This window comes from Cherax quadricarinatus, unplaced genomic scaffold (assembly GCF_038502225.1).
Source record: "Cherax quadricarinatus isolate ZL_2023a unplaced genomic scaffold, ASM3850222v1 Contig556, whole genome shotgun sequence".
In the NCBI taxonomy this organism is placed as follows: domain Eukaryota; kingdom Metazoa; phylum Arthropoda; class Malacostraca; order Decapoda; family Parastacidae; genus Cherax; species Cherax quadricarinatus.
The window spans coordinates 12,981-157,159 of NW_027195582.1; the positions used below are offsets into that span (position 1 = coordinate 12,981).

At 40.2% G+C, this 144,179-nt stretch overlaps 1 protein-coding gene across 3 annotated transcripts; it reads left to right on the forward strand.

Moving 5' to 3' along the window:
• The first annotated feature begins 29,665 nt into the window (after window positions 1-29,665).
• Window positions 29,666-99,243, forward strand: BORCS6 (BLOC-1 related complex subunit 6). 3 transcript variants are annotated; one of them, XM_053774706.2, is made up of 8 exons: window positions 29,666-29,803; window positions 61,283-61,396; window positions 61,775-61,921; window positions 69,920-70,076; window positions 74,112-74,287; window positions 74,428-74,511; window positions 75,890-75,966; window positions 98,902-99,243. In XM_053774706.2, the coding sequence occupies exons 2-8, from the start codon at window positions 61,292-61,294 to the stop codon at window positions 99,053-99,055; spliced, it is 900 nt and encodes a 299-aa protein (XP_053630681.2). In that variant the 5' UTR covers window positions 29,666-29,803; window positions 61,283-61,291; the 3' UTR covers window positions 99,056-99,243. The 3 variants fall into 3 exon arrangements, with proteins under 3 accessions (XP_053630681.2, XP_053630680.2, XP_053630679.2); XM_053774705.2 differs by lacking the exons at window positions 29,666-29,803; window positions 98,902-99,243 and adding exons at window positions 29,989-30,467; window positions 89,852-90,099; XM_053774704.2 differs by lacking the exon at window positions 29,666-29,803 and adding an exon at window positions 30,083-30,467.
• The last annotated feature ends 44,936 nt before the right edge of the window (window positions 99,244-144,179 follow it).

Sequence of the window (144,179 nt, forward strand, 5' to 3'; positions counted from 1 at the left end):
CCTTCGTGGCAACCCATCCCAACCTAAATCCACCAAAACACCCCTATGACCAGAAACTACCACATCCAACACCCTCACACTATGTATTACTACCGTTCTGGGGACATACAGACGATCAAGCCTAGCAGCATACCCACGCCTAATAAATGTGTGCTCAACCTCCCCCCCCCCCCACAAATATCTATCAAACCCACCCCGGATAACAATATTCCCATACAATGCCCTGCCCCCCTCGGTTCCACATCCTTATGCCTTATCTCACAGTTCCAATCACCACCTATCACGGCTACCCCTGGCAATCCACGCAAGTAGCAAACCAGCACATCCCTCACAAATTTATTCTTAACACGTACATCACCCTCTGCCGGGCCATACACACACACCAGCGTCATCTGTACCTGACCCCATAATCCATCCACACGAATTACCCTCCCCTCCCCCCCTTCACAATGCCTGACAACCAATGGGCTAGTTTCCTTTACCAAGATAGCCACACCTCCTTTCAATCTGACTGCATGCTCAACATACACCTTATATCCATCCACCTTCAACTCATAACCATGTCTATAACTGTGCTTCTGCAAGAACACGATGGTCAACACCATGATGCACCAAATACTCCCTAAACCGCTCACACTTTCTCTGCGACCTCAAACCATTGATGTTCAATGTCAAGCACTTAAAACCGACAAAGGGGGTTTCCCTCTTGACACTACCTTTTTGTCACCTGATCGCCTCATTGCACCCCTATCCCTCCCCCCCTTTTTGTGCACTCTTACCCAACCCCTGTCCCTGAGTGCTTTTTGAACCCCTCTGCATGGCATCCACCCATGTTTTCTTCCCTGAATGTTGTGCGGACGTAAGCACTTCATCTGAATCATAAAGCGCTGCTGCGCGCTTTCGCACAGCAGCACTTTATCCTGCTCTTCACCATGATGAACCTCTACCTCCACCGTTCTCACTGACAAGGCAGCCTTGTCACACACCTTAGGATGAACTACCTTCGCCCCGCTGTCCTCTACAGCTGACCCAAGATCCAGGTCCATGCCATCTTCCTGACAAGGGCTCTTGTTGCCCGAAATTTCCACAAACGTCGGCATTATCGATGTTTCCTCCTTGCTGTCATTCACTTCCGCGATGATCTCCTCCAGCGCTTGAACCACGTCCAAGGAAGGGGAGTCCCCCCCCCACTCGTAGCACCTGCCATCTTCTCCTCTTCCCTCTCAACCTCCTCACTCCATGACACACTCTGCGAAGTCAGTGTCGAAAACGGAATATACACAGATATACACAAATTATTAAGAATCCTCGAGACTCAGGTTTCTCTGGATTCCCTCTCACATAGGCCTCAAGGAGCATGACAAACTTGACGAATTACTTAAACAAACATTAAATAAAGAGTATATTTTTTTTTTGAACAGAAGTTTATGAATTATTGTCAGAAAGAAACTAGCAAACGAGCCTGAAGAAAGTAAAACAGTACAGATAAGAACTAGCAGATCCATAAGCCATTATAAGGAAATGCATCAATTCAAACATATCCATGGAGAAAGTAACAAGGTCAACAGATCACAAGGTGTTGTTACTGCTACTCTAAGTCTAAGCTATAAGTGTCTCTGGGAGTGAGGTTTGGGTGAAGATGTCAATTATATAAAATGAAAAGTGTGGACAGAGTGTCATACACTGGAACATTATATCTTAATGTCCAAACATTCAACCTTTCAGAGACACCTCCATGCAAACCTTACAGGATATGGCAAAATACCTCATTATTAATAAGATATCTGAAATCTTGAGGGTATATTCATATTTGATCAAACTGTTTTATAGAAATTGCAACTCAGTTATGACCATTTTTTTTTTTTTTTTGCTTTTTTTTTATTGATAATAAGAATTAATTTTTTGGGATTGTATTCCTTACTGTGCATAACAACTATATGAAGAATTTTTTTTAGTAGTAATTAGATATCAGATTTTTTAGTTTGCAAGTTAGATCTCCTGTTTTCTAATATGTTATTTTGAAAATTTTTTAGGGTGTTACCTGTATGTACCTCAATATTATATACATACAAGTAATCTCATTGGGAGACAACACTATTGTTTACCGTAGTCACCCCGTGTAGACATGTGAGAAAACTTAACCACCCCTGGTCACGGCAGGTGGTTCCTTCGACCTCACAATCTTATCCATATCTATCCGGGACCAGTATAAATTGGATAGCACCCACAAGTACAGCGCTACTAATTAATTGTGGACTGTATAGATTATATTAGTTTAACTGAATGAAGGGGGGGGGGTAGGTTACACTTGGATATATCCATCAAGGAAAAGCACTTGTACATAATCCCACCACTTACCAGATATTCTCTGGTGGTCACTTGATGTAGCTGGATCACCCATAACCTATCCAATTACAACATACCTAACTGGCCAGTATCAGTCTGCTATAACTAGAAGGGTTACTTAACTGTGGGCGATTGATACTCCTATTTCCTCCATTCACCATCTCATTTCGATGTCCTGCTACACCGACACAGTTCTTATTCCAACAGGACGAGGTATTCGTTGGTTTATCCCGGTTTAGAAGTCGCAACTCCATAAAAACTTCACTATCCTCGAGACAGGAACACGAGATAAACAGATGCTCACTCTGAGAATGGCAACTCATTTCACTTCACATATTCTCTTAACTTAGTGTTATTATCACTGATTACATTACAATTCACAAGACGATTTAATGTCTCATAATTATTATACACATTAGAGGTCACTCCATTAAGATCTGAGACCGATGAGTGAGGATTAACTCACGGGTATTTCCCCTGGACACACACCATGGCCGCACACCAGTCACCCCCGGTCGAACCATTATTCACTAATTTTACCACCCTTTTACGGTGGTCCCGTAAGTCACATTCCCTCACTCTTCACCAGGAACAGTTACGACACTTCCTATTATGAAGTGAGGCCTATATTAATCCTTAGGCCACCGTGAACGCCAATTTCCTGGTCCCATGTTTTCACCGCCTCCTCAGTACATTCAAAACACTCCCGCCTCTCTCTGCCCTGACTCGACCTCTCCCCCCGCACATCCGCGCAGGTGCAGGGCGAACCCGGTTGGTTCTATTCAAAATACAATTTAGAACAACAGTCATGCATTAATCATGTATATTTACATTATAAAAATATATACAGTATAATTATGGGAATTTATTTTCCACACTGCAGCCGGGCGGAGGTTGTTGTTAGACGACTTAAATAATGTGGAGTACAATTTTCCCATCTTCACTGGCCACCTGGCTTGGTAACTCCAACATTGGTATTTACATAATCACCCATTAATTCTTTCCACCTGTTAACTCCTCAGGTAGGGCTCCATCCAAAGCACACTCAAGCTTCCATGCTTCTGGTATTAACAATTTCCCTCTTATTGTAAGGTGTGACACTAAGCCTATGCTCTCTGGGTTAATTTATTGGGCATACTGGAATTATGAGACTTTAACAATAACAAGTCTCTCTCAGTGTCCCAAGTCAGCCCCAGCACATTACTGCATATAGGCACTTCAACTCCATGGCCATCCATATTTATTGATCCCTCAAAATGGACTAATTACTGTTCCATTCCCTCAGGGGCATAAGCCTATGCTCCCTGGGTTAATCTATTGGGCATACTGGAATTATGAGACGTTAACAATAACAAGTCTCTCTCAGTGTCCCAAGTCAGCCCCAGCACCTTACTGCATTATTTCATTAACCCCTTCACATATCCTCATTAGTTCCTCTTCAGTTGACGTCACACCCGGAAATTGTCCACATAAGATTATTTACCCAATTACTTCGCTCAGTGGACCACCTGTGCACTTAAGGTGTGCATTTATCGTCGCCTGAAGTAAGAACAATTTATTATTTAACTGTTTATTAATTATATCATTATAAGCAGTCAACAATTTTGGTGTCTTGCTCAGTTCGCAGAGCTGGGCCCTTTAACTGTCCATACGCCATCCTATAATTAGTAGGTAATTCTGGACGGTCGAGCTTCCACGGAAGTCGCACCCAGTAATGTCCAGATTCACATTTAACATCCTTCAGGTATTGTTCCTGAGTAATGGAATCATTTGGACTTTCCTCATATTAATCCCTATGCTGTCCAGCTCCCACAAATTAGACTGGTTCAGCATCATTCTCGATAGAAGAATACTTGTACTGGGTTGACCTTTTATGATTAAGACACCGTGACTGTATTCACTACTTCCTCTAGTCATTATTACTAGGCGGTAGTCTGCCATATATTACATGGCCCGTATCAGTGTTGAGGAGAGTGACGCCGCATGCTTTTGGATTTATGCCCTTTATCCTGAATTATTACATTCAACACCGGCAAGGCTACCTCAGCTAGGCCATCATTATTGCCATTAGCTGCAACCTTTACATTAGTCACTGTAGTGTTAGGGTTATTAACATTATCATTATTGTCACCATTATTATAAGAATCACATACAACCCTGCACATAACTGTATGGTGCCTTCCCTTGTTGCATTGATAGCAACTGTTCAATTTGGTATGACAATCCTTTACATTATGATTGTCTAGACATCTGATAAATCTGTCAAGTTCTTTCATCCTCTCCACTTTAATATCCCATGAATTATAGGCATTACAATTTTTAGTGAAATGAGTACCCTTGCAGAAGAGGCAGTCTCTCTTTTCCTTGCCTGACCTCTTATTAACTGGGTTACCCTTACTGAGGTACTTATTCCTCTTACCTTGATGTGAGGAACCACTATTACTGATTCCTGACTTGATATGTGCCTATTTAACTCTTAACTATGATTATTACCACTGGGATTATTTTTCCCTTTTGAGACTTGACAGATACTTCAGAGTCATTATGTGTTATATCCTTAGAACTGTTTGGCTGACTGGTCTGCAATTGAACAATTAATTCCTGCCGACCTAGTCTGATTTCCTCCAGACCGTACTCTGGAGGTTTTGGCAAACCCACCCTTTGCATTAATAGGTTGATCAACTGCCTGGCTTACACCCTTTAATTTATTCAAAGCCTTACTTTTACAAGACAGTTTTTCTTCCAATTCGTAATGTTGATTAATTAAAACATTCATTTCCATTCCATCTGCACAATTCTCCAGCAGATCTCTTTCACAGTCTTTAAACCACAATTTGTACCACTCTAAAGCATCTAAATATAACTTTAATTCATTAGGTTTCACGGTTCTTTGATTCATTAAATCCAAGCACTTGTATGCTTTCGTCACATGGCCTTTAATAGCCTGTAATGATGCTTTCATTACTCTAAAATCCACGGACTTGTCAGCCACATTAACTCCATCAGATCCAGTCATGGTTAGAGAATTATTAATCACTAATTATACAGCTTAAGTAGGCGCCTTATAAGAGTAATTCTTGCACTTTACTCTTGTATAAATCCTAGCCACACTTGTGCTAGCAATTAATTAGGCTAATTATCATTCACCACACGATCGATTAAATTTGTGTACTCTATACACACTTTCTTCAATCAGTCACTTAATTATTAAGTAATTAATTCAATTAATTTTTTCACTGATTGCATCCGGTTCAGGAAGGACCAGCGGGCAGATATGGAAATTTTTTTAGGGTGTTACCTGTATGTACCTCAACATTATATATATACAAGTAATCTCATTGGGAGACAACACTATTGTTTACCGTAGTCACCCCGTGTAGACATGTGAGAAAACTTAACCACCCCTGGTCACGGCAGGTGGTTCCTTCGACCTCACAATCTTATCCATATCTATCCAGAACCAGTATAAATTGGAAAGCACCCACAAGTACGGCACTACTAATTAATTGTGGACTGTATAGATTATATTAGTTTAACTGAATGAAGGGGGAAGGGTAGGTTACACTTGGATATATCCATCAAGGAAAAACGCTTGTACATAATCCCACCACTTACCAGATATTCTCTGGTGGTCACTTGATGTAGCTGGATCACCCATAACCTATCCAATTACAACATACCTAACTGGCCAGTATCAGTCTGCTATAACTAGAAGGGTTGCTTAACTGTGGGTGATTGATACTCCTATTTCCTCCATTCACCATCTCATTTCGATGTCCTGCTACACCGACACAGTTCTTATTCCAACAGGACGAGGTATTCGTTGGTTTATCCCGGTTTAGAAGTCGTAACTCCATAAAAACTTTACTATCCTCGAGACAGGAACACGAGATAAACAGATGCTCACTCTGAGAACGGCGACTCATTTCACTTCACATATTCTCTTAACTTAGTGTTATTATCACTGATTACATTACAATTCACAAGACGATTTAATGTCTCATAATTATTATACACATTAGAGGTCACTCCATTAAGATCTGAGACCGATGAGTGACGATTAACTCACGGGTATTTCCCCTGGACACATTCCATGGCGGTGCACCCGTCACCCCCGGTCGAACCATTATTCACTAATTTTACCACCCTTTTACGGTGGTCCCGTAAGTCACATTCCTTCACTCTTCACCAGGAACAGTTACGACACTTCCTATTATGAAGTGAGGCCTATATTAATCCTTAGGCCGCCGTGAACGCCAATTTCCTGGTCCCATGTTTTCACCGCCTCCTCACTACATTCAAAACACTCCTGCCTCTCTCTGCCCTGACTTGACCTCTCCCCCCTGCACATCCGCGCAGGCACAGGGCGAACCCGGTTGGTTCTATTCAAAATACAATTTAGAACAACAGTAATGCATTAATCATGTATATTTACATTATAAAAATATATACAGTATAATTATGGGAATTTATTTTCCACTCTTCATGTCACTTGTTCTATCTTGGCTGGAATATTGCTGCACACTAACAGCACCTTTCAAGGCAGGTGAAATTGCTGACCTAGAAAATGTACAGAGAACCTTCATGGCGCACATAACGGAGATAAAACACCTCAATTACTGGGAGCTCTTGAGGTTCCTGAACCTGTATTCCCTGGAACGCAGGAGGGAGAGATACATGATTATATACACCTGGAAAATCCTAGAGGGACTAGTACCGAACTTGCACACGAAAATCACTCACTACGAAAGCAAAAGACTTGGCAGACGATGCACCATCCCCCCAATGAAAAGCAGGGGTGTCACTAGCACGTTAAGAGACCATACAATAAGTGTCAGGGGCCCGAGACTGTTCAACTGCCTCCCAGCACACATAAGGGGGATTACCAACAGACCCCTGGCAGTCTTCAAGCTGGCACTGGACAAGCACCTAAAGTCAGTTCCTGATCAGCCGGGCTGTGGCTCGTACGTTGGTTTGCGTGCAGCCAGCAGCAACAGCCTGGTTGATCAGGCGCTGATCCACCAGGAGGCCTGGTCACAGACCGGGCCGCGGGGTTCGTTGACCCCCGAAACTCTCTCCAGGTAAACTCCAGGTAATGAGCAATTCACACTTCCACACCCGGTCACAACTGTAATGAGTTATTGGTGCAAATATTGATTGTTGAGTCACACACACACACACACACATACACTCACACACACACACACACACACACACACACACACACACACACACACACACACACACATACAAATTCACACACACACACACACACACACAAACACACACACACACACACACACACACACACACACACACACACACACACACACACACACTAAACTACAGACCTGTGTCTCTGACATGTATTGTGTGCAAAGTCATGGAGAAGATTATCAGGAGGAGAGTGGTCGAACACCTGGAAAGGAACAAGATTATAAATGAAAACCAGCATGGGTTCATGGAAGGCAAATCTTGTATCACAAACCTCCTGGAGTTTTATGACAAGGTAACAGAAGTAAGACATGAGAGAGAGGGTTGGGTAGATTGCGTTTTCCTAGACTGCAGGAAGGCCTTTGACACAGTTCCCCACAAGAGATTAGTGCAGAAGCTGGAGGATCAGGCACACGTAAAAGGAAGGGTACTGCAATGGATAAGGGAATACCTGACAGGGAGGCAGCAACGAGTCATGGTACGTGAAGAGGTATCACAGTGGGCGCCTGTTACGAGCGGGGTCCCACAGGGGTCAGTTCTAGGACCAGTGCTATTTTTGATATATGTGAACGACATGATGGAAGGAATAGACTCTGAAGTGTCCCTGTTCGCAGATGACGTGAAGTTGATGAGAAGAATTAAATCGGACGAGGATGAGGCAGGACTGCAAAGAGACCTGGAGAGGCTGGACATGTGGTCCAGTAACTGGCTTCTCGAATTCAATCCAGCCAAATGCAAAGTCATGAAGATTGGGGAGGGGCAAAGAAGACCGCAGACAGAGTATAGGCTAGGTGGACAAAGACTACAGATCTCACTCAGGGAGAAAGACCTTGGGGTGACCATAACACCGAGCACATCACCGGAGGCACACATCAACCAAATAACCGCTGCAGCATACGGGCGCCTGGCAAACCTGAGAATAGCGTTCCGATACCTTAATAAGGAATCGTTCAAGACACTGTACACTGTGTATGTTAGGCCCATACTGGAGTATGCAGCACCAGTCTGGAACCCACACCTGGTCAAGCACGTCAAGAAGTTAGAGAAAGTACAAAGGTTTGCAACAAGGCTAGTCCCAGAGCTCAAGGGAATGTCGTACGAGGAAAGGTTAAGGGAAATCGGACTGACGACACTGGAGGACAGAAGGGTCAGGGGAGACATGATAACGACATACAAGATACTGCGGGGAATAGACAAGGTGGACAGAGATAGGATGTTCCAGAGAGGGGACACAGGGACAAGGGGTCACAACTGGAAGCTGAAGACTCAGACGAGTCACAGGGACGTTAGGAAGTATTTCTTCAGTCATAGAGTTGTCAGCAAGTGGAATAGCCTAGCAAGTGAAGTAGTGGAGGCAGGAACCATACATAGTTTTAAGAAGAGGTATGACAAAGCTCAGGAAGCAGAGAGAGAGAGGATCCAGTAGCGATCAGTGAAGAGGCGGGGCCAGGAGCTGAGTCTCGACCCCTGCAACCACAATTAGGTGAGTACAATTAGGTGAGTACACACACACACACACACACACACACACACACACACACACACACACACACACACACACACACACACACACACACACACACACATACACAAACTCATACACACACACGCACACACACTCATACCGGTGAATAGCAACCGGTGATGATGGTTTTACCAACTGCACGCGTTCCTTGGGCAATGGTGGAGGACCTGGGTACATGTAGGTTCTGGCATCCACCCGGCGACATATTACACACGACTTGATAACCCTTTTTACACTTTGCCGTCCTTGTGGAATCCAGAAGGTTTCCCGAATACAGTTTAAGGTATCCTGTACCCCACCATGCATCACGTTATTATGGGCATTAAAGACAATCAAGGTTGTCAGGTGATGAGTTTTGGGCCGCAAGATAGGGTGCTCAGCATATTCCCCCAATTCAGCATTTTGTAACCTGCCTCTGCACCTAATTACATCATCCTCTAAATACAGCCCCAGCTTTTCTATTATTGAGCCTTTCACAATTTTTCCTTCCATCATTAATTTAATCTCATCCCTGTAGGTTTCTTTTTGTACCCTCTGTAGCCAGTATTTCAGGGGATGGGGAAAATTATATGAGATATTCATCTTACTTATAAATTTAAACACTAACCTTGTCACGCTAATCAGCTTGGGTAAGGAAGAATACCTATTCATGTCAATGGCTAAGGAGGGACTACTGACTGGAGCGGTGCTCACCGTAACTTCGACAGGAGCAATATGTGCCTTTTGCACCGGCCAGTTAATTTTGTCAACCAGCCAACTTGGCCCTTTAAACCACGATAAAGCACTCACAAATTTTTCGTAAGTCAAGCCTCGAGACAAGAAGTAAGCCGGATTCTCGTCACCAGGAATGTGATTAAAGGTTAACATATGCTGAGTCAAACTGTTATATTTCTCCTGCATTTGACTGATTTCAGCGACTCTGTTTTGTACATACACAATCTTACTGTTACCATTACGAATCCATTGTAAGGATACCTCATTATCAGACCAAATTACGGTGTCGCTGATATTTATCTCTCGCAATTTATTTCTTACATAATTGGCTAATTTGACACCTACATAAATGGCTGTTAATTCCAACTGAGGTAAGGTACGTGATTTGATTGGAGCCACCTTAGCCTTAGACATAACAAGAGAAATGGCACTATTACATTGAAGGTAAGCAACTGCTCCATATGCTAATTTCGAAGCATCGCAAAAAATGTGGAGTACATTTTCTCCATCTTGGCCACATTACGTGGGAACTCCAACATTGGTAATTTTACATACTCACCTATTAGTTCTTCCCACCTTTCAACAAATTCCTCAGCACTCTTAAGCTTCCATGCTTCTTGTATCAACAATTTTCCTCTTATGGTAAGTGGTGACACTAAGCCTAGTGGATCGAAGCATTTTGAAACTTCCGCAAGTAAGACTCTCTTGGTTAATTTATTGGGTATGCTGTAGTTATTAGACTTTAACAATAACAAGTCTCTCTCTGTGTCCCAAGTCAGTCCCAGCACATTCCTATATTTAGACACTTCAACTCCAGGGTTGTCTTTATTTATTTGAGCCCTTAAACTGGACGAATTACTGTTCCATTCCCTCAGGGGCATATTTGCACCTTGCATTATTTCTGTGGAAAATTGCATTTAGCTGAATTTATAATTATTTACATAACAGTAAATGAGCAATGATAACTATTATTTATCAGTTAGACAAGTAGGAATTTGGGACACTTAGGTCGCAAAAAATGTCCCCCTTCGATACCTACCACTGTCATATCCACAAGTTGCTCTGAACCTATTAATTAAATGAAATATACATACACCAGGAATAACAGAGCGGCTAAAAGAGGTCAATATATCTGAAATGCGTAGGGAGACACTGGTCAGAGAAATAGCAAGCATCGAACTTAAGATAAAGGAATCTTATAGGAGTCAGGAATCGTGGGAAGAACTAAAAGCCATAAATGAAATTGAAAGAAACCCAAAGTATTTCTTCTCCTATGCCAAATCAAAGTCGAGAACAACGTCCAGTATTGGGCCCCTACTTAAACAAGATGGGTCCTACACAGATGACAGCAAGGAAATGAGTGAGCTACTCAAGTCCCAATATGACTCAGTTTTTAGCAAGCTGCTAACCAGACTGAAAGTCGAAGATCAAAATGAATTTTTTATGAGAGAGCCACAAAATTTGATTAACACAAGCCTATCCGATGTTATCCTGACGTCAAATGACTTCGAACAGGCGATAAATGACATGCCCATGCACTCTGCCCCAGGGCCAGACTCATGGAACTCCGTGTTCATCAAGAACTGCAAGAAGCCCCTATCACGAGCCTTTTCCATCCTATGGAGAAGAAGCATAGACACGGGGGTCGTCCCACAGTTACTAAAAACAACTGACATAGCCCCACTCCACAAAGGGGGCAGTAAAGCAACAGCAAAGAACTACAGACCAATAGCACTAACATCCCATATCATAAAAATCTTTGAAAGGGTCCTAAGAAGCAAGATCACCACCCATCTAGAAACCCATCAGTTACACAACCCAGGGCAACATGGGTTTAGAACAGGTCGCTCCTGTCTGTCTCAACTATTGGATCACTACGACAAGGTCCTAAATGCACTAGAAGACAAAAAGAATGCAGACGTAAAATATACAGACTTTGCAAAAGCCTTCGACAAGTGTGACCATGGTGTAATAGCGCACAAAATGCGTGCTAAAGGAATAACAGGAAAAGTCGGTCGATGGATCTATAATTTCCTCACTAACAGAACACAGAGAGTAGTCGTCAACAGAGTAAAGTCCGAGGCAGCTACGGTGAAAAGCTCTGTTCCACAAGGCACAGTACTCGCTTCCATCTTGTTCCTCATCCTCATATCCGACATAGACAAGGATGTCAGCCACAGCACCGTGTCTTCCTTTGCAGATGACACCCGAATCTGCATGACAGTGTCTTCCACTGCAGACACTGCAAGGCTCCAGGCGGACATCAACCAAATCTTTCAGTGGGCTGCAGAAAACATTATGAAGTTCAACGATGAGAAATTTCAATTACTCAGATATGGTAAACACGAGGAAATTAAATCTTCATCAGAGTACAAAACAAATTCTGGCCACAAAATAGAGCGAAACGCCAACGTCAAAGACCTGGGAGTGATCATGTCGGAGGATCTCACCTTCAAGGACCATAACATTGTATCAATCGCATCTGCTAGAAAAATGACAGGATGGATAATGAGAACCTTCAAAACTAGGGAGGCCAAGCCCATGATGACACTCTTCAGGTCACTTGTTCTATCTAGGCTGGAATATTGCTGCACACTAACAGCACCTTTCAAGGCAGGTGAAATTGCTGACCTAGAAAATGTACAGAGAACCTTCACGGCACGCATAACGGAGATAAAACACCTCAATTACTGGAAGCGCTTGAGGTTCCTAAACCTGTATTCCCTGGAATGCAGGCGGGAGAGATACATGATTATACACACCTGGAAAATCCTAGAGGGACTAGTACCGAACTTGCACACGAAAATCACTCACTACGAAAGCAAAAGACTTGGCAGAAGATGCAACATCCCCCCAATGAAAAGCAGGGGTGTCACTAGCACGTTAAGAGACCATACAATAAGTGTCAGGGGCCCGAGACTGTTCAACTGCCTCCCAGCATACATAAGGGGGATTACCAACAGACCCCTGGCAGTCTTCAAGCTGGCACTGGACAAGCACCTAAAGTCGGTTCCTGACCAGCCGAGCTGTGGCTCGTACGTTGGTTTGCGTTCAGCCAGCAGCAACAGCCTGGTTGATCAGGCTCTGATCCACCAGGAGGCCTGGTCACAGACCGGGCCGCGGGGGCGTTGACCCCCGAAACTCTCTCCAGGTAAACTCCAGGTAAACTGGTAAATATATAAATTTGTGGACTGTATATTAAAAATAATAAATGGTTATATATATACACAATTACATAACAGAAGGAAAATATATCTTAATATCACTCACCAAATTGACTGGAGATTAATGTGTATTATACCCAGAAAACCTCACTGTCTAAATTTATGAAATTACTGGCCAGAATTAAACATAAACAGACTTATCTGAGGTTCCTGGAGCTGTCTTGTCCAGTCGCCTGATACTCAAATTATGCAGGAATGCACATCCAACAATTTCGCCTCCTATTTGAGAGGTATCAATCCAATTTTAACCTCTAGAGCATGAAAAATTCTTCCTATTATATTAACGTTGTATCCAATTCAAAACCAAGATAGCGAGTCCCGTCTGCGCAGACGCAGGCTTTCCGTTTTCCATGACATAAATATTATTAAATACAGTATGGCCATCTATTTACATATAAATACTGAATTTCTGGAAAATATATACAGTATTTTCCTCACTGCGGCCGGCCGGAGTTCGTTGCTAAATGACTCAAATTGCTCATTTGACAATGGTGGAGGACCTGGGTACATATAGGATCTGGCATCCACACGGTGACGTATTACACAAGATTTAATCACCCTTTTTACACTTTGCTGTCCTTGTGGAATCCAGAAAGTTTCCCTAATACAATTTAAGGTATCTCGTACCCCACCATGCATTACATTTTTATGGGCATTTAGAACAATCAAATTTGTTAGATGATGAGTTTTGGGCAGTAAGATAGGGTGTTTAGCATAATCACCCAATTCAGCATTTTGTAACCTACCTCTGCACCTAATTACATTGTTCTCTAAATACAGCCCCAATTTCTCTATTATAGAACCTTTCACAATTTTTCTTTCCATCATCAATTTAATCTCATTTCCATAGATTTCCTCCTGTACTCTCTTTATCCAATATTCATGAGGATGTGAAAACTTATATGAAATATTTATCTTGTTTAGAAATTCAAACACCATCTTAGTTACATTCATCAGTTTGGGTAAAGAAGAATACCTATTTATATCAATGGCTAAGGAAGGACAAACTATTGGAGCGGTGGTCACAGTAATTTCAACAGGAGCAATATACGCCTTTTGTACAGGCCAATTAGCTTTATTTACCAACCAGTTCGGTCCTTTAAACCATGATACAGCATTTACAAATTTAGCATAAGGTAAACCTCGAGGCAAGAAATCAGCTGGATTCTCCTCACCAGGTATATGATTAAATGTTAACATATGCTGACCCAAACTATTATACTTCTCTTGCATCTGATTAATTTCAGCGACTCTGTTTTGTACGTACACAATTTTACTGTTTCCATTACGAATCCATTGTAAGGATACCTCATTATCAGACCAAATTACAGTGTTGCTAATATTTATCTCCTGCAGCTTATTTCTTATATAATTAGCTAATTTGACACCTACATAAATGGCTATTAATTCCAACTGAGGCAAGGTACGTGATTTAATTGGAGACACTTTAGCCTTAGACATAACAAGAGAAATAACACTATTACATTGAAGATAAGCAACTGCTCCATTTGCCAATTTTGAAGCATCACAAAAAAATGTGGAGTACATTTTTCCCATTTGGATTGACCACCTGGCATGGGAACTCCAACATTGGAATTGTTTCATAATCACCCATTAATTCATCCCACCTGTTAATGAATTCCTCAGGTAGAATTTCATCCCAAGCACATTTAAGTTTCCATGCTTCCTGAATTAATAATTTCCCTCTTATAGTAAGGGGTGACACTAAACCTAGTGGATCAAAACATTTGGAAACTTCAGCAAGCAAAACTCTTTTAGTTAATTTATTGGGCATACTGTAATTATTAGGTTTTAACATTAACAAATCTCTCTCAGTGTCCCAAGTTAAATCCAATACATTACTACATTTTGGCACCTCATCTCCAGGGTAATCTTTACTTATTTTGTCCTTTAATTTGGACGAATTACTATTCCATTCCCTCAGAGGCATATTTGCACTTTGCATTATTTTATTAGCCTCTCCATAAGTCATTAACAGTTCCTCATCAGTTGACGTCACACCCAGGAAATTGTCCACATAAAATTGTTTGCTCATTACTTTACTCAATGGACTTCTCGTACGTTTAAGGTGTGCATTTATCGTCGCTTGAAGTAGGAATGGACTGGATGTAGCACCAAATAATACGCTCCTAAAGCGAAAGGTTTTCAGAGGGCTAAGTGGGTCACTGGGATTCTCAGGCCATAAGAAGCGGGTACAATCCCGGTCAGCCTCTTGTAAACCCACTCTTAGGAAAGCTTTACTTATGTCAGCCGTAAAGGCATAATTTTTCATCCTGAAATTTAATAAGATATCTCCTAATTTTTCCATCAACGACGGACCTGTCATCAAACAGTCATTTAAACTAGGTACATTTTTGTTACTCCTGGCACTACAATTAAACACAATTCTCAGAGGAGTGGTCTTAGAATCCTCCTTCACTCAGTGATGGACAAGCACCTAAAGTCGGTTCCTGACCAGCCGGGCTGTGGCTCGTACGTTGGTTTGCGTGCAGCCAGCAGCAACAGCCTGGTTGATCAGGCTCTGATCCACCAGGAGGCCTGGTCACAGACCGGGCCGCGGGGGCGTTGACCTGGAGTTTACCTGGAGAGAGTTTCGGGGGTCAACGCCCCCGCGGCCCGGTCTGTGACCAGGCCTCCTGGTGGATCAGCGCCTGATCAACCAGGCTGTTGCTGCTGGCTGCACGCAAACCAACGTACGAGCCACAGCCCGGCTGATCAGGAACTGACTTTAGGTGCTTGTCCAGTGCCAGCTTGAAGACTGCCAGGGGTCTGTTGGTAATCCCCCTTATGTGTGCTGGGAGGCAGTTGAACAGTCTCGGGCCCCTGCCACTTATTGTATGGTCTCTTAACGTGCTAGTGACACCCCTGCTTTTCATTGGGGGGATGGTGCATCGTCTGCCAAGTCTTTTGCTTTCGTAGTGAGTGATTTTCGTGTGCAAGTTCGGTACTAGTCCCTCTAGGATTTTCCAGGTGTATATAATCATGTATCTCTCCCTCCTGCGTTCCAGGGAATACAGGTTTAGAAACCTCAAGCGCTCCCAGTAATTGAGGTGTTTTATCTCCGTTATGCGCGCCGTGAAAGTTCTCTGTACATTTTCTAGGTCGGCAATTTCACCTGCCTTGAAAGGTAAACTCCAGGATGTGGCAAATAGTGACCATAAATTTTTTCTTGCTCAGGAGGTACCTCTTCTATAAATTTATTAATTAACTGCTCAGCAATTATATCATTATAGGCAGTTAACAATTCTGGTGTCTTACTCAGTTTGCGGAGCTGAGCTTTTAACTGCCCATATGCCATTCTGTAATTAGTGGGCAATTCTGGATGGTTCAGTCTCCACGGAAATCGTACCCAGTATTGTCCAGATTCAAATTTTACATCTCTCAGGTATTGTTCCTGAGTAAAAGAATCGTCTGGACTTTCGTCATTTACATTTATTCCAATGCTGTCTAATTCCCACAATTTATGCACTGGCTCAACACCATCCTCTATGGAAAAATTATACTGGGGTACGATTTCATGAGTAAGACACACAGTTATGGTATTTGTAGTTTCCTCTAGTCATGAATTATTATTACGAGGAATCCTACCATACATTACATGGCCTCCTGCAGTCTTCAAAAGGGTGACACCACATTTCTTTACCATACCCTTTACAAAGGAGGCATAATAGTCACTACCTATCAAAATATTTATTGGGCCTACAGAATCATCACTTACCCCAGAAGATGCTAAATTTACATTATGTGAAAGTCTTTCTGTAGCTTTACTAAGCCCTACTGTAGATATTTTCTCTGGAAGTCTATCTACAATTACTGCATTAACACGTTTTTTCTCATTGCCCAACCTGACAGTTACATAAACAGTGTCATACAATTGAGCCCTTTTATCCGAGAGAAAACCAGATAATTTTAAAGTTGTGGGATCTCCCATCTGTACTTTCATACCATCAAGACATTTACATTTTATGAAAGTACGCTGGGATCCCTGGTCCAATAATGCAGTTACATTTTTTTATTTATGCCTTTTATCATCAATTTTTACCTGTAACACAGGTAAGGCTACTTCAGCAAAACCATCATTATTAACATTAGCAGCAATTTTTACATTAGCCACTGTTGTGTCAGGATTGTCAACATTATCATTATTATCAACATTATCATATAGACCTTTACACATGACTATATGGTGTCTTCCTTTGTGACATTGATAACAGAAGTTTAATTTGGCATAACAATCCTTTACAATGTGATTACCTAAACACCTGATACATCTGTCAAGTTCCTCCAATCTTTCAACTTTATCGTTCCATGAATTGTATGCATTGCAATTCTTAGAAAAATGAGTACCCTTGCAGAAAAGACTATCTCCTTTGCTTGACTGGTTTCTTATTAACTGGGCTACTCTTAGGAGGGTACTTATTCTTCTTAGCTTGTGGAGAATCATTATTTCTGATTCCTGCTACTTGATATGCACCTATGCAACTCTTTCTAGGAAATGAATTTTGATTATTAACATTTTGATAATTTTTCCCTTTGTGAGACTTGACAGATACCTCAGAATTATTATGTGTTGCATCTTTAAAATGAGTTAGTTGGCTGGTCTGCAACTTCACAATTAATTCTTGTAGACCTAGTCTTATTTCCTCCAGACCAAAATAATCCTTGTGATATTTGTTTGAGAGCCATTCAAGTGTTTTACAGCTTAATTTATTCTGTACCATGGCACTCAATAACCAGTCTGATTCCTTCAGATTATATTTATTACGTAAAGTTTTGAGAGTGCTCTCCAGTTTAACTCTAAACTGCTGTAAACCTTTGTAAGTGTGATCTGGAGATTTTAAATTAACAATGATATTCACTAGATCCAACCTACTTTGTTCTATATTACCATAAGTGACCTTCAACAAGTCAACTGCTTCCTTGTAAGAGTCATCTACATTGGGAAAGGCTTGTATCAGTATGTGAGCATCTTCTCTTACCTGTTCTTTGAGGTAAAATAATTTAGTTACACAGGCTAGGTCACTCCTGTCATACACAGTTGCTTTAAAAATTGACCAAAATTCCTCCCAATTTTCTCCAGGATTAAACACAGGCAAACACAATTCTGGGAGTTTTGGCAAAGACATATTATTTATTGGAGCAGACTGACCAACTGCCTGGTTTACACATTTTAATTTATTCAAGGCCTGACTTTTACAAAAATCTTTTCCTCTAATTCATAATACTGATTAATTATGAGATCTACTTCAGTCTCATCTACACAGTTTACTAATAAATCTCCTTCATATTTGTTGTAATATAATTTGTATGAATCATATCTATTACCTAAAGCATCTAAATACAATTTTAAATCATCAGTATTCACAGTTTCTTGATTCATTAATTCCAAACATTTATTGTATGCTTTTGTTACATGCCCTTTTCTAGCTTGTAGTGATGCTTTCTTTACTCTATATTCCATATGTTTGTCTTCTACATTAATTTTCTCATTTTCAGCCATGATGCAGTGTATTAAATTCAACTTAATAACACTGATTATGTACTAAATTATGCACTTTATAAAGGTAAATAGTACAACTTACCTTTAAATAAATTCTAGCTACTTGAGCTTAGCAATTACATGTAAAAAATTGTAATATAAATTTTAAATACATATTAATAATGTTAGCTACACTTGAGCTTAGCAATTACACATGTAAGAAATTTATATATAAATTTTAAATGTACATTAATACAAACCTTTAGCTAGCCTTGGCTTATCAAAATTATATACAAATTAATATAAATCCTTGCCAGAATTTGGCATAGCAAAATTAATATTATACACATTAATATAATTAACAACACTTGCCTTATCAGTTACACATACATTGATATAAATCTTGGCCAGAATTGTCTTATCAAATTAATATTGTAATAATTATAATCCACTACACATTAAGTAAAATTAATATTATACACAGTAATATAATTAGCAACACTTGTCTTATCAATTACACATACACTGATATAAATCTTGGCCAGAATTGTCTTATCAAATTAATATTATACAAATTAATATAAACTTAGCCAGACTTGACTTATCAAAATTAATATTGTAATAATTATAATCCACTACACATTAAATAAATTTGTGAACTTAACATCCACCTCCTTCTGTCATTTCACATATAATTATTAAGTAATTAACCAATTAATGACTTCACTAATTACCTCCGGTTCAAGAAGGACCAACGGGCAAAATTAAATGTGGAAAATTGCATTTAGCTGAATGTATAATTATTTACATAACAGTAAATGAACAATGATAACTATTATTTATCAGTTAGACAAGTAGGAATTTGGGACACTTAGGTCCCAAAAAATGTCCCCCTTCGATACCTACCACTGTCATATCCACAAGCTGCTCTGAACCTATTTTTAAATGAAATATACATACACCAGGAATACTGGTAAATATATAAATTTGTGGACTGTATATTAAAAATAATAAATGGTTATATATATACACAACTACATAACAGAAGGAAAATATATCTTAATATCACTCACTAATTTGACTGGAGATTAATGTGTATTATACCCAGAAAACCTCACTGTCTAAATTTATGAAATTACTGGCCAGAATTAAACATAAACAGACTTATCTGAGGTTCCTGGAGCTGTCTTGTCCAGTCGCCTGATACTCAAATTATGCAGGAATGCACATCCAACAATTTCACCTCAATCCAATTTTAACCTCTAGAGCACGAAAAAATTTTCCTATTATATTAACGTTGTATCCAATTCAAAACCAAGATGGCGAGTCCCGTCTGCGCAGAGGCAAGGTTTCCGTTTTCTATGACATAAATATTATTAAATACAGTATGGCCATCTATTTACATATAAATACTGAATTTCTGGAAAATATATACAGCATTTTCCACAATTTCATTAGCCCCTTCATATATGCTCATTAGTTCCTCTTCAGTAGATGTCACCCCCAGGAAATTGTCCACATAAAATTGTTTACCCATTACTCCACTCAGTGGACCACCCGTACGCTTAAGGTGTGCATTTATCGTTGCCTGGAGTAGGAACGGACTGGAGGTAGCACCAAACAATACACTCCTGAAGCGAAAAGTCTTCAGGGGACTAAGTGGGTCACTAGGATTCTCGGGCCATAAGAACCTTGTGCAATCCCGGTCAGCCTCCTGCAAACCCACTCTCAGGAAAGTTTTACTTACGTCCGCCATAAAGGCATAATTCTTAACCCTGAAGTTTAATAATATGTCTCCCAGTTTTTCCGTCAACGACGGACCTGTCATCAAACAGTCATTCAAACTAGGTACATTTTTGTTACTCCTGGCACTACAACTAAACACAATCCTCAGAGGAGTGGTCTTAGAATCCTTCTTCACTCTGTGATGTGACAAATAGTGACCATAAATCTGGGCTTGCTCGGGAGGTACCTCCTCTATGAATTTATTATTTAACTGCTCATTAATTATATCGTCGTAAGCAGTCAACAGTTCTGGTGTCTTGCTCAGTTCGTGGAGCTGAGCCTTTAATTGTCCATACGCCATCCGGTAATTAGTTGGTAGGTCTGGATGGTTCAGCTTCCACGGAAGTCTCACCCAGTATTGTCCAGATTCAAATTTAACATCCTTCTGGTATTGTTCTTGAGTAAAGGAATCATCTGGACTTTCTTCATTTACATTGATCCCTATGCTGTCCAATTCCCATAATTTATACACAGGTTCAACTTCATCCTCTATTGAAGTATATTTATACTGGGGTGATCTTTCATGAGTAAGACACCGTAACTGTATTTATGGCTTCCTCCAGTCATTCATTATCAGTACGAGGAAGCCTGCCATACATCACGTGACCTGCGGTCCTTAGAAGGGTGACTCCGCATTTCTTTGTCATACCCTTTACAAAGGTGGCATAATGGTCACTACCTATCAAAATATCTACTGGCCCCACAGAATCATTATTTACACCAGAAGGTGCCAAATTTACCTTACTTGAAAGCCTTTCAGTAGCGTTACCAAGCCCTATTGTAGATATTTTCTCTGGGAGCCTATCCACAATTACGGCATTAATGCGTTTTCTCTCATTGCCCAGCCTGACAGTTACATAAACAGTGTCGTATGACTGGGCCTCCTTATTCGAGAGAAAGCCAGATAACTTGAGTATAACAGGATCTCCCATTTGTACCTTCATCCCATTAAGGCAATTACGTTTTATGAAGGTACGTTGTGATCCCTGATCCAGTAATGCTGTTACAGTTTTGGATTTACTCCGTTTATCATTAATCACCACATCCAACACCGGTAAAGCTACCTCAGCTAGGCCATCATTACCGACATTAGCTGCAATCTTTACGTTGGCTACTGTTGTGTCCGGGTTATTATCACTATCAGTACTATTGTTACCATCATTACGATTAGATCCGCCCTTACACATAGCTATGTGGTGTCTTCCCTTGTTACACTGATAACAATGGTGCAAGTTAGCACGGCAATCCCTTACATTATGATTTCCTAGACACCTAATACATCTAGCAAGCTCTTCCAATCTTTCCACTTTAACATCCCATGAATTATAGGCATTACAGTTCTTAGAGAAATGAGTACCGTTGCAGAAGATACAATCTCTCCTTTCTTTGCCTGACCTCTTATCAACTGGGCTACCCTTATTGTGGTACTTCCTCCTCTTGCTTTGATGTGGAGAACCACTATTACTGGCCCCTGTCACTTGATATGTGCCTACGTAACCCTGTTTAGTAGGTGACTTATGATTATTGATATTGAGATAAAGTTTCCTTTTGTGGAACTTGACAGGTGCACTGGGGTCTGTAGACGTGGTATTCCTAGAGGTAATGGGTTGGCTGGTCTGCAGTTGGACAATTAGCTCCTGCAGGCCCACTCTTATTTCTTCCAACCCGAAGTAACCTCTACTGTCTTGTGGTTCAATTTATTCTGAATCAAGGCACTCAGCAACCACTCTGCTCCCTCCAGATCATATTTATTACTCAAGGTCTTAAGAGTGCTTTCTAGTTTGATCCTAAATTGCTGTAAGCCGTTGCGGTTGTGATCTGGAGTCTTCAAACTAGCCAAATTAGCTACTAGATCCAGCCTACTTTGCTCCAAGTTACCGTAAGTGACCTCCAACAAGTCAACTGCCTCACTATAGGAGTCATCTACATTTGGGAATGCTTGTATGAGAACATGTGCATCTCCCCTTACTTGTCCCTTTAAATAGCATAATTTGGTAACACTTGCAAGATCACTCCTATCATGTACGACTGCTTTAAAGATAGACCAAAACTCCCCCCAGTTTTCTCCCAGATTAAACACAGGCATGCATAATTCTGGGAGTTTTGGTAGACACCTCTGATTTTCCTTACTAGGTTGACCAACAACATTGTTTACACCCTTTACCTTCTCCAAAGCCTTAGTTTTGCAGGACACAATGTTGTCCTCCACTTCATAATATTGATCCAGCAGCCGCTCCCTTTCAGCATCATCTGCACAATTCAACAGAAGATCGCTCTCACAGTCCTTATACCACAATTTATATGACTCATATCTATTTTCTAAGGCATCTAGGTGTAACTTTAATTCATCAGGGTTTACCGTTTCTTGTCTCATTAACTCCATACGCTTGTTGTATGATTTAGTAACATGACCCTTCCGAGCTTGTAGTGACGCTTTCTTTGCTTTGGCATCCATGGACTTGCCAGCCGCACTAACTTCCTCAGACCCAGCCATGGTTAGGGAATTAATAATCACCAATTATACAACTTAAGTAGACACCTTGTGAGAGTAATTCTTGCACTTTACTCTTGTATAAATCCTAGCCACCCATGTGCTAGTAATTAATTGGGTTAATTATCATCCACCACACTACCGATTAAATTTGTGTACCCTATACCCACTTTCTTCAATCAGTCACTTAATTATTAAGTAATTAATTCAATTAATTTTTCACTGATTGCATCCGGTTCAGGAAGAACCAGCGGGCAGATATGGAAATTTTTATAGGGGTGATTACTTGTACATACCTCAACATTACATGTATACGAGTAATCTCATTGGGAGACAACAGCTATATTACAGCAACCATATTGTTTACCGTAGTCACTCCGTGTAGACATGTGAGAAACCTTAACCACCTCTGGTCACTGCAGGTGGCCCCTCGACCCTCACAATCTTATCCATATCTATCCGAGACCAGTATAAATTGGATAACACCCTCAAGTACGGCGCTACTAATTAATTGTGGACTGTATAGATTATATTATTTTAACTGAATAAGGGACGGGGGTAGGTTACACATGGATACATCCATCAAGGAAAAACATTTGTACATAATCCCACCACTTACCAGATATTCTCTGGTGGTCACTTGATGTGGATGGATCACCCATAACCTATCCAATTAAAACATACCTAACTGGCCAGTATCAGTCTGCTATAACTAGAAAGGTTACTTAACTGTGGGTGATTGATGCTCCTTATTTCCTCCATTCACCATTTCATTTCGATGTCCTGCTACACCGACACGGTTCTTATTCCAGCAGGACGAGGTATCCGTTGGTTTGTCCCGGTTTAGAAGTCGTGATTCCATAAAACTTCACTATCCTCGGGACGAGAACCATGCGTTCGCTCGGAGCAGGGCGATTTATTTCACTTCCCGCATTCTCTTAACTTAATGTTATTATCACTGATTACATTACCATTCACAAGACGATTTAACGTCTCATAATTATTATACACATTAGAGGTCACTCCATTAAGATCTGAGACCGATGAGTGAGGATTAACTCACGGGTAGTTTCCCCTGGACACATTCCATGGCGGTGCACCCGTCACCCCCGGTCCTACTATTATCTACTCATTTTACCACTTTATTACGGTGGTCACGTAAATCACGTTCCCTCACTCTTCACCAGGAACAGTTACGACACTTCCTATTAGGAAGTGAGGCCTATATTAATCCTTAGGCCGCCGTGAACACCAATTTCCTGATCCCATGTTTTCACAGCCTCCTCACTACATTCAAAACACTGCCGCCAACCCATGCCCTGAGTCGACCTGTCCCCCCCGCACATCCGCGCAGGCGCAGGGCGAACCCGGTTGGTTCTATTCAAAATACAAATACATTTTGACCCAAATCAACACATTAAACACTTATTAGGCACTATAGCTTCGGAAATTAAATAATTTCCACATCTATCATCTACTTATATACTTCAATGATATCTCCTCTCATTCCGCGTCTCTCAAGACAGTGAAGGTTCAAGGTTTTCAATCTATCTTCATATCGAAGATTCCTTATACAATGGATTAATTTTGTCATTCTTCTCTATATGTTCTCCAATGAATTTATATCCATTCTGTAATGTGGAGACCAAAACTGAGCTGCATAGTCTAAGTAAGGACTTACTAATGATGTACAGAGTTGTAAATTAACTTTGGGACTCCTGTTACTTATACTTCTTGATATAAAACCAAGTAATTGGTTAGCCTTTGTTGTGATAGAAACACAGGCCTTATCTCTAGGCTTTATTGAACATAGAATCTTCATAGTACTTCTGCAACAACAAAATATAATGACTAGTACATCTAATAACTGCTCCTACAAGGATGGTGATGTCTTGCATATGTCAAGAGGAAAGTTATAACTACAGGCCACATATTTAAACTCACCATGTAATCTGCATCACTGATATATGGATATAGTAGGAGAGAATCACACACCATGTGTTGGCGCCCATGACACACACCAAACTGTTGTTGTTGTTAAGGGCCCCGAGAGGTGGTGCAGTATTATCCTGCTGCTGCTCCCCACAGGAGCAGTATCACTACAATCTCCCCTTTCTAAAATATCAGAGACAGTAATCTCCCAAACTGTTAGGTGGGCGATGTACACGTCCCGACCTTCATAGCCTTTGAGCCTCTTCACCAGGTTCAATATTTTCCAGCGGGGTTTGACTAACTGCTGGAGCAGAATCCTCTATTTCCGTAGGGGTAGTCTCAAGGGGCTTTCCAGGAGAAAACGAAGCATCTTTCACATCTATTGGTGTATCTTGAGATTCCACACTAATGGGGATTTCAACTGGGGCTAAATGTCTTGTAGATACTGTAGTCTCTTCACCATTTTGGTAGCGAATGTGGGCGTAATGTGGATCAGCTTGCAGGAGCTCTGCCTCTTCCACTAAAGGATCCGTCTTGTTCATCCTACGGTGACTCTTCAGGAGAACGGGTCCAGGATAACATAGCCAAGTGGGCACGGAGGCTCCCGTAGAGGAATGACGTGAATAGTTGAGGAGTCTTTCATGAGGGGTTGCATTAGTAGCTGTGCACAGCAATGATCTAATAGAGTGAAGAGCATCAGGTAGGACAGTTTGCCAGTGTTGAACAGGTAGGTTGCGCGACTTCAATGCCATTGTAACTGCCTTCCATATAGTACCATTGAACCGCTCCACTTGACCATTGCCTTGAGGGTTGTAGCTTGTTGTTCTGCTGCTAGCCAAAAACTCCTGAAGTTCGTTACTCATGAACGAGAATCCCCTGTCTGAATGGATATAAGCTGGCATACCAAAAATAGAGAACAACTGTGAAAGACAACTAATAACAGTTGAAGCAGTCATATTTGCACAGGGGAACACAAAGGGAAACCTTGAATATTCATCTACTATGTTAAGGAAATACCTATTTTTATTTGTGCTTGGTAGAGGTCCTTTGAAATCTATATTCAGTCTCTCGAAAGGCTGGGTGGATTTTATGAGATGAGTCTTCTCTGGCTGATGAAAGTTTGGCTTGCACTCTGCACATACTCTGCATGCTCTGATCACTTGTCGCACATCTTCCACTGAGTAGGGCATGTTCTTTGATTTGACAAAATGGTACAGGCGTGTAACTCCTGGGTGACACAAAGCCTTGTGGAGAGCTGAGAGTGATTGCAAATCATGATATGCTGCTCCACAGTGGGACCTAGAGAATGCATCAGGTGAGATGGGATTTTTCAGCCTGAATTTGTAAGAGGAACTCGTGTTAATGTCCCCTGCTGAAGAATTGGGATGAACAGTGTGGAAAAGCCTTACAGTTTGGCAACCAGGATGGAAAAATAGAGGACACCAATTCTCCCAGGAGCACACCTCAGCTTAAGTGAGTCTTACCCATAACATACCTGGAGTTTACCTGGAGAGAGTTCCGGGGGTCAACGCCCCCGCGGCCCGGTCTGAGACCAGGCCTCCTGGTGGATCAGAGCCTGATCAACCAGGCTGTTGCTGCTGGCTGCACGCAAACCAACATACGAGCCACAGCCCGGCTGATCCGGAACTGACTTTAGGTGCTTGTCCAGTGCCAGCTTGAAGACTGCCAGGGGTCTGTTGGTAATCCCCCTTATGTGTGCTGGGAGGCAGTTGAACAGTCTCGGGCCCCTGACACTTATTGTATGGTCTCTTAACGTGCTAGTGACACCCCTGCTTTTCATTGGGGGGATAGTGCATCGTCTGCCAAGTCTTTTGCTTTCGTAGTGGGTGATTTTCGTGTGCAAGTTCGGTACTAGTCCCTCTAGGATTTTCCAGGTGTATATAATCATGTATCTCTCCCTCCTGCGTTCCAGGGAATACAGGTTTAGGAACCTCAAGCGCTCCCAATAATTGAGGTGTTTTATCTCCGTTATGCGCGCCGTGAAAGTTCTCTGTACATTTTCTAGGTCGGCAATTTCACCTGCCTTGAAAGGTGCTGTTAGTGTGCAGCAATATTCCAGCCTAGATAGAACAAGTGACCTGAAGAGTGTCATCATGGGCTTGGCCTCCCTAGTTTTGAAGGTTCTCATTATCCATCCTGTCATTTTTCTAGCAGATGCGATTGATACAGTGTTATGGTCCTTGAAGGTGAGATCCTCCGACATGATCACTCCCAGGTCTTTGACGTTGGTGTTTCGCTCTATTTTGTGGCCAGAATTTGTTTTGTACTCTGATGAAGATTTAATTTCCTCATGTTTACCATATCTGAGTAATTGAAATTTCTCATCGTTGAACTTCATATTGTTTTCTGCAGCCCACTGAAAGATTTGGTTGATGTCTGCCTGGAGCTTTGCAGTGTCTGCAATGGAAGACACTGTCATGCAGATTCGGGTGTCATCTGCAAAGGAAGACACGGTGCTGTGGCTGACATCCTTGTCTATGTCGGATATAAGGATGAGGAACAAGATGGGAGCGAGTACTGTGCCTTGTGGAACAGAGCTTTTCACCGTAGCTGCCTCGGACTTTACTCTGTTGACGACTACTCTCTGTGTTCTGTTAGTGAGGAAATTATAGATCCATCGACCGACTTTTCCTGTTATTCCTTTAGCACGCATTTTGTGCGCTATTACGCCATGGTCACACTTGTCGAAGGCTTTTGCAAAGTCTGTATATATTACATCTGCATTCAGTAGTTATTGCATACAGTAGTTATTGCATTTGCCATCGTAAATTCTAGCTGCTAGGGTAAGGTTAGGGTGTGTTCCATCAACATTGTCTTCCAGTAATTAAATGGTAAGTGTTCATGCCATTTTTTTTTTTTTTTTTTTTTTTTTTTTTTTTTTGTGTGTGTGTACCCAGCACCCCTCAAGGAAGGTTCCTTGATGTTGGTGAGGGGCTCTTGATTTAGGGAATTGGATCTGTGCTCCAGTTCCCCGAATTAAGCCTGAATGCCTTCCACATCCCCCCCCAGGCGCTGTATAATCCTCCGGGTTTAGCGCTTCCCCCTTGATTATAATAATAATAATAATAATAATAATAATAATAATAATAATAATAATAATAATAATGTGTACCCAGCAAGCCTAATCATATATAGTCCACAAGTTTAATTTACCAGAGTAGCTGGTTTTAATATTATGATTATTAATTTAATGTCAGGTCTAGCTTTTTGTGAGTGGTGAAGAAGCGAGTGTCGAGGGAGTTACAGTTTGGCGACATGCTGTGACTTAACTTTCTGCCACCTGAGCTCTTGAGCATTATTATTATTGTTATAATCAAGGGGGAAGCGCTAAACACGGAGGATTATACAGCGCCTGGGGGGGGGGGATGTGGAAGGCATTCAGGTTTAATTCGGGGAACTGGAGCACAGATCCAATTCCCTAAATCAAGAGCCCCTCACCAACATCAAGGAACCTTCCTTGAGGGGAGCTCTTGAGCAGCAAGTTCATTGTGAACCTCGCAGGTTATCCTGTGAGCGGTAGCGCAAGAACAAAAAAAAAAAAAAAAAAAAAAAAAAAAAAAAAAAAAAAAAAAAGATTACAGAGGTCACAATGGCTCCATATCGCGTGGAAAGGCTGATATGATAATGTTTATAATGATTAATAACCGTTACCACCATGACTATAAGGGATAGAAGTGCCTGCTAGTGTTTCACCGTCTTAATCTTAGTGCACAGCGTAAAGGGATTGTGTGTAAATAAACGCCTTAACGGGCCGGAGACGCGCGCGGGAGTAGCAAAATTATTGAAAAATTTAAAGAACGAAAAATGTGTTAACCCCGACCTCCATCTTCACCCAAGTCGGCGGTATCATTAGATGTGATTGTCCTTTCATCAGCCTTCATCTTCGCCTGCATCCTCAGCGTTTATAACAACCAATAGAATATGGTTGGGCATCGCTGACTTAGGTCACATTATCTTAGCGCCCCACGCATCACATCTAGGACATCACACCAGTGGTGACACATGTTATTGTGAATTATTATTATTATTATGTGATCAAATTACCTGCATGAGATTTACTGGGTATTACCTGAATTATTACAGGCATGTAATTTTGGCGAGATAAGTGGGACTTAATGCTGTGGGTAGTGGTTCCAGACACAAGTCAGAAAGGTTCTCGCTCACACTACAACCGTCACACCCCTTAAACCCAATAATAACAGAGTGAAGTACATCAATTGATATTTCCACGCCAGCGGTAGCGTTAGTGGAATGCGGATGTATTACTCTACCGGGTCTTGAGCATCGGTGACAAATTTTCCCGTTATTTCCCGGGACGTTAGTCTTCATACAGAGCTCGCTGAATAATTGGTAGGAGCATCACACAACATTGCCTTTTCATTTTTTTGTAACCGCTCTGCGGATTTCCAAGGCCTAGGGAAAGCCAGTTGCTGACTCAGTAGAGTGTGGACGTCTGGCTCTCCCGAGGAAGCCAATTGCTGACGGGAAAACCAGTTGCTGGCTCAGTTGAATGTGTACGTCTGGCTCTGCTAAAAGTATTAGTTGATTGTGAACGTATGACTCTACCAAAAAAGTCAGTTGGTGACTCAGTTGAGTGTGGACGTCTGGCACTGCCAAACAAATTAGTTGAATGTGGACATCTGGCTCTGCCAGGAAAGTCAGTAGCTGACTCAGTCGAATGTAGACGTCTGGCTCTGCCAGGAAAGTCAGTTGCTGACTCAGTTGAGTGTAGACGTCTGGCTCTCCCGTGGAAGCCAGTTGCTGACTCAGCTGAGTGTAGATGTCTGGCTCTTCCGTGGAAGCCGGTTCCTTACTCAGTTGAGTAAGGACTGCCGGGGAAGCCTGTTGCTGACTCATCATAGTGTGGACGCCTGTCCTTGCCAGGAAAGTCATTTGCTGACTCAGTTGAGTGTGGACGTCTGGCTCTCGCGTGGAAGCCAGTTGCTGACTCAGTTGAGTGTGGACGTCTGGCTCTACCGGGGAAAACTAATTGCTGACTCAGTTGAGTGTGGACATCTAGATCTGCTAATATGTAAATATGGGGTCCTGATGTAAGCGAGAAATTTCTGTTCCCGTTTCTCTTCTGGCCGTCATTCCTATGTCCTTCCCAGCCCACCTTGGGCACTGTTTCTTCCCAGACACTGGAAAAGCGAGGCTCAATAATACATGAGCTTTGGTGGTCCTCAAATCTGAGCAACAACAGCAACAACAGCAGTGTTCAGGGGGGTGTAGCGCCCACACACTAAGACGTCACCACATAGTACTACATAACATATACCTTGGATCTAATTATGCTTTGTTCATGTTATTATTTAAATGCATTATTAAATTGTTAACTTAGTACATGGCGTTTAGGTGGGATTTTGAAGGAGAAATGCGAGCACAGAATAACATAGTATGTACTACATGATATTCCAATGAATTTGTGGTAAAAATCGTTTGGTGACGTCACTGATGTAAAGAGAAATAATGGGGGAGGAATACGAGAGGAAGAAGATATCAACCAACCCTTTCTTGTACACGGACGGTAGCTTGGTGGAGGAGGACGTGTTGCAGGCTAGTCTGGAGGCTAATGATGGCTCCACTGAGGGCTCCATCGCCTCCACTATTATTGGGGACTCAGATCAAACCCCCCAGGCTGAGCTTCCCACCAGACAGGTGTGGGCCATGGCACGTGCAGGTGTCAGTATGTCCATTGATATTGACGATGACAAGGTGAGTTACACCTCCAGGTACACTACATGTATCATGGAGAACAGGGTGAATAACAGCACACAAGTTCAATTTTGCTCTGAAAACGTAGTAATTGGAGACTGGTAGATCATTGAATCAATATTATTGAGTTGAGGTCCTGGTCTGGACTGTTATATTTAGGTACAGGCACACATAAGTGCAGTTATCACACATAGTGTAAATTGCCTAGAATCCCCCCCCCCCCAATAAAAAAAGAAGTCAAAGTGACTTACTTCTACTGGGGTACTTGTAACAGCTATTTCTTGTGCCAATTCTTATTGTAGGAGATAGCAAAAAAAAAAATTTTTTTGACTAGAAAGCTAAGAGCCAGAGTTAATCAATTCATAGTAATGAGTCACATGACAACTCACCAGTCACATCAGTCAACTCATGCCAGTTCAGTCACAGCCAATATAAAAACACATAATTTCCAAATTTGCCAGTGTTGGAGTGAGGTCTTCTCATTGTTATAATTGTAAATTTACTGTTTATTGCATAATTCTGCACACTACATTAATTATTAGCTAGGTTAAGTCAAGATTTTTGGCACATAAATATAAGTAAGTAAACCCAACTTAACCTAACACAAATATAGCTTAAATCATGCTGTGCAAATGTTGTCATATTCTACCTCAATACTAACTTTTGTGTTGCTTGCCAAAATGATGGTACAGTATTAATTTTGTTAATACATATCTCCAGAAACAAGCATGTTCACAGAGGTTGTTTTAATGTTCAAACATGAGTGAAGAACTGAGTTCAGATCTGAACCTAAACTCAGTGTTAACAGACTAAGGATACATACCATTTACTTTTTCATTTACTAGTAATTTTCTGCTGATATATATATATATATATATATATATATATATTTATATATATATATATATATATATATATATATATATATATATATATATATATATATATATATATATATATATATTTATATATATATATATATTTATTTATTTATTTATTTATTTATTTATTTATTTATTTATTGATTTATTTATTGATTTATTGATTTATTGATTTATTGATTTATTGATTTATTTATTTATTTATTTATTTATTTATTTATTTATTTATTTTTTTTTTTTTTTTTTTTTTTTTTTTTTTTTTTTTTTTTTTTTTTTTTTTTTTTTTTTTTTTTTTTTTTTTTATTTTAACAAGTCGGTCGTCTCCCACCGAGGCAGGGTGACCCAAAAAAGAAAGAAAATCCACAAAAAGAAAATACTTTCATCATCATTCAACACTTTCACCACACTCGCACATTATCACTGCTTTTGCAGAGGTGCCCAGAATACAATAGTTTAGAAGCATATACGTATAAAGATACACAACATATCCCTCCAAACTGCCAATATCCCAAACCACTCCTTTTAAGTGCAGGCATTGTATATTATATATACTATATATATATACTATATATTATATATCCATCTATATATATATATATATATATATATATATATATATATATATATATATATATATATATATATATATATATATATATATATACTTATACGTATATTATATATATATATATATATATATATATATATATATATACTTATACGTATATTATATATATATATATATATATACTTATACGTATATTATATATATATATATATATATATATATATATATATATATATATATATATATATATATATATATATATATATATATATATATATATATATATATATATATATATTATCACACTGGCCGATTCCCACCAAGGCAGGGTGGCCCGAAAAAGAAACTTTCACCATCATTCACTCCATCACTGTCTTGCCAGAAGGGTGCTTTACACTACAGTTTTTAAACTGCAACATTAACACCCCTCCTTCAGAGTGCAGGCACTGTACTTCCCATCTCCAGGACTCAAGTCCGGCCTGCCGGTTTCCCTGAACCCCTTCATAAATGTTGCTTTGCTCACACTCCAACAGCACGTCAAGTATTAAAAACCATTTGTCTCCATTCACTCCTATCAAACACGCTCACGCATGCCTGCTGGAAGTCCAAGCCCCTCGCACACTAAACCTCCTTTACCCCCTCCCTCCAACCTTTCCTAGGCCGTCCCCTACCCCACCTTCCTTCCACTACAGACTGATACACTCTTGAAGTCATTCTGTTTCGCTCCATTCTCTCTACATGTCCGAACCACCTCAACAACCCTTCCTCAGCCCTCTGGACAACAGTTTTGGTAATTCCGCACCTCCTCCTAACTTCCAAACTACGAATTCTCTGCATTATATTCACACCACACATTGCCCTCAGACATGACATCTCCACTGCCTCCAGCCTTCTCCTCGCTGCAACATTCACCACCCATGCTTCACACCCATATAAGAGCGTTGGTAAAACTATACTCTCATACATAACCCCTCTTTGCCTCCAAGGACAAAGTTCTTTGTCTCCACAGACTCCTAAGTGCACCACTCACCCTTTTCCCCTCATCAATTCTATGATTCACCTCATCTTTCATAGACCCATCCGCTGACACATCCACTCCCAAATATCTGAATACATTCACCTCCTCCATACTCTCTCCCTCCAATCTGATATCCAATCTTTCATCACCTAATCTTTTTGTTATCCTCATAACCTTACTCTTTCCTGTATTCACTTTTAATTTTCTTCTTTTGCATACCCTACCAAATTCATCCACCAATCTCTGCAACTTCTCTTCAGAATCTCCCAAGAGCACAGTGTCATCAGCAAAGAGCAACTGTGACAACTCCCACTTTGTGTGATTCTTTATCTTTTAACTCCACGCCTCTTGTCAAGACCCTTGCATTTACTTCTCTTACAACCCCATCTATAAATATATTAAACAACCACGGTGACATCACACATCCTTGTCTAAGGCTTACTTTTACTGGGAAATAATTTCCCTCTTTCCTACATACTCTAACTTGAGCCTCACTATCCTTGTAAAAAACTCTTCACTGCTTTCAGTAACCTACCTCCTACACCATACACCTGCAACATCTGCCACATTGCCCCCCTATCCACCCTGTCATACGCCTTTTCCAAATCCATAAATGCCACAAAGACCTCTTTAGCCTTATCTAAATACTGTTCACTTATATGTTTCACTGTAAACACCTGGTCCACACACCCCCTACCTTTCCTAAAGCCTCCTTGTTCATCTGCTATCCTATTTTCCGTCTTGCTCTTAATTCTTTCAATAATAACTCTACCATACACTTTACCAGGTATACTCAACAGACTTATCCCCCTATAATTTTTGCACTCTCTTTTGTCCCCTTTGCCTTTATACAAAGGAACTATGCATGCTCTCTGCCAATCCCTAGATACCTTACCCTCTTCCATACATTTATTAAATAATTGCACCAACCACTCCAAAACTATATCCCCACCTGCTTTTAACATTTCTATCTTTATCCCATAAATCCCGGCTGCCTTACCCCCTTTCATTTTACCTACTGCCTCACGAACTTCCCCCACACTCACAACTGGCTCTTCCTCACTCCTACAAGATGTTATTCCTCCTTGCCCTATACACGAAATCACAGCTTCCCTAACTTCATCAACATTTAACAATTCCTCAAAATATTCCCTCCATCTTCCCAATACCTCTAACTCTCCATTTAATAACTCTCCTCTCCTATTTTTATCTGACAAATCCATTTGTTCTCTAGGCTTCCTTAACTTATTAATCTCACTCCAAAACTTTTTCTTATTTTCAACAAAATTTGTTGATAACATCTCACCTACTCTCTCATTTGCTCTCATTTTACATTGCTTCAAAAACTCTCTTAACCTCTCTCTTTTTCCCCATATACTCTTCCCTCCTTGCATCACTTCTATATATATATATATATATATATATATATATATATATATATATATATATATATATATATATATATATATATTCTGTAGTGGAAGGAAGGCGGGGTAGGGGTCGGCCTAGGAAAGGTTGGAGGGAGGGGGTAAAGGAGGTTTTGTGTGCGAGGGGCTTGGACTTCCAGCAGGCATGCGTGAGCGTGTTTGATAGGAGTGAATGGAGACAAATGGTTTTTAATACTTGACGTGCTGTTAGAGTGTGAGCAAAGTAACATTTATGAAGGGATTCAGGGAAACCGGCAGGCCGGACTTGAGTCCTGGAGATGGGAAGTACAGTGCCTGCACTCTGAAGGAGGGGTGTTAATGTTGCAGTTTAAAAACTGTAGTGTAAAGCACCCTTCTGGCAAGACAGTGATGGAGTGAATGATGGTGAAAGTTTTTCTTTTTCGGGCCACCCTGCCTTGGTGGGAATCGGCCAGTGTGATAATAAAAAAAATAATATATATATATATATATATATATATATATATATATATATTATATATATCTAATATATATATATATATTATATATATATATGTATATATATATATATATATATGTATATATATATATATATGTATATATATATATATATGTATATATATATATATATATATATATATATATGTATGTATATATATATATATATATATATATATATATATATATATATATATATATATATATATATATATATATATATATATATATATATATACAGTGGACCCCCGGTTAACGATTTTAATCCGTGCAAGAGGGGTAATTGTTATGCGAAATAATCGTTATGTGAATGAATTTTCCCCATAAGAAATAATGGAAATAAAATTAATCCGTGCAAGACACCCAAAAGTATGAAAAAAAAAATTTTACTACATGAAATATACATTTTCCCACACACAAAGAGAAGGATACATGCACAATAGTAGAGTAGTACATGCACAGTATATATTGTGCATGTACTAGTCTACTAAATGAAGAATAAATGACACTTACCTTTATTGAAGATGCAGCAATGACTGATGAGACACTGTGTCCTGGGAGTGCCTTTTCCTCCTGAGTACTGTAGGTCCTGTTTGGCATTTTCTTCCAGAACAGGCCTTATCACACTGTGTATGCCACTACGATTCTTAAATCTCTCAAACCAACCTTTGCTGGCTTTAAATTCACCAATATGAGCACTAGTTCCAGGCATTTTTCCCTGTTCACCTGGGTGTTAGTCGACTTGTGTGGGTTGCATCCTGGGAGACAAGATTAAGGACCCCAATGGAAATAAGTTAGACAGTCTTCGATGACACTGACTTTTTTGGGTTATCCTGGGTGGCAAATCCTCTGGGGTTAATTGTTTCTTGGTATTCTCAATAAGCCACACCAACAACGGTGCTACAGCAGCAGCAGCAGCTGACAGTGCAGCAGCAGCAGCAGCTGACAGTGCAGCAGCAGCAGCAGCTGACAGTGCAGCAGCAGCAGCAGCTGACAGTGCAGCAGCAGCAGCAGCTGACAGTGCAGCAGCAGCAGCAGCTGTACCACCAATAGTAGCGATGGTTGATTGGGGTTTATTATACAACCTGGCAAGCTCGGAGACATGCACTCCACTTTCATACTTATCAATGATCTTTTTCTTCATCTCTATTGTAATTCTCACCCTTATTGCTGTAGGGTTGGCACTAGAAACTTTCTTGGGGCCCATGGTCACTTATTTTCCAGAAAAAGCACCGAAAACACTGTAATAATACGAAATATTCCGATTGTATGCTTGGATGTTACCGCGGAGGCTGGCTGGTAAACAATGCCACCGGCGGAACATGTGAGCGTGGCTCAGGCCGCACACTGGACGCGTCTTGGACGAAAATCGGTAAGCGGGTTTTTAAGCGGTATGTGAGGCAAAATTTTTGCGATTAAAGTAAGCGGTATGCGAAATAATCGCTATGTGATGCCATCGTTATGCGGGGGTCCACTGTATATATATATATATATATGTATATATATATATATATATATATATATATATATATATATGTATATATATATATATGTATATATATATATATGTATATATATATATATGTATATATATATATGTATATATATATATGTATATATATATATATATGTATATATATATATGTATGTATATATATATATGTATATATATATATGTATATATGTATATGTATATATATATGTATATATATATATATATGTATATATATATGTATATATATATGTATGTATATATATATATATATATGTATATATATATATATATGTATATATATATATATATATATATATATGTATATATATATATATTTGTATATATGTATATATATATATATATATATATATATACAGTGGACCCCTGCATAACGATCACCTCCAAATGCGACCAATTATGTAAGTGTATTTATGTAAGTGCGTTTGTACGTGTAAGTTTGGGGGTCTGAAATGGACTAATCTACTTCACAATATTCCTTATGGGAACAAATTCGGTCACTACTGGCACCTGAACATACTTCTGGAGTGAAAAAATATCGTTAACCGGGGGTCCACTGTATATATACATATATATACATACATATATATATATATATATATATATATATATATATATATATATATATATATATATATATATATTATAGGTAGTAGGTTGGTAGACAGCAACCACCCAGGGAGGTACTACCGTCCTGCCAAGTGAGTGTAAAACGAAAGCCTGTAATTGTCTTACATGATGGTAGGATTGCTGGTGTCTTTTGTCTGTCTCATAAATATGCAAGATTATAGGTACGTCTTGCTACTTCTACTTACACTTAGGTCACACTACACATACATGTACACATTTATTTATACACACTCATCTGAGTTTTCTTTGATTTTATCTTAATAGTTCTTGGTCTTATTACTTTTCCTTTTATATCCATGGGGAAGTGGAATAAGAATCTTTCCTCCGTAAGCCATGTGTGTTGTAAAAGTCAACTAAAATGCCGGGAACAATGGGCTAGTAACCCCTTTTCCTGTAAAGATTACTAAAAAGAATAAGAAGAAGAAAATTGTCAAAGTGGGAAGTCTGAATGTGCGTGGATGTTGTGCAAATGATAAGAAAGAGATGATTGTGGATGTTATGAATGAGAAGAAACTGGATGTCCTGGCTTTAACCCTTTCAGGGTCCGTCCCGTAGATCTACGGCTTTACGTTCAGGGTCCAAACCGTAGATCTACGCCATGAGCTCAGCTCACTCTGATAAACTGTGAGTGGTACATTTGGGCCTAGATATGAGAGAATACATCTATGTGGTATGTGTGCACCACATAAAACAGATCCTGCAGCACACTGTGTATAATGAGAGAAAAAAACTTAAATCATGATTTTTCGATTAAAACAGCAACTTTGCAGTGTTTTTTCGTATGTTTTTTATAGTTGTATTTGCGATTTCTTGGTCTCATTTGATAGAATGGAAGACATATTACAGAAATAGAGATGATTTTGATTGGTTTTAGCACTGGAAATGGCTTGAAACTGAGCTCAAAGTAGCGGAAATGTTAAATTTTTGCCGATATTCAAGAGTAAACAAACGACCTCACACGTCTAATACACGTCAGCTGGTGGGTCTAATATACATTCACAAATATGGTGATGATATTTATACAATTATTACAGTATTGCATAACAGTAAATCTTCTATTTTTTGGTGTGAATAAAAATTCATTATGTGAATAAAAAATCAAAATGGAATTTATTTGTAAAGCCTCAAAACATAACTAATGAACAGAGGAAACGTTAGTTTAGTGCCAGGAATGCCTACATTGTTTATTCTGGACCCTATTTTGAAATTGGAATATTTTGAACTTTGTGTTAAATTGGCCAAATTAACAATTTCCGATCACTTTATTTTGTAGTTGAAACAGTTGACTTGGCGATTTCTTGTGCTCAATTGATAGAATAGAAGTAATACTAGTGAAATAGCTAAGAATTTGGTTGATTGGAATAATGTAATTGGCCTAAAATGGGAGTCAAAGTCGGCAAAATCGCCGATTCGTAAATGTCGCTGACACATCAAAATTCGCGAGAGCATAATTTCGTCAATTTTCCACCAAATTTCGTACTTTTTGTTTTATTACCTTCACAAAAAGATTCTCTACGATTTCATAAGAAAAAATAACAAATTTTTTTTTTTTGAAAATTCTTGGACACTGGTGCGTGACTCCAGATTTGGGCCTTGGACCCTGAAAGGGTTAAGTGAAACAAAGCTGAAGGGGGTGGGAGAGTTTCAATGGAGAGGAATAAATGGGATTAGGTCAGGGGTTTCAAATAGAGTTAGAGCTAAAGAAGGAGTAGCAATAATGTTGAAGGATAAGCTATGGCAGGAAAAGAGGGACTACAAATGTATAAATTCAAGGATTATGTGGAGTAAAATAAAGATTGGATGTGAAAAGTGGGTTATAGTAAGCGTGTATGCACCTGGAGAAGAGAGAAGTGTAGAGGAGAGAGAGAGATTCTGGGAAATGTTGAGTGAATGCGTGGGGAGTTTTGAATCAAGTGTGAGAGTAATGGTGGTTGGGGATTTCAATGCTAAAGTGGGTAAAATGTTATGGAGGGAGTAGTAGGTAATTTTGGGGTGCCAGGGGTAAATGTAAATGGGGAGCCTTTAATTGAGCTATGTGTAGAAAGAAATTTGGTAATAAGTAATACATATTTTATGAAAAAGAGGATAAATAAATATACAAGGTACGATGTAGCACGTAATGAAAGTAGTTTGTTAGATTATGTATTGGTGGATAAAAGGTTGATGGGTAGGCTCCAGGATGTACATGTTTATAGAGGGGCAACTGATATATCGGATCATTATTTAGTTGTAGCTACAGTTAGAGTAAGAGGTAGATGGGAAAAGAGGAAGGTGGCAACAACAACTAAGAGGGAGGTGAAAGTGTATAAACTAAGGGAGGAGGAAGTTCGGGCGAGATATAAGCGACTATTGGCAGAAAGGTGGGCTAGTGCAAAGATGAGTAGTGGGGGGGTTGAAGAGGGTTGGAATAGTTTTAAAAATGCAGTATTAGAATGTGGGGCAGAAGTTTGTGGTTATAGGAGGGTGGGGGCAGGAGGAAAGAGGAGTGATTGGTGGAATGATGAAGTAAAGGGTGTGATAAAAGAGAAAAAGGTAGCTTACGAGAGGTTTTTACAAAGCAGAAGTGTTATAAGAAGAGCAGAGTATATGGAGAGTAAAAGAAAGGTGAAGAGAGTGGTGAGAGAGTGCAAAAGGAGAGCAGATGAAAGAGTGGGAGAGGCACTGTCAAGAAATTTTAATGAAAATAAGAAAAAATTTTGGAGGGAGTTAAACAAGTTAAGAAAGCCTAGGGAAAGTATGGATTTGTCAGTTAAAAACAGAGTAGGGGAGTTAGTAGATGGGGAGAGGGAGGTATTAGGTAGATGACGAGAATATTTTGAGGAACTTTTAAATGTTAAGGAAGAAAGGGAGGCGGTAATTTCATGCACTGGCCAGGGAGGTATACCATTTTTTAGGAGTGAAGAAGAGCAGAATGTAAGTGTGGTGGAGGTACGTGAGGCATTACGTAGAATGAAAGGGGGTAAAGCAGCTGGAACTGATGGGATCATGACAGAAATGTTAAAAGCAGGGGGGGATATAGTGTTGGAGTGGTTGGTACTTTTGTTTAATAAATGTATGAAAGAGGGGAAGGTACCTAGGGATTGGCGGAGAGCATGTATAGTCCCTTTATATAAAGGGAAAGGGGACAAAAGAGATTGTAAAAATTATAGAGGAATAAGTTTACTGAGTATACCAGGAAAAGTATACGGTAGGGTTATAATTGAAAGAATTAGAGGTAAGACAGAATGTAGAATTGCGGACGAGCAAGGAGGTTTCAGAGTGGGTAGGGGATGTGTAGATCAAGTGTTTACATTGAAGCATATATGTGAACAGTATTTAGATAAAGGTAGGGAAGTTTATATTGCATTTATGGATTTAGAAAAGGCATATGATAGAGTGGATAGAGGAGCAATGTGGCAGATGTTGCAAGTATATGGAATAGGTGGTAAGTTACTAAATGCTGTAAAGAGCTTTTATGAGGATAGTGAGGCTCAGGTTAGGGTGTGTAGAAGAGAGGGAGAATACTTCCCGGTAAAAGTAGGTCTTAGACAGGGATGTGTAATGTCACCATGGTTGTTTAATATATTTATAGATGGGGTTGTAAAAGAAGTAAATGCTAGGGTGTTCGGGAGAGGGGTGGGATTAAATTATGTGGAATCAAATTTAAAATGGGAATTGACACAGTTACTTTTTGCTGATGATACTGTGCTTATGGGAGATTCTAAAGAAAAATTGCAAAGGTTAGTGGATGAGTTTGAGAATGTGTGTAAAGGTAGAAAGTTGAAAGTGAACATAGAAAAGAGTAAGGTGATGAGGGTATCAAATGATTTAGATAAAGAAAAATTGGATATCAAATTGGGGAGGAGGAGTATGGAAGAAGTGAATGTTTTCAGATACTTGGGAGTTGACGTGTTGGCGGATGGATTTAGGAAGGATGAGGTTAATCATAGAATTGATGAGGGAAAAAAGGTGAGTGGTGCGTTGAGGTATATGTGGAGTCAAAAAACGTTATCTATGGAGGCAAAGAAGGGAATGTATGAAAGTATAGTAGTACCAACACTCTTATATGGATGTGAAGCTTGGGTGGTAAATGCAGCAGCGAGGAGACGGTTGGAGGCAGTGGAGATGTCCTGTCTAAGGGCAATGTGTAGTGTAAATATTATGCAGAAAATTCGGAGTGTGGAAATTAGGAGAAGGTGTGGAGTTAATAAAAGCATTAGTCAGAGGGCAGAAGAGGGGTTGTTGAGGTGGTTTGGTCATTTAGTTAGAATGGATCAAAGTAGAATGACATGGAAAGCATATAAATCTATAGGGGAAGGAAAGAGGGGTAGGGGTCGTCCTCGAAAGGGTTGGAAAGAGGGGGTAAAGGAGGTTTTGTGGGTGAGGGGCTTGGACTTCCAGCAAGCGTGCATGAGCGTGTTAGATAGGAGTGAATGGAGACGAATGATACTTGGGACCTGACGATCTGTTGGAGTGTGAGCAGGGTAATATTTAGTGAAGGGATTCAGGGAAACCGGTTATTTTCATATAGTCGGACTTGAGTCCTGGAAATGGGAAGTACAATGCCTGCACTTTAAAGGAGGGGTTTGGGATATTGGCAGTTTGGAGGGATATGTTGTGTATCTCTATACGTATATGCTTCTAAGCTGTTATATTCTGAGCACCTCTGCAAAAGCAGTGATAATGTGTGAGTGTGGTGAAAGTGTTGAATGATGATGAAAGTATTTTCTTTTTGGGGATTTTCTTTCTTTTTTTTTTTTGGGTCACCCTGCCTCGGTGGGAGACGACCGACTTGTTGAAAAAAAAAAAAAAATATATATATATATATATATATATATATATATATATATATATATATATATATATATATATATATATATATATATATATATATATATATATATATATATATATATATATATATATATATATATATATATATATATATATATATATATATATATATATATATATATATATATATATATATATATATATATATATATGTGTGTGTGTGTGTGTGATGAATGGTTTGAAAAACCGACAAGTTGAAGATTGAGACACTTATGCAGCATATGGGAATCTTTATTCAGGAAACGTTTCGCCACACAGTGGCTTCATCAGTCCAATACAAAGAGGAAGGCGTAAGGAGAGGAGGAGAATGAGGTAATCAGTCCCTCAACCTGGAGTTGATGTGTTCAGTCCATCAATCTTGTAGAATGTCATTCTACAAGATTGATGGACTGAACACATCGACTCCAGGTTGAGGGACTGATTACCTCATTCTCCACCTCTCCTTACGCCTTCCTCTTTGTATTGGACTGATGAAGCCACTGTGTGGCGAAACGTTTCCTGAATAAAGATTCCCATATGCTGCATAAGTGTCTCAATCTTCATATATATATATATATATATATATAAACATATATATATATATATACATATATATATACATATATATATATATACATATATATATATACACATATATATATACATGTATATATATATTATATATATATATGTATGTATATGTATGTATGTATGTATGTTCTTTTGCCATGGACAAATTGGGCAGAATCTAAGCTACAGTATAGACCCCAGATTTCAGGTAGTAGAGCTTACTGTCATAGCTCTGAAAAAAAATGCATATGTATTTCTGCAGCTCTGTAGACATTTATATCTACAGTTCTGTAGACAACATTTATTGTAGCATTACTGTAGAAATTTATTTCTGTAGTGTTAATGTCACATCAGATTAAATACAGTGGACCCCCGCATAACGATTACCTCCGAATGCGACCAATTATGTAAGTGTATTTATGTAAGTGCGTTTGTACGTGTATGTTTGGGGGTCTGAAATGGACTAATCTACTTCACAATATTTCTTATGGGAACAAATTCGGTCAGTACTGGCACCTGAACATACTTCTGGAGTGAAAAAATATCGTTAACCGGGGGTCCACTGTACTTTGTGATTTACAATGAGCTTTATCTTTGCTTGTAACATTATGTGAAGCTGCAGTTTTAACTATGAGATAAATTAAAGTGTCATTATTCATACAGAGATTTGCATCTCTATTCTGTGATTTAGCAATAAAATATGATATTGTATACATGGCACTATGTGTATTTGCCTAATCTCTTCAAATCCATCCTAACCTTTTGATCATGACCCCTCAAAGGAGGTTCCTTGATGCTGGTGAGGGGCTCTTGATCTAGGGAATTGGATCTGTGCTCCAGTTCCCTAAATTGAGCCTGAATACCTTCCATTTCCCCCACCCCCCAATGTGCTGTATAATCATGTGGGTTTAGTGCTCCCCATGATTATAATAATTTTAATCGTGCGAGTAATAGAAAATTTCATCTGCTTCATTTGGGCAGTAGGTTGAAAGACAAGTGTTATCCAGGAACCATTTTCTGTATATGTATTAGCATGAATTACACAAAGTACTAAAAATGTCATGGGGTGAATTATTCTTTCAGTTATATTTTATGGTGTAATGCAATGTTTTGACCTCAGTCCAAAAGGGAAAAATATAATTACATTCAAAGTGATTACCAGAAGGTAAATACTGGAAGTTGATAAAATCGTTAAAGTCTCGGGAAAAACTTTTTATAATGAGTATCATAAAAGGCAGAAAACTGGGGAACTTAGTTAAAAGTTCTTGCAGCATTAAAAAAGCAAAGAGTAGTACTGTACAGTACTTTTGATTTGATTTTCAGGGTTTGACCCTTGCAATCTGTGAGGCCGTACCTTTCTGTTGACTGTGTTCAGTTAGGCTCTTGCTGTTGGCATCCTGCTGGCCCACATATCCACTACAGCATGGTTGATCTGGCACTTGGATTAGGTTGTGATCCAGTCACTGCTTCATAATAGTATTTGAAAAAAAGTCAACTTATTTTGATAGGTGGGTGTGGCATGCAAAGAGTACGTAACCTTTATTCGGCGCATGTACGCACCCTCATTTACAGGCTATCTTCCCCAACCAGCAAACCAGGGACTAAGGGTTGATGATGGGGCCCCGTCATTCAGTCAGTACCCAGGTTCTAGCCAATGAGAAGATGGTTTTCACAATCGCAGAGGTGATGTGGGTACAACTCACCCGTCTGCTCTTGTCATTGCCATTCTAGAGCTGGTTGAAGCACGGTCTGCTCTCTAGTGGCTTCTATTCTGCCTTGCTTACCGTGGAGTGCACTAATACCTATTGTTGTACATAGTGTATATAGTGTACATACTTCTGTTCTAAATTGGTGAAGGATAATATAAGTCAAAAGTTTTTCTGCTGTGTTTATTTTGCTCCCTTTACACCCAGGATAACAGGCCTTTGGGAGTCCTGGGTTGTAATAGTGGGGATGTTGCAGTTTTTAGGGTCATTTGAGTTGTGATGTCTGCACACTTCTGGCAATACAGCTATTAAATGAGTGATGATGTATGTGTTTCCCTTTTTTGAGCCACCCTACCCCAGTGGGAGATGCCATGTATTAAAATAATTGCATCAATGCAATATCACAATAAATGATATGTGCAGAAAGACAGAAGTTATGGCAAAGTCCTGGGCCTCACCCTGATAAATTGACAGGCAACATGCACATCTATCACACATCAGACATCTCAAAAACTGTAGGCATTTTTTTCCGAGATTTACCATGTATCCCAGTGTATCCCATAGACTTGTGCTTACTACTTGTGCAGTAAACACAAGTCTATGAAGTCCCCATCTCAGTAAAGCAATAGTGACATCATAGATTCAAAGTCCTCAAGATGCATCAGACTTTACTGATCTGCAGACTGTTCAGTAAGGTTATTTCAAAACAAGGTCTTTCTGTATCTGAGGATCATGATAGCTAATAAATATGTATATATTACGTGTACAACAAATTTCCAAGAAAATTTCCAAGACCGTAGACATACTATTGAAGATACGGTACTATGTTTCACAGTCAGCCCTCCTGGCCCTATATCACTCACTCATTTACCCCTATCTCACCTATGGAATTTGTGCATGCGGCTCAACAACATTAAACCATCTCAGACCATTAATCACCCAACAAAAGGCTGAAGTCAGAATGATAACAAATTCCCACTACAGGCAGCACACTCCACCAATATTCAAAACTCTAAAGCTACTCACTGTGCAAAACATCCACACTTATCATTGTACCTACTACATACATAGAACACTTAACTCGGATATAAACCCTCCCCTCAAACGTCTCCTTATCAACCTCAACAGAACACATGACCATAACACAAGGCACAGATCACTCTTTGATGTTCCTCATGTCCATCTCACACTATGCAAAAACTCAATGCACATAAAAGGCCCAAAAATCTGGAATTCATTACCTGTGAACATAAAAGAAACACTTTATAAATTCAAGTCTCTTAAAAACCATTTGCTCACCCACAACTAAATAAATACTACATAACTGAATCTCATAAATTATAACCTGTGACCCCATCAAACTTTTTTTTTTTTTTAATTACATTACCTAATAGAATGCACAATTCTCTTGAATGCACAGTAACTCATCGAATGACCATATGATCTGTCTTTGGAATACTCATTTGTGCTTAATTGTTATTTGTTTACTGTCATTTTTACCACTGAATATATCATTGCTTAGTTAATCTTAAGTTAATTTTAAGCCTGCCCATAATGCTTTTTTTTTTTTTTTTTACACAGGGTTTGACAAGGTTAAATTAAGGATCCCTAGCTTTATTGACAAGCTATTTACAGGTTAAGGATTCCTAACTTTATTGGCATGCTAAGAGCTGTTACCTACATCAGCTCATTTGAAAGCATTTTTATTGTTATGAGACATACAAGTAGGGAACAGGATGAAGTTGGAGCCATCTGTGGGCCAGCATTTTCATTTGATCAACTGACTTTATCTCATTGACATCATTATGCTGTACGAATGTGTTCCATACTCGAGTCATCCTGGGTATATATGATCTCAGATGGAGTGATGTTCTGGAGAAGGGTACAGCCAGTGTGAAGTTGCTGCTTTCTGCCCATCTTGTAGCATAAAAGCTTGTTTCATGCTGTCCTCGAAGTGGATCCAAGTGTGGTACTTTGACAATATTGGCCTTTTACATAACAGTAAGGCCACCCACATCCCTCCTGTGTTGAAGGCTCTGCTGAAATGACAGATCTATCCAGGATGGGTCCAGGCGAGAGATGAGACGTCTTGCTCTGTTCTCTACTCTGTCAAGCAGTCACAGATGAGAGGGGGGGCAGGCAAACCAAGAAAGTGGAGCATACTCAAGGTGTGAGCATACTTGTCCCTCGTACAGAATCTTGCAACCCCTGCTGTCAAGCAGATGCGAGATACGGCGAAGTGCTGTAAGCTTCCTGGCTGCTTTGTTTGCAAGATTTACAACATGGTTCTTCATGGTTAGTTTGGAGTCAAATTTCACCCCAAGGATATCAACTTCTTCTCAAGGTACCAACACCCTCCCATTCGCCCTTACTACTGCACCAGCATTACCATCATGGTGCCTAGAGACCATCATCATTTGCATTTTCTCAGGTGCACATGTTACTTGCCATCTATTTCCCCAAGCTGATTTAGCTCTTAGCTGGTGATTGATGTAGCTTAGAGCAGTTGGCATTTCTTCTCTTGGATAAGTGAATGTCAGTGTACAGTCGTCTGCATATGCATGGGATTCTGGGATGAGATGAAGAAGGTCGTTGAAGTAGACATTCCATAACAATGGTCCCCGCATGCTTCCTTGTGGAACACTTGCCCCAATAGGATGTCTTGCTGATCTAGAAATCTACCATGACGGTGATCACTGAGGAGACATAGCATAGAGCCTGCAATTCCCAGTGCTTGAAGTTTTGCTAAGAGGCCCTGGTGCCACACCCTGTCGAAAGCACCAGCAATGTCCAGTGCTACCACACAGCTGACTTTGGATTCATCCAGTGACTGGTGCCACTTAGTGGAGAGGTTTAACAACAGATCAGCAGCAGAGTAACCTTTCCTGAAGCCATATTGACAATCACAAAGTAGTGAGTGGTAGTCAGAAAACTCTGTCATTTGTCTTGAGATTATTGTCTCAAGGATCTTTCCAGTGATTGACAGGAGTGACACTGGTCTGTAGTTGCTGATTTCTGCTCTGCTCTTCTTTTTGTGAACAGGGACTACATTTGCCTCTTTCCACAGAGAGGGCCATTTACACTGTACTAGGCAGTGCTGAAAGATGCGAGTTAGAGGTGCTGCTAGCTGGTCTGCACATCTCGGCAATCTTGGGCTCAACTTGTCTGGGCCCACAGCCTTTTCCTGATCAAGCGATTTAAGAAGGAAATGCACCTCCTCTTGCCTTATTGTTACCACTGACAGTTTTGACACAGTTTTTGCAGCTAGCCAAGGAGGGTCCCTTGCTGGATCAGGAACTTGCATTTTGGTAGCAAAGTGTTTGGCAAAGAGGTCCTCCTTCTCTTGACTACTAGTAGAGGTGGTCCCATCCTGTCGATTTAGAGGTGGAATGAGTTCATTAGGCAGAAAACCTTGTCTGTCCTTGACCATGGACCACCAGGTTTTGGAGCCTATCCTACCTGATGCTAGCTTTCTTTTTGTGTCCACCTCCCATTTAGCAATGGCCCACTTTTGAACGTCACCCATATGCCTACAGGCTTGCCTGTGCAAGTTCCTGTTATAGGTGGTAGGATGTCTCTTATACCTTCGCCATGCTTTGCACTTAGCAGTAGCAGCCTCTCTACAACGAAAGCCAAACCAAGGCTGATCTGTAGGCTTCGTCACATATTGCTGGTGAGGAATGTGTTCTTGTTGTAGATTAAGGATGTGTCCAGTGAAGGCTTTCACTTGGTTGTCAACATCCCCTTGGAGAAGAGCATTCCAATCGGTGGTGGTGAGCTCAGAGCAAAGGGCTGGCCAATTACCTCTTTCTCATAGCCAGGTTGTGTGTGTGGACTCCTCACCTCGTTCTGTTGGGATCTTAAGTGACGTAAAAACAGCCTTGTGGTCAGATGATCCAACGTAGCCGAGGGGTTGACAAGTGACTATACCTGTATTTCTTTGTACATCTATGTATCATGTCCAAATTAATAATAAATAAAATAAATAAAAATTAAATTATATTAATATTGTGGTTAATTTTCAGTTCATTTGGTTGAAATGTCAGACATTAAATACCTACGTTTGCATTTTACTGTTTTTTGATATGTGGCCCCTTTACAAATTTTTAACCCTACATGAGTTCCACTTCAAAAAAAAAAAAAAATGGGGGGCTCCTGCACATAAGTACAGTGGACCCTCGACCAACGTTGGCATCGTCTAACGTTAAATCCGACTAGCGATACCTGGAGTTTACCTGGAGAGAGTTCCGGGGGTCAACGCCCCCGCGGCCCGGTCTGTGACCAGGCCTCCTGGTGGATCAGAGCCTGATCAACCAGGCTGTTGCTGCTGGCTGCACGCAAACCAACGTACGAGCCACAGCCCGGCTGGTCAGGAACCGACTTTAGGTGCTTGTCCAGTGCCAGCTTGAAGACTGCCAGGGGTCTGTTGGTAATCCCCCTTATGTATGCTGGGAGGCAGTTGAACAGTCTCGGGCCCCTGACACTTATTGTATGGTCTCTTAACGTGCTAGTGACACTCCTGCTTTTCATTGGGGGGATGTTGCATCGTCTGCCAAGTCTTTTGCTTTTGTAGTGAGGGATTTTCGTGTGCAAGTTCGGTACTAGTCCCTCTAGGATTTTCCAGGTGTATATTTAGTAATTTTTTTAGTAATTTAAGCATACAAACAGAGGTACAAAAAATACAGGTAAGAGCAGTATGCCAAAGCCACTTATATGCATAGCATTACGGGCTGGCTTAAAATTAACTTAAGATTAACTAAGCAATGATGAAATCAGTGATAAAACATTATTGTAAACAGATAACTATAAAGCACAAATGAGTATTACAAAGACAGGTCATATGGTTGCTTGCATTGCTGTACATTCAGTCGAATGGAGTATTCTGTTAGGTAGTGTATTTAAAAAAATAATAAAGTTAGATTGGGTCCTAGGTTTAACATTTGTGTGATATAATTGTGAGTAACATTGAGGATATACAATTTATAAGGTTCAGTTACTCAGTATTTATTTGGTTTTGAGTGAGTAAATGATCTTTGAGAAGAGACTTGAATTTATAAACAGGTAGTGTTTCTTTTATATTTACAGGTAATGAATTCCAGATTTTAGGGCCTTTTATGTGCATAGAGTTTTTGCATAGCGTGAGTTGTACATGAGGAACATCAAAGAGTGATCTGTGCCTTGTGTTATGGTCATGTGTTCTGTTGAGGTTGGCAAGGAGATGTTTGAGGGGAGGGTTAATATCAGAGTTAAGTGTTTTATGTATGTAATAGGTGCAATAATAAGTATGGATGTTTTGTATGGTGAGTAGGTTTAGTGTATTGAATATTGGTGGAGTGTGCTGCCTGTAGTGAGAATTTGTTATCATTCTAACTGCAGCCTTTTGTTGGGTAATTAGTGGTCTGAGATGGTTAATTGTTGTTGAGCCCCATGCACAAATTCCATAGGTGAGATAGGGGTAAATAAGAGAGTGATAAAGGGCCAGGAGGGCTGACTGTGGAACATAGTACCGTGTCTTCAATAGTATATAATCATGTATCTCTCCCGCCTGCGTTCCAGGGAATACAGGTTCAGGAACCTCAAGCGCTCCCAGTAATTGAGGTGTTTTATCTCCGTTATGTGCGCCACGAAGGTTCTCTGTACATTTTCTAGGTCAGCAATTTCACCTGCCTTGAAAGGTGCTGTTAGTGTGCAGCAATATTCCAGCCTAGATAGAACAAGTGACCTGAAGAGTGTCATCATGGGCTTAGCCTCCCTAGTTTTGAAGGTTCTCATTATCCATCCTGTCATTTTTCTAGCAGATGCGATTGATACAATGTTATGGTCCTTGAAGGTGAGATCCTCCTACATGATCACTCCCAGGTCTTTGACGTTGGTGTTTCGCTCTATTTTGTGGCCAGAATTTGTTTTGTACTCTGATGAAGATTTAATTTCCTCGTGTTTACCATATCTGAGTAATTGAAATTTCTCATCGTTGAACTTCATATTGTTTTCTGCAGCCCACTGAAAGATTCGGTTGATGTCCGCCTGGAGCCTTGCAGTGTCTGCAATGGAAGACACTGTCATGCAGATTCGGGTGTCATCTGCAAAGGAAGACACGGTGCTGTGGCTGACATCCTTGTCTGTGTCGGATATGAGGATGAGGAACAAGATGGGAGCGAGTACTGTGCCTTGTGGAACAGAGCTTTTCACCGTAGCTGCCTCGGACTTTACTCTGTTGACGACTACTCTCTGTGTTCTGTTAGTGAGGAAATTATAGATCCATCAACCGACTTTTCCTGTTATCCCTTTAGCACGCATTTTGTGCGCTATTACGCCATGGTCACACTTGTCGAAGGCTTTTGCAAAGTCTTTATATATTACATCTGCATTCTTTTTATCTTCTAGTGCATTTAGGACCTTGTCGTAGTGATCCAATAGTTGAGACAGACAGGAGCAACCTGTTCTAAACCCATGTTGCCCTGGGTTGTGTAACTGATGGGTTTCTAGATGGGTGGTGATCTTGCTTCTTAGGACCCTTTCAAAGATTTTTATGATATGGGATGTTAGTGCTATCGGTCTGTAGTTCTTTGCTGTTGCTTTACTGCCCCCTTTGTGGAGTGGGGCTATGTCTGTTGTTTTTAGTAACTGTGGGACGACCGCCGTGTCCATGCTCCCTCTCCATAGGATGGAAAAGGCTCGTGATAGGGGCTTCTTGCAGTTCTTGATGAACACGGAGTTCCATGAGTCTGGCCTTGGGGCAGAGTGCATGGGCATGTCATTTATCGCCTGTTCGAAGTCATTTGGCGTCAGGATAACATCGGATAGGCTTGTGTTAATCAAATTTTGTGGCTCTCTCATAAAAAATTCGTTTTGATCTTCGACTCTCAGTCTGGTTAGCGGCTTGCTAAAAACTGAGTCATATTGGGACTTGAGTAGCTCACTCATTTCCTTGCTGTCATCTGTGTAGGACCCATCTTGTTTAAGTAGGGGCCCAATACTGGATGTTGTTCTCGACTTTGATTTGGCATAGGAGAAGAAATACTTTGGTTTTCTTTTAATTGCATTTATGGCTTTTAGTTCTTCCCGCAATTCCTGACTCCTATAAGATTCCTTTAGCTTGAGTTTGATGCTTGCTATTTCTCTGACCAGTGTCTCCCTACGCATTTCAGATATATTGACCTCTTTTAGCCGCTCTGTTATTCTTTTCCATCGCCTGTAAAGGGAGCGCCTGTCTCTTTCTATTTTACATCTACTCCTCCTTTTTCTTAGAGGAATAAGCCTTGTGCATACATCGAGTGCCACCAAGTTAATCTGTTCTAGGCATACATTGGGGTCTGTGTTGCTTAGTGTATCTTCCCAGCTTATATCGGTTAGGACTTGGTTTACTTGGTCCCACTTTATGTTTTTGTTATTGAAGTTGAATTTGGTGAATGCTCCCCCATGACTAGTTTCATTATGTCAGTCTGGGGCTCCACGCATACATGTCTGAACCTCAATTATGTTGTGATCTGAGTATATTGTTGTTGATATGGTGACATTTCTTATCAGATCATCATTGTTAGTGAAGATGAGGTCTAGTGTATTCTCCAGTCTAGTAGGCTCTATTATTTGCTGGTTTAAATTGAATTTTGTGCAGAGATTTAAAAGCTCGTGTGAGTGTGAGTTTTCATCAGAGCTGCCTCCTGGTGTTATTACTGCAACAATATTATTTGCTATATTCCTCCATTTTAGGTGCCTTAAGTTGAAATCCCCCAGGAGCAAGATGTTGGGTGCAGGAGCTGAAAGATTTTCCAGACAGTGGTCAATTTTTAACAGCTGTTCTTGGAATTGCTGGGATGTTGCATCTGGAGGCTTGTAGACTACTACAATGACTAGGTTTTGGTTCTCGACCTTTACTGCTAAAACTTCCACTACATCATTTGAGGCATTTAGCAGTTCTGTGCAAACAAGTGACTCTGCAATGTACAGGCCAACCCCCCTCCCCCCCCTTTTGCCTGTTCACTCTGTCACATCTGTATAGGTTGTAACCTGGGATCCATATTTCGTTGTCCAAGTGATCCTTTATGTGGGTCTCAGTGAAAGCAGCGAACATTTTAACGCAAAAATTTTGCCTCGACTAGCGCTAAAAACCTGACCAACGCTATTCGTTCCGTTCGAGACGCGTCCACTTTGGCCTGAGCGTGCCTCACTTGTCCCGTGGGTGCCAGTGTTTACAAGCCAGCCAGCCACCACGGTCCCGTCCAAACATACAATCGGAACATTTCATATTATCACAGCGTTTGTAGTGATTGCACCTACAAAATAAGTCACCATGTAGTGCAACAGAGGTCCAGTGACTCTCAAGCTGGTCCTAGTGGCATTAACAGAAGAAGGGAAGTAACCCCGGAAAAGGACTTTCCACCTCAAGTCCTAATGGAAGGGGATACCCCTTCTAAACACTAAGACCATCAACACTCTCCCCTCCTCCCATCCCATCAATCATCACCAGATCTTCAATAAAGGTAAGTGTCATGTAACTGTGCATGTCTTCTTCAGTTTGTGTGTATTAAAATTAATATTTCATGTGGTAAAAACAATTTTTTTTTTCATACTTTGGGGTGTCCTGCACGGATTAATTTGATTTCCATTATTTCTTATGGGGAAAATTAACTTGACTAACGATAATTTTGACTAACGATGAGCTCTCAGGAATGGATTAATAGCATTAGTTGAGGGTCCACTGTATATGTATTTGTGGATCAACAGTAGCAAACTTCTCAAACAAAACCAATTATAACTACAAGCTAATCACGAGAATTATTTCTCACTATAGATCAAGAGCGCTCCTTTCTCTCTCTCTCCCTCCTTTCTATCCCTCACCCCCATCCCCAGCACACCTCTCCACTACCCTTCTCTACCCTCCCTAACACCCCCTCTTATCCTACTTTTTAAAAGTGACACCTGTTCAGTAGACAGTAGAACCTCAGCTTATGAGCGCCCCACCATGTGAACTTTTCAGGATACGAACTGTCGTTCAGTCAATTTTTTGCTTCTGGATACGAACAAAATTTCAGTATACGTACATCCTTCCCCGTCAAGGGAGGTTCCTTGGTGAAGGACCCTTGATCTAGGGAATTGAATTTGTGCTCCAGTTCCCTAAATTAATAATAATAATAATAATAATAATATGTATATAATATTATTGTTATAGTTATTATTATTATTAGTATGTTCGTGGTGAGGGGCTCTTGATACAGGGAATTCGATCTGTGCTCCAGATTCCTAAATTAATAATATATGTATATACAAATAATAATATAATAATAATAATAATAATAATAATAATACATGTACAGTAATAATAATAATACAATATAATAATAATAATATGTCACTTTTATACATTTTTCATAATTTTTTTCGTATTTTTGTGCCAAATGCTTCAAAATGCAAATTTGTAACTCTCTGGGTGACTGTAGGTACAGCTGCTATGGCCATTTCAGTGCCGACCAAGGGGCAAAAGGAAGAGTGGGTGTGCCGCTCTGAGTGACTGCAGCAGACCCTTAGGATGCATAATTTTGTCTTATATTGTACAAATTTCTTACACAGTGCCACATCCGAAGAGACAGCATTCGCGTACGATCAGCAAGAAGAGATTAGAAACTATGAAAAAAGCTAGAGAAACAAAGAAGGCAGCAGCAGAGTGAGGCAGCTTGCCACCACCACCACTGTGCCCACAGTGATCCCGTCTTCACTTATATATACATCTGTCTTGACCACACCTGTGGTTACATATATGACAACCTTACCACTAATCATAGATAAACACAAGCTAGGTGTGGGGTTATGAACTGGGAAGATACTAGAGTGGGAGAGTAAATGGCGGATGATGCCACCGCTGCCGGCGTCGCCATCGCTTGCCATATTATAGCCTATTTTATTCATTCTAGAGTATATATCATGTTTTTATTTTATTAATATTGTTTGTTATGTCAGATGAATTGTGATAGATAAATAAGCAGTAGAATTGATATTAGCTTTATTTTGTCATGCCTCCTGAGAACAGGAATTCCGCTGGAACGGATTAATTGCATTTCAGTTAATTTAAATGAGGAAAATTGACTCGGCATACAAACAAATCAGGGTACGAACAAGGTCACAGAACGGATTAAGTATGTACGCCAAGGTTCCACTGTACCAACATTTCATAAATACAGTGGAACCTCAAATATCGAACTTTCTTCGGTCCAGAAGGCTGTTCGAGTGCCTTTACCGAAAGAATTTATTTCCATCAGGAATAATGTAAATTAGATTAGTCCATTTCAGACCCTCAAAAATACACTTATAAAAGCACTTACAAAAATACACTTACATAATTGGTTGTGTTGGGAGCAGTTCGATTTTTGAGGTTCCACTGTACTTCTGTATACTGAATATGTATATCACATTGAATAAAAGTTACTAAAAACTAAAAAAAAAAAAGGAGCTTTAATGGTTGTACTAGAACACACAGGAATAACAATGGAAATTACTGCTTTTAACCCTCTCACTGTCGACACCCCAGATTGGAAGGCTCCGCTATATCGACATTTAAAAGAATTTTTTTTTTTAAATAGTAGGTTATCCTTTTCTTAAGGCAATGGTGCTATAAATACAAAATTTGATCTAATACCTATGGACTTTAAGAGGGCATAAAGTTGGAGGTCAGGAGCACTTTACAAAATTGGTTTTAGCCAATTTGAGGCCTATTTAAGGCCAATTCCAGTGCTCAAGCCAACCTGATTTGGCTATTTTGCTAGCATGCCTTCCATTGCTTGCTTAAAACTGCCCCTTTCATTACCAGAATTGCCCTATAGATTTCCCAGAAGTCAGTAATTTGGTCAGTTTTACACTACATGTATTTTAAACAAATTCCAACTTAAAAAATCTAAAACAAACACTGTAGGCATTCCAGCCCTTAAAGCAACCTTTCCCCTGTTCATTAATCATGTCCTCAGACTTCTCACATATAACACTTGCCCTCCATTTTAAATCCATAATCACACAAAAAAAATCAACATTTTTTTTCTTCTTTCTTGGCTAATGAATCATAACCGAGAATGCTTTGTAATGGTTTAGGCAGTCCTGAAAATTGAAGCAGACCTAATAAAAATCCATAAAACAGACCAAGGGGGCCCTGCCTTTCCTTTCAAAAATTGCCCAGAATTGACTGTTTCTTCCATTTTGAGGTCTGTTTCATGCTACTTTTGATCTGAACCTTACATAAAAATTTACTGTACAATATTTCACTAGTATGTCTTCCAGTTTATAAGCTGGCACCAAGAAATAGCCAGTAAAGCCATGAAAACCCTCACCAGCATCAAGGTTCCTTGACATTGTGAGGGGCTCTTGATCTAGGGAATTGGATCTGTGCTCCAGTTTCCTAAATTAATAATAATAATAATTATTATTATTATTATTATTATTATAATAATGACATATGACATTTTATTCATTCTAAAGTATATATCATGTTTCTATGTTACTGTATTTAGTATATTGTTTATTATGTCATATTAGATGAATTGTGATAGATAAATAAGCTGTAGAGTTGATATTAGCATCATATTGAAGTACAGTAAGGCCCCACTTTACGGCATTTCGCCTTACAGCGTTCTGCTAATACGGCAATGTCAAATTATGACCAAAACTTGCTATACGGCAAGTGGTCTTTCAAATACGGTGCCCCCTACCTGGTTTGTTTACATTTTCCGTGACCACATCTATTATGTCAGGAAACTTTCCAAAATTTTAAGTGTTTTAAAGTTACTGCTATTCGTTCCATACGAGACGCATCCACTTTGGCCTGAGCGCGCCTCACTTGTCCCGTGGGTGCCAGTGTTTACAAGCCAGCCACCGAGGTCGCTTCCAAACATACAACTGGAACATTTCATATTATCACAGCCTTTGTAGTGATTGCACCTGCAAAATAAGTCACCATGGACCCCAAGAAAGCTTCTAGTGCCAACCCTACAGCAAAAAGGGTGAGAATTACTATGGAGATGAAGAAAGAGATCATTGCTAAGTATGAAAGTGGAGTGCGTGTCTCTGAGCTGGTCAGGTTGTATAATAAACCCCAATCAACCATCGCTACTATTGTGGGCAAGAAAATGGCAATCAAGGAAGCTGTTCTTGCCAAAGGTGCAACTGTGTTTTCGAAACTGAGATCGCAAGCGGTAGAAGATGTTGAGAGGCTCTTATTGGTGTGGATAAACGAGAAACAGATAGCAGGAGATAGCATCTCTCAAGCGATCATATGTGAAAAGGCTAGGAAGTTGCATGACGATTTAATTAAAAAAATGCCAGCAACTAGTGATGTGAGTGAATTTAAGGCCAGCAAAGGTTGGTTTGAGAGATTTAAGAAGCATAGTGGCATTCAAAGTGTGATAAGGCATGGTGAGGCTGCCAGTTCGGACCACAAAGCGGCTGAAAAATATGTGTAGGAATTCAAGGAGCACATAGACAGTGAAGGACTGAAACCTGAACAAGTGTTTAATTGTGACGAAACAGCCCTGTTTTGGAAGAAAATGCCAAGCAGGACCTACATTACTCAGGAGGAAAAGGCACTCCCAGGACATAAGCCTATGAAATACGGGCTTACTCTGTTGATGTGTGCCAATGCTAGTGGTGATTGCAAGGTGAAGCCTTTATTGGTGTATCACTCTGAAACTCCCAGAGTGTTCAGGAAAAACAATGTCGTCAAAGCTAATTTGTGTGTGCTGTGGTGGGCAAACAGTAAGGCATGGGTCACTAGGGACTTTTTCTATGACTGGTTACACCATGCATTTGCCCCCAATGTGAAAAATTACCTAATTGAAAAGAAATTAGACCTTAAGTGCCTCCTGGTATTAGACAATGCTCCTGGTCATCCTTCAGACTTGGCAGAGCGACTTTCTAGGGACATGAGCTTCATTAAGGTGAAGTTTTTGCCTCCTAATACCACTCCTCTCCTGCAGCCCATGGACCAGCAGGTCATTTCCAACTTCAAGGAACTGTACACAAAAGCTGTGTTTGAAAGGTGCTTTGTAGTGACCTCAGAAACTCAACTGACTCTAAGAGAGTTTTGGAAAGATCATTTTACCACCCTCAATTGTGTAAACATTATAGGTAAGGCTTGGGAGGAAGTGACTAGAAAGGGATTCCCCTTCTAAACACTAACAAGATCAACGGTCTCCCCTTGTCCCATCCCATCAATCATCACCAGATCTTCAAAAAAGGTAAGTGTCATGTAACTGTGCATGTCTTCTTCAGTTTGTGTGTATTAAAATTAATATTTCATGTGGTAAAATTTTTTTTTTTCAATACTTTGGGGTGTCTTGCACGGATTAATTTGATTTCCATTATTTCTTATGGGGAAAATTAACTTGACTAACGATTATTTCGATTAACGATAAGCTCTCAGGAACGGATTAATATCGCTGGTTGAGGGTCCACTGTATTATTATTATTATTATTATTATTATTATTATTATCTTTATTCATTCTAAAAATGGTGTGTTACTGTTTGTTTATTCTGAACTAACTTGTACAACTTGTACACAATGCAAGAGTACTGTATTTGTATTGTGAGGTAATTACTAATATAATAAAAAAATATTGAGGTAAATGTTTTACAAACTCTTACAAACGTACGTGAATGAACTAAAAGTTGACACATATTAATACGCATTTATTTCGCCTGACCAAGTCATCGCCCACTACCTGTTCAGTTTGTGTTTTTACATTGTCTCAACTCTGTATCTCGTTCTCTCTCTTGTTTACTCTCGTTAACTGGTTGGCTCTCATTGACGATGGCGTCTAAGCTTAGCTGTGATAAAAAGAGAAGTCGTAAGACTTGCTTTAAGTGACAAGTTAGAGGATGATGGTGTGCCATTCTGATTTTATTCAATAAACACCCTGCCACTCACCTCTCACACATTAATATTAATATTTTAAGGTAAATAATAAGTGTACTCGGTGTGCATCTTACCTTTTATTGTGTTTTTAATGCCCATTTCTATTGCTAACTTAACCCTTTCAGGGTCCGTCCCGTAGATCTACGGCTTTATGTTCAGGGTCCAAACCGTAGATCTACGCCATGAGCTCAGCTCACTCTGATAAACTGTGAGTGGTACATTTGGGCCTAGATATGAGAGAATACATCTATGTGGTATGTGTGCACCACATAAAACAGATCCTGCAGCACACTGTGTATAATGAGAGAAAAAAAATTAAATCATGATTTTTCGATTAAAACAGCAACTTTGCAGTGTTTTTTCGTATGTTTTTTATAGTTGTATTTGCGATTTCTTGGTCTCATTTGATAGAATGGAAGACATGTTACAGAAATAGAGATGATTTTGATTGGTTTTAGCACTGGAAATGGCTTGAAACTGAGCTCAAAGTAGCAGAAATGTTAAATTTTTGCCGATATTCAAGAGTAAACAAACGACCTCACACGTCTAATACACGTCAGCTGGTGGGTCTAATATACATTCACAAATATGGTGATGATATTTATACAATTATTACAGTATTGCATAACAGTAAATCTTCTATTTTTTGGTGTGAATAAAAATTCATTATGTGAATAAAAAATCAAAATGGAATTTATTTGTAAAGCCTCAAAACATAACTAATGAACAGAGGAAATGTTAGTTTAGTGCCAGGAATGCCTACATTGTTCATTCTGGACCCTATTTTGAAATTGGAATATTTTGAACTTTGTGTTAAATTGGCCAAATTACCAATTTCTGATCACTTTATTTTGTAGTTAAAACAGTTGACTTGGCGATTTCTTGTGCTCAATCGATAGAATAGAAGTAATACTAGTGAAATAGCTAAGAATTTGGTTGATTGGAATAATGTAATTGGCCTAAAATGGGAGTCAAAGTCGGCAAAATCGCCGATTCATAAATATCGCTGACACATAAAAATTTGCGAGAGCATAATTTCGTCAATTTTCCACCAAATTTCGTACTTTTTGTTTTATTACCTTCACAAAAAGATTCTCTACGATTTCATAAGAAAAAATAACAAATTTTTTTTTTTGAAAATTCTTGGACACTGGTGCGTGACTCCAGATTTGGGCCTTGGACCCTGAAAGGGTTAATATAAGCTAGTGTAAACTTGTTGTCTGGCATTTATTGCATATTTTATGTGTGCTCTGATAATAATACTTGTGGACCAGTGGCCTGGTGGCTAAAGCTCCTGCTTCACATATGGAGGGCCCGGGTTCGATCTCCGGCGGGTGGAAACATTTCGACATGTTTCCTTACAACTGTTGTCCTGTTCACCTAGCAGCAAATAGGTACCTAGGTGTTAATTGACTGGTGTGGGTCGCATCCTGGGGGACAAGATTAAGGACCCCAATGGAAATAAGTTAGACAGTCCTCGATGATGCACTGACTTTCTTGGGTTATCCTGGGTGACTAACCCTCCGGGGTAAAAAATCCAAATGAAATCTTATCTTGACCTGTGTGGTAGCCAGGTGGAGGGACAACATTACGTTTTCTCTGCTCAGCCATCAGAGAAAACGTGTATGAATCTGCATTTGGCCCAGCCACTCCCTCACTCTGCTTTTGTTTACAATTTTCGGCATGAATTATTCGTTACTTCTACCTTCGTTTATGATGGCATCTAAAGGTAGTTGCTAGAAATGATTAAATTCAGTGAACAAGGTATGTCGATGTTAATAATATGGCTCTGGCCCACAGTGTAGGTAGCCGGTAGGTGTAGCCCAGGCGGGCTACACTTACCGGCTACCTACACTGACTTCCTACAAATAAATACTACTCACCTCTCTTCCTATATTAAGACTACACATGTTTTAAGGTAAATAATGAGTGTACTGTATGTGTATTTTACCTCTATGGGATGTTTTAAATATCGTATATTAAGTATGAGACGGGGAGCCAGGGCTACCTACACCTGGGCTACCTGCACCTGACTTCCTACACCTGACTTCCTACACCTGACTTCCTACAAATAAGTACTACTCACCTCTCTCCCTACAGTAAGATTATAAATACTTTAAGATAAGTAATGGATTTACTGTGAATGTATTTTACTTTTTGTGTTTTTAATGCCTAGTTCTATTACTAACTTAATATAATTTAGTGTAAACTTGTTGTCTGGCATTTATATGCATTTATAAATGAAAAAAAATGGCGTTCTGCCTTCCGACGATGTCTGCTTTCCGGCGACAGCCTGGAACCTAACCCGCCGCATAAGTGGGGCCCTACTGTATTTTGTCCTGCTTCCTGAAAGCAGGAATTCTGCTGGAACGGATTAATGGCATTTCAATTAATTCCAATGAGGTAATTGATTTGATATACGAGCAAATTGAGTTATGAGCTAGATCATGGAACGGATTAAACTCGTAAGTCGAGGTTCCACTGGCTTGAGTGCTGTGTCCAAGCCAATCAACAGATACGTAGCACTTGAGCCGGCCAGTGCACCCTGCCAATCACATCAGATATAAACAAAGATATGCCAGTTCTATTTCTACCTCTAATAGAACAGGTTAAGTGCAATTATGCTAGGTTACATTAGGTTATGCTGGGTTACATTAGGTTATTAGGTTATGTTGGGCTGTGTTAGGTTATGTTGGATTATGTTGGGTTGTTCGGTTATATTGGGTTATATTAGGTTATGTTGGGGTGTGTTAGGTTATGTTGGGGTGTGTTAGGTTATGTTGGGTTGTTAGGTTATGTTGGGTTGTTCGGTTATATTGGGTTATATTAGGTTATGTTGGGGTGTGTTAGGTTGCGTTGGGTTGTGTTAGGTTATGTTGGATTTCGTTAGGTTATGTTGAGTTTCATTGTTTTTACCAAATTGCTTGATATATAGCTATTTATTTGGCAGAACAACTTTTCAATTTTTGCTTTATTTACTAATCACCATCAAGGAAAGTTTTGTAATATTGATCTTGTATCAGTCTCAGTTTTAATTTTGCTCCATTGAATATAATAAATTTTATTATTATTATTATTATTATTATTATTATTTTTATTATTATTTATTATTAAAAATCTGTCATAGTTCATGAAATGCTGTTGTCAAGACATTTTTGCTTTTTAAACACTGTACTGTATATCATGACCAGTTGTAAATCACTAAAATATTTTAATATAATAATGTATTGTTTGGAAATGAAAAGTTTTTGACTAGGTTGGTAATATATATCATCATATAATACTGTACTTTACTATATAATACAATTATAATTCCTAAAGTTGCAGACAATGACTGGCTCCTATTCAGAAATCTTGGAGCGACCAATGCTGGGACAGCGCATTGCTGAAGAAAATGAACAGCTAGAAGAGAAGGATGATGTGGTTAGAGATGAGGTGAGAAGTAATCTTCTCTTAGAAACATTATTTCCAGCTTATGAGATACACACCTGAAGTAAAGTCTTTATGCAGTAAGATTGTGGATCACACGAATATTAGATAGTGAAGGAAAGCTGGTAGATTAGACAGGTGAAGGAGAATATTGGTCATTCAGTGATAATATTAAGTTCATGCTTAAGAAAGGTCCATTAGAAGTGTTGAGAATGTTACATAAAATAAAATACTGTACTCAAAGCTCTGTATGAGTACTCAGGAATTTTTAAATGTAATTTTATTAGAGTAATACAGAATAATTATTTTTGTTCATCTTCATTAGTATTTTAACAAAGTGCACTGAAAGTGGTGGTGTATTTACAAATTATTATTCCTTCCCAGATGGATGCCATTACTCCAGTCTGTTCTAGCATGGACCCTGTTCAAGCTTTCCTCACTCAGGAACGTCTCAGTGCTTTTATGGCTCATGATGATTCTCTAGGAGAAGCTCCAGAATATGGGGCAGAATTCTCACCAAGTGACAGCCAGGTGACCCATAATTACCAGGGATACTTTTCACAATATAACTACAGTTAACCATCTTTGCATTCTTTATGAATGGGTGCAGAGTTTGCGGTCTAGAGGGTTATTTGAATTGTAAAGTCGATACATGTCTGGCAGGACAACTGTTGAATGAGTGATAGTGAATGAGTTTACTTTGTGTCACCCTACCTTAACCCTTTGACTGTTTTGGTCGTATATATACGTCTTACGAGCCAGTGTGTTTGATGCATATATATTCTTGTTTTCTTGGTCTCATTTGATAGAATGTAAAACATATTATAGAAATAGAATGATTTTGATTGGTTTTGCTATGAAAAGGATCTTGAAATGGAGCTCAAAGTGGCAGAAATTTTCAATTTTTGCCGATGTTCAAGAGTAAATAAAAGATGCCATTGTCCAATAAATGTCCAATTAACCATTCTAATATGCAGCCATGAATGGGTTGACATTATTTATACAATTATTACAATATTGCAGTAGTCTGCATAACAGTAAATCTTCTTTTTGTGTGTGAATAAAAATTCAAAATGGAAAGCAAGAGTATTATAACAGGGGCCTGGAGACATGACTGATGAACAGAGAAAATGTTATTTTAGTGCCAAGAATGTCTACACTGTTCATTCTGGACCCTATTTTGAAATTGACATATTTTTTTAATTTGTATGAAATTGGCAAAATTGCCAATTTCTGACCACTTTATTGGGTAACTGAAATCGGTAAATGGGCAGTTTCTTGTACTCAATTGATAGAACAAATGGAATTCTAAAGAAATAGCTGTGAGCTTTAGGGACTGGAACAATAGAATTGGCCAAAAATAGGGCTCAAAGTGGGCAAAATCGCCAATGCATAAATGTCGCCGAGGTCGCTAACTTCGCAAGAGCGTAATTCCGTAAGTGTTCCATCAAATTTCGTACTTTTGGTGAGCGTGTTAGATAGGAGTGAATGGAGACGAATGGTACTTGGGACCTGACGATCTGTTGGAGTGTGAGCAGGGTAATATTTAGTGAAGGGATTCAGGGAAACCGGTTATTTTCATATAGTCGGACTTGAGTCCTGGAAATGGGAAATACAATGCCTGCACTTTAAAGGAGGGGTTTGAGATATTGGCAGTTTGGAAGGATATGTTATGTATCTTTATATGTGTATGCTTCTAAACTGTTGTATTCTGAGCACCTCTGCAAAAACAGTGATAATGTGTGAGTGTGGTGAAAGTGTTGAATGATGATGAAAGTATTTTCTTTTTGGGGATTTTCTTTCTTTTTTGGGTCACCCTGCCTCGGTGGGAGACGGCCGACTTGTTGAAAAAAAAAAAAAAATATCCATGGGGAAGTGGAATAAGAATCTTTCCTCCGTAAGCCATGCGTGTTGTAAAAGTCAACTAAAATGCTGGGAACAATGGGCTAGTAACCCCTTTTCCTGTAAAGATTACTAAAAAGAATAAGAAGAAGAAAATTGTCAAAGTGGGAAGTCTGAATGTGCGTGGATGTTGTGCAAATGATAAGAAAGAGATGATTGTGGATGTTATGAATGAGAAGTAGCTGGATGTCCTGGCTTTAAGTGAAACAAAGCTGAAGGGTGTGCGAGAGTTTCAATGGAGAGGAATAAATGGCATTAGATCAGGGGTTTCAAATAGAGTTAGAGCTAAAGAAGGAGTAGCAATAATGTTGAAGGATAAGCTATGGCAGGAAAAGAGGGACTACAAATGTATTAATTCAAGGATTATGTGGAGTAAAATAAAGGTTGGATGTGAAAAGTGGGTTATAATAAGCGTGTATGCACCTGGAGAAGAGAGAAGTGTAGAGGAGAGAGAGAGATTTTGGGAAATGTTGAGTGAATGCATGGGGAGTTTTGAATCAAGTGTGAGAGTAATGGTGGTTGGGGATTTCAATGCTAAAGTGGGTAAAAATGTTATGGAGGGAGTAGTAGGTAAATTTGGGGTGCCAGGGGTAAATGTAAATGGGGAGCCTTTAATTGAGCTATGTGTAGAAAGAGATTTGGTAATAAGTAATACATATTTTATGAAAAAGAGGATAAATAAATATACAAGGTATGATGTAGCACGTAATGAAAGTAGTTTATTAGATTATGTATTGGTGGATAAAAGGTTGATGGGTAGGCTCCAGGATGTACATGTTTATAGACGAGCAACTGATATATCGGATCATTATTTAGTTGTAGCTACAGTTAGAGTAAGAGGTACATGGGAAAAGAGGAAGGTGGCAACAACAAGTAAGAGGGAGGTGAAAGTGTATAAACTAAGGGAGGAGGAAGTTCGGGTGAGATATAAGCGATTATTGGCAGAAAGGTGGGCTAGTACAAAGATGAGTAGTGGGGGGGTTGAAGAGGGTTGGTTGCAGTATTAGAATGTGGGGCAGAAGTTTGTGGTTATAGGAGGGTGGGAGCAGGAGGAAAGAGGAGTGATTGGTGGAATGATGAAATAAAGGGTGTGATAAAAGAGAAAAAGGTAGCTTATGAAAGGTTTTTACAAAGCAGAAGTGTTATAAGAAGAGCAGAGTATATGGAGAGTAAAAGAAAGGTAAAGAGAGTGGTGAGAGAGTGCAAAAGGAGAGCAGATGATAGAGTGGGAGAGGCACTGTCAAGAAATTTTAATGAAAATAAGAAAAAAATTTGGAGTAAGTTAAACAAGTTAGTGGGATGAATTGTAAAGGACCTGCCTAGTATGGGCCAACAGGCCTGCTGCAGTGTTCCTCCTTTCTTATGTTCTTATGTTCTTAAGAAAGCCTAGGGAAAGTATGGATTTGTCAGTTAAAAACAGAGTAGGGGAGTTAGTAGATGGGGAGATGGAAGTATTAGGTAGATGGCGAGAATATTTTGAGGAACTTTTAAATGTTAAGGAAGAAAGAGAGGCAGTAATTTCATGCACTGGTCAGGGAGGTATACCATCTTTTAGGAGTGAAGAAGAGCAGAATGTAAGTGTGGGGGAGGTACGTGAGGCATTACGTAGAATGAAAGGGGGTAAAGCAGCTGGAACTGATGGGATCATGACAGAAATGTTAAAAGCAGGGGGGGGATATAGTGTTGGAGCAGTTGGTACTTTTGTTTAATAAATGTATGAAAGAGGGGAAGGTACCTAGGGATTGGCGGAGAGCATGTATAGTCCCTCTATATAAAGGGAAAGGGGACAAAAGAGACTGTAAAAATTATAGAGGAATAAGTTTACTGAGTATACCAGGAAAAGTGTATGGTAGGGTTATAATTGAAAGAATTAGAGGTAAGACAGAATGTAGGATTGCAGATGAGCAAGGAGGTTTTAGAGTGGGTAGGGGATGTGTAGATCAAATGTTTACATTGAAGCATATATGTGTGAACAGTATTTAGATAAAGGTAGGGAAGTTTTTATTGCATTTATGGATTTAGAAAAGGCATATGATAGAGTGGATAAAGGAGCAATGTGGCAGATGTTGCAATGTGGTAAGTTATTAAATGCTGTAAAGAGTTTTTATGAGGATAGTGAGGCTCAGGTTAGGGTGTGTAGAAGAGAGGGAGACTACTTCCCAGTAAAAGTAGGTCTTAGACAGGGATGTGTAATGTCACCATGGTTGTTTAATATATTTATAGATGGGGTTGTAAAGGAAGTAAATGCTAGGGTGTTCGGGAGAGGGGTGGGATTAAATTTTGGGGAATCAAATTCAAAATGGGAATTGGCAGTTACTTTTTGCTGATGATACTGTGCTTATGGGAGATTCTAAAGAAAAATTGCAAAGGTTAGTGGATGAGTTTGGGAATGTGTGTAAAGGTAGAAAGTTGAAAGTGAACATAGAAAAGAGTAAGGTGATGAGGGTATCAAATGATTTAGATAAAGAAAAAATGGATATCAAATTGGGGAGGAGGAGTATGGAAGAAGTGAATGTTTTCAGATACTTGGGAGTTGACGTGACGGCGGATGGATTTATGAAGGATGAGGTTAATCATAGAATTGATGAGGGAAAAAAGGTGAGTGGTGCGTTGAGGTATATGTGGAGTCAAAAAACGTTATCTATGGAGGCAAAGAAGGGAATGTATGAAAGTATAGTAGTACCAACACTCTTATATGGGTGTGAAGCTTGGGTGGTAAATGCAGCAGCGAGGAGATGGTTGGAGGCAGTGGAGATGTGCTGTTTAAGGGCAATGTGTGGTGTAAATATTATGCAGAAAATTCGGAGTGTGGAGATTAGGAAAAGGTGTGGAGTTAATGAAAGTATTAGTCAGAGGGCAGAAGAGGGGTTGTTGAGGTGGTTTGATCATTTAGAGAGAATGGATCAAAGTAGAATGACATGGAAAGCATATAAATCTATAGGGGAAGGAAGGAGGGGTAGGGGTCATCCTCGAAAAGGTTGGAGAGAGGGGGTAAAGGAGGTTTTGTGGGCAAGGGGCTTGGACTTCCAGCAAGCGTGCATGAGCGTGTTAGATAGGAGTGAATGGAGACGAATGGTACTTGGGACCTGACGATCTGTTGGAGTGTGAGCAGGGTAATATTTAGTGAAGGGATTCAGGGAAACCGGTTATTTTCATATAGTCGGACTTGAGTCCTGGAAATGGGAAGTACAATGCCTGCACTCTAAAGGAGGGGTTTGAGATATTGGCAGTTTGTAGGGATATATTGTGTATTTTTATATGTATATACATGTACTTCTAAACTGTTGTATTCTGGGCACCTCTGCAAAAACAGTGATTATGTGTGAGTGAGGTGAAAATGTTGAATGATGATGAAAGTATTTTCTTTTTGGGGATTTTCTTTCTTTTTGGGTCACCCTGCCTCGGTGGGAGACGGCCGACTTGTTGAAAAAAAAAAATATGTAAAATATGAAATAACTTAAAAACTCTTGAAATTTTGGAGTTTCAAGACATAACAGAGAGACGTAGTGCTTATGGAGCTCACAGAGAATGTAAACAAACCGGGTGGGGCTCAATGACCATATTAGAATGTCAGATGGGGGGAACCGTATAGAAAGTTTTGGTCATAATTTGAAATCACAGTATTAGTGGAACACCGTAAAGCGAAACACCGTAATGCGGGACCCTACTGTACTACATAAAATTTACTCACACTTCTGTCCATACTACGTATACTGGAAAATCAATTCTAATATTAATCCTGTCCTAAAACTTTTTTTGATAGTTGCAATAGAACTCATTGGCATGATAGCAGATACAAAAATATCTACGATATTCCCCATGTCCAACTCAGCCTGTGTAAAAACTCAATGCTCATAAGAGGACCTAAAATCTGAAACACTCTACTTGAAGATTCCATATGTTCCCTGTCTGCCAGCCACTTCAAAGCTACTATTAAAAAACACCTTACCTTAATGTGATCCTGGCAATTTATTATACCAAACGAAACAAGGCGTGGTCACAGACCGGACTGCGGGGGCATTGACACCTGAAACCTTTTCCAGGTATACCAATGCTCTTATATGTGTATGAAGCATGGGTAGTGAATGTTGCAACAAGAAAAAGGCTGGAGGCAATGTGTGGTGTGAATATTATGCAGGAAATCCGTAGCTTTGAGACTAGAATGCGGTGCGGGGTTATTAAAGTATTATCTAAAGGGTTATTGAGGTAGTTTGAATATAGGAAGGCAGTGTAAGGGTTGCCCTAGGAAAGGTTGGAGAGAGGGGGTAAAGTAGGTTTTGTGTACAAGGGGCTTGAACATTATGTGTGCATAAGCATGGTAGATAGGAGCTAGTGGAGGTAAATGGATTTTATGAATTAACTTGCTATTGAAGTGTGAAACAGAGCAACATTTATGAAAGGATACAGAGGAAACTGGTTGGCCAGACTTGAGCTCTGGAGGTGAGAAGTACAGTGCCTGCACTCTGAAGGAGGGGTGGAGATATGTTGCAGTTTTTGAGCTCCAGTATTGGCATGCCTTTGGCAAGGCAGTGATGGAATGAGTGATGATGAAAGTGTTTCTTCTTTTTTGGGTTGCCCTGCCTCTGGGAAATGGCCAGTGTGTTAAAAAAAAAATTTTTTACTCATATTTTCAAGACTTATTGTTGGAAAAATAAAGAATTAAAGACAAAAGCTTGATGCATTAGAACATTAGCCATAAAATTGTTTGAATATATAGTATTTTTCTCTTGCTCTATATAGATTTCTTTTGTGAGCAAGGGGCTAGTAACCCCTTCTCCTGTATATATTACTAAATGTAAAAGGAGAAACTTTCGTTTTTCCTTTTGGGCCACCCTGCCTCGGTGGGATACGGTCGGTGTGTTAAAAGAAAGATTTCTTTTGTAAATTTACTGTTATGCGAGGACCTGTTTCTGTCGTTAAGTCTGCATGCATGATATACATTCACCATGTGCATATATACATTCATTATGCAAAGCGTATTGAAAGCTTTTATAATGAGGATTTAAATGTTGATGGCCCATTTGAACTTAGTACAGCTGCCATGAGCCTGAAATGCATCTAAAGCATAAAGTAAGGGTCACCTTTAATTTAAATCATACATTCATGTGTTGTACTAAATATTATTTAAAACTCTATTCTCATTTGTTATGATTCTTAAACCATAAAACATTAGTAACCATTCCTGATTGCTGAACTTGTGCAAATGTATCTTGAGTTCTAGAATATTTGAATTCTCTATGGGACATAAAGCATGTGATAGTGAGTTAGGTGGCAAGTAGTTGAGAAGCACTTTACTAGATATTGCACTAATATGTTAAAATAAGACTTTTCTCAATTAAATTTTAGGGAATTTAATAAGCTTTGTGTAAATGATAACTCAGAAGAATAAATATTGATACTGTGAAAATTTCAGCATTAGTTGTTACTGGTTACTGTCTGAAGTTATTTTAACTGCAGTTCTTTAATGAACGATCACCTCCGAATGCGACCAATTATGTAAGTGTATTTATGCAAGTGCGTTTGTACGTGTATGTTTGGGGATCTGAAATGGACTAATCAACTTCACAATATTCCTTATGGGAACAAATTCGGTTAGTACTGGCACCTGAGCATACTTCTGGAGTGAAAAAATATCGTTAACCAGGGGTCCACTGTAATGATGAAAATATTAGTGTGTTTATTGTGTTGAATTCAACAGTACCATATAGTACCATATGGTACAATGAACCATATGGTATCACTGTACTGTATGGTACAATGTACCATATGGTACCATTGCATCATATGGTACCATATGGTACCATTACACCATATGGTACCATAAGGTACCATTGCACCATATGGTACCATTGTATCATATGGTGCCATTGTACCAAATGGTACCATTGTACCATATTCTACCCTATGGTACCATTGTATCATATGGTACCATTGTATCATGTGCCATTGTACCATATGGTACCATTGTACCATATGTACAATTGTACTATATGGTTCCATTGCACCCAATGGCACCATTGTACCATATGGTACTATATGGTACTGTTGTATTCAACACAATAACCGCACTAATATTTTCATTTTGTTTACAATAAACTTGTAAACAAGTTTTGTAAGCAATATAATGATAAACAAATTAGTGTAGTTATGTGTTGAATACAATGAGTGTACACTTGTACAATATACATTATATTGGTCTCACAGGCCACAAATGTTATTAGAAAAAAAAAATTAGAAAAGAAAAGAAAAAGTATAAAAAACATAAAATAAAAAAATGCAATTTTGCGGAAGTCACTGAAGTTGCCGCCACCCGGTCATTTTGGGTCAACTTCCTGCCACTATATCTCGGTAAGTACTGATCAGAATTTTTTTTTTGTTTTACTACCTTCACAAAAATATTATCTTTAATTCTGTAAAGTTTTTTTTTTTTTTTTTTTTTTATTTTTTTTTTTTTTTTTTTTTTTTTTTTTTTTTTTTTTTTTTTTTTTTTTTTTTTTTTCAAAATTTCTTGGACACTGGGGCACCCCTTCCGATTTTGGCCTTGGACCCTGAAAGGGTTAAGCATACAATTGAAATTCCTTAAATGATGCATATTAAATTTTTAATTATTTCATTATTTGTGATTAGGGGCGACCTTGGACTCTTCAAGTAGGGAGATGCAGTCCAGATCAAGCAGAGTCGGCCCTGCAGGGTGCTGGAATGGTCACCCGTCATGGAGACATCATATCATTTGTGGCAGATGATCTACATAATAAAATAAAACTTTCAAGTCCAGTGTCTAAAAGTAAGTGTAAGAGTGTTGTAAAGTTACTCTTCACTCTCATGTTCTGACTTCAGTACAGTGTCAGTAGTATTGTCTGATACTTGCAGTTTTAAAAGTTGTCCAGGAGATTTGAAGTTGTATATTTGTCTTGTCTAGATAAATTGATTTAGAGTTTTCTTTTTTCCTCTCTGGTCTGTATATGCCTGCTGAGGCAGTTTTTATTCATTATACACATTCTTGATTTTCAGTATAAGCCAATGATGACTACTACATTTGTACTGTATATACCGGCACCACCATGTGTAGGAATTCTTTGCAAACATTTTAACCCTTTGACTGTCGCAGCCCCAAATCCTGAAGTGTCTCCTGGTGTCGCAAATTATTTGAAAAAAAAAAAAATTCCTATGAAATGATAGAGAATCTTTTCCCGATGATAATGACACCAAAAGTACAAAATTTTATGGAAAACTTACAGAATTACGCTTTCGCAAAGTTAGCAACCTCGGTGACATTTACACATCGGTGATTTCGCCCACTTTGAGCCCTATTTTTGGCCAATTCCATTGTTCCAGTACACCAAACTCATACCTATTTCTTTAGAATTCCATTTGTTCTATTGATTGAGTGCAAGAAACTGCCCATTTACAGAGTTCAACTACCCAATAAAGTGGTCAGAAATTGGCAATTTGGTCAATTTCATGCAAATTAAAAAATATATCAATTTCAAAATAGGGTCCAGAATGAACAATGTAGACATTCTTGGCACTAAAATAACATTTTCTCTGTTCATCAATGTCTCCAGTCCTCTGTTATAATACTCTTGCTTTCTATTTTGAATTTTTATTCACACAAGAAATAGAAGATTTACTGTTATGCAGACTACTGCGATATTGTAATAATTGTATAAATAATGTCAACCCATTCGTGGCTGCATATTAGAATGGTTAGTTGGACATTTATTGGACAATGACATTGGCAAAAAATCGAACATTTCTGCCAATTTGAGCTCCATTTCAAGTTCCTTTTCATAGCAAAACCAATCAAAATCATTCCATTTTTATAATATATTTTCCATTCTATCAAATGAGACCAAGAAAACAAGAATACACCCATAAATACTATACGAAAATACACCTCAAAGTCGGCATTTTAATCCAAAAACACGGTCGGAGTTTTTTTTCCCCATTATGCACTGCGTGCTGCAGGATTTTTTTTATACTGCACACACTGACCACACAGACACATTCTCTCACATGTGGGCCTACCAGCTTTCTCCTGCTTAATTTGAAGCCACTAGAATTTTTGAGTATATATACGTCAAACACATTGGCTCGTAAGACGTATATATACTACTAAAACAGCCAAAGGGAGAAATCTTACTTCAGATTTCCAGTTCTGACCTATGTGGGTTTAGGAGTTCCTTATAAATGAACATTAATATAATGGAAATAAACAAGCCTTAACACTTGAAGGTAGTTGAAATATCTCTCAGAGATTCTACATCATTAAACAGATACGTATATAAATGGAAAAAAAAAAAAAAGACAAATTTAGTTTAAACCTTTCACTGTCCAGACCCCCAATTTGAAATTTGTATTCAATTTCCTAAAAAAGAATCCCCCCCCCCCCCCAAAAAAAAAAATCTTATGAAATGGTAAAGAATCTTTTTTCCAAAGGTAATGACATCAAAAGTACAAAATTTGATGAAAAACTCATGGAATTATGCTGGCGCAAAGTTAGCAGTCTTAGTACATTTTACGCATTGGTGATTTCACCCACTTTCATTCCTATTTTAGGCCACTTTCACCATTCCAGGTGACCAATTCTTTAGCTATTTTGCTAGCATGCCTTCCATTCTATTGATTGAGCACAAGAAACCACCCATTCAACAATTTCAACTACCATGTAGTAATGTGATCAATTTCACACAAAATTAAAAAAAAAATAATAAACAATTTAGACATTCCTCTGTTCATTAGTTATGCCTCCAGGCCTCTCCTATATTACACTTACTTTCTGTTTTGAATTCTTTTCACACACAAATAGAAGATGAGCTCTATTTCTCAGATAATAATATATAACCAGGAAAAATTATTTATGATTTACAGTATCCTAGTAATTGAATCAGATCTATTAAAAATCCATAAAACAGACTGGATGTTGTAGGAGAGCCTCACCCGTCCTCAGAAATATCGACAAAAATCAAATACAGCCTCTCCTCACTTAATGATGGAATTCTGTTCCTAAGACCACGTCGGGAAACAAATTTGTCACTAATTGAGGAACATACTATAATGGTAGTGGGTTTATGTCAACCATCTTTGATATTATTTTAACATCACCTATACACTATTTATAACATTTTTAGTATTTTAAATGTTCATGCGGTAGTGTACTGTATATTGTAATACACAGAATAGAGGAAATCAAAAAACAACCAAAGCAAAAAGTAGTGATGGTGGGAATTCTTCAAAGTGTAAGAGAAGCCGTGAAGTGCTTCCCATCTGTAAAAAAGTGATAATTCTTCACTTATTGTGCATAATTTGTCAATTAAATTGTATTCTAGGTATGTCTATAAACGAAAAATGACTTATACATGGGGTTTTCTACTATCCACGGTTTTGAGTATCCAAGGTAGGTCTTGGAACATATTCATGGATACCGGGGGGATGGGACTACTGTAAAACTGTGAAAACCATCTGATAAAACACCGCAACAACACTATTTTAATCCATACACTTGGTCACAGTTTTGTTTTTTCCAACATGCACCACGTGAGGCAGGTTTTTTTTTTTTTTTTTTTTTTTTTTTTTTTTTTTTTTTTTTTTTTTTTTTTTTTTTTTTTTTTTTTTTTTTTTTTTTGTATAGTTCATACTCACTGCACAGAACCATTCTCTCATATCTAGGTCATAACTTACTGCTCACAGCTTATCCAAGTGAGCTGAGCTTATGTCGTGGAACTACATGAGCGGACCCTGGCCTCAGTGGCGTGACAGCCAGCGGTAAGGTTCATAAGAAAAATGGTACCTACCTTCTTCTTAAATAATCAGAATATTTATTAGTTATGAAGTGTTATTGAAAGTTTTGGATATACATTTTTTTTTTTTCTCCACAAATCGGCCGTCTCCCACCGAGGCAGGGTGACCCAAAAAGATAGAAAATCCCCAAAAAGAAAATACTTTCATCATCATTCAACACTTTCATCTCACTCACACATAATCACTGTTTTTGCAGAGGTTCCCAGAATACAACAGTCTAGAAGCATGTACGTGGCCCGGTGGTCTGGTGGCTAAAGCTCCCGCTTCACACACGGAGGGCCCGGGTTCGATTCCCGGCGGGTGGAAACATTTGACACGTTTCCTTACACCTGTTGTCCTGTTCACCTAGCAGCAAATAGGTACCTGGGTGTTAGTCGACTGGTGTGGGTCGCATCCTGGGGGACAAGATTAAGGACCCCAATGGAAATAAGTTAGACAGTCCTCGATGACGCACTGACTTTCTTGGGTTATCCTGGGTGGCTAACCCTCCGGGGTTAAAAATCCGAACGAAATCTTATCTCTTATCTTATCTTATAAAGATACGCAACATATCCTTCCAAACCGCCAATATCCCAAACCCCTCCTTTAGAGTGCAGGCATTGTACTTCCCATTTCCAGGACTCAAGTCCGGGTATATAAAAATAACCGGTTTCCCTGAATCCCTTCACTAAATATTACCCTACCCACACTCCAACAGCTCGTCAGGTCCCAAATACCATTCGTCTCCATTCACTCCTATCAAACATGCTCATGCACGCTTGCTGGAAGTCCAATACAGTTTGTTAATAAAAATTAAATTATTATCACAGAATCTTTTTCTAAGTGGGATATGATCTTTTAAGTTCGGCACTTTTAAATCTTTAAGATGTAAGTAATCAGTTTTGGAAATTCCTTAATACACACCACTCTGCTAAACTTTAAAGCTTTATGACTCAATTTATCTCTTTTATGGGGGAAATCTTGATTATTAGTTTGCCAAGCCTTAACTTGTTAGTTAGGCTTCTCATAATTGTTTCAGCATTGGCGTCCTTCCCTGGATCTCGAAGTTCGACCCCAAGTTTGTTACGGACAGCACTAGCCCCTCAAGTGCCACCTATAGATCCAACCATTATCAATGATATTGAGACACATGCAAGGCATATTGCTACATCTGTTGACACACTTATTGAAAATCTCACTGGGACTCTCCATAGTGTAATTATGAGGCCTTTTTTTTATTTGGTTGTTTTGTATCTAGTTTGCTGTATAACAAATGCAAACGGAAAATGACTTAAGATATGATGGCATGATATTCCTTAATATTGAAAATTATTCATTCTAAAACTAATTTATAGATTTCAGCTCTGACTGTGGATTGTGTTGAAACATACCGAGATGCTGTTTGTAAAACCTGTGATGCTGTTGATGCAAATATTAAGGTAAGCTGCTGTAATATTTTCACATATCTTGCCATTACATTTCATACATTTCAGCATAAAATGAGCAGCATAATTTTTGGAACAATCTAAAAAATTATTTCCAGTGGTAGGGCCTTCAACTGACAACTGAAAAGCCCCGTTTCGATCTTTGGTGAGTTGGGTCTATGGGCAGATCTCTTTTTGCATGCTGCCTTTGTTTGCCTAGCAATAAGTAGGTGTTAATCAATTGTTGTGGGTGGTTGTCTAAGGGAAAATGGTATAGTGCACTTGAGAAAAGGTTTGATTATTTTAGAGCATCACAGGAAGCAGATTACCTGAACCTAACCCTCAGCCCAGACCTCACCCAACACTGTCTGACCTCCATGACTTGGCTCGTCATTTACCCCTGACAGAACACCTCATCTATTTTTTTTATATTATATTTTGTATTATAGTGGTACCAGCACTTATATGGGTGTGAAGCATGGGTTGTAAATGCTGCAGTGAGGAGGAGGCTCAAGGCAGTGGAGATGTCGTGTCTAAGGGCAATGCGTGGTGTAAATATTAAGCAGAGAATTTGTAGTGTGGAAATTAGGAGGAGGTGTGGAGTTACTAAAAGTATTAGAGGGCTGAAGAGGGGTTGTTGAGGTGGTTTGGTCATTTAGAGAGAATGGAACAAAGAATGATTTGGAGAATGTGTAAATCTGTAGGGGAAGGAAGGTGGGGTAGGGATCCTCCTCGAAAAGGTTGGAGAGAGGGGGTAAAGGAGGTTTTGTGGGCGAGGGGCTTGGACTTCCAGCAAGCATGCATGAGCGTTAGATAGGAGTAAATGGTTTTTGGGGCCTGATGAGCTGTTGGAGTGTGAGCAGGGTAATATTTTGTGAAGGGGTTCAGGGAAACTGGTTAGCCAGACTTGAGTCCTGGAAATGGGAAGTACAATACCTGCACTTTAAAGGAGGGGTTTGGGATATTGGCAGTTTGGAGGGACATCTAAACTGTCATATCTGAGCACCTCTGTAAAGACTGATTATGTATGAGTGATGGTGAAAGTGTTGAATGATGATAAAAGTTTTTTCTTTCTTTTTTGGCTTTTCTTTCTTTTTGGGTTACCCTGCCTCGGTAGGAAATGGCCGACGTGTTAAAAAAAAATTGTATTATGTGTAGTATGTTATATTTTCTGTTTTTGCTTATTAAAGCCTCTTGTAGGCAAAATGTCATAATTTAAGTTCTGCTTTTGCTATACTTGTCTTTTTTAACCATTTTTTAGCTCATGGCAATGCTCCAACTACTCTCATTTATCTCTAAAATATTTCATATTGATTGATGATTTAGTATTCACTATGAATGTAGCACTTTACCATCACTAAATACCTATAAAGTATGCACTTCCTTGTTCCAGTCCATGTATCAGCTGATGGCAAAAACAGAAGAACTGAGCAAATCGATGAAACCTATTTACAAACTCCAAGAACAAATGTATCCTTTTATACTCATATGTTTACAAATAGCTTAGTGATTTGAGAACAGTTTTTATTGAATGTTTTTTTAGGTTAATAAGGATACATTCTTTGTAGTGAAGAAAAATGTTCGTGTTGATTATAGAATTTTACAAGAAAATATTTCTTATAGGCACTATAGGTATGGCTACTGTTTCTTGTTAGAGGCAGCAACAGTGATGCCATATATGATGTGAGAGTCACTGACGCTTTTGACATGAAGGCAAAGACAAATTTTAAAACAAACTTTGATAGGGACGATGTTTTTCTTGGGGAGATACTTATCAAGTCTTACTTTATTGACCCTTTGAGGGTCGACAGGCCCTCTCCGAGACTCGTTCTCAGGGTCGGCCAAATTTAAAAAAAAAAAAAAAATCTTATGAAAAGATGGAGAATCTTTTCCCGATAATAACGACACCAAAAGTATGAAATTTAATGGAAAACTTACGGAATTATGCTCTCGCGAAGTTAGCGGTCTCGGCGATGTTTATGCATCGGCGATTTTGCCCACTTTGAGCCCCATCTTCGGCCAGTTCCACTGCACTAGTCGACAAAAACATGAATATTTCACTAGAACTCCATTTTTCTATCGAATGAGTGCAAGAAACCACCCATTTACTAATTTCAACTATCCAGTACAGTGGTCAGAATTTAGCAATTTTGCCAATATCACACAAATTCAAAAGATGCCAATTTCTGAATAGGGTCCAGAATAAACAAGAAAGACACTCCTGGCACTAAAATGACATTTCCTCTGTTCATTAGTCACATCTCAAGGCCCCTCTTACATTCTTTTGCTTTCCACTTTGAATTTTTATTCTCAAAAAATAGAAGATTTACTGTTATGCAGACTACTGCGTTAGTGTAAAAAATGGTATAAATAATATTGGCACACCTGCGAAAGAATATTAGACTCGCCAGTTGACGTGTATTGGATGCTTGGCATGATTTGTTTACTTTTGAACTTTGGTAAAAATCGAACATTTCTGCTACTTTGAGCTCAATTTCAAGGTACTTTTCATTGTAAAACCAGTCAAAATCATCTCAATTTCTGTAATATGTCTTCCATTCTATAAAATGAGACCAAGAAAACTAGAATACAACAATAAATACCATACGAAAATACAGTACAAAGTCGCTGTTTTATTCCAAAAAAATGGTCAAAGTTTTTTTTTCTCATTATGCACTGTGTGCTGCAGGACTTTTTTTATACTATGCACACTGACCACATAGACCCATTCTTTCATATGTAGGCCTACCAGCTTTCTCCCACTAGATTTGAGGGTGCTAGAATTTAGGCGTACTAGTACGTCAAAAACCCTGGGTCGTAAGCTGTACTAGTACGGCAGAAACCCTTAAAAGGTTAAACTACATAGAACATACTGTAACTTTGTCACAATAAAAGCATGTTCTATGTCTTTGTCTTCAAATAAATGCTTGTTCTATACAGTGGTCCCCCGCTTTTCGTAGTTCCCGGCAGTCGTAAAATTCGCCAATCATAGGGGTATTTTCATATAAACATGGACTCGCTTTTCATAGGTTGACTCGCGAGTTGTAGTTCGTCCGGGACGCGTACCCACGGCGTGAGCTGGGGCGGCAGCCAGTCTGGCATTGTTTACCAGTGAGCGAAGGTCCCCTCACGTGCTCCAGCGAAATATTTCATAATATTCCATTTATTTTAGTGCTTGCAAGTACTAAATAAGCTACCACAGCTCCAAAGAAAGCTCCTAGTGCTAAGCCTGTGGTAAAGAAGGTGAGAAATACGATTGAATTTAAGAAAACCATCATTGAACAATATGAAAGTGGTACAAGTGTGGCCGAACTGTCCAGGATGTATAAGAAGCCCTACACAACCTTATGTTCCATAGTGGCCAAGAAAAAGGAAATAAAGGATGCTGTTGTTGCGAAGGGAGTAACTATGCTGACAAAAATGAGATCACCAGTACTGGAAGAGGTTGAGAAGTTATTATTGGTGTGGATAAATGAGAAACAATTAGCAGGAGATACTCTTATGACTTCGATTATTTGTGAAAAGGCTAGGCAGTTGCATGAAGATTTGGTAAAGAAATTGCCTGCAAATAGTGGTGAAGTGAGTGAATTTAAGGCCAGCAAAGGCTGGTTTGAGAGATTTAAGAACCGTACTGGCATACTAGTGGTAAGGCATGGTGAGGCTGCCAGTTCGGACCACAAGGAGGCCGAAAAATATGTGCATGAGTTCCAGGAGTACATAGAGGCTGAAGGACTGAAACCTGAACAAGTGTTCACTTGTGATGAAACAGGCCTCTTTTGGAAGAAAATGCCAAAGAGGACCTTCATTACACAAGAGGAAAAGGCAATGCCAGGACACAAGCCTATGAAAGACAGGCTGACACTAATGTTCTGTGCTAATGCTAGTGGGGATTTCAAAGTGAAGCCATTACTAGTGTACCATTCTGAAAATCCCAGAGTGTTCAGGAAAAATAATGTTATGAAGAGTAAATTGTGTGTGTTTTGGAAATCTAATAGTAAGGCATGGGTCACGAGGGAAATTTTCGTCTTGTGGTTCAATGAAGTGTTTGGCCCTAGTGTGAAGGAGTATCTCCTGGAAAAGAAATTGGATCTCAAGTGCCTGCTAGTAATGGACAATGCACCTGTTCATCCTCCAAACTTGGATGACCTAATTTTCGAGGAGTTTGGGTTCATCACAGTAAAGTTCTTGCCCCCAAATACCACTCCTCTCCTCCAACCCATGGACCAGCAGGTTATTGCAAACTTTAAAAAATTCTACACAAAAGCAATGTTTCACAGGTGCTTGACTGTGACCACAGACACTCACTTGACCCTAAGGGGATTTTGGAGAGAACACTTCAGCATCCTCCACAGCATAACCCTTATAGGTATGGCTTGGGAGGGAGTGACTACCAGGACTTTGAACTCTGCCTGGAGAAAATTGTGGCCAGATTGTGTTTACAAGAGGGATTTTGAAGGATTTGGGACTGACCCTAATGAGCCTATGTCTGTTGTAAAATCAATTGTGGCACTGGGGAGTTCCATGGGGTTGGATGTGAGTTTGGAGGATGTGGAAGAATTGGTGGAAGACCACAATGAAGAGCTCACCACTGAGGAGCTGCAAGAGCTTCAGCAGGAAGAGCAACACATCGCAGCTCAGAATCTTGCTGCAGAGGAGGAGGAAGAGATATGGAAGAAGGTGCCTTCTTCAGAAATTAAAGAGATTTTTACTATGTGGGGTAAGATGGAAAGCTTTATGGAAAAACATAACCCTAACAAGGTTGTTGCAAGCCATATTGGCAACATGTACAGTGACAAAGTCTTGGGCCATTTTAGGGAAGTGTTAAAGAGATGCCAGAAACAGAGCTCTCTCCACAGTTATTTTGTGAGACAGGACTCCAGTGACTCTCAAGGTGGTCCTAGTGGCATTAAGAAACACAGAAGAGAAGCAACCCCAGAAAAGCAAATGGTACCTGAGGTGTTGATGGAAGAGGATTCCCCTTCCAAACTATAAACAATCCACTCTCTCTCTCCCCCTCCAGTCTCCCATACACTAAGAAGAATCTCCAATAAAGGTAATTGTTATGCTGTTAATGTTTCATTTATCATTTCCCATTGTATTGTTTATGTACTACATGTATATTTCATGTTAAAAATTTTTTTGTTTTAATACTTCTGGGTGTCAGGAACGGATTAATTGTATTTACATTATTTCTTATGGGGAAAATTGATTCGTAAATCGTAAATTTCGTTTATAGTAATGGCTCCAGGAACAGATTAATTACGAAAAACGAGTGACCACTGTATCTTTGTCTTCATTCTTGCTAGAAATACACCATTTCTGCTGACACTTGTGACTCTATTGCAGTGTAATGTCATCTCCAGTTAGATGTGTGTTTTCTGTTGTTGCTTCCTTTGCCCTTAGCTTAGTGATGTGTGTGTTTATATTTGTACATTGGACCCTTGTTTTTCGTAGCATCGGAAGTTGTAGTTTTCAGAAATCGTGACTTTTTTTATCAAAACATTGACTCGCGAATCATCGTTTGACTCGCAAATAGTCGTTCATCCCAGATGCATGTACACAGCCCCGAGTGGCCCCATACTCCATTCTCAGCCAGTGTGCCATTGTTTATCAGCGAGTGAGGACAATCTCATGCATTCATACGATACATTTCATAATATTCCATTCATTTTAGTGCTTTCAACTGCTAAATAAGCCACCATGGCTGCAAAGAAAGCTCCTAGTGCCAGGACTTTGCCATACCATGGGCGGGATTGAACCCGCGGTCAGAGAGTCTCAAAACTCCAGACTGTCGCGTTAGCCACTGGACCAGCTAGCCACAATAAGATTCGTCCAACTAGGTATATTTCTACACCATAGGAAGGTTAGCATAGGCACCACTGTGACCACAAATGCAATCGTGTCATTACGATTTCGTGAGTCATGTTGACGACATTGAGGGGACTTGAGCTAGAGTTCGTCACGGCCACGCTAGCTGGAGATTCATCTGTAAAAACTTGCATTTGTGGTCACAGTGGTGCCTATGGTAACCTTCCTATGTTGTAGAAATATACCTAGTTGGACGAATCTTATTGTGGCTAGCTGGTCTAGTGGCTAACGCGATGGTCTGGAGTTTTGAGACTCTCTGACCGCGAGTTCAATCCCGCCTGTGGTATGGTTTGTTTGCAATCGTGTCATTACGATTTCGTGAGCCAGGACTTTGGTAAAGAAGGTGAGATACACGATAGACATCGTTGAAAAATATGAAAGTGGAATGCGTATGGCATAACTTGCCAGGCTGTATGTGAAACCCCATGCAGCCATTGCTTCCATCGTGGCCAAGAAAAAGGAAATCAAGGAAGCTGTTGTTGCAAAAGGGTTAAATTCTTTCTTCTTTCAACACACCGGCCATATCCCACCGAGGTGGGGTGGCCCAAAAGGAAAAACGAAAGCTTCTCCTTTTACATTTAGTAATATATACAGGAGAAGGGGTTACTAGCCCCTTGCTCCCGGCATTTTAGTTGCCTTTTACAACATGCATGGCTTACAGAGGAAGAATTCTGTTCCCCTTCCCCATGGAGATAAGAGGAAATAAACAAGAACAAGAACTAGAAAGAAAATAGAAGAAAACCCAGAGGGGTGTGTATATATATGCTTGTACATGTATGTGTAGTGTGACCTAAGTGTAAGAAGAAGTAGCAAGACGTACCTGTAATCTTGCATATTTATGAGACAGACAAAAGACACTAGCAATCCTACCATCATGTAAAACAATTGCAGGCTTTCGTTTTACACTCACTTGGCAGAATGGTAGTACCCCCCTGGATGGTTGCTGTCTACCAACCTACTACCTACAAAAGGGGTAAATATGCTCACAAAAATGAGATCTCAAGTACTTGAAGATGTTGACAAGTTATTGTTGGTATGGATCAACGAGAAACAATTAGCAGGAGATAGTGTTATGCAGTTGATAATTTGTGAATAGGCAAGGCAGTTGCTTGATGATCTCGTAAAGAAAATGCCTGCAACGAGTGCTGATGTTAGTGAATTTAAGGCCAGCAAAGGCTGGTTTGAGAGATTTAAGAAGCGTAGTGGCATACACAGTGTGGTAAGGCATGATGATGATGCCAGTTCTGACAAATATGCAGCTGAAAAACATGCGTGAATTCAAGGGGTGCGTAGAGGCTGAAGAATTCAAATCCCAACAAGTGTTCATTTGTGACGAAACAGGCCTCTTTTGGAAAAAATGCCAAGGAGGACCTACATCACACAGGAGGAAAAGGCACTGCCAGTACACAAGCCTATGAAAGACAGGCTTACACTTTTGTCCTGTAGTAATGCTAGTGGGGATTTCAAAGTGAAGCCTTTACTAGTGTATCACTCTGAAAATCCCAGAGTGTTCAAGAAAAACAGTGTTGTGAAGAGTGAATTGTGTGTGGTGTGGAAGGCTAACAGTAAGGGGTCACAAACGAAATTTTCCTTGATTGGTTCAATGAAATGTTTGGCCCCAGTGTGAAGAAATACCTCCTGCAAAATAAATTGGAACTCAAGTGCCTCCTGGTAATGGACAATGCACCTGCTCATCCTCCAGACTTGGATGACCAAATTGTGGAGGAGTTTTGTTTCATCACAGTGAAGTTCTTGCCCCCTAATACCACTCCTCTCATCCAGCCCATGGACCAGCAGATCATTTCAAACTTCAAAAAGCTTTACACCAAAGCAATGTTTCAGAGGTGCTTTGATGTGACCTCAGGCACCCAATTGACCCTAAGAAAGTTTTGGAAAGATCACTTCAGTATCCTGCATTGCATAAACCTTTTAGGTAAGGCTTGGGAGGGAGTGACTTCCAGGACTTTGAACTCTGCTTGGAAAAAATTGTGGCCAGATTGTGTCCAAAAAAAGGATTTTGAAGAGTTTGGGGCTGACCCTGAGGACCCTATGCCAGTTGTGGAATCTGTTGTGGCATTGGGGAATTCCATGGGGTTGGATGTGAGTAGCAAGGATGTGAAAGAGTTGGTAGAGGACCACAATGAAGAGCTAAACACTGAAGAGCTGCAATAGCTTTATCTGCAGCAGCAACAGACCACAGCTCAGGAAATTGCTTTAGAGGAGGAGGGAGAGACATGGAAGAAGGTGCCTTCTTCAGAGATTAAGGAGATTTGTGCTGTGTGGAGTAGGATGGAAAGATTTGAGGAGGAATATCACCCTGACAAAACTCTTGCAAGCTGTCTCGGCAATATATACAATGACAATGTCTTGTCACATTTTAGGGAAATTTTAAAGAGATGCCAGAAACAGAGCTCTCTGGACAGATATTTAGTGCCACAGGTATGCAGTGACTCTCAAGCTCGTAATAGTGGGATTAAAAAACAAAGAAGGGAAGTAACCCCAGAAAAGCACTTGGTACCTGAAGACTTTATGGAAGGGGATTCCCCTTCCAAACAGTAATTAATCCATCCTCTCCCCTCCTCCCGTCTTCCATATACTAAGAAGAATCATCAATAAAGGTAAGTGTTATGATATTATTGTTTCATTCTTCATGTCTCATTGTTTTCTGTGTATGTACATCTATTTTTTTTTTTTTTTTAACAAGTCGGCTGTCTCCCACCGAGGCAGGGTGACCCAAAAAAATGAAAGAAAATCCTCAAAAAGAAAATACTTTCATCATTCAACTCTTTCACCTCACTCACACATAATCACTGTTTTTGCAGAGGTGCCCAGAATACAACAGTTTAGAAGTATATACGTATAAAGATACACAATATACCCCTCCAAACTGCCAATATCCCGAACCCCTCCTTTAGAGTGCAGGCATTGTACTTCCCATTTCCAGGACTCAAGTCCAGGTATATAAAAATAACCGGTTTCCCTGAATCCCTTCACTAAATATTACCCTGCTCACACTCCAACAGATCATCAGGTCCCAAATACCATTCGTCTCCATTCACTCCTATCGAACACGCTCACGCACGCCTGCTGGAAGTCCATCTATATTTCATGTAAAAAAATTATTTTGTTTTAATACTTTTGGGTGTCTGGAATGGATTAATTGGATTTACATTATTTCTTACGGGGAAAATGGTTTCACAAATCGTTAATTTCATTGTTAGTCACACTCTCTGGAACGGATTAATTACGAAAAATGAGGGTCCACAATTTTTGTATGTTTGAAGCTAGACCTTTCTAAGGAATGTGTGAGATATCTGTTTTAATTTTGTATCTCCAAGAAGCAGGCAGTGCAGTTAGTTTGTGAGCTGACCTTTCAGACCAGGCATCAGGTCACCTTATGTAACCTAAGTGTCAGTAACACTGATAGATCTCTGCAGTTCTGCACTCAGTACTGTGGGTGATACTGAAGGTGAAGTACTGCCTGGGAGGACATCTTCATTTTTGGCCAGTTATCTGTGAATGATCTGGACATCTAGGCCATCTTTTGTGGATGTACTGATGGCTTCCAGGAAGTAGGCTTTTTATATTCTACCACTCTGTGCTCTTGCTGCTTTTTTTTTTTTTTTTTTTTTTTTTTTTTTTTTTTTTTTTTTTTTTTTTTTTTTTTTTTTTTAAATGAAAAGGGGGGTTCTAGCTACCTCTGGATGTCTCGGAAGGTGCCCAAGTAGAAAGTGTAGATGGTCTCAGTGTCCATGTGTGTACTTCTCTATGGAAGTTGACAAGAACAACTGCTTTTGGACCACTATTGATCTTGGCTCCCTCATCGCTTGACCTGATGTAGGCAACTGGGTCCACCAAGTCATGATTGGGTGCCAAGTAAAGGAATTTTCCTGGCAGGTTAAGTTTGATTTTAAACACCACCTCTACAGCCAAACAACCATTGTTTTATATGAGTGCTGCTTGGACTTCCTAGAGCACCACCAGGAGAACCCTTGCCTATTGCCCTGTGTTTAACTTCTTCAAATAGTAGACCATTATATGCCTATGTCCACTCATTCACTGCTGCTGCAGGATAAACTCAACCAGTAGAATTTTAGACATCTGCTGTGTTGAGGAAGACATCTAGGCTAGAGAGGTCTAAGTGAGTAACTTCAGTATCTATGTTTTTATCTCTTGGAAATCCCCTTTGATGTCATGTGTCCAAACTATGAGTACTGGTACCAAGCAGCTGAGGTAATGAGTGAGGTTAATGGTGCGAGCGCCAAAGTGCAGTGTGGGATGAATGTGTGATAGAAGTTTATCAAGCCTGTGAATTTTGGTATCCTGTAGCTGGTGCTGGGCTGCGTCTAATTGGGGCAGGACATCATTGTGAATAACAAAGTTGTATAGAAAATCTACATCAGGGGCTCTGAAGATACCCTTTACTGTGCTTGCCTTCCACAGATACTTGAGGATCTACTGGATTAGTCATTTGTGCTTCACTTTGTCTATACGTGTGATGAGGTCAGAGAGAGAGGTTAAGAATAAGTCAAGCACTTTCATTATATTATCTATGAATTTAGAAGCTCTACACAAAATTGTGGAGCTCAGACAACATGAGTTTTACCTCATGAGTTTCATTATGGGTATGGGAAATAAAACACAGACATCAGTTGGTTTAGAAAGACACGTAAGCAAACACTATAACATATTTATTAGAAAACGTTTCGGTCCTGGGACCTTGATCACTTCTAACATACAGAGGTACAAGCTATCCTCAACAAACCGCCCATGGAACAGCCCCCTAAACAGTTCATAGTACTCCCATGTGGCGATGTTGCCACGAATACTCGCCGGGCACTTGCTGTGAGTAACATCAACGTTTCCACCATAAACACATCCTCTATCAAAGACCTCACTACTAAACGCAGCCCCACACCTCTAACTTCTACAGCAGGCGTCTACACTATCCCCTGTGGGTTCTGTCCCAAGAAATATGTAGGCGAGACAGGCAGAGATCTTGCAGTCCGCCTGAATGAGCATCGAAATGCCTCTAACAGAGACGATGTAAGGTACGCCTGTGTCCTCCACAGAGACTCCACGGGGCATTTGATGAACTGGAACGAGGCACAACTCGTTCTCACCGAACCAGACCTCAGACGCCGACGGTGCCTAGAAGCCTCACTAATCACCGTCACCGACACTATAGAACGCAACACTGGAAACTACAAAATTTCAAAAACATTGGCATACATGATACTTAAGCAGCACCAACCCAACAACACAGGAGTCACATGATTTCATCGTCTACTGGTCCTCATCATAGGCAGAGGTTGTTTTGATAAGGACCTGCCTCGCATGGGCCAGTAGGCCTTCTACAGTGTTCCTCCATTCTTATGTTCTTATGACATTCCTCAGGTCACGTGCGTCACATCTCACTCTCCGCCTATATATATAATGTCTTTCTACCTCTGTATGTTAGAAGTGATCAAGGTCCCAGGACCGAAACGTTTTCTAATAAATATGTTATAGTGTTTGCTTACGTGTCTTTCTAAACCAACTTGTCGGTATTTATTACCAAGGTTTATACCACAGACATCAGTCCCTAGAACTTGGCTTATAAACCAGCTTGAGCAGAGTGGCTTAGGGACTGTTGGATGGACATGTAATGCCAGGTTTGAGTGTGTTGGAATTTTGCTTCTGTCAGTTATCAGAGTCAACATAACACTGAGTGTCAATATATATTTCACTGTACATGGTCTAGTAGCATGGCTAGGACTATCTCCAGAGGCTCATGGGGCTCACTATCAGCCATTGATAGTGATTATGGTGATGCTTCCATTGACATAAAAGACTGCAGGCAATGCCAGCCACACATGCAGCACTGGGTGTTAGGACAAAGATGCATGTGGCATCAGCACCAGTCCTAGTAGAGACGCATGTCCCATATCCGAAATACCATTGGCAGCAGCCACCCCACACATATAACAACCACAACTACCACCACTACAACCAATCACACACATTAGCAACCTCCATTAGATTGCATCTGGGATTGGCAAGAGGATGCAAATTTTATGCCAGCTCCCATCGATTTGATGAGACACACAATGGAATCTTGCTGAATTGTACTGTGAATGGTGATTCAGATGAACTGAATTTTGATGAATCACTTATCAAAATAAGTGATGCAGTCCAACAGGTATTACTAGTATACAGTAGCAAACACTGATGTTGCAGTATGGCTGTGGCCTGGTGGCTAAAGCTCCCGCTTCACACATGGAGGGCCCGGGTTCGATTCCCGGCGGGTGGAAACATTTCGACACGTTTCCTTACACCTGTTGTCCTGTTCACCTAGCAGCAAATAGGGACCTGGGTGTTAGTCGATTGGTGTGGGTCGCATCCTGGGGGACAAGATTAAGGACCCCAATGGAAATAAGTTAGACAGTCCTTGATGACGCACTGACTTTCTTGGGTTATCCTGGGTGGCTAACCCTCCGGAGTTAAAAATCGGAACAAAATCTTATCTTATCTTATCTGTGGCTTTCTAAATGGAAAGACAAGTGTGGCTGACACATATCTCTTCTTTGCCATAATCATGCATGCCTATGGTATGCATGTATAAGCACAACAGTGCAATGTATTGGTTGACAGACCTTCTATTATGTACCTTGCATTCAGTGATCTCATCCTTATCAACAGATTTGTTTTGTGCTGCAGATGCTCCATTTTCAGACAAAAGTAACCCTGACAAAAATGACATGCGATGCAAGATTAGGAATGTCTTTATGTACCTGAAAAATAAGGTCAGGGAGTTCTTTTATCCCTCCTAGAACCTTGTTATTGACGAGTCTCTCATCCTTTTAAAAGGCTGACTATTGCTCAAACAATATTTACCAAGAAAAAGTAAAACACTTTGGCATCAAATTGTTAGTTCTGTATGGCTGTGACAGTGGCTTGGTATTAGATTTGATTGTTTATGCAATAAACAAAACATTGGAAGATACTAGGAAGTTATTGGGAATCTTGGGTGATGTGATCAAGAAAATGATGGAACCGTATCTTGGTAAGGGCATACATTATACACTGATAACTGTTACACAAGCCCTTTACTCAGTAATTTTTTGTCAGTAAACAAAACAGTCATGTGTGTGCTACAGTGCATGGAATGTGAAGACATATGCCCAGGCTCAACTCAGGCATTGGTGGTGAAGTGCAGGTATTTCAGGCTGATGACTTGGCATTTCGGTGGCATGACAGATATGATGTGACACTGTTGACATCCATCCACCAGAACAAAATCAAGCAGACAGGAAAGGTAGACAAAAATGAGTGAACTCATAGTGAGACCAGCTGCTTTCATGGATTATATAAATAATATTCATTTGGTGAACAAATGTGACCTGCAGACTAGGTATGTTGATTGTGTGCAGAAGAGTTAGCAGTGGTACATATAACTGTCTGTCTTGTAGACATTGCAGTGCTGAATGTCTACAGTATGTACCAGGTTAAGACCGGAAACACTCTTTATCTGTCATTAGACAAATAATACGTAGTCTATTTTGTCACAGCAGCACAACACACATCAAATACCCACTCGTTTGAGTCATGGTAATCACTTTCTAACTGAACTTCCTGTTACTTGCAAGGAAAAATATGCTCAGAAGAGATTTTATGTGTGTACTCACACTACAAAATAACCTGCTAAGAACAGAGATCTACGGCTTATGTTTGAGTAATGTGAAACACCACTGTGTGTACAGCTGTGCATCAGGGAGTGCCATACACTTTCAAGTTATAATAAGATTGTTAGTGTCTGTCATATATGTGTTCATATGTGAAAGGATTCAGGAAAACCAGTTAGCCAGGCTTGAGTCCTGGATGTGGGAAGCACAATGCCTGCACTCTAAAGGAGGGGTTTGGGGTATTTGCTGTTTAGAGTGACGTGTAAACTGTCATATGTGTGCACCTCTGGCAAGACAGTGATAGTGTAAATGATGGTGTTTCTCTTTGGTCACCCTGCCTCAGTGGGAGACAGCCGGTGTGTTAAAAAACAAAAATTATTTAAAACAGTAGAAAACTGAAGCAAATGGAAGAGTGTATATACTACATTTGCATGAAAAGTGTATATATCCCTGGAGTTTACCTGGAGAGGGTTTCGGGGGTCAACGTCCTTGCAGCTTGGTCTGAGACCAGGCCTCATGGTAGATCAGGGTCTGATCAACCAGACTGTTACTGCTGGCTGCATGCAAACTGATGTATGAACCACAGCCCGGTTGGTCAGGTACTGACTTGATATACTGATGACACTTTTAGTGCAACTATTTTTATGTATAAAAAGACATTGGCCATTAAAAGAAAGTTCTAGCCACATCAATACCACCAAACTAAAAAAAAATGAAAATGCAAAAGGAAAAAACAAGCAAAATATTTTTATAAGAAGTGTGTGACAGTACTTGTTGCCATGACAGGATCAATGATCTTCAGTTTGACACCTTTATATTTCTTGAAGTACGTACTGACCCAATTTTAATTCGCTTTCTTTTATTACCTATGTAAAATTAAGCTCTTCGTGTTCATAAGAATTTTTTTTTATATTGTTACACAGAAGCAACCTTTAATTTAGGGTCCCTCAATAGTGAAGGGTTAACAGATGGTCAGACGCTCCCCCATTATTAGTCCTTCTTATCAAGAGTTTACTGTACTCTGCTGTACAGGTCGGCCATCACTAATCCGGCATCACTGGGACCTGTAGTGTGCCGGATTAGTGAGTTTGCCAGATTACAGAGTGGTTTAGAATACAGTTAATTAGCATATCAATAGAGACTTTCTGCTACATCTTCCTCATTTTCATCACTGCTTTCTCCTCCACTGGCTTGCTGCTGTGGATTTACAACCATCTGCACAATTTCTGAATCAGTATAATGGTGAAATTTGAGTTGGTATAATGATGAAATTTGAAATTATTCTAGCTGAAATTAGTACCAGATTACTGATGGAACCAGACAACTGAGTGTCGGATTAGTGATGGCCGACCTGTATTAACATTGTGTACTTTCTGGTATTGTTAATCTCATGGTTGTCCTGTTATTCTGATGTAGACTGTTGCATTCTTGCACTGTTTTATTTTCCTTTCAAATTGCTTCTATATCCTACTTTTGTTACTTTTTTCTTCCAGTTTGTTCCCCTTTATCCTGTAGTGTTGAGTGACCCTTATAGGGTAGTTATTTTGTCAGTATGGTATTATTAACACAGTTTTCAGTATTAAGTTATAATTTAGTGAAGAAAAATGTGGATTCTGAATTATTCCAGCCACTGAATTGTGACTCCTTCTCTGTTATTATAATACTATTATTGGAAATTTTTTACAACAAAAAAGAAAGTGTGCAAGATACAGATGATACTTAAAATTTTTACTTAAAAAGATTTGAAGGTAAAATCTGCATTTTGTAGATATTTACCAGATTCATATTTTGATATTAAAAAAAATCCTTAACTTTGATTTCAGTAAGGAGGTGAGGCGTCTACTTGACATGTTTGAAAATATTATCCACTCCAGTGGTTCATGAAACTCAAAATACAAAAAATAACTTGACAAAAGTTTGGCAAGGTACTGTTCTCTGCCAGTGATCTCTGTTGGTGATAAATATATAAACATACTCTAGCTTATAAAAACTATGTACAGTGGACCCCCGCATAACGATCACCTCCGAATGCGACCAATTATGTAAGTGTATTTATGTAAGTGCGTTTGCAAGTGTATGTTTGGGGGTCTGAAATGGACTAATCTACTTCACAATATTCCTTATGGGAACAAATTCGGTCAGTACTGGCACCTGAACATACTTCTGGAGTGAAAAAATATCGTTAACCGGGGGTCCACTGTATATGTATGTATGTATTAGGGTGCATCAAATGCCCCATCATTTCTAAATTCGGAGGGAACTTTTTATCCTTTTTTTTTATTTCTTTAAAAATCATTCCCTGCAAAAATTGGGAAAAGTTTCCACTTTATCATTGTTGTCTACTAAGTAAATAAAGCTTGAATTAAAAACCAAGAAAAAAAAAGCAGACAAATATAGAAATACTGTACTAAAATCATAATGTATTTTCACATTCATACTGTCATGGACAGAAATGTATGGTGTTCATTCCAAAAAATGTATGTTACTAGTAGGAAAATGAAAGCCAGTTATTTACAACCTGTCTGTGTTTGACTGCAAGTCTCTCTATGTAGAGGAAGAATGTAAAAAAAATCACATTTTCATAAAAGTAGTTACAAGTTGCCTTTCAGTTTTGCTTGTGCAATTGTGGCAACTACTTGCCATCTTGTTCAACAACTTTTCTACATTTTGTTAATATTCTTCACCGTTAGCTGCTCATCAGTAATCACAACAGAGCTGGATTCTGCATTCAGTATAGTCATTGATGACTTTCACAACCTGCACGTTAAATATTGATGTTCGGTTAGTAATTGATAGTGTTCAGTCTTCAGAATGTTCTTCAAGGAATTTTGTGTTCAACTGTAGAATGTGAAATGTTACCAGGAATCTGGTCCAACCAAATCACTCATGTTTGTTTTGTTGCCGAAGTGATTTCCTGAAACCCATTCCATGTTGTTTTTAAGATGTAACATAATCTGTGTCTGGCTTGATTGAGAGCAGACTATCAGCAAGAGCACATCATGCTTGGGCAGGCACCTTGCTTGCTGAAGAATGCAGTCAAGTAACAGACATTAAGCTGAAATATATGGCTTGCATTGCTGGAGACCAGTTTGTTCACAGCCTCAAACTAAAGCAGAAGGTCATTCCATTGGGCATCCTCAGCAGAATTGCAAGTCATTCATGAGAGTAGCAAAGGTTACAATGTCCCTCACTTCAGAGACTTGCTTCTATGTAGTGATTGTGCCAGGAGGCAACACCTTGATATGCTTCTAGAGCAAGTACACTTTGACTAATTACAGCAGCTTTTCCTACATCTGATCTTGTGTTGTGGACCTTGTTTTTGAATGTGACTGCATTTTCAACCACTTGCTCATAAAGGAACACTATATAGGTTAACAAATTTCAGGTAGTCATCTCTCAGGAGTAATTGCTTTGGACTACATTACTGAATGAAGGTAAGTTGATTTGTGACAGTGGCTGATCACTGGTGTGTGGCAGCAAATCAAAATTTTTGCAAATCCTGGTAAAAAGGGGGTGAAATCTGGCATTTGGGAGGCTTCAGTCTGTAGGTCATTAAAAACATGAGGGAAAGGCTCCTTAACATGATGCCTGTAGGCAGACCACAGAAGTTTCCATACAGTCTTCTGCTGGATTATCACATACTGCTCTGATGTATTTTATTGGCATTTATATCACCAGATTCTTTATCAGTGCCAAGTAGATACTAAGGAACACTGAGAAACTTTAGCGTATGCATATTTCCAAGTACACAGTTAGGTGTTCCTCGTCGTATTTTTACTGGGTAATGATACCATAAGTTTGGGATACCAGTGCAAAGAAGCAAGTTTTGGAGTGACCCACTGCTCTAAGTTTTTCCCATCATGTCCTCAGTCTGTTGCTGTGACCTGTATACTGTTGAGTACAATGTTGAGAATATGTGGATCTCCTAATGCTTCTGTGTACACTTCTTGTTGTGTTGGCATCACCTTCAGGCAAGCTGCTAGAGAAACTATCTTTGGTCAGAGAACAATGCCCAGGGAAAACCTCCATTCTAGTATGGGCTGTGTAATAATGACCTCTTGGAGTACAGTGGACCCCCGCATAGCGAACTTAATCCGTGCAAGAGGGCTGGTCGTTATGCGAAATGTTCGCTATGCGAATTAATTTTCCCCATAAGAAATAATGGAAATAAAATTAATCCGTGCAAGACACCCAAAAGTATGAAAAAAAAATTTTTTTACCACAAAAAAATGTTAATTTTAGTACACACAAACTGAAAAAGGCATGCACAATTACATGACACTTACTTTTATTGAAGATCTGGTGATGATTGATGGGATGGGAGGAGGGGAGAGCATTATCTTCTTACTGTTTAGAAGGGGAATCCCCTTCCATTAGGACTTGAGGTAGCAAGTCCTTTTCTGGGGTTACTTCCCTTCTTCTTTTAATGCCACTAGGACCAGCTTGAGAGTCACTGGACCTCTGTCGCACAACAAATCTGTCCATAGAGCTCTGTACCTCCCGTTCCTTCAAGACTTTCCTAAAATGGGCCATAACATTGTCATTGAAATAGTCACCAGCACGGCTTGCAACAGCTGTGTCAGGGTGATTTTCATCCATAAAGGTTTGCAGTTCAACCCACTGTGCACACATTTCCTTAATTTTTGAAGTAGGCACAATGGATTCCACAACTGGCATAGGCTTCTCAGGGTTAGCCCCAAACCCTTCAAAATCTTTCTTAATTTCCATACTAATTCTCACCCTTTTTACCACAGGGTTGGCACTAGAAGCTTTCTTGGGGCCCATGGTCACTTATTTTCCAGAAACAGCACCGAAAACACTGTAATAATACGAAATATTCCGAGTGTATGCTTGAATGTTACCGCGGAGGCTAGCTGGTAAACAATGGGACGGGCGGCACATGTGAGGCTGGCTGAGGGCCCACATTGGACGCGTCTCGGACGAAGTTCGCTGAGCGGGTTTTTGTCTACTATGCGGGGCAAAATTTCAGCGAACAAAGCGTTCGCTATGCGGATTGTTTGCTATGCAAGGCGTTCGCTATGCGGGGGTCCACTGTACTTGTTAATGTACAAGCACTGGATATGCTCACTTTCCTTGACTTATGCCACCCTCATCACTGGCACAATCATTGATGCTCTGGATACATGAGCTTTTACTGGCCATTTCTTGCTGCATCTTTATGCATCTTTCTGCCTCTCATTGCTTATATATCTGTTGTTGCTGTACCTTTGCACCCAGCACCTTACCTTACAGTCCGGATGTGGCTGACCAGTTGACCTTCATTGATTGTAGGAAATCTGTCCCCCACATTCTTGATTAGCTGTTCAGCATTGGTAGGCCACAGCATAAATATTTCAGCTTATTTCTCAGTTATGATCTATCTTTTTAAGAGAGAGGCTGGTATTGATCTTTTGGAGGGTATGGCCCTCACCGTCAAATATGTACTATCAAGAAATTTTATAACTTTTTTGCATGTCTTGGGTTCAGTAATCATTGTAGTGTGTGCCTCTTGGTAGAATTCTGACACCTTGAATAACACAAGTTTGGCTGACTCTCATCTTGTGCAGTTTCTTGATGCATCTTTTTGGATATGGTGCATCATTACAGCACTTGCTGACACACAGGAAGACCATGAGCTTGTGACCTATGTTGATTCTTTCATGGTGATTTTTGCTGATTGCCCTGCCAATAGCAGTCTTTTTAGCAATTAAATTTAGTGATAGTGTAGTAGATAAAGCAATGCTATCCAAATTATCCATCTGTCTTCTCAGATCTGACAACATATTGGGAATTATATATAATTTTATGTTTTTTTTGAAAGCTCTGGTATAACCATCATAAACAAATTTGACAAATAAAATACTGCAGCAAATTATGCACATGTAATAAATTTGCTTATTGAACATATATAAAATATTATTAAGATATATAAAATTATTACCAATTTTGCTTCACTATCTTAACAAATTCAACTGTCAATTTCTCATTGAATAATTAATCTGTACTTGATTTGTTCTTGCTAGAAGTGAATATAAAAAACTATAAAATGAGCACTTCAATGATAATTTGGAATAATTGCAAAGAGGCATTTCTTAATTACACACTACTGATTATTCTTAATACTTAAGGTGGACCCCTAAATAAATTCAGATTGAAAAAATAATTGTCAGGAACAGTATTGACAAGAAATGGAAAATTTTAAATAGGGACAGTCAAACAATCAAATTACTAAACCTCAGGGCATTTGATGCACCCTAGTATGTATATATGTATGTAATGTATGTACTTTTTTTTTTTTTAACTCAGTAGCCATCTTCCACCAATGGAAGGGCAACCCAAAGAAGAAAACATTCACCTTTATTCATTCAGATAACCTTCCAAATTCAACATCACCACTCCTGCAAAGTGCAGGCACTGCCTTCATGACTCAAGTCCGGCTAACCAGTTTCCCTTAATCCCTTCATAAAAGTTATCTGGTTCACACTCCAACTCTATATCCATTAAAAACTGCTTGTCTCCATTCACTCCCATCTAACATGCTCACTTAAGTCTGCTGCATGCACAAGCTCCTAAAATTCAAAGGCTCTTTTACCTCTTTTTAGCAACCATTCCTGGGATGACCCTTTCCCCTCTTACCTTCGAACCCAAATTCATACACCCTCTTTGTCAACCTGTCCTTGTTCATCTCCACATGCCCAAATCACCTTAACAACCCCTCCTTGGCTCTGATTTATACTTGGTGACCCCACATTGCCTTTTAATTTCTATGCTTTGAATTCTCTGCATGACACTCACACTACACATTGCTCTCCAACATGACATCTTCACTGCCTCTGTCCTCCTCACTGCAGCTTTAGAAACTCATGCCTCACACACATATAAAAGGGCTGGTACCACTCTACCCTTTTTGGCCTCCTTAGATAACTTCTTTCTTTCTGCATGTACAGTACTTCAGTATACTACCCACTTTTTTTCTCTCGTCTATTCTGTGGTTCACTTTGTGTTATATAGACCCATCCTTCTGACATGCCCACTCCCAAGCATCTAAATACATTGACTTCCTTTTACTCTGTCCCTCCAGTCTAATATTCAATCTATCATGGCCTAGATTTTTTTTTTGTTACCCTCATCATCTTGCTCTTTTCTACATTCATGTTTAATTTTCTCCTTTTACATGCTCTCCCAAATTCATCCACCTACCTTCATAATTTGTCTCCAGTATATATTCCTTAACCCCTAAACAGTCCAAACGTATATATACATTCTTACTGCTAGTGCCCCAAACGTATGTACATGTATATGTTTTATTTTTCCTGCCTCCAAATTTGGCATGATTGGCCTGAGATGCCTGGTCAGCATAGAATGGATATTAACACTTGGTGTGCACCATATTAAAAAAATCTGGGATCACTTAGTACCTTGTGGGAGCACCAATTAAATTGAGCGCCAGCTAGTGCAAACAGTGCGGCAAACACCAAGGATTCACTGATGTAATGTCATATGAACACTCCCCTTTTAAGAGGAAAGTGATATTAACCCCAAGTTTAGGGTCTGTCTACCTGTCTCTATTTTTATCTGTCTCACAGATACACACAAATTCAATTTTACATACTCTAAATTACCTATGATAACCAAAAAAATCCAAAGTGCTATACTGTGCTTGTAGATATAATGCATAAGAATACTTGTTGGTTCACAGTGGCTCTCTCTGATACAGAGAGAGAGAGACAAGCAGAGAGATGGAAAGAGACAAGCAGACAGAGAGACAGATAATCAGAGACAGAGATACCAGCTCATCAAATGTCACCCCTTATCTCTGCACCCTCGCTGGTGCCCATCAAATGTCATCCTTTATCTTATCTCTGCACTATCTCACCTCATCTCTGCACCCTCGCTGGTGCCCACCAGATGTCATCGCTTATCTCATCACTGCCCTCCTGGATGCTTGTCACTGACACTTGTCTTATGCATTGCTTTAAGGGAACTTCTTCCTTCTTCCTCCTCCTTCCTTCTTCTTCTTCTATACTCCCATGTATCCAGAACTTTGCTGGGACCTATAAATACTTTGTATATATTCCTAGACAATAGTAAATGACCAAGGCAGGTGTAAATATCCACCTGTCAATGTGTTTGTAACAATTTGAGTACAATTTCAGTACCTAATATTAGAGTCAGAACAAAGATTGGCTATGAAATGACAAGAACTACAATAAATTGTAATTAAAAAGTAAAAGTAGGTTTTAGACAAGGATGTGTAATGTCACCATGGTTGTTTAATATATTTATAGATGGGATTGTAAAAGAAGTAAATGCTAGGGTGTTCGGGAGAGGGGTGGGATTAAATTATGGGGAATCAAATACAAAATGGGAATTGACACAGTTGCTTTTTGCTGATGATACTGTGCTTATGGGAGATTCTAAAGAAAAATTGCAAAGGTTAGTGGACGAGTTTGGGAGTGTGTGTAAAGGTAGAAAGTTGAAAGTGAACATAGAAAAGAGTAAGGTGATGAGGGTATCAAATGATTTAGATAAAGAAAAATTGGATATCAAATTGGGGAGGAGGAGTATGGAAGAAGTGAATGTTTTCAGATACTTGGGATTTGATGTGTCGGCGGATGGATTTATGAAGGATGAGGTTAATCATAGAATTGATGAGGGAAAAAAAGGTGAGTTGTGCGTTGAGGTATATGTGGAGACAAAAAACGTTATCTATGGAGGCAAAGAAGGGAATGTATGAAAGTATAGTAGTACCAACACTCTTATATGGGTGTGAAGCTTGGGTTGTGAATGCAGCAGCGAGGAGGCGGTTGGAGGCAGTGGAGATGTCCTGTCTAAGGGCATTGTGTGGTGTAAATATTATGCAGAAAATTCGGAGTGTGGAAATTAGGAGAGGGTGTGGAGTTAATAAAAGTATTAGTCAGAGGGCTGAAGAGGGGTTGTTGAGGTGGTTTGGTCATTTAGAGAGAATGGATCAAAGTAGAATGACATGGATAGCGTATAAATCTGTAGGGGAAGGAAGGCGGGGTAGGCGTCGTCCTCAAAAAGGTTGGAAGGAAGGGGTAAGGGAGGTTTTGTGGGCGAGGGGCTTGGACTTTCAGCAGGCGTACGTGAGCGTGTTCGATAGGAGTGAATGGAGACGAATGGTATTTGGGACCTGGCGATCTGTTGGAGTGTGAGCAGGGTAATATTTAGTGAAGGGATTCAGGCAAACCGATTATTTTTATATAGCCAGACTTGAGTCCTGGAAATGGGAAGTACAATGCCTGCACTCTAAAGGAGGGGTTTCAGGATATTGGCAGTTTGGAGGGATATGTTGTGTATCTTTATACGTAATGCTTCTAAACTGTTGTGTTCTGAGCATCTCTGCAAAATCAGTGATTATGTGTGAGTGAGGTGAAAGCGTTGAATGATGATGCAAGTATTTTCTTTTTTGGGATTTTCTTTCTTTTTGGGTCACCCTGCCTTGGTGGGAGACAGCCGACTTGTTAAAAAAAAAAAAAAAAAAAAATTATATAAAATAATATAAAAATGAGAAAAAATGGTATATTGGCAACACTTCTGCAAGCAGCAGGACTCGATATTGATATTGCCGTCAGGTGAGCATTAAGTGCCAACTTTGCAGCCTCATATCTCAGTAAGTACTGACCCTAATTTTTTTATTTTAATCCTACAACACTTAGAAAAATTTTCTCTTTATTTCAATAAAAAAAGATTTTTATTTTTCAAAATATTCGGGGCACTGGGGGAGAGAATGTATATATATGTTTAGACCGTTTAGGGGTTAAAAGACCTGTGTCATGAGCAGAGAGCAACTGGGATAACTCCACCTTTGTATCGGATCCAACATCTTTGAATCCCACATCCCCTCCCACCTTTGTATCGGATCCAACATCTTTGAATCCCACATCCCCTCCCACCTTTGTATCGGATCCAACATCTTTGAATCCCACATCCCCTCCCACCTTTGTATCGGATCCAACATCTTTGAATCCCACATCCCTTCCCAATACCCTAGCATTCATTTCTTTGACAACCCCATCTATAAATATGTTAAACAGCCATGATGACATCATGCATCCTTCTCTACCTCCTACTTTCACTAGCAAATAACCCCCCTCCCTTATGCATACCCTAACCTGCGGTTCACTCTGCATTAATGATAGTGACAGAAGCCACTTTTGTTTGGCTGTCATCAGACAAATAATACAGAAATGCCAGGTCACAACACATGTGCTGCCATACTGATCACCTAATGCGCTCTCATTTGAAGTACAGTGATCACTTTTTAACTACACTTCTTGCTACAAACAAAAATGTTATGTGTCTACACAAATGTTAAGGCACCTAATAAAGCAGAGCTACATGCTTTATGTTTAAGGAGTGTAAAACACTGCCGTATATGGATCTGTGTTTTAGGAACTTAACAGACTGAAAGAATGGAATGTGTGTGTGTGTTTGTGTTGTGTATCATTGTTTTGTAAACAATGTACTATTGAGATTGTTAGTGTGAGTACTATTGTGTTTTATACAAAGGTTAGCCCTGCATACATTGTGCATGATTTGGGTGTCATAGGCCAAAACAAGTTACTGGAAAAAGTAAAGAATTAGAAAATAACAGGAAAAAATAAAATAATAAATAATTATTTATTTTATTTTATTTTTCTATTTTAGATTATAATCTAATACATACAGAACACAGCAATGGCCGATGTTGCCATCAGTGAGTCGGTGATCTTCAGATTCACATATTCATATCTCAATAAGTACTTACGGTAAAAGTCTTGTGTTGGTTTCATTACATTCAATATTTTTTTTTTTTTTTTAAGAAGAAAATGTATATATATTTATTTTCTTTAAAAATCATGACACTCAGCACTTTAATTTTGGGAGCTGCAACAGTGAGAGGGTTAATTTTTACTACCAGCACCATAGAACAAAGAGCTGGCAAATGCACCTTACTGAATCCCTGCTGCCACGGGACATGGCAGTTAGATGACCTGACGCTTTCACCTGATCTTCACCAGTGACATGCTTTCTCCACTATATATACAAGTTCTCTCATTCTCTTGTGTCATTTGGAGTAAGGAAGGTCACAGAACTGAAACATATTAAAGTAAGGTATCCTTAGTATGTGGATTTGTGTCCTTTAATCCATTTTAATTTCTTAAGCAAAATAGGTTGGAGAAATATGTGAGTGAGATAGGTTAGGCTTGAGAAAGACCTGCCTAGCATGGGCCAGTAGGCTTATTGCAGTAATCCTCCATATTTATAGCTGAAATCCACTGGCCATATTTAAAAATGTGAACTTTTCATTCATCAGTTCAACTTACATTTGTCCCTCTCATCAATACAATTTACGTTTGTCTATGTGGAGTAATTATCTAGGTTTTAGATCCACTTTAGTAATGCAACCAGCCCTCTGAGAGGTCAGTATGGTCTGACATAAGAATCTTGCTTCACCTGCCCACAACTCTACTAATCTTTAATCTCTTTGGATAGCTTTAAAAAATAGGTTAGTCTGGTACATGAGTACATGTGGTTGAGTGAGTTTGACTTGCCTATCATGGGCCATTAAGAAAACTGCAGTGCTCCACTATTCTTAAGTTTTATAATCAAGTACAGGTTGTCTCCAAAAGGCACAAGCCCTGGAAAAAGAGCCCTGCTTCATTCCCCTTCCCCTTCCCCTTCCCTGATAGATTACTTCCCTGAGGGAAGCTGATTAGCCAGACTTGAGTTCCCTGTACACCAGTCACTGATATACTAATGCATTGTAAATATATAATAAATTACTTTTTCTGACCAATCTCTACCAAAAAATGTGGGCTCTGTATGCATGAATTAATTAACATATGCAAGGTACAAATGCATTTTTGGTAAAAATGAGAAAAATTATATTTACAATTCATAATTAAGAAAAAATATAAATATTAAATCTGTTTCTAGACCAATCTTCAGCAAAGAAATGTGAGCTTTATATCCATGCATAAAATGAACACACAAAGTATGAATTTATTTGTTAAAAATCCAACCAAGGAAAAATGTTAACTATAATTCATCCTTAAGAAAAATTTTAAATATAAAATCTATGCTCTTTGACCACTGTCATGTAAAGAAACTCACAGTGAATGCTCTACAGGTACATACTAGACACTCTTAGGTGCTCTCCCATTGCACCTGGGGGTGGTTTGGTAGACATTGTTCTGTCTGCATGCAGACTTGTGCTGTTACAGGCTGGAGTATGACAGCTAGACCTACTCCTTTACCAGTTTTTCTCTGCTGAACTTGCTGAACCCTGTTCACCACCCTGGAGTCCAGTTTTGCTTGGGTGCATTCCATACTTACCCTATCAAGAGTCTCTTATGTTGGGTCTGGTGAGAGTTCCTTGGATCTCCGCTGTGAGGAGCTCGGCTCGGGAAGGGCTGTTATCTTTAATATGTCTAGAATCTTAACATATTTTTCTATGTATTATAAGCCTTTCAGGGGGATGTGCCTTGTTGCTGGTGGAAGGCTTTTGATTCAGGGAATTGGAGCTATCCTCCCTTTCAGTGTATCAAACCAAATTTTGTCCCCTGCCTCAAGTGTTGCATGACCCTTATGGATTTAGCATTACCCCATGAATATAACATGTACATATGGCAGGGTTGATATTACATGTGTCTAGGTTACATGATGAACTTTAGGAGTGTTACTATTGCACTAAGTAAGGCTTTATTGTATCTGCAAATTTATCAAAATTGGCACATAAAATTTTGTATCACTTTAACAACAGATATTATATTGAAAGTTGTGGCTGAATTTGTGATATTATTTTTCTAGAAATTAACTGTGCTTCATGTTAAAAGTTTATGAGGAAATATGTTGGCAGGGGCATTTTAGTTAACTGAAAAATTTTACATACTTCAACTGCATTTTAATACATTATAACCATGGAGGTTATATATGTACTGTGTATGGTTTCCAAATAATGTTTGGACTAAATATTGAATGATCTCACTGAAGGGAGGCTAACTATGCATAGTAATACTGTATAGATCAACAGCAGTAAACTAAGATAGGGATACTTTTCTTCTGATGAAGAGGAAACATAAGAGTTGATCCAAACTTTAAATGTATTGTATAATTACTTGGCACTGTAGGACAACTGATGTCCCTTCTGTTATTGTACTCTCAAAAATCTTATGTAGAGTGAGGAAGCAATTAGCATATGATTGAATAAATATGTTTAATTTGAACCCATGTGCCTGTGTCATTACAGTCCAGAGTGCCTTGCTACACAGTTCCCCTTAACATTTCATGACTTTAGTGAAGGGATGATGCAGGGCACTTCAAAGTTGACCCTAATGGCCCAGGAGTATGGGTTTACATTTGTGTTAAACAGATGTGTGTGTTAATTTGCTTCTAAACTATTTATCACTTCTTTACATTCTTTACATGAGAGAGATCCTAGGAAAGATAAACACCAAGAATTAGTAACCACAAGGTTTTCCCAATGGAATTTTTATTAGGTGTTGCAAGGGCATAATTTGTGACATATACAAACTCACATGGAGGCAATACAGCTGCAAATGAAGCTGAAGTATACAGAACTTTATTTCCTGTTTTTTTTTTATTTCCATGTGGGTTTGTTTGTGCCATATTATTTAGGAACATTTAGCTAAGTCATGGCTCCTATATAGTTGAAGTCACTACCTCAGAAGAGAGAACTAGCAGTTCAGTGTGTGTCGGTATATATTGGTAGCCACATGTTCTTGTGTTAGAAATCTATGATATATTCACTTCCCTCCTGTTTAAGTGCGTAGATGTGGAGGCTTTAGTCAAGACTTTAATTCTGTGTTAATGCATTTGCTATTAACACTTCAAATGAATCACTATCTTATACAGTGGACCCCCGCATAACGATCACCTCCGAATGCGACCAATTATGTAAGTGTATTTATGTAAGTGCGTTTGTACGTGTATGTTTGGGGGTCTGAAATGGACTAATCTACTTCACAATATTCCTTATGGGAACAAATTCGGTCAGTACTAGCACCTGAACATACTTCTGGATTGAAAAAATATCGTTAACCGGGGGTCCACTGTATAATTAGCTAAGATCCCGGTACAATATAGTATGTTCATGTGCCCTACACAAAATTTTGTGAAAATTGCTGAATATTATAAATTAGCTATATGAAAATTACATAATTCTTGTAATTCAAAAGACCTCCAAGTAAATTCTGCCTCATTCAAACTTTAATAAATTTCTTGTACTGTATCTTCCTCAAAGATTTATACATAATTCCCAGTGTTGTGTTGAATTATTGTTCATTATTTTTATCATTGTCTTTATGACATCATCATCCTAGTACTGTATACAAAGACAGACATATAGAAAAAGCCTTTGTATAATATTTAGCTTTTAAGTAGAGCTTTTTCAAGTTATCACTTGAATTGTTCCACTTAAAGAAAAATGTTGCCCAAACAAATGTTTGTTCTGTATGCTTTTGTCCTTGTCTACATATTTGTTGGCATTATGCCCTCCAACCAATCATCCTAGTCACAAAGTGTAGATTTTTGTACATAATATGAAATGCCAGTCTGATCTTTAGTTTTATTTCACCTAGTCAAGGTATTCCTTAAGCTATTGGCATTGTCTTAGATGATAGAAAAATTTTCTAATGATTCCCCTTATGGCAGGTCCTTTATATACGTATACCTGGTGCAGAGATTACGGACTTTGCTATCATGGCCAATACTGGGTGGGCTTCCACTCCCACTCCCTAAGGATGGTGGTCATGATTGGTAGAGACTACTAAATACTTCCCTGTGCATTTGCCATGCATGGTGACCCATAAACTTGTTTCCTCTTGCTTGATAGTTGAGCCTGCAGGTGGGCAACACTTCTTTGGTAAAGGGACAGAGGTCAGATGGGAGGTTCAGTGCTGGTCCCACTTGACTCAGTTGGCTGACTTTGCATTGCTTTCCACTATCTGGTCCCCTCAAGGAAGGTTCCTTGATGTTGGTGAGGGGCTCTTGATTTAGGGAATTGGATCTGTGCTCCAGTTCCCCGAATTAAGCCTGAATGCCTTCCACATCCCCCCCCCCCAGGCGCTGTATAATCCTCCGGGTTTAGCGCTTCCCCTTGATTATAATAATAATAATAATCCACTATCTGGTGGGGTGATGCATAATACCATCGTGTCAGTATCTCGTAACATTTCCTGTCCAGGCAATGGCAGTGCTTGAGCAATATCACTGAACTTCTGTTTGACGGTTGTAAGCTTCCTTCAATAGTCCATAAATATCCCCAATCCTCCCACTCATTTTGGCCTCATTGGTGAGAAACTTATCTTTTTTTTTTTTATTTTTTTTTTTAATCCAGTTCTTAGATAAGGAAAAGAATTGCTATCAGCCTTGTTCTAAATTATTATTATTATTATTATAATCAAGGGAGAGGCACTAAACCCATAGGATTATAAAGCACCTGCGGGGGAGGGGATGTGGAAGGTATTCAGGCATAATTCGGGGAACTGGAACACAAATCCAATTCCCTAGATCAAGAGCCCCTTACCAGTATCAAGGAACCTTCCTTGAGGGGTGAATTATTCTAAAGTAAATTTGCTGAAGTATGCAGTTGCTACTCTGCCTAATGGGAATTGGACCATCTTATGCTATGATGGGTAACCATCTCGTCAAACATTGGGTGTCCATTTTGCAGGACGTCTGATGGTAGAAGTACTACCTGAGGTTGCCTGTGGATCTGGAAGTGGCAACTGAAGATATAGGACTTCAGGCATTCTTTCTGGTATGTCTGCCACTATTAGTGACTAAAAGACAGTTTCACAATTTGTGCTTTTGTCTAAACAGGCAGTTTTGCTAAGACTAGTTCAGTTCATTCTGAAGGTATCATTCTCGTATAACACACCAAGTGGTTTCCAAGGAATAACAGCTACCTGTCACACCAGACCTTAACCCTTTCAGGGTCCGTCCCGTAGATCTACGGCTTTTTGGCGAGTGTCCAAACCGTAGATCTACGCCAAAATTCTAGCGCCGTCAAATTTAGCGCAAAAGCGCTCATAGGCCTACATGTGAGAGAATGGGTCTGCGCCGTGGGTGTGCGCCGTAAACAAAAAATCTAGGCGCCTGCATAGCATTGTGGGAACGCCGGCTCATTCACCCTTGTTCACCATGCCTCGTCGCAAGTCAGCTCTCCCCGGAAAATTGGGACTCTCCTCTTCCTGTCTGATAGTTCTGACACTGATGGAAGTGGAAATGAAGACGAATTCTACAGCTTTGATAAGTTAGTGACCGAAAATAATGACCAGGATATCGATAATAGTGCAGAAAACCCCGACGATCCTCGACCTTCTACCTCTGGTGTGGGCACTCGTGACTCACGGTCGGGTGTTCCTAAACGTAAGAGAAAACTAATATTTTCCCGTGGCCAGGCCTCTGACTTCAGTAATGACGATGATTCTGACGTGGATTGTGATTTTATTGCGCTCGACGATCATTCGAGTAGTGATGGTGAGGAAACATATTCACCAGTGAAGCGTCGGTATGTTCGCCGCCGCATGCGCTCGGGTAGTGTACCCTATGCTGTGCCCAGGGGACGGAGTACATCCCGGAGTACATCCCGTGGCCCTACACCCGTTTTAGGTAGTGATAGTGAGGATGATGTGGCTACACTTGGCATGGATGGGCCACAGGCATCAGTGGATGGTGTTAGTGGTGGTGGTAGTGGCACCACCATGCGTGACTCACTGTGCCACGCGGGGACCCACGCTGCTGACTCGTCAGTTCAAGGACAAAGCGGAGCGTCACCCACCAGCCCGCCACAACCACAACCACCCGTACAACCAGCCTATGATGTCCAGTATCCACCAGCAAACCGTATCTGGGATTGGCAGCAAAATCCCAATTTTGTTCCCAGCCCTCACCACTTTGATGACTCTCAAAGTGGAATTCTACCTACCTGTCCCCTTGGAACCACGGCCAATGAACTGGAATTCTTTGAATTATTCTTTAACCAGCCATTGATGGAAATTATTGTCAGGGAAAGTAATAAGTATTTTCAGTACACCATGGCAAATACGATCTTATCACCACAGTAAAGACTATACAGGTGGAAAGAGACGACTGTTGCAGAAATGTATTTGCTTTTTGCAACAATAATGCTTATGCCTCACGTCTATAAGCATAATATAAAAGCATACTGGTCCACAGATCGGCTAATTTGTACCCCATCCTTCAGTGAAATAATACCAGTGAACAGGTTTATCTTACTGTTACGTATGTTGCACTTCTCTGACAAAACAAGGCCTGACAGAAGTGACAGGTTATACAAGATTAGAAATGTTTTCATGTATCTCAAACAAAAGTTCAGGATATACTTTTATCCATTCAAGAATCTTGTAATTGACGAGTCTTTGATTTTGTTCAAAGGTAGACTGTCATTCAAGCAGTATATACCGAGCAAGAGGAACCGCTTTGGTATAAAATTGTTTGTACTCTGTGATTGTGACAGTGGCCTGGTGTTGGATATTGTTGTATACACGGGTAGTAAAACATTGAAAGATACCAAGATGTTATTGGGTATCTCAGGTGACGTAGTGAGAAACATGATGGCACCTTATCTTGGTAAGGGCCATACATTATATACCGATAACTGGTACACAAGCCCATTACTCAGTGATTTCATGCGAGTGAACAAGACAGATGTGTGTGGCACAGTGTGTTCTAATCGTAAACATATGCCCAGGCTCAGTACTCAGTGGTCAGTCGTCACGTGAGGTCACAGACCCTGAGCTGCTTTGGGGATTAGTGTGGACGGTTACAAAGCATGGCTTGCTTCTGCAGTGTTTTAAAAATTGAGGTTGGAGAGTTGAAGGAGGAGGTCTTGCTTCTCCAGGAGGAGATTAGGAGGCTGAAGGTCCACCTCAATGGGTCTGGGAGAGAGTGTGAGGTGGCTGGAGTTGTGGGGAATGAGGCTTCTAGCAGTGAGGTGCAGTCTGTCTCTCGCTGTGAGGAGGCTGTAGCTGGGGAGGTAGCAACGGCTACCAGCAGTGAGGTGCAGTCCAGCACCTGCTACAAGTGGCGAGTGGTTCACAGTAATGGAAGGCGCATCAGAGTAAGGAAAGTTAAGAGTGAAGATCTGAAGGTAGGAAATCGCTTCTCTGTTCTTCAGGATGAATGTACTTCAGTGGCCAGTGAAGGTAAGGGTACTACTGCCCCTGCTAATGGAGGTAAGCGCATTCTTGTGGTTGGTGACTCTCAGGTAAGATATATTGACCGTGCTTTTTGTAATAGGAATAAGAAGATGAGAGACAGAGTGTGCTTCCCTGGAGCTGGTGTTGGGGACATTGTCAACAGGCTGGATAATATCACGTCAGGTAATGGGAACAAGCCCATTATCTGTCTCAGTGCTGGTGGAAATGATATTGGGAAGGGTAGGAGAGAAGAGCTGCTAGATAAGTACAGGTCAGCTATAGATTTCATTAAGTCTAAGGGAGGGATCCCAATCATATGTAGCATCTTGCCTAGAAGGGGAGTAGGAAATGAATGGTTGTCTAGGGCAATTGGTGTAAATTGCTGGCTAGACAGATACTGCAAGGAACTTGCAATCCCATTCATTGACAACTGGAACAACTTTTATGGCAAACATGATATGTATGCAAGGGATGGGGTACATCTCTCTGGGGCTGGGGTGGTAGCACTTGCAGACTCGATTGAGAAGGCCATTGGTGAAATGCCTATGATTTTAAACTGATGGAAGATAGAGGTATGGGTGTGTGTGGGAAACAAGCAGGTTGCAACACTTGGGTTGGAAACAGTAAATGTATAAAAGGCATTCAGCATGAAGTTATAAATAAAGACAATAGATCAGGTCAGCAAACAAAGGGGGACAGCAGAGGGCAGCAAGGGACTAGCTCCCTTAAGGTTTACTATACTAATAGCAGGAGTGTAAGAAATAAGATAGATGAGCTAAGATTAATTGCAAGTGCAGGAAACATAGATATTATTGCTATAACAGAGACCTGGCTTAATCTGAAAGATAGAGAGATGCCCTCTGAATGTCACATACAAGGCTATAAATTATTCCACACTGACAGGGTCAACAGGAAAGGTGGTGGAGTAGCGATGTATGTCAGAGACAATTTAAATTGTTGTGTTAGACAAGATATTAAATTAGAAGCGTCAGCCACTGAATTTGTTTGGTTACAGCTTCTCGAGGGCCGAGAAAAACTAATTTTGGGTGTGATTTACAGGGCCCCAAATCTTGATAGGGAGTGCAGTAAACTTCTATGGGACGAAATTCGTAAGGCATCTACATACGAAAATGTTGTGCTAATGGGAGATTTCAACTATAGACAGATTGACTGGAGCAATTTGACAGGAAATTTAGAGTCAGGTGACTTTCTTGATACGATCCAGGATTGTTTTTTAAAACAGTTTGTGACAGAGCCAACTAGGGGAAATAACCTCCTTGACTTGGTTCTTGCCAGTAGGGAAACACTAATTAATAATCTTGAGGTTAATGATGAGCTTGGGGAAAGTGATCACAAATCACTCAGTTTTAATATATCATGGAATTCCCCTAATAATGGCAATCAAGTCTCCGTCCCTGACTTTCGCTTGGCTGATTTCATAGGACTGAAAAATTACTTAGGTGGGCTGAACTGGAATGACCTGACTAAGGGTCAGGTAGGTGGTGATGGTTGCCGATATGATGCTTTCCAGGGCATAGTTCTAGCTGCTCAGTCAAATTATGTTCCAAATAGGGAAATCAGATCAAACAAAAATGATCCTAAATGGATGAACAATAGATTAAAATATCTGATTGGTCAAAAGAGAGGCATATATAGGCAAATCAAAAGAGGAGAGGGGCAATTGAGAAATCAATATATTCAGTTAAAGAGAGAAATAAAAAAGGGAATTAGAAAAGCAAAAAGAGATTATGAGGTTAAAGTTGCAAGAGAATCGAAGACTAACCCAAAAGGATTCTTTCAGGTATACAGAAGTAAGATCAGGGACAAGATAGGCCCACTCAAAAGTTCCTCGGGTCAGCTCACTGACAGTGATAAGGAAATGTGTAGAATTTTTAACACATACTTCCTCTCAGTTTTTACACAGGAGGATACCAGCGATATTCCAGTAATGATAAATTATGTAGAACAGGACGATAATAAACTGTGCACTATTAGGGTCACAAGTGACATGGTCCTTAGGCAAATAGATAAATTAAAACCTAACAAATCCCCAGGCCCTGATGAACTGTATGCAAGGGTTCTAAAGGAATGTAAAGAGGAGCTTAGCACACCTTTGGCTAATCTTTTCAACATATCACTACAAACTGGCATGGTGCCAGATAAGTGGAAAATGGCAAATGTGATACCTATTTTCAAAACAGGTGACAGGTCCTTAGCTTCGAACTATAGACCAATAAGCCTAACCTCCATAGTGGGAAAATTTATGGAATCAATAATTGCCGAGGCAGTTCGTAGCCACCTTGAAAAGCATAAATTAATCAACGAATCTCAGCATGGTTTTACAAAGGGGCGTTCCTGCCTTACGAATTTATTAACTTTTTTCACTAAGGTATTTGAGGAGGTAGATCATGGTAATGAATATGATATTGTGTATATGGACTTCAGTAAGGCTTTTGACAGGGTCCCACATCAGAGACTATTGAGGAAAATTAAAGCACATGGAATAGGAGGAGAAATTTTTTCCTGGATAGAGGCATGGTTGACAAATAGGCAGCAGAGAGTTTGCATAAATGGGGAGAAATCAGAGTGGGGAAGCGTCACGAGCGGTGTTCCACAGGGGTCAGTGTTGGGCCCCCTGCTGTTCACAATCTACATAAACGACATAGATGAGGGCATAAAGAGCGACATCGGCAAGTTTGCCGATGACACCAAAATAGGCCGTCGAATTCATTCTGACGAGGACATTCGAGCACTCCAGGAAGATTTGAATAGACTGATGCAGTGGTCGGAGAAGTGGCAGATGCAGTTTAATATAGACAAATGCAAAGTTCTAAATGTTGGACAGGACAATAACCATGCCACATATAAACTAAATAATGTAGATCTTAATATTACGGATTGCGAAAAAGATTTAGGAGTTCTGGTTAGCAGTAATCTGAAACCAAGACAACAGTGCATAAGTGTTCGCAATAAAGCTAATAGAATCCTTGGCTTCATATCAAGAAGCATAAATAATAGGAGTCCTCAGGTTGTTCTTCAACTCTATACATCCTTGGTTAGGCCTCATTTAGATTATGCTGCACAGTTTTGGTCACCGTATTACAGAATGGATATAAATTCTCTGGAAAATGTACAAAGGAGGATGACAAAGTTGATCCCATGTATCAGAAACCTTCCCTATGAGGATAGACTAAGGGCCCTGAAACTGCACTCTCTAGAAAGACGTAGAATTAGGGGGGATATGATTGAGGTGTATAAATGGAAGACAGGAATAAATAAAGGGGATGTAAATAGTGTGCTGAAAATATCTAGCCTAGACAGGACTCGCAGCAATGGTTTTAAGTTGGAAAAATTCAGATTCAGGAAGGATATAGGAAAGTACTGGTTTGGTAATAGAGTTGTGGATGAGTGGAACAAACTCCCAAATACCGTTATAGAGGCCAGAACGTTGTGTAGCTTTAAAAATAGGTTGGATAAATACATGAGTAGATGTGGGTGGGTGTGAGTTAGACCTGATAGCTTGTGCTACCAGGTCGGTTGCCGTGTTCCTCCCTTAAGTCAATGTGACCTGACCTGACTAGGTTGGGTGCATTGGCTTAAGCCGGTAGGAGACTTGGACCTGCCTTGCATGGGCCAGTAGGCCTTCTGCAGTGTTCCTTCGTTCTTATGTTCTTAACGCAGGTGTTCGTGGTGATGACGTGCAGGTGTTTACTGCCAATGACATCATGGCATTACGGTGGCATGACAAACGAGATGTCACATTGTTGACAACCATTCACCGTAATGAAATGCAAGACAGTGGCAAAGTTGATCGAGTGACTAATGAACGTATTCGAAAACCAGTGTCAGTGATTGATTATGCACAAAACATGCGCTTGGTTGACAAGTGTGACATGCAGATTGGTTTTGTTGACTGTGTTCGTAAGAGTTACAAGTGGTACATGAAACTTTTCTTCCATCTCATGGACATTTCAATGCTGAATGCATATAATATGTACCAAATAAAGACTGGTAACAGACCACCGTATGGTGAATTTTGTTTGTCTGTTGTCAGACAACTCATAATGAAGTACCAGGTAACAATACCTGCAATACAACATGGTCCTCGAATTCATCACAATATACCCAAGCGTTTGAGGAGAGAAGGTGGTCATTTCATAATACAGCTTCCTTCAACTCAAAAGAAATTTGCTCAGAAGAGATGCATTGTCTGTGCACAAACAAAACGACGGCAACAAAGACGCAAAGACACTCGGTTTATGTGTGAGGAATGTAAGGTGCCTCTGTGCATGGTGCCTTGTTTCAAGGAGTTCCACAAGCTCCAGCAGTTCTAAAACCATGTCCAGTGATTGTAAATATATAAATATATGATAGAACATTAGTATTATACAATATTTGTGCATGTTTATTGTAATAAACAACAGTGGTAAACAATAATATGATAATAACTTTAGTGCGGTTATTGTGTTCAATACAGTGAGTATATATATATATCAATTATATACAGTATTGGTCTCTCAGGCCCCAAATGTTAGTAGGAATAGAAAAAAATTGGAAAAGAAAAGAAAAAACAACTAAAACAACAAAATAATATAATACGCGTATGTGGAATTCGTCGATGTTGCAGCCACCACATCATTTTCTATAAACTTCTTGGCACTGTATCTCGGTAAGTAATGATCAGATTCTAATTTTTTTTGTTTTATTACCTTCACAAAAATATACTCTTTAATTCTGTAAGAAAAAATATTTTTTTTTTTTTTTTCAAAATTTCTTGGACACTGGTGCGTGACTTCAGATTTTGGCCTTGGACCCTGAAAGGGTTAAGGAAGGTTCCTTAATGCTGGTGAAAGGCTCTTCATGGAATGAATTGGGCCTGACTTCTTTCTTGATGCCAATGAGGGGCTTTTGATACAAGGAACTGGACCTGCCTTCCCTTGGATCGACCCTGTCTGCCACCCATTCCCCTGGCACCACCAACAAACTTAGACACATAGACCCTAGCATCCCTTCCAGTCCTTTTCTCCCCTCACCTCTGATCCCTCTCCACCTAGCTGTTTGTAACCCTGGTACTAATTTCTGCCCTGCAGCTCTGCATGACCTTTGTTGGTTTAGTGCTTTATTTTATTATAATAATCCTCTGGCACCTTATCACTCCTACTGTTTTAATGCTCCCTCGTGAATGTAATAATCCAGTTCCTTGGATTGAACCTGATTGCCTCCCATTTCCTAGATGTATGATCCCATTCAGATTTAGTGTTCTTACCCATGGCCTAAATGAAACAAGCGGGGAAGATATCCTAAACAACATGGATCCGAACCTTTCCCTAGAAAAAATAAACTCTGTGGTTCTTGAGATCTGCTCAAGGCAAATTCCTTTAAAAAAAAAAAAATGTAAACTAGAGAGATAAGCTCCCCATACAGATGAAGGCAAAGAGTCACAGACCTGCTGAGGGGCCAATATATCTGAAATACGAAGAGGCTCTTGGTCTGAGGAATTAGACCTGTCAGTCTCCTTCCTCAGACCGAACCTAATTACCCCCCAATCCCCCCTTCCCTATCCCATCCTCCCTATCCTCCCCTTTTCCCTTTCCTCCTCCCCCTCCCCACCCCTCCCTTTTGCCCTTCCTCTTTTTGGCCTTTGGGATTTTTCCCACAGGCACGCTAGTTCCTAGGTAGGGGAAAGGGTACCAGGGTCCATCCCATTCCGTTGAGGTTCTTGGCGGTAGCGTAGTTTGCCGTGGAATCTGGATCGCCTGGGGATGTCCCGATCCCTCTCCGGTATCCCGGAGAGTGGCTTTGGGTGTCTTTCGGGCAACGGGTGTATCTCTGGAAGCCACCTTTCGGATTCCGGGGGTGGTGGCTGAAGGAGGTATGCTTTGTGGCGGATATCTGGCCGCCCTCTCTTTTGTCCACCGAGGTAGCTCGGCAGATGTGAGGTTGCTATCCCGGATTGCTAGTTTACTGGCATGATGGGTAGGGTATGGCACAGGTTCCATGCTGCATCTACGCTACTTGCGGTGCTGAGGTCCTCTTGGGCGCGGAGGGAGATTTCTGGCCCTTTCATTCCTCCTAGGAACTATCCCTCCCCAGTCCCCCCTTTTTTTTATTCTTTTTTTTTTATTTTTATTTTATTTTCTTTTTTTTTCTTAAAAACAAAAAGAAAGAAGTAACCTAACCATGGCAGCCCTAGTCCATGAACCTGATTCCCCCGGGCCCCTTCTTGATACCGCACTCCGTTCTGACCCCGCCTCGTCTTTGGGCCACTCTTTGGACACTCCTCATGCCTCTGTACCTCTTGCCGGTGCTGTTTCCTCACCCGCTTCAGGTACTGAGGTCTCGACTGACTCCTTTGATTTATCTGACCTCCGCTCTCCTTTGACTATGCTTCCGGCCTCTCCCTCTACAGTGCGGCAATTTTCGAATCGCCGGCCCGTTCCGCATCGGACCAATTCTGGTCCCACGCCTAAACGCCAACGACAGTTACCTGCTGATGATACTTCTCCACCTTCTCAGAAAAGATCAACAAGTCCTGCACTCCCTTTCCATGCTCAGTTTCAGACTGCACAATGGACTAAATTCTTCACTTTACGACCGACTTCCTCTACCGCCTATCTTTCCGACCACAGTCATGGCAAGGCACTCCTATGCCGTGTTGGTAAAGATATTTCGTTTCATGCTCTTAAGAGCGGTACACGCATCATCACTGTACAGAATGCTACCCAAGCTCATGATCTTTCTCTTCTTTCCCATATAGATACTGTTACTGTCACTATTGAAAAACATCATTCCCTCAATTCTTGTAGTGGTACCGTCATTCTGCCCCATACCATAGTTCAACAAAATTTCCAGACATGTGGCAGTGACATTCTTGAACAGCTGGAACTCCAAGATCTCCCAATCCTCAAGGTAGACACTTATGTTCTTCCTGCCCGCGGGCGGAGACGATACCCTAGCAATGTGGCTCGTTTAACTTTTGACAGCCGTGAACTCCCATCCTCAGTTTATGTGGCAGGACATCGCTTACAAGTTCGAAAGGTTATCCCTACACTGCAGCAGTGTAGAAATTGCTGGCGATTTGGCCATCCAGCTAAATATTGCAGATCCATAGCCGAATGCCCAGTCTGTGGTGCTGATGACCATTCTAATACGTCTTGCAATCGACCTCCCTCTTGCCTTAATTGTCATGAGGCTCACCCTTCGTACTCTCACCGTTGCCAAGTCTACTTAAATAAGCGGGAAATCCGTTACCTCAAAGAGGCAGAAGGTCTCCCTTATGCCATGGCAGTTTCTCATCTCCGCCTCCGAGGGAGACCACCTCGTGTTTCTTATTCCCGTGTTTCAAAACGTCCCCCCACTTCTGGGGTCCCATCTGCAGCCTCCTCTGTGGTTACCTCTCCCATAGTCACTCCTGTATCTAATTCTTTTGCTATCCTAGGCTCAGACGTCCCTACTTCAACGCCCAGTCTGTTCATGCTTCTTCGTGTTCTCCCTCACAAGCCTCAGTATTGACGAGACCTCGTACACCACCTCCCAATCGTCCCTCTACTTCTCAGAAGTCAAAAAAAGGTCCTTTAACCCCCCCCCTTCCCTACTTCCATCTCCTCATTTTACCTTCCCTGTCTCTGTACCAGGTTCTTCCCCTCTCACTGGCTCTGTTACAAGTGTAGAGGTTCACCCTCCTCGTATTATACCTACCTCCCCTGTTCCCTCCCAGGTTTCTTCCTCTTCTGCCACCTCCCAGGTTTCCGCCTCTTCTGCCCCCTTCCACGCTTCTTCTCCAGTTCCCTCCACTCTTTCGCCCCCCCCCCTACCTTGGTGCAGTCCATTACCGTTCCAATCTTTACTCATCCTTTCCCTACCATCTCCAGTATTGTCTCCCATACAACGTCTCTGAATTCCGAAACACTTGAAGCAATCTCTGAATATATTGCAGAGACCAAACCATCAATGGACACTGATCCACCCTCTGTTCCTTCTCTCTCCTCTCCTCCATCTGTGCAACTCCTTTCTTCACAGCGCACCATTCCTTCGCTGCTTGAACGTTTTCCGCTGCCTCCGCATGTGGACTTTTCTAACCCCTCTAGTCTGTAGGAACCCTTACCTGCGGATTTCAAGTATCTTTATCATTGCCAATCATGGCCTATTTACAGTGGAATATATGCGGCCTCAGGGGTAATCGGGGTAAGCTTCAGATGTTACTCACCCAGTTTTCCCCTGTTGGTGTTTGCTTACAGGAACCAAAATTACACTCTGCTGTTATCTCTCCCATCTCAGGCTATAATTTATTGTATTTGTCAGATATTTTTCCTGATGGGACCTTTAATGAAAGTGCCCTTCTATGCAATGATATTCCATACCATCAGCTATTTGTTCATACTTCGCTACATTACACAGCAGCCCATATCCACTTGCATAGGTGGTACACGCTCTGTTCTTTATATCTCTCTCCTTCTCGGGCATTATCTATTCCGGATATTGCCTTTCTTGCTTCGTCATTACCGCCACCGATTCTGTTACTTGGCGATTTTAATGCCCATCATTTCCTCTGGGGGGGGGGGGGTCCTCACTGCGATTCCCGTGGAATTCAGTTAGAGGCTTTTCTTGCCACCCACCCCCTCCATGTTTTAAATACAGGTACTCACACCCATTTTGATCCTCGGACTCACACACTCTCTTGCATCGATCTCTCAGTCTGATCTTCCTCCGCCACATTAGACTTCACTTGGTCTGTTCTCCCGGACTTACATGACAGCGATCATTTCCCAATCATTCTTACTTCCCCTTCATATTCACCACCTCTTCGCATCCCATGCTGGCAATTTGATCAGGCAAATTGGAACCTTTACTCACACCTAACTGTTTTTAGAGAGGTTCCTTCTTCTTCCTCCATTGATGAGCTTTTACACCTCTTCTCGTCCTCTGTTTTAACCACCGCTTCTATTGTATACCCCAAACTTTGGGCAGGCATTCTCAGAAATGCGTGCCTTGGTGGTCTCCTGCTTGTGCTAGTGCAGTACGTTTGAAACGCGCTGCATGGGGCAGGTACCGGTACAATAGAACCACGGAGAGACTTCTTGATTTTAAGCAGAAGCATGCAATCGCTCGCCGTGTCATCCGTGACGCTAAACGCACTTGCTGGCGAGATTATGTCTCCATCATCACCTCTGCTTCCTCTATGAGTGCAGTCTGGAAAAAAGTACGAAAACTGAGTGGTAAATATTCTCCTGACCCGGCTCCTGTTCTGCGGGTTGCCGGTGTTGATATAGCAAACCCACTAGATGTTGCCAATGAAATTGGCAATCATCTGGTCTGTATTTCTCAGGGACTCCATCTATGCCCCTCGTTTCTTTCCTCAAAGTCTGCCAGAGAGTTAGCACCCTTGGACTTTTCTTCTCTCAAAGAACAGTATAATGTGCCTTTTACACTTCAATAACTGGAGGCAACACTCTCAGCTTGCCGATCATCGGCAGCTGGGCCCGACGACATTCACATTCGTATGCTACAACATTTACATCATGAAAGTTAAGACACATGTGCAACATCTGGATATCTTTATTGTAGACGTTTCGCCATCCAGTGGCTTTATCAATACAGATTCTAGGACATAATAGGAAGACAGTAGAACTATATACAAAAGATGAGGTAATCAGTCCCTCGGCCTTGGAGTTAGTGTTCACAGCATCGTGGTGGAGGAGAATCTGGAGCAAAGGCAAGAAGACTGGCGTTTATATAGGCGTCAGTGGAAGGGACGGGCTCCTGGCCCCGAGTGTATGTGTGTGCGCGCGTGTGTGTGTGAGCACGTCAGTTGTTTATGTACTCACCTATTTGTACTCACCTATTTGTGGTTGCAGGGGTCGAGTCACAGCTCCTGGCCCCGCCTCTTCGCTGATTGCTACTAGGTCCTCTCTCTCCCTGCCCCATGAGCTCTATCATACCTCGCCTTAAAACTATGTATGGTTCCTGCCTCCACCACATCACTTTCTAGGCTATTCCATGGCCTGACTACTCTATGACTGAAGAAATACTTCCTAACATCCCTTTGATTCATCTGAGTCTTCAACTTCCAATTGTGACCTCTTGTGTCTGTGTCCCATCTCTGGAACATCCCGTCTTTGTCCACCTCGTCTATTCCGCGCAGTATTTTATATGTCGTTATCATGTCTCCCCTGACCCTCCTGGCCTCCAGTGTCGTCAGGCCGATTTCCCTCAACCTTTCTTCATAGGACAATCCCCGTAGCTCTGGGACTAGTCTTGTTGCAAACCTTTGCACTTTCTCTAATTTCTTGACGTGCTTGACTAGGTGTGGATTCCAAACTGGTGCTGCATACTCCAGTATGGGCCTGACGTAGATGGTGTACAGAGTCTTAAACGAATCCTTACTGAGGTATCGGAACGCTATCCGTAGGTTTGCCAGGCGCCCGTATGCTGCAGCAGTTATCTGATTGATGTGCACCTCAGGAGATATGCTCGGTGTTATACTCACCCCCAGATCTTTTTCCTTTAGTGAGGTTTGCAGTCTTTGGCCATCTAAACTATATTGTGTCTGCGGTCTTCTTTGCCCTTCCCCAATCTTCATGACTTTGCATTTGGCAGGGTTAAATTCTAGGAGCCAGTTGCTGGACCAGGCTTGTAGCCTGTCCAGATCTCTTTGTAGTCCTGCCTGATCCTCGTCCGATTCGATTCTTCTCATTAACTTCACATCGTCTGCAAACAAGGACACTTCTGAGTCTATCCCTTCCGTTATGTCGTTCACGTATACCAAGAACAGCACAGGTCCTAGGACTGACCCCTGTGGAACCCCGCTTGTCACAGGCGCCCACTCTGACACCTCGTCGCGTACCATGACTCGTTGTTTCCTCCCTGTCAGATATTCTCTGATCCATTGCAGTGCCTTTCCTGTTATGTGTGCCTGGTCCTCTAGCTTTTGCAGTAACCTCTTGTGAGGAACTGTGTCGAAAGCCTTCTTGCAGTCCAAAAATACGCAGTCGATCCACCCCTCTCTCTCTTGTCTTACTTCTGTCACCTTGTCATAAAACTCTAGTAGGTTTGTGACACAGGATTTTCCTTCCCTGAAACCGTGCTGGTTGTCAATTATACACTTTCTTTCCAGGTGCCCCACCACTCTCCTCCTGATGATCTTCTCCATGACCTTGCATACTATACACGTTAGAGATACAGGTCTGTAGTTTAGTGCCTCATGTCTGTCTCCCTTTTTAAAAATTGGGACTACATTTGCCATTTTCCATACCTCAGGGAGTTGCCCAGTTTCAAATGATGTGTTGAAGATCTTTGTTAATGGCTCACACAATATCTCTGCTCCCTCTTTAAGGACCCATGGAGAGATGTTGTCTGGTCCCACCGCCTTTGAGGTGTCAAGTTCGCATAGCAGCTTCTTCACCTCCTCCTTGGTTATATGTACCTCATCCAGCACTTGCTGGTGTGCCCCCCTGTTCTGATTTCTTGGAGTCCTACTGGTTTCCACTGTAAATACCTCTTTAAATCTTGTGTTGAGCTCCTGACATACCTCTCGGTCGTTTCTTGTGAATTCCCCATCACCCTTCCTCAGTCTGATTACCTGGTCCTTGACTGTTGTTTTCCTCCTGATGTGGCTGTACAACAGCTTCGGGTCAGTCTTTACTTTTGATGCTATGTCATTTTCATATTGTCTCTGAGCCTCCCTTCTTATCTGTGCATATTCGTTTCTGGCTCTTCGGCTGATTTCTTTATTTTCCTGAGTTCTCTGTCTTCTGTACCTTTTCCATTCTCTATTACACCTAGTTTTTGCCTCCCTACACCTTTGGGTGAACCAAGGACTCGTTCTGTTCTTCCCATTATTTCTGTTTCCCTTGGGAACAAACCTCTCCTCTGCCTCCTTGCATTTTGTTGCTACATAGTCCATCATTTCTTGTACTGGTTTTCCTGTCAGTTCCCTCTCCCACTGAATGTCTTGAAGGAAGTTCCTCATGCCTGAGTAGTTCCCCCTTTTGTAGTTTGGTTTTTCCCAGCCTATTTCTGCTACTCTCTCCACTTGGAGCTCAACTATGTAGTCGAAGCACAGAACCACATGATCACTAGCTCCCAGGGGCCTTTCATACATGATACCCTCGATGTCCGAACTACTCATGGTGAATACAAGGTCCAACCTTGCTGGTTCATCCTCTCCTCTCTCTCTGGTAGTGTCTCTAACATGTTGATGCATGAGGTTCTCCAGTACCACATCCATCATCTTGGCTCTCCATGTTTCGGGACCCCCATGGGGCTCCAGGTTTTCCCAGTCAATCTCCTTGTGATTGAAATCACCCATAACTAGTAACTTTGCTCCCCCCATGTGTGCTCTCCTGGCCACCTCGGCTAGTGTGTTGATCATTGCTCTGTTGCTCTCATCGTATTCTTCTCTTGGCCTCCTGCAGTTCTGTGGTGGGTTGTACATTACTGCAATTATCACCTTATGTCCCTCAGACTGGATTGTTCCTACTAAGTAGTCCCTTTCGCCCATGCCATCCATTCCTTCCATTTTCTCAAAACCCCACTGGTTTTTAATGAGCAGTGCAACTCCTCCTCCCCCTCTCCTCCCTCTGTCTTTCCTGAAGATTTGATATCCGGATGGAAAGATTGAATCTGTTATTATTCTGGTGAGTTTTGTTTCTGTGAGTGCTATTATGTCTGGGGATGTCTCTTTGATTCTTTCGTGCCACTCCTCATACTTGTTTGTTATTCCATCTGCATTTGTATACCACACCTTCAACTTCTTTTCTAAGACTGTGGTCTGGGAAGTATATTGGGGTTGGGGAAGTGGGAGACCTGGTAAGGAACTATGGGTTGTTGCTGTGGGGGTGAAGTTTGTAATGTAGTGGGTGGGGGCATTGGATGTGGCATGGGTGTTTTGATTTAGAGTGTTTGGTTGCACTGGGGTTGACCTGGTTGGGAGGCTTCTATAGAAAGTTGTGAGGGAGGCTGTATTAGATCTTCTTCCTGGGTCTGGGATCTCCTGTCTGTCTTCTCCATCCCCTCTCTTTCCTCCTTTCGCCTTTGTACCATCTCTCTCAGTTTCATCCTTTCTTCTTGTGTTCTGTCGCGGTCGAGATACACCCTCCTGTATGCCGTCATGTCCCTTAATCGTGCTTTCTCCTGCAGTATCCTGGTCCGAGTCGCTTCTGCCTTGAAGGTCACTCTCACTGGCCGGGTTCTTTTTTTTACAAACCCCCCTATTCTCCGAAAATTTTCCAGCTGGGTCATATCGTCTTCTCCTATTGCTTTCATGATGCTTTCAATTGCTTTTTTTTCCACTTGTTTTCTTGCTTCATATGTTTCCCCTTCGACTTCCTGGAGCCCATACACAAAGACTGACCTCACCCTTTCATTCTCCCACTGCATATCCCTGTGTATCCCCTCATTTAATTTGGTTTCCTCCACTGCAGCTTTCCTTTCATCAGTTTCACTGGCTAATGTACTTGGGCTCAGTGGCCTGTCATTTTCCCTTCTCGGCTTTCCTTGGGCTCTGTTGTTGTCTGTTAGGGCCTCCACATAAAGCTTAGCTCTTTCATTTGCTACAGTCTCCTCTGATAGAGCATCTCCATGCAGTTGTGCCCCTTCTTTCCCTACAGTCCCCTTATTTGTGGCTGAGGTAGCAGTCTCTGATGTCAATCCCAAAATGTTCTTTAGTTCTTTATGCTGTTTCAGATTTTTCAGTTCCTCTTCTAAACTCTGTATCCTAGCTTCTGCTGTTTTGACATGCACCTCCCACTTCCTGCTTTCCATATCTATCCTCTCTTCCATTCTCATGCTAAGTTCTTCTAGTTTCTTTTCCCATTCATGATCCCTTTTTATGAGCTCTGCTGCCCAATCTTCCTTTGCATTTTCCTCCTCCTGTCCCTTGGTTTTTCTTGTTGCTCTCTGGCAACCCATTTTTGTTTTATCCTGATTGCCTCAGAGTGGGAAACCTATGTAGTTCTGTATGTTAGGTTAGTAGTGTGTGTGTCAGAGTGTGGGGGGGGGGAAAGTAGTGGAGGAACTGTGGCTATGTGGGAGCTGAGTGGGGAGGGGTGGGGAGGGTTTGGGGTGAACGGGGGAGGGGAGGGTGATCGAGGGAGGTGATGGATCAGGGGAAGTAGTGAGATGTCGGTGGTGAGGGGGGAGTGTGTGTGTGTGTGTGTGTGTGTGTGTGTGTGTGTGTGTGTGTGTGTGTGTGTGTGTGTGTGTGTGAGTGTGTAATTTTGTGTGTAATTGTGTGTGGAATTATGTGTGGGTTTATTATGAACTGAAAGGTAGGTGGCTTGTGCGTTTAAGGTAAGTCTCAGTGGTCCTTGGCTGCCCACACCTTCTTGTGACCTGACCAACCTCCTGGGATTTACCGCACTTACAGTGTGTGTGTGTGTGTGTGTGTGTGTGTGTGTGTGTGTGTGTGTGTGTGTGTGTGTGTGTGTGTGTGTGTGTGTGTGTGTGTGTGTGTGTGTATGTGGGTGTGTGTATGTGTGTGTGTGTGTGTGTGGGGGGGGTGTATGTGGGTGTGTGTGTGTGTATATGTGTGTGTGTGTGTGTGTGTGTGTGTGTGTGTGTGTGTGTGTGTGTGTGTGTGTGTGTGTGTGTGTGTGTGTGTGTGTGTAATTATGTGTCGAATTATGTGTGGGTTTATTATGTGTCTGAAAAGTAGGTGGCTTGTGCTTGGAGTGTAATGTAGATTCTCAGTTGTCCTTGTGTCCACAACCTATGTGACCTGACTCCCTTGCAGTGTTGCCTATATCACCTGCTTATAGTGACTTAATCGCCTTGTTCAATGGATTACCATTTGCTAAACCTTATGTGTGTGTGTGTGTGTGTGTGTGTGTGTGTGTGTGTGTGTGTGTGTGTGTGTGTGTGTGTGTGTGTGTGTGTGTGTGTGTGTGTGTGTGGTGTGTGACTCAACAATCAATATTTGCACCAGTAACTCATTACAGTTGTGACCGGGTGTGGAAGTGTGAATTGCTCATTACACTATAATTTGTTCATGATTGTAGCCATGTATAAACGTAAGTAACCATTCTACAGAATTCATTACCTTTGTAACTTGTGAGCTCATTACCTTTGTACCTACTTCAGCTATCAAAACTTTGGGGGGCCAGTCCCTGGACCCATTACGTACCTCTGTAATCTGTAAATACCTTTGTAACTTGTCATGATTGTGACCAGACCTACCTGGAGTTCATTACCTTTGTAAATTGTGAGTTCATTACCTTTGTAAATTGTGAGTTCATTACCTTTGTAAATTGTGAGTTCATTACCTCTGTAACTTGCTCAGCTATCAAAACTTTGGAGTCCAGTCCCTGGACCAATTATGTACCTCTGTAATCTTTTGACTACCGCCCACAGGATGGGTATGGGGTGCATAATAAACATATTAAACTAACTGTCCACAGTGACACAGTCCATGCAGGCTACAAGATTAGATTTTAGATTTTGCCACCGAAGTGGCTAGTTTATTGTGCATCCCATATCCATCCTGTGGACGGTAGCGCAAACAATGCAGGCTACAAAATCCAATACAATTGCACGTTTTCACAATCCACCCAGATCTGTGCATATCTACTTTTAGACACTTTGCAAGATTCACCATGACAGCGCCCGGTTCACTTCCCAACATTACCACACCAAGTACAGTGCCAATCTCAGCAATCCCATCACTGACACCAGAAACACCAAGCTCCCTCCTCACATCAAGAACCCCCGCAGACTTGGGACAGCCAAGAACAATTCCAAGGGTCGGAGAGAACTTTCTCTAGCCAACATCAACTTGGGAGCAGCACAATCAACCAAGGACCCAACACAAGCCATGCACATCACTCTCACGACTCTCACACCTACTGTGCCTTGTGGAACAGAGCTTTTCACCGTAGCCACCTCAGACTTTACTCTGTTGACTACTATTCTTTGTGTTCTATTTGTTAGGAAATTGTAGATCCATCTACCAACTTTTCCTGTTATTTCTTCATCACGCATTTTGTGCGCTATTACACCATGGTCATACTTGTTTAATTAGTTTAATATCTTTATTATGCACCCCATACCCATCCTGTGGGCGGTAGTCAAAAGATTACAGAGGTACATAGTGGGTCCAGGGACTGGAACCCAAAGTTATGATAGCTGAACTAGTTACGAAGGTAATGAACACTTGTCAAAGGCTTTTGCAAAGTCTGTGTATATTACATCTGCATTCTGTTAGTCTTCTAGAGCATCCAGGACCTTGTCGTAGTGGTCCAGTAGTTGGGACAGACAGGAGCGTCCTACTCTAAACCCATGCTGCCCTGGGTTGTGTAGCTGATGGGTATCTAGAGGGGGGTCATCTTGCTTCTTAGCAAACAAATAAATATTTTATTTTATTTTAGTAGTTTGCCCAAAATGCGTGGCATAATAAGTGGCTTTCTTCTCCTCTTGAAATTGTATCGAATTGTATTTTAATTATATCAAAATAAAAGAATGCAATCAAATGGAATGTAAAACTACCGATACTTCTTTGCATACCTCATAAAAATATTTTTTATTTCGTTTTATTTTATTCCCTCGTCTATGTAATTTATGTGTATTGTTAACAGTGAGGGTCCCAACACTGACCCCTGTAAACACCAACAAATGTCAATAAAATGCCATAAACCACATATTGTGTCTTATTGACATACTGAATAACTGGGTAACAAAGTAATCACTCGAAATACCACACCAAAGGTTGGAGAGAGGTGCTTCTTAAGGCAGGAATAAATATTTAAGCTAAATATAATCCTCCATGGGGTGCTATTGAGGAGTGTTGAGTGGGAGGCCGAGGCCGCCCACCTCTTTCACTTCATTCTTTCGGACACTGGCCGTCACTCATTTCATATTTTACACATTTAAATAAACCACTACATATATTTATGTAAAATTGCTTCGTGATTTCAGATTTAAAGGAATATATCTGAGTAGTTTAAACCTCAGGTTTCTTTAAAGAGAGCCAAGGTATAAAGGATAAATGTTTGTTTACATTTTGAGGATCAGGATTATTGAGTTAACGAGTTGTTAACTTCTTGGTGTTAGTTACCAACAACACAGAGAAGTAACAATACTCATTGTTATATACACTTAGAGGTGACAACACTGAGAAGTGGCAACACAAGTGACAGTTCACTACCGCTAGTGCAGTCATCTGGAGAAGACCTGAACAACGTCCTGAGAAAAAAAGAACTTAGTTGACCTGTACGTCGTGTTCACTGCCTCCTACAACACCTCTACCATCACCATCACCAACACCTCTACCATCACCATCACCAACACCTCTACCATCACCAACACCAACACCTCTACCATCACCAACACCAATACCTCTACCATCACCAACACCAACACCTCTACCATCACCAACACCTCTACCATCACCAACACCTCAACCATCACCAACACCTCAACCATCACCAACACCTCTACCATCACCAACACCTCTACCATCACCAACACCTCTACCATCACCAACACCTCTACCATCACCAACACCAACACCTCTACCATCACCAACACCAACACCTCTACCATCACCAACACCAACACCTCTACCATCACCAACACCTCTACCATCACCAACACCTCTACCATCACCAACACCACCACACGATGACTGACTTAGAGTGGAAGCCCTTCTCCTTAACGTACGTGGAATATCCTAATGGTAGGTGTGTAATCCATTGAAAATAAACCTTGGTCATTATGTACTTTTTCCCAGGACAGAAATTCCTTTACACTTTATAAATAACAACCTTGTAGGTTAATATTGACAACATTTCCCTGGTCTCTTATCAGCACTATTTCTTGATAAAAAACTTCCAAAATTGATGTGATTGTGCAGGAAACACTTATCTTTTGCGGCACTAGTTATTTATCGATATAAAGTAATATTGAAAATGGTAAAAAAAATGATAATAATTAATATTAATGCTACTTGGCAGCAGTTGGTTGTTGATTGCTGGTTGCAGCTTAACCACCAACAACCACCATCACCAGCACACACCCAGACCAGCCTATTAGCTGTTCATCTTTTTAACCTCACCTAGAATATTAAATACTGATGGAAGAAGTGATGAAAGAGAGTGGTTGAACGTGGCATCAGTGTTGGCGGGGGTATACCTGGAGAGGGTTTTGAGGGTCAACTCCCCCATGACTTAGTCTGAGATCAGGCCTCGTGGTGGATCAGGGTCTGATCAACCAGTCTGTTACCGCTGGCTGCACGCAAACTGACGTATGAACCACAGCTCGGCTGGTCAGGTACTGACTTTAGGTGCCTGTCCAGTGCCTTCTTGAAGACAGCCAGGGGTCTATTGGTAATCCCCCTTATGTATGCTTGAAGGCAGTTGAACAGTCTTGGGCCCTGGGACACTTATTGTGTTGTTTCTCAGTGTATTTGTGGCGCCCCTGCTTTTCATTGGGGAAATGTTGCATCTCTTGCCTTGTCTTTTGCTTTCATAGGGAGTGATTTTTGTGTGCAAGTTTGGGATTAATCCCTCTTGGATTTTCCAAGTGTATATTATCATGTATTTCTCTTGCCTACATTCCAGGGAATACAAATCAAGGGACTTCAGCCATTCCCGGTAATTTAGGTGCCTATCGTACTTAAGTGTGCCATGAAAGTTCTTTGTGCATCCCTAGTTTTGAAGATTTTCATTATCCATCCTATCATTTTCCTAGCCGAAGCGGTAGGTACATTTTTGTGGTCTATGAAGGCGAGATCCTCTGACATTGTGCAAGAAAGGTATAAAATACCGACAATATGAAAGTTAAGACACATGTGCAACATCTGGATATCTTTATTGTAGACGTTTCGCCATCCAGTGGCTTTATCAATACAGATTCTAGGACATAATAGGAAGACAGTAGAACTATATACAAAAGATGAGGTAATCAGTCCCTCGGCCTTGGAGTTAGTGTTCACAGCATCGTGGTGGAGGAGAGTCTGGAGCAAAGGCAAGAAGACTGGCGTTTTTATAGGCGTCAGTGGATGGGACGGGCAGCAGACGAGGGCAGTCACTGGTAGGCGGGATTCCCCAGTGGAAGTAGGTCCTTCCCAAAGAGATGGGTTAGTTGCAGCAGCCGTGAAGAAGGTCTTGTAGATGTCCTCTGAACCAAGATTCCATGATGTTGCAGTGTCTGACAAGTTGTGCAAGAAAGGTATAAAATACTGACAATATGAAAGTTAAGACACATGTGCAACATCTGCTGTGAACACTAACTCCAAGGCCGAGGGACTGATTACCTCATCTTTTGTATATAGTTCTACTGTCTTCCTATTATGTCCTAGAATCTGTATTGATAAAGCCACTGGATGGCGAAACGTCTACAATAAAGATATCCAGATGTTGCACATGTGTCTTAACTTTCATATTGTCGGTATTTTATACCTTTCTTGCACAACTTGTCAGACACTGCAACATCATGGAATCTTGGTTCAGAGGACATCTACAAGACCTTCTTCACGGCTGCTGCAACTAACCCATCTCTTTGGGAAGGACCTACTTCCACTGGGGAATCCCGCCTACCAGTGACTGCCCTCGTCTGCTGCCCGTCCCATCCACTGACGCCTATAAAAACGCCAGTCTTCTTGCCTTTGCTCCAGACTCTCCTCCACCACGATGCTGTGAACACTAACTCCAAGGCCGAGGGACTGATTACCTCATCTTTTGTATATAGTTCTACTGTCTTCCTATTATGTCCTAGAATCTGTATTGATAAAGCCACTGGATGGCGAAACGTCTACAATAAAGATATCCAGATGTTGCACATGTGTCTTAACTTTCATCCTCTGACATTATCACTCCCAGGCTCTTCACATTACGTTTTCATTCTGTTGTATGGTTAGAATTTGTTTATACCCTGATGCAGTTTTAACCCCTAAATGGTCCAAACATAGATACACATTCTCTTGCCCAGTGCCCCAAATATTTTGAAAAATAAAAAAATCTTTTTTTTTTTCATTGAAATAAAGAGAAAATTTTTCTAAGTGTTATAGGATTAAAATAAAAAAAATTAGGGTCAGTACTTAATGAGATATGAGGCTGCAAAGTTGGTACCTAATGCTCACCTGATGGCAACATCGAGTCCTGCCACTTGCAGAAGTGTTGCCAATATACCATTTTTTCTCATTTTTATATTTTATATAAATTTTGTTCTGATAATTACAATTTATTGTAGTTCTTGTCATTTCGTAACCAATCTTTGTTCTAACACTAATACAGTGGACCCCCGCCTTACGATATTAATCCGTTCCTGAGAGCTCATCGTAAGCCGAAATTATTGTTAGCCGAATTAATTTTCCCCATAAGAAATAATGGAAATCAAAGTAATCCATTCCTGACACCCCAAAGTATGAAAAAATTTTTTTTTAACCACATGAAATATTAATTTTAATAAACACAAACTGAAGAAGACATGCACAATTACTACTCTACTAAGAATAGAATACATGACACTTACCTTTATTGAAGATCTGGTGATGATTGATGGGATGGGAGGAGGGGAGAGTGTGGAAGTTATTGTTTAGAAGGGATATCCCCTTCCATTAGGACTTGAGGTAGCAAGTTCTTTTCTGGAGTTACTTCCCTTCTTCTTTTAATGCCACTAGGACCAGCTTGAGAGTCACTGGACCTCTGTTGCACAGCAAATCTCTCCATAGAGCTCTGTATCTCCCATTCCTTTAAGACTTTCCTAAAATGGGCCATAACATTGTCATTGTACAGGTTGCCAACACGGCTTGCAGTAGCTGTGTCAGGGTGATTTTCATCCATAAAGGTTTGCAGTTCAACCCACTTTGCACACATTTCCTTAATCTTTGAAGTAGGTAACTTCCTCAGTTTCTCTCTCCCCTCCTCTGAAGCAGTTTCCTCAGGTCTGGCCTCTTGCTGTTGAAGATGATCTTGCAGCTTATCAGTGGTTAGTTCTTCATTGTCCTCCTCCACCAACTCTTCCACATCCTCCCCATTAACCTCCAACTCCAATGACTTCCTCAATGCCACAATGGATTCCACAACTGGCATACACTTCTCAGGGTTAGCCCCAAACCCTTCAAAATCCTTTTCTTCTACACATTGTGGCCACAGTTTCTTCCAAGCAGAGTTCAAGGTCCTCTTAGTCACTCCCTCCCAAGCCTTACCTATAAGGTTTACACAACTGAGGATACTAAAGTGATCTTTCCAAAACTCTCTTAGAGTTAGTTGAGTGTCTGAGGTCACTTCAAAGCAGTTTTTAAACATAGCTTTTGTGTAGAGTTTTTTGAAGTTTGCAATAACCTGCTGGTCCATGGGCTGGATGAGAGGAGTGGTATTAGGAGGCAAAAAACTTGACCTTAATGAAGCTCATGCCCCCAGAAAGTCGCTCTGCCAAGTCTGAAGGATGACCAGGAGCATTGTCTAATACCAGGAGGCACTTAAGGTCCAATTTCTTTTCCATTAGGTAATTTTTCACAGTGGGAGCAAATGCATGGTGTAACCAGTCATAGAAAAAGTCCCTAGTGACCCATGCCTTAGTGTTTGCCCTCCACAGCACACACAAATTAGCCTTGTTTTACCTGAATGCTCTGGGAGTTTCAGAGTGATACACCAACAAAGGCTTCACTTTGCAGTCACCACTAGCTTTAGCACACATCAAAAGAGTAAACCTGTCTTTCATAGGCTTATGTCCTCAGAGTGCCTTTTCCTCCTGAGTAATGTAGGTCCTGCTTGGCATTTTCTTCCAAAACAGGCCTGTTTCGTCACAATTAAACACTTGTTCAGGTTTCAATTCTCCACTGTCTATGTACTCCTTGAATTCCTTCACATATTTTTCAGCTGCTTTTTGGTCTGAACTGGCAGCCTCACCATGCCTTATCACACTGTGTATGCCACTACAATCCTTAAATCTCTCAAACCAACCTTTGCTGGCCTTAAATTCACTCACATCACCACTAGTTGCGGGCATTTTTCTAATTAAGTCGTCATGCAACTTCCTACCCTTTTCACATATGATCGCTTGAGAGATGCTATCTCCTGCTATCTGTTTTTCGTTTGTCCACACCAATGACAGTCTCTCAACATCTTCTATCACTTGCGATCTCTGTTTCGAAAACAAACTTGCACGTTTTGCAAGAACAGCTTCCTTGATTGCCGTTTTGTTGGCCAAGATAGTAGTGATGATTGATTGGGGTTTGGTGTACAACCTGGCCAGCTCAGAGACACACACTCCACTTTCGTACTTAGCAATTATCTCTTTCTTCATTTCCATAGTAATTTTCACCCTTTTTACCTCAGGGTTGGCACTAGAAGCTTTCTTGGGGCCCATGGTGACTTATTATGCAGTTACAAGCACTAAAAACACTGTGATAATAAGAAATGTACCGAATGTATGCTAAGATGCGACCGCACTGGCTGGCTTGTAAACATTGGCACCCACGGGGCTGCTGAGGCCACACGTGGGACGTGTCCCGGACGAATCACATAAGGTGAGTTTTTTATCGTTAGGCGAGGCAAAATTTTTGTGTTCAAATGCTTTGTATAGCAGATTTAACGTAACGCGATGCATTCGTAAGGCGGGGGTCCACTGTATTAGGTACTGAAATTTTACTCAAATTGTCACAAATACATTAACAGGTGGACATTTACACCTGCCTTGGTCATTTACTATTGTCTAGGAATATATACAAAGTATTTATAGGTCCCAGCAATGTTTCGGATACATGTGAGTATAGAAGAAGGAAGGAGGAGGAGGAAGGAAGAAGGAAGACGTTCCCTTGAAGCAATGTGTAAGACAAATGTCAGTGATAAGCATCTGTGAAGGCAGTGATAAGATGAGATAAGGGATGACATTTGATGGGTGCCAGCGAGGGTGCAGAGATAAGGGATTATCTGTCTCTGTCTTGTCTCTCTGTCTGCTTGTCTCTTTCTGCCTCTCTGCTTGTCTCTCTCTGTTTCAGAGAGAGCCACTCTGAACCAACAGCTATTCTTATGCATTATATCTACAAGCACAGTATAGCACTTCGGATTTTTTAGGTTATCCTAGGTAATTTACACTATGTATAATTGTATTTTTGTGTACCTGTGAGACAGATAGACACAGAGACAGATAGACAGAGATATAGACAGACATAGAGATAGACAGAGATAGAGATAGACAGAGATAGACAGATAGAGAGCCAGATAGACAGACCCTAAACTCGGGGTTAACATCACTTTCCTCTTAAAAGGGGAGTGCTAATATGATATTACATCAGTGAATCCTTGGTTTTTGCCATACTGTTTGTTCTAGCTGGTGCTCTGTTTAACTGGTGCTCCCACAAAGTACTAAGTGGTCCCAGATTTTTTTAATATGGTGCACACCGAGTGTTAAGACCCATTCTATGCTGACTAGACATCTCGGGCCAATCATGCCAAATTTGGAGGCAGGAAAAATAAAACGTATATATACATTTGGGGCGCTAGCGGTAAGAACGTATATATATGTTTGGACCATTTAGGGGTTAATGTCCTCAATTTTCTATGTCTGAGTAGTTGAATTTTCTCTTCGTATTGTTTTCTGTGGCCCATTTGAAAGTTTGGTTGATGTCCGCTTGGAGTCTTGCAGTGTCTTTGATGGAGGACACTGTCACGGCAATTCAGGTGTCATCCACAAAAGAAGACACAGAGCTATGTCTTACATCACTGTCTCTCTCAGATATGAGGATGAGGAATAGGATGGGAGCGAGTACTGTGCCTTGTTTAACAGGGCTTTTCACCGTAGCTACCTTGGACTTTACTCTGTTTACTATTACTTTTTGTGTTCTGTGTGCCAGGAAGTTATAGATCCATCTACCAACTTTAACTGTTATTCCTTTATCAAGCATTTTGAGCGCTATTACACAGTGGTCGCACTTGTTGAAGGCCTTTGCAGAGTCTGTGTATACTACATCTGCATTTTGTTTATCCTCTGTAGCATCCAGGGTCTTGTCATAGTGGTCCAGTAGCTGGGATAGGCAGGAGCAACCAACTCTAAACCCATGTTGCCCTGGGTTGTGTAATTGATGGGTATCTAGGTGGTTGGTGATCTTGCTTCTTCAAACCCTTTCAAAGATTTTTATGATAAGGGATGTTAGTGCTATCGGTCTGTAGTTCTTTGCAATTGCTTTACTGCCACCTTTGTGGAGTGGGGCTATGTCTATTGTTTTTAGGGAGTGTGGGATGACCCCCGTGTCCATGCTCCTTCTCCATAGAATGCTGAAGGCATATTTTATTCATTCTAGAGTATATATCATGTTTATATGTTATTTATATTGTTTATTATGTCATATTAGATGAATTGTGATAGATAAATAAGCCGTAGAGTTGATATTAGTGTCATATTGAAGTATTTTGTCCTGCCTCCCGAGAGCAGGAGTTCTGCTGGAATGGATTAATGGCATTTCAATTAATTTAAATGAGGAAAATTGATTTGATGTAAGAGCAAATCGAGTTATGAGCTAGGTCATGGAACAGATTAAACTTGTATGTCAAGATTCCACTGTATTTTAGTCTATTATTAATATGAGGTAGCACAATTTATGATACAAGCACACATTTTTAGGTTTGTAAGAATGGTTTAATAGATAAAAAGTGAGTTAAGAGCATTGCCAACCAAGCCATGGGACAAAGATCTAACCTAGCCTTTATTAAACTATATCTCACCTAACTTAATAATAAAGAAATAAACTAGTACGTATTATTATTATGCTTAGTAATAATGTAGTTTAAATGAGCTTAACCATAACTAATCAATACCTAATCTAACCACACTTAACCTAATTGATTTTCATTAATTTCTCCCTAAATAAAAATTTGCACAAAAAATACTTAGATATTGCATGATGTACATAATTTGTATTTTCTGAAAAGTGTAAAACAATAACCAAGTTCCACCAAGTAGTTGTTGGTAACTACAGTATAGCCAGTTATTTATTAGGTGATATTAAAATAAGAATATCATTTATGTAAATTGTCTTTTAATTAAGTGTGTTGTGAACTGGAGACAGTTGTTGTATTTTCAACAAATAGGAGAGAAAATTTTAATAAGTAAATTTAATAGCATAGTCCAACCTAACCTGATCTAGTCTAACCTAGACTATTCATAAAATTTTAGCCATGCAAATTATTTTCCAAAAGGCACTAAGTAAATAAAATCCATCCATCTCATCCCATCCATCTACAGGATGGCCTTACTTATACAGCAGGTTAGGTTCTAAGCAAAAATCATTGTAAAGTGAAGCACAGCTTTTTTTCACTTTGAAATGCATATAAAATCTGATAACATGTTTTCCCTCTCATATACAGGTATTCCTCACTTAACCCTTTCAGGGTCCGTCCCGTAGATCTACGGCTTTACGTTCAGGGTCCAAACCGTAGATCTACGCCATGAGCTCAGCTCACTCTGATAAACTGTGAGTGGTACATTTGGGCCTAGATATGAGAGAATACATCTATGTGGTATGTGTGCACCACATAAAACAGATCCTGCAGCACACTGTGCATAATGAGAGAAAAAAAATGAAATCATGATTTTTCGATTAAAACAGCAACTTTGCAGTGTTTTTTCGTATGTTTTTTATAGTTGTATTTGCGATTTCTTGGTCTCATTTGATAGAATGGAAGACATATTACAGAAATATAGATGATTTTGATTGGTTTTAGCATTGGAAATGGCTTGAAACTGAGCTCAAAGTAGCGGAAATGTTAAATTTTTGCCGATATTCAAGAGTAAACAAACGACCTCACACGTCTAATACACATCAGCTGGTGGGTCTAATATACATTCACAAATATGGTGATGATATTTATACAATTATTACAGTATTGCATAACAGTAAATCTTCTATTTTTTGGTGTGAATAAAAATTCATTATGTGAATAAAAAATCAAAATGGAATTTATTTGTAAAGCCTCAAAACATAACTAATGAACAGAGGAAATGTTAGTTTAGTGCCAGGAATGCCTACATTGTTCATTCTGGACCCTATTTTGAAATTGGAATATTTTGAACTTTGTGTTAAATTGGCCAAATTAACAATTTCCGATCACTTTATTTTGTAGTTGAAACAGTTGACTTGGCGATTTCTTGTGCTCAATCGATAGAATAGAAGTAATATTAGTGAAATAGCTAAGAATTTGGTTGATTGGAATAATGTAATTGGCCTAAAATGGGAGTCAAAGTCGGCAAAATCGCCGATTCGTAAATATCGCTGACACATCAAAATTCGCGAGAGCATAATTTCGTCAGTTTTCCACCAATTTTCGTACTTTTTGTTTTATTACCTTCACGAAAAGATTCTCTACGATTTCATAAGAAAAAATAACAAATTTTTTTTTTGAAATACAGTGGACCCCCGCATAACGATGGCATCGCATAGCGATTTTTCCGCATAACGATTACTTTTATCGCAAAATTTTTGCCCCGCATACCGATTAAAAACCCGCATACCGATTTTCGTCCGAGACGCGTCCAATGTGCCCTCACATGTGCCGGCCGTCCCATTGTTTACCAGCCAGCCTCCGCGGTAACATCCAAGCATACACTCGGAATATTTCGTATTATTACAGTGTTTTCGGTGGTGTTTCTGGAAAATAAGTGACCATGGGCCCCAAGAAAGCTTCTAGTGCCAACCCTGTGGTAAAAAGGGTGAGAATTAGTATGGAAATTAAGAAAGATTTTGAAGGGTTTGGGGCTAACCCTGAGAAGCCTATGCCAGTTGTGGAATCCATTGTGCCTACTTCAAAGATTAAGGAAATGTGTGCAGAGTGGTTTGAACTGCAAACCTTTATAGATGAAAATCACCCTGACACAGCTGTTGCAAGCCGTGCTTGTGACTATTTCAATGACAATGTTATGGCCCATTTTAGGAAAGTCTTGAAGAAACGGGAGGTACAGAGCTCTATGGACAGATTTGTTGTGCGACAGAGGTCCAGTGACTCTGAAGCTGGTCCTAGTGGCATTAAAAGAAGAAGGGAAGTAACCCCAGAAAAGGACTTGCTACCTCAAGTCCTAATGGAAGGGGATTCCCCTTCTAAACAGTAAGAAGATAATGCTCTCCCCTCCTCCCATCCCATCAATCATCACCAGATCTTCAATAAAAGTAAGTGTCATGTAATTGTGCATGCCTTTTTCAGTTTGTGTGTATTAAAATTAACATTTCATGTGGTAAAAAAAATTTTTTTTCATACTTTTGGGCGTCTTGCACGGATTAATTTTATTTCCATTATTTCTTATGGGGAAAATTAATTCGCATAACGATTATTTCGCATAACGATGAGCCCTCTTGCACGGATTAAAATCGTTAACCGGGGGTCCACTGTATCTTGGACACTGGTGCGTGACTCCAGATTTGGGCCTTGGACCCTGAAAGGGTTAATGGCTGAGTTAGGTTCCTAAGAGTAAGTTGGTAAGCAAATTGGTCGTTAAGTGAGGAACCACCCCTTACTGATATTTTAAGCATACTCTACTGGTAGTGGCTTTGTGTCAACCATCTTTAGACATTATTTTAATGTTACCTTTGTACCATTTATAACAGTTTTAGTATGTTAGAAACAATAACAAAGTAAAATACACATACAGTATACTCATTACTTACCATAAAATATTTGTAGTCCTAATGTAGGGTGAGAGGTGAGTATTTATTGTAGAAAGAGAAAGAAGAGTAAAGAATGGAAGAAGTACAAAAGAAGCTCACTGTAAAGGGGTTAATGATGTGTATCAGTGTGATAATGGCCCTCTCTCTAATTAGTATTTTATATGTAAACCACACAATATCCTATAATATGTAAACCCTGCATTGTAATCTCTATAGAGAATAAACTTGATTTGATTTGACTGGAATGCCATAGACCATGAGCAGTCATTCCTGGTTATATTTTATTATCTGACAAACAGGGTAAATCTTTGATTTTTTTGTGTGATAAATTAAAAATGGAGGACATGTGTAATATAAGAGGCCTGAGGATGTGGTTAATGAATAAAGGAAATGTTACTTTAGTGGCTAGTGTTTACTTTGGACTCTATAAATTGGATTCTTTTAAATTTTGTGTAAAATTGTCTAAAGTGCTACTGGCCTTTGTGTACTTATAGGGTAATTCTGATACTTGAATAGGTGTTTCTTTCTGCTCAGTTGATAGAATGGAAGGCATACTAGTGAAATAGCTATGAATTGGCTTTAAATAGGACTTGAAGTGGGCAAAATTGCCAATGCATAAATCGTGCCCACACTGCTAACTTTATGCCTGCGTAATTCCATAAATTTTCTATCAATTCAGTATTTTTGGTGTCATTACCTTCAGAACAAGATTCTTTAACATTTCAGTGAGCATTTTTAACCCTTTCAGGGTTTCTGACATACTAGTACGCCTTACACACCAGGGTTTTTGACGTACTAGTACGCCTAAATTCTGGCGCCCTCAAATCTAGTGAGAGAAAGCTGGTAGGCCTACATATGAAAGAATGGGTCTATGTGGTCAGTGTGGGCAGTATAAAAAAAATCCTGCAGCACACAGTGCGTAATGACAAAAAAAAAAATCTTTGACAATGTTTTTGGTTTAAAACAGCGACTTTGCACTGTATTTTCGTATGGTATTTATGATGGTATTCTAGTTTTCCTGGTCTCATTTTATAGAATAGAAGACATATTACAGAAATTGAGACGATTTTGATTGGTTTTACAATGAAAAGTACCTTGAAATTGAGCTCAAAAGTAGCAGAAATCTTTGATTTTTGCCAAAGTTCAAAAGTAAACAAATCATGCTACGCGTCCAATACACGTCAACTGGTAAGTCTAATATTCTTTCACAAGTGCGCTGATATTATTTATACCATTTCTACACTAATGCAATAGTCTGCATAACAGTAAATCTTCTATTTTTTGTGAGAAAAATTCAAAGTGGAAAGCAAAAAAATGTAAGAGGGGCATGGGGACGTGACTAATGAACAGAGATAATGTTACTTTAGTGCCAAGAATGTCTTTCTTGTTTATTCTGGACCCTATTTGGAAAATGGCATTTTGTGAAATTTGTGTATAATTGGAAAAATTGCAAAATTCTGACCACTTTATTGGATAGTTGAAATTGGTAAATGGGTGGTTTCTTGTATTCATTCAATAGAAAAAATGGAGTTCTAGCGAAATAGTTATGATTTTTGTCGACTAGTACACTGGAATTGGCTGAAAATAGAACTCAAAGTGGACAAAATCGCCAGTGCATAAACATCGTTGAGACCGCTAAGTTCGCAAGAGCATAATTCCGTAAGTTTTCCATCAAATTTCATACTTTTGGTGTCATTATGATCGGGAAAAGATTCTCTATCTTTTTGTAAGATCTTTTTTTTTTTTTTTTTTTTTTTTTTTTTTTTTTTTGAAAATTTATCGACCCTGACAACAAGTCTCGGAGAGGTCCTGTCGACCCTGAAAGGGTTAATTTTGGGGGTCCTGATAGTGACAGGGTTAATATGCTGATATGTAAAGAAACTGGTCAGTTTGGCTGATCATTTATTTGCCTCTCTAGCCTCATAGGTTGACCAGTCTATATAAACACTTGTAATCTTTTTTTTATCGTAGCTGTATTTATGATCTGACGTGCGAATGCTGGGGAATTTCTCAAAAGAATAGGTGGTAAAAAATTATAAAATTCCAAATTCACAATACAGTAGACTGTTATATTACACAGATTCGGTTCCCACGTTTTGGTTATTGCACTATTGAAAAATTGTAGCACAATTTTATACATCACTTCATGAAATTAACTTACACAGCTCTGTTTGCGAGCGTGGAAAAAAATTTCCTCAGCTCAAGCTACCGCCTTATTGTAGGGAAGCCCTACCGCCATTTCCCTGCCACCCCTGACACTCCCGCCACCTCCATCCCAGCCTTCATGAATATGTGTTTAGTTCCATTCTGACTTAGGAGCTAGCTGTGTTTGTGAATTGTGTTTTGATCTTTAAAATGTCATATCTTGTATCTGCCAAGGAATCGTGAAACCCAGTAGGCATACGTGTGTTGCTGAAAGTGACAAGAAAAGGTATAAGCGTTTAAGTCATAGAGTTAATGAAGGAAATAGAGATATTAGACAAGAGATAGCCTGTGACCTTAATGAAGCATCATTTTGTACATTTAAAATGAATGAGGTAAATATATGAGTTCGTGTGATGAATAACTGACTTATTTGACTGACTGACTGACTGACTGACTGACTGGCTGGCTGACTGACTGACTGACTAGCTGGCTGACTGACTGGCTGACTGACTGGCTGACTGAGTGACTTTGATTGACTGACTTACTTGACTGACAGACTTGACTGACTGACTTGACTGACCTACTGACTTAAAGTTAGATTTTTTCACTAAAGAGCACCCTGACAAATCTAGAAGCAGTGCTTTGAAATGGTGTCTAGAGTGGCTGATGCCTTACTATTAGCTGTATAATGTACTGTAGGGTAAAATAGAACAGAAATCCATTACAGAATTTATGCACATTCCAGTACAACCATCGACTTCAGTACCAGAACCTCTTACCATCCATCTCAGCCCAGTAGGGCAACAGCATAACTTTCCACTCTCTTCACAATCATCAACAAACACCAGCACTCACAATTTAAGGTAAGAAATACTATTATTTCTGTTGCATTTGTTGTCTTAAGCAGTAAAAACAACATATTACATCATGACAGGGAACTACAATTACATATTCACTTGTATTTTTGTAAGATCTGGAGGTCTAAAAAAAAAGTTGTTTGGCTTTTTTAGGGCTCCCAGGAATATAACCCTATTATCCCATAAATTCTTCAGTTTATCTAACATGGATTTACCTAACATGGCATTTTCAGGAATGTAACTATGGTGTAATATAACAGTCTACTGTATAGGTTATTACTGTATTATTATTTTTAATCTTCTCTTGGTTACATATCACTAATTTTGTAGTTCCCTTTGTATATTACGTATATAACCTTTTATTATTCCTCTACCATTCTTCTTTTTCCCCATGTGTTATATTAAGGAGTGTATGTATTTGTTTACAATTACAAATTTTCGTCTTTGTTTTGGATTTGTAATGCTACAATTTCAGTGTTACTACTTTTATTTGTTTTGTATTTTAATTATTGCACAGTAGCTTGAAGTAATTTTTTACCAAAATTACCAAGCCACCTCTTTTTTTTATCTGTTCTGTCTCTTCAACAAACTTGTTACTGTAATATCACTCAAATATCTTGTCATTTAGAATGTTCTTCAATTTGGGTTGAGTTAGGCTCTTCATGTCTGATTTCTTCTTGTATATGATGTTTCTCAATTTTAATCTTGAGATTTTCAAAGCTGTTTGCATACAAAACACTTTATGAATAAGTTTCTATCTTCTGTTTTAGTTTCCTGCATTTTGCTTTGGTAGTTAACTACTGTTTTCTTGAAATACCATTGGACTAGAGGGCACAGCTCCATTACTCTGTAGAAAAGTTGTGGACTTGGATGAAAGTTTGTTGCATATGTAATTTGTATAATACTGTACCACTGATGTATAAAGTAGATTTTACTCAGCTTGCTTGGTTATAAGAAACTACACTCACACAATTTAAGAGGAGGCATATGCCAAATATAGCATTGTTAAATTATGTACTATTTTTTGCGTACTGTTTAGAAAATGTTTAATGAATAAACATCTTAATTTGTATTTGTTTTTACAGGAGATACTATAGGAAAAATCTTGGCAATAAGCAGCTTAACACCAATAGCCATTATTGTTGGCTTTATTACCCTAATTCTCTTCAGACGAGATTTACATACAGTAAGTGGAGTTTGTGTTGCACTTTCATAGTGCACTGTGTTGTAGTCTTTAGACCTTGATCTCTTGTGTTGAGGGCTGTATCAGGTACAGTCAAGCCTCTTTAATCTGAGTGCATGCAACTGAGGGAATTCTGGGTTACTGATTGAACGTTTTTACTGTAAATAGTTTCCTGCTGAACCTTTCTTTGCCTCTTGAATCATTCACTGTACACAGTATTCATTTGTTAAGTTGCCCATAAGAACATTGCAAAGACATTACAGTGAATAAAACAATTGCAGCAGCACAGTTTGTGGACGTGAGCTCCAGTGAAGTGAAATACAGTTCTCTCTTATCTCTCACTGTAAATGAAACTAACTTTTACTAAAAAATTTAATCTGTTGTACAAAGAGAAGATTGTATATGTGATAGTGTCCATCAGACAGCAACATGTGCAGTAGACTATATTGGTGGAAGAAAAGAGTGCACATCAAAGTGTGAAGTAGTAGGCATAAAAGACTACAGGATATCTATAGGAAAACATTTCATGAAGTTTACAGGAAAGAAAATTCTGAGTTTTGTTATAAAGTAGCCCTGCTTTACTGCGTTTAACCTTATGGCATTCCCCTAGTACAGACATTTCAAATAATGACCAAAACTTGTTATATGGCTCCCCCACCTGACTTTCTGATGCGGTCACCGTGCCACACCCGGTTTGCTTATGTTCTCCGTGAGCACCACGTCTCTCCATTATGTCTAGAAACTTTCCAAAATTTCAAGTGTCTAAGTTATTTCATATTTTATATATACAGCAGGGCCTCACTTATATGGCAGGTTAGGTTCCAGGCTACCGCCTTAAAGTGGAAATCGTCGAAAAGCAGAATGCCATTTTTTCCACTTATAAATGCATATAAATGCCAGACAACGAGTTTACTAACTTATATTACGTTAACAATAGAACTAGGCATTAAAAAACACAAAAAGTAAGATACACACAGAGTACCTTAAAATATTAGCATGAATGTGTGAGAGGTGAGTGGCAGTGTATTTATTGAATAAAATCAGGAGATGGCACACCATCATCCTCTGATTCTTCAGCTAAATTGTCGGCACTTGCAGCTTCACCCTGCACTCTGATGTTGTGAAGTTGACTTCTTTCCTTAAACCTATTAAACCAACCTCTGCTAGTTGCAAATTTATCTTCAGCAGCTTCCTCACCTCTCTCAGCCTTCATAGAATTAAAGAGACTTAGGGCCTTGGACTGGATAATGGCTCGGCTTAAATGCACATTGTGAAAAATCTGATCATCAGACCACACCATTAAAAGTTTTTCCACGTCAGCAATAAGGTTATCACGTTTTCTTATAACTAGTGTTCACTGGTGTGGCACTTTTAATTTCCCGCAACACTTTCTCCTTATTGTTCACAATTGTACTAACTGTTTGACGAGCCAAACCAAGCTTATGTACTATCTCAGTCATAGACATACCTTGTTCACTAAATTTAATAATTTCTAAAGTGGCACTTAAAGTAAGAGGCTTACAACTCCTCTTTTTACCACAACTAAGCTTACATGCTATCATCAATGAGTGAATGTGAGTGAATGTGAGTGAATGTGAGTGAATGTGAGTGAATGTGAGTGAATGTGAGTGAATGTGAGTGAATGTGAGTGAATGTGAATGAATGTGAATGAATGTGAGTGAATGTGAGTGAATGTGAGTGAATGTGATTGAGTGTGAGTGAGTGTGAGTGAGTGTGAGTGAGTGTGAGTGAGTGTGAGTGAGTGTGAGTGAGTGTGAGTGAGTGTGAGTGAGTGTGAGTGTGAGTGAGTGTGAGTGTGTGAGTGAGAGTGTGAGTGAGAGTGTGAGTGAGAGTGTGAGTGAGAGTGTGAGTGAGAGTGTGAGTGAGAGTGTGAGTGAGAGTGTGAGTGAGAGTGTGAGTGAGAGTGTGAGTGAGAGTGTGAGTGAGAGTGTGAGTGAGAGTGTGAGTGAGAGTGTGAGTGTGAGTGTGAGTGTGAGTGTGAGTGTGTGAGTGTGTGTGTGAGTGTGTGTGTGAGTGTGTACTCACCTATTTGTACTCACCTATTTGTGGTTGCAGGGGTCGAGTCCTAGCTCCTGGCCCCGCCTCTTCACCGGTTGCTACTAGGCCCTCTCTCTCCCCGCTCCATGAGCTTTATCAAACCTCGTCTTAAAACTGTGTATGGTTCCTGCCTCCACTACGTCATTTTCTAGGCTATTCCACTGCCTTACAACTCTATGACTGAAGAAATACTTCCTACTATCTCTCTGACTCATTTGTGTCTTCAACTTCCAATTGTGGCCTCTTGTTTCTGTGTCCCCTCCCTGGAACATCCTGTCCTTGTCCACCTTGTCTATTCCACGCAGTATTTTATATGTCGTTATCATGTCTCCCCTGACCCTCCTGTCCTCCAGTGTCGTCAGGCCGATTTCCCTTAATCTTTCTTCATAGGACATTCCCCTTAGCTCTGGAACTAACCTTGTTGCAAACCTTTGTACTTTCTCTAGTTTCTTGACGTGCTTTATCAAGTGCGGGTTCCAAACAGGTGCTGCATACTCCAGTATGGGCCTGACATACACGGTGTACAGTGTCTTGAATGATTCCTTACTAAGGTATCGGAATGCTGTTCTCAGGTTTGCCAGGCGCCCATATGCTGCAGCAGTTATCTGATTGATGTGTGCTTCCGGAGACATGCTCGGTGTTATACTCACCCCAAGATCTTTCTCCTTGAGTGAGGTTTGCAGTCTTTGGCCACCTAGCCTATACTCTGTCTGTGGTCTTTGTGCCCTTCCCCTATCTTCATGACTTTGCATTTGGCAGGATTAAATTCGAGAAGCCATTTGCTGGACCAGGTGTCCAGTCTGTCCAGGTCTCTTTGAAGTCCTGCCTGGTCCTCATCAGATTTAATTCTCCTCATTAACTTCACATCATCTGCAAACAGGGACACTTCTGAGTCTAACCCTTCCGTCATGTCGTTCACATATACCAAAAATAGCACTGGTCCTAGGACCGACCCCTGTGGGACCCCGCTCGTCACAGGTGCCCACTGTGATACATCATTACGTACCATGACTCGTTGTTGCCTCCCTGTCAGGTATTCTCTGATCCATTGCAGTGCCCTTCCTGTTATATGCGCCTGATGCTCTAGCTTCTGCACTAATCTCTTGTGAGGAACTGTGTCAAAGGCCTTCTTGCAGTCCAAAAAGATGCAATCAACCCACCCCTCTCTCTCTTGTCTTACTTCTGTTATTTTATCATAAAACTCCAGAAGGTTTGTGACACAGGATTTGCCTTCCGTGAATCCGTGCTGGTTGGCATTTATACTCCTGTTCCGTTCCAGGTGCTCCACCACTCTCCTCCTGATAATCTTCTCCATAATTTTGCATACTATACACGTCAATGACACAGGTCTATAGTTTAGTGCCTCTTTTCTGTCTCCTTTTTTGAAAATGGGAACTACATTTGCCGTCTTCCATACCTCAGGTAGTTGCCCAGTTTCCAGGGATGTGTTGAAGATTGTGGTAAGTGGTACGCACAACATATCTGCTCCCTCTCTAAGGACCCACGGAGAGATGTTGTCCGGTCCCATTGCCTTTGAGGTATCTATGTCCCTTAGCAGTTTCTTCACCTCCTCCTCATCTGTATGTATGTCGTCCAACACTTGTTGGTGTATTCCTTGTTGGTGTCCCCATCTGGTCTGTCCCCCCAGAGTCCTTCCTGTCTCTACTGTAAATACTTCCTTAAATCTCGTGTTGAGCTCCTCACATACCTCTTGATCGTTTCTTGTGAGTTCTCCACCTTCTTTCCTCAGCCTTATCACCTGGTCCTTGACTGTTGTCTTCCTCCTAATGTGGCTATACAGCAGTTTCGGGTCAGATTTGACTTTCGATGCTATGTCGTTTTCATACTGTCGCTGGGCCTCCCTCCTTATCTTCGCATACTTGTTTCTGGCTCTTCTACTAATCTCCTTGTTTTCCTTGGTCCTATGCCTCCTGTACCTTTTCCATTCTCTGTTGCACTTAGTTTTTGCCTCCCTACACCTTCGGGTAAACCAAGGACTCGTTTTGGTCTTCCTATTATTTCTGTTTCCCTTGGGAACAAAACTTTCCTCTGCCTCCTTGCACTTTGTTGCCACATATTCCATCATCTCGTTTACTGATTTTCCTACCATTTCTCTGTCCCACTGAACCTCCTGCAGGAAGTTTCTCATACCTGTGTAGTCCCCCCTTTTATAGTTTGGCCTGTCCCCTTCAGTTCCTGTTATCTTCTCCACTTGTAACTCTACTATATAGTCAAAACTCAGAACCACATGATCGCTAGCTCCAAGGGGCCTCTAGTAAGTGATGTCCTCAATGTCTGAACTGCTCAGGGTGAACACAAGATCCAGTCTTGCTGGCTCATCCTCCCCTCTCTCTCTGGTTGTGTCCCTGACATGTTGATGCATGAGGTTTTCAAGTACCACATCCATCATCTTGGCTCTCCATGTTTCGGGACCCCCATGTGGCTCCAGGTTTTCCCAGTCGATCTCCCTGTGGTTGAAATCGCCCATTACCAGTAACTTTGCTCTGCTCGAGTGAGCTCTTCTTGCCACCTCAGCCAGTGTGTCCACCATCACCCTGTTGTTTTCTTCGTACTCCTCTCTTGGCCTCCTGCAGTTCTGTGGTGGGTTATACATCACTCCAATGACTACTTTATGTTCTCCGGACTGAATTGTACCTACAATGTAGTCTCTTTCTCCAATCATGTCCATGCCTTCCATTTCCTCAAATCCCCATTGGTGTTTTATGAGCAGTGCAACCCCTCCTCCCCCTCTACTCCTTCTATCTTTCCTCAGGATCTGATATCCTGTTGGGAAGATTGTGTCTGTTATTGTCTCAGCGAGTTTTGTTTCTGTGACTGCTATGATGTCTGGGGATTATTCACTGATTCTTTCATTCCACTCCTCATGTTTATTCGTTATTCCATCCGCGTTTGTGTACCAAACCTTTAGTTTCTTTTCTATCATTGTGGTCATGCAAGTATATTGGGGTTGGGGGAGCGAGAGCCTTGGTGGGGGCCTATATGGGGCTGTGGTGTAGGTGGGGTTTGTGTTGATGGGGGTGGGGTCAGAATGCCCATAAGGGACAGCTGTTGGGGTGAGGTTTGTGATATGGGGGTTGGTGGCAGAAGGAACAGTGAGTGGGTTGTAGTATAGGTTGCTCAGTTGCGTTGGGAATGTCGCGGGTGGAGTCTTTTGGTGGGAGATTCTGTGGGGTGTGTTTGCCCTTCCTCCTGTGTCTGGGTCCTGCTCATTTTCATTGCTTCTCGTTCCTCCTTGCGTCTCTGTACCCTCTCTTTCAGTGTAGTCCTTTCTTCTTGTGTTCTGTCGTGGTCGAGGTATACTCTCTGGTACCCCTCTTTGTCCCTCAGTCTTGCTTTCTCTTGCAGAATCCTGGTTCGAACTGATTCTTCCTTGAAAGTTACTCTGACAGGCCGTATCCTTCCACTCGCAAACCACCCAATTCTCTGAAAATTTGTCACCTGGGTCATATTGCCCTCCCCTATTGTTTTCATGATGCCTTCAATCATTTTTTTCTCCTCCTGTTTTATTTCTTCAAAGTTGGCCCCCTTGGCTTCTTGGAGCCCGTACACAAAAACTGACCTCGCCCTTTCCTCCTCCCACTGAGTCTCCATCTGCTTCCTCTGAGGCATTTTATTTCCTTCCATTGACATGTTCTTGCCTTCAGTCCCTGTCATATCTGAAACTTCTATTCTCAGTGAACTGTCTTTCCTGACCAGCTGTCCCTTGCTACTGCAGTTGGCTGTTAGAATCTCTGCATATAACAAACCTTCATTGTCTTCGGACCTGTCGCTTGATCTTAGTGTGCTCATCGTCTTTTCCCTGGCCCCACGTGGGTCTGATAGGGCCTTCGTGTACGGCATGTCTCCGTTGTTGCTTACCATCCCCTTGTCTGCGCCTGACTTTGAATTTCCTTCATTGTCTTCGGACCTGTCGTTTGATCTCAGTGTGCTCATCGTCTTTTCCCTGGCCCCACGTGGGTCTGATAGGGCCTTCGTGTACGGCATGTCTCCGTTGTTGCTTACCATCCCCTTGTCTGCGCCTGACTTTGAATTTCCTGATGTCACATCTGAATTGTCATTTGTCTCTCTAATCTGTTTCAGGCTTTGCAGTTTCTCTTCTAAGCACTG

Coding starts and splice junctions, on each gene's coding strand:
- BORCS6 (XM_053774704.2), top strand. CDS start 30,222: ATGGGGGAGGAATACGAGAGGAAGAAGATATCAACCAACCCTTTCTTG. Junction 74,288..74,427: donor TCACTGGGACTCTCCATAGT/GTAATTATGAGG, acceptor ACTAATTTATAG/ATTTCAGCTCTGACTGTGGA. Junction 74,512..75,889: donor CTGTTGATGCAAATATTAAG/GTAAGCTGCTGT, acceptor TCCTTGTTCCAG/TCCATGTATCAGCTGATGGC.